At 37.2% G+C, this 124,907-nt stretch overlaps 1 protein-coding gene across 1 annotated transcript; it reads right to left on the bottom strand.

Moving 5' to 3' along the window:
- Window positions 1–54,072: 54,072 nt before the first annotated feature.
- LOC128661671 (pendrin-like) lies at window positions 54,073–120,946 on the bottom strand. The gene is made up of 21 exons (XM_053715898.1): window positions 120,926–120,946; window positions 64,412–64,566; window positions 63,797–63,936; window positions 63,560–63,670; window positions 62,791–62,972; window positions 62,545–62,709; window positions 61,857–62,009; window positions 61,682–61,764; window positions 61,117–61,264; window positions 60,884–60,997; window positions 60,208–60,285; window positions 59,474–59,569; window positions 58,467–58,573; window positions 57,292–57,361; window positions 56,290–56,382; window positions 56,099–56,194; window positions 55,781–56,014; window positions 55,461–55,515; window positions 55,195–55,340; window positions 54,349–54,417; window positions 54,073–54,096 (listed from the first exon to the last, which is right to left on the bottom strand). The coding sequence occupies exons 1-21, from the start codon at window positions 120,944–120,946 to the stop codon at window positions 54,073–54,075; spliced, it is 2,340 nt and encodes a 779-aa protein (XP_053571873.1).
- Between the last annotated feature and the right edge of the window lie 3,961 nt (window positions 120,947–124,907).

The raw sequence follows: 124,907 nt of genomic DNA on the forward strand, positions 1-124,907 counted from the left end.
GAAGCTGCGGGTTCAGGATACATAGGCTCCAGGTAGGGGTAATCACCCACAGAAGGTGCGGGTTCAGGATACACAGGCTCCAGGTAGGGGTAATCACACACAGAAGGTGCAGGTTCAGGATACACAGGCTCCAGGTAGGGGTAATCACACACAGAAGGTGCAGGTTCAGGATACACAGGAATCAGTTGTGCCTCTGATTAAAAACTTTTATTAAAAATGAAAAACACATTAAGGGAACAACAAAGTTACCCTTTGTGATATAACAAAACTGCAAAGTGTTTATCAGCTATAAACGTTGTTTCATCAGGCTTTTTAATAAAAGTTTTTAATCAGAGGAACAACTGATTCCTGTGTATCCTGAACCGCTAGCCGCTGTGGGTGATTACCCCTACCTGGAGTTAGTGAGCTGGGACACTGAAAGCTCCCAGACTGTGTTAATCAGCACAATCGAGTGCTGCCGGCTTTGTGAGTACATATGTAAATGCAGTACTAGGAGGCAACTTCTGTTTGTTTCTGTTTTTCAGAGTGGAAGTGTAAATGGGATTTACCATTGGCATTTAATACAAAGTTGCGCTAATGTTAGAATTTCATGACCCATGGTATCATTAGAGCACCACTCTGGTCCTGAATGTTTTATAATATTAATTTGTGAAGCGGTTTGGGCATGTACTTTGATTTGTGGGTCAATAGTATCAACTACTTTTAAGGAAATGGGGACTTCAAGTGCCTACACTTGATTTTCTTGAAGCCTTGAAGGACAACCTTTTTGTGTATAGTATGACGTGTCACTATGCGCTGCTTTGTACCTACAAAAAGCAGTTTTTTGTGGGAGGTAGCCAGACAGGCACAGTTTTTTTAGGGACATAGCACATGCTTGTGCATCTTTCTGCAGTAAGTCATTGAGGAGGATTAGGTTTTTCTAAAGTTGTCCCAGTAGCTCTTTTTCATAGGGTTTATGTTTGTGCTGCTGTTCCAGTTATCTTTCCCTTTGTGTGAGTTCCAAATATTGTTTATTTTATCTTTTTTTTTTAAGATAGCCTTCTGCTTAATCAATTCACCACTAACTACTGTTTTGTGCACCAGATTTTGTGCAGGTTTCTTACCATAGTCATGATTATTTGGAAGTATTCCTGACCAGCATGTGACACCTTTTGCAAGATAACTCTGCAATCTGGCTTCCGTCCCCAACACTCAACTGAGACTGCCCTCACCAAGGTTACTAACGATCTCCTTTTTGCTAAAAACAATGGCTACTACTCTATACTCATCTTACTTGACCTCTCTGCTGCCTTTGACACTGTTGACCATCCCCTCCTCCTACGGACTCTAAGCTCTATTGGGCTCTGTGACACTGCCCTCTCCTGGATTCACTCTTATCTCTCTAACATATCCTTCTCTGTCTCTTTTGCTGGTGACTCCTCCTCTCTATTGCCTCTGTTGGAGTACCTCAAGGCTTGTTCCTGAGTCCTATACTCTTCTCTGGTTAAACTTCTTTACTGGGTAAACTTATCAACAGCTATGGGTTCAACTATCACCTCTATGCTAATGATACCCAGATCTACCTATCCACCCCTGCACTCTCTCCTTCTGTCAATTCTCACATCTAACGAAATAAATTAACTGTTATAAAATAAATTATTCCTATTTAAAGCTAAATAGTTACCTGTAAAATAAACCCTAATATAGCTACAATATAAATTATAATTATATTGTAGCTATTTTAGGATTAATATTTATTTTACAGGTAACTTTTTATTTATTTTAACCAGGTACAATAGCTATTAAATAGTTAATAACTATATAATAGCTACCTAGTTAAAATAAGTACAAAATTACCTGTAAAATAAATCCTAACCTATGTTACAAATACACCTAACACTATACTAACACTAACACTATACTATCAATAAATTAATTAAATAAAATACCTACAATTATCTACAATTAAATCTAACACTACACTATCAATAAATTAATTACATAAAATACCTACAAATAAATACAATTAAATAAACTAACTAAAGTACAAAAAATAAAAAAGAATTAGGTTACAAAAAATAAAAAAATAATTTACAAACATTAGAAAAAGATTACAACAATTTTAAGCTAATTACACCTACTCTAAGCCCCCTAATAAAATAACAAAGCCCCCCAAAATAAAAAAATGCCCTACCCTATTCTAAAATAAAAATAGAAAAGCTCTTTTACCTTACCAGCCCTTAAAAGGGCCTTTTGCGGGGCATGCCCCAAAGAATTCTTCTCTTTTGCCTGTAAAAAAAAACATACAATACCCCCCCAACATTACAACCCAGCACCCACATACCCCTAATCTAACCCAAACCCCCCTTAAATAAACCTAACACTAAGCCCCTGAAGATCTTCCTACTTTATCTTCACCACGCCGGGTATCACCGATCGGTCCAGAAGATGCTCCGAAGTCTTCATCCTATCCGGCAAGAAGAAGTCCAGAAGAGGCTCCAAAGTCTTCATCCTATCCGGGCAGAAGAGGAGATCCGGACCGGCAAACATCTTCATCCAAGCGGCATCTTCTATCTTCATCTATCCGACGACGAGCGGCTCCATCTTCAAGACCTCCGGCGCGGATCCATCCTCTTCTTCCGACGTCCTAACACAGAATGAAGGTTCCTTTAAGGGACGTCATCCAAGATGGCGTCCCTCGAATTCCGATTGGCTGATAGGATTCTATCAGCCAATCGGAATTAAGGTAGGAAAAATCTGTTTGGCTGATTTAATCTTGAAGATGGAGCCGCTCATCGTCGGATGGATGAAGATAGAAGATGCCGCTTGGATGAAGATGTTTGCCGGTCCGGATCTCCTCTTCTGCCCGGATAGGATGAAGACTTTGGAGCCTCTTCTGGACTTCTTCTTGCCGGATAGGATGAAGACTTCAGAGCATCTTCTGGACCGATCGGTGATACCCGGCGTGGTGAAGATAAGGTAGGAAGATCTTCAGGGGCTTAGTGTTAGGTTTATTTAAGGGGGGTTTGGGTTAGATTAGGGATATGTGGGTGGTGGGTTGTAATGTTGGGGGGGTATTGTATGTTTTTTTTTTACAGGCAAAAGAGCAGAATTCTTTGGGGCATGCCCCACAAAAGGCCCTTTTAAGGGCTGGTAAGGTAATAGAGCTGTTAACTTTTTTAATTTAGATTAGGGTAGGGAATTTTTTTTATTTTGGGGGGCTTTGTTATTTTATTAGGGGGCTTAGGTGTAATTAGCTTAAAATTGTTGTAATATTTTTATTATGTTTGTAATTTTTTTTTTTTTGTAACTTAGCTTTTTTTATTTTTTGTACTTTAGTTAGTTTATTTAATTGTATTTATTTGTAGGTATTTGTAGGTAATTTATTTAATTAATTTAATGATAGTGTAGTGTTAGGTTTAATTGTAGATAATTGTAGGTATTTTATTTAATTAATTTATTGATAGTGTAGTGTTAGGTTTAATTGTAACTTAGGTTAGGATTTATTTTACAGGTAATTTGGTAATTATTTTAACTAGGTAGCTATTAAATAGTTATTAACTATTTAATAGCTATTGTACCTGGTTAAAATAAATAAAAAGTTGCCTGTAAAATAAATATTAATCCTAAAATAGCTACAATGTAATTATAATTTATATTGTAGCTATATTAGGGTTTATTTTACAGGTAAGTATTTAGCTTTAAATAGGAATAATTTATTTAATAAGAAATAATTTATTTCGTTAGATAAAAATTATATTAACTTAGGGGGGTGTTAGGGTTAGGGTTAGACTTAGCTTTAGGGGTTATTAAATTTATTATAGTAGCGGTGAGGTCCGGTCGGCAGATTAGGGGTTAATAATTGTAGGTAGGTGGCTGCGACGTCGGGGGCGGCAGATTAGGGGTTAATAAATATAATATAGGGGTCAGCGGTGTTAGGGGCATCAGATTAGGGGTACATAGGGATAACGTAGGTGGCGGCGGTGTACGGAGCGGCAGATTAGGGGTTAAAAATAATATGCAGGGGTCAGCGATAGTGGGGGCAGCAGATTAGGGGTTAATAAGTGTAAGGTTAGGGGTGTTTAGACTCGGGGTACATGTTAGAGTGTTAGGTGCAGACATAGGAAGTGTTTCCCCATAGGAAACAATGGGGCTGCGTTAGGAGCTGAACACTGCTTTTTTGCAGGTGTTAGGTTTTTTTTTTCAGCTCAAATGGCCCCATTGTTTCCTATGGGGGAATCGTGCACGAGCACGTTTTTGAAGCTGGCCGCGTCCGTAAGCACCGCTGGTATTGAGAGTTGAAGTGGCGGTAAATATGCCTGTACGCTCCCTTTTTGGAGCCTAACGCAGCCCTTCTGTGAACTCTCAATTTAAAAGGTGCGGGGGGAAAAAACCCAGCGTTAGCTACACGGGTCGTTACCAACAAAACTCTAAGGCCTAGATTTAGAGTTTGGCGGTAGCCGTCAAAACCAGCGTTAGAGGCTCCTAACGCTGGTTTTAGGCTACCGCCGGTATTTGGAGTCAGTCAGGAAAGGGTCTAACGCTCACTTTCCAGCCGCGACTTTTCCATACCGCAGATCCCCTTACGTCAATTGCGTATCCTATCTTTTCAATGGGATCTTTCTAACTCCGGTATTTAGAGTCGTGGCTGAAGTGAGCGTTAGAAATCTAACGACAAAACTCCAGCCACAGAAAAAAGTAAGTAGTTAAGAGCTTTCTGGGCTAACGCCGGTTTATAAAGCTCTTAACTACTGTGCTCTAAAGTACACTAACACCCATAAACTACCTATGCACCCCTAAACCGAGGTCCCCCCACATCGTCGCCACTCGATAAAAAATTTTTAACCCCTAATCTGCCGACCGCCACCTACGTTATACTTATGTACCCCTAATCTGCTGCCCCTAACACCGCTGACCCCTATATTATATTTATTAACCCCTAACCTGCCCCCCACAACGTCGCCGCCAGCTACCTACAATAATTAACCCCTAATCTGCTGACCGCAAAGCGCCGCCACCTACATTATAGCTATGTACCCCTAATCTGCTGCCCCTAACACCGCCGACCCCTATATTATATTTATTAACCCCTAATCTGCCCCCCTCAACGTCGCCTCCACCTGCCTACACTTATTAACCCCTAATCTGCCGAGCGGATCTCACCGATACTATAATAAAGTTATTAACCCCTAATCCGCCTCACTCCCGCCTCAATAACCATATAATAAATAGTATTAACCCCTAATCTGCCCTCCCTAACATCGCCGACACCTAACTTCAATTATTAACCCCTAATCTGCCGACCGAATCTCGCCGCTACTGTAATAAATGGATTAACCCCTAAAGCTAAGTCTAACCCTAACACTAACACCCCCCTAAGATAAATATAATTTAAATCTAACTAAATAAATTAACTCTTATTAAATAAATTATTCCTATTTAAAGCTAAATACTTACCTGTAAAATAAACCCTAATATAGCTACAATATAAATTATAATTATATTATCGCTATTTTAGGATTAATATTTATTTTACAGGCAACTTTGTAATTATTTTAACCAGGTACAATAGCTATTAAATAGTTAATAACTATTTAATAGTTACCTAGTTAAAATAATTACAAAATTACCTGTAAAATAAATCCTAACCTAAGTTACAATTAAACCTAACACTACACTATCAATAAATTAATTAAATAAAATACCTACAATTACCTACAATTAAACCTAACACTACACTATCAATAAATTAATTAAATACAATACCTACAATTATCTACAATTAAACCTAACACTACACTATCAATAAATTAATTAAATACAATTCCTACAAATAAATACAATGAAATAAACTAACTAAAGTACAAAAAATAAAAAAGAACTAAGTTACAAAAAATAAAAAAATATTTACAAACATTAGAAAAATATTACAACAATTTTAAACTAATTACACCTACTCTAAGCCCCCTAATAAAATAACAAAGCCCCCCAAAATAAAAAAATGCCCTACCCTATTCTAAATTAAAAAAGTTCAAAGCTCTTTTACCTTACCAGCCCTGAACAGGGCCCTTTGCGGGGCATGCCCCAAAGAATTCAGCTCTTTTGCCTGTAAAAAAAACACATACAATACCCCCCCAACATTACAACCCACCACCCACATACCCCTAATCTAACCAAAACCCCCCTTAAATAAACTTAACACTAAGCCCCTGAAGATCTTCCTACCTTATCTTCACCATACCAGGTTCACCGATCGGTCCTCGGAAGTCTTGATCCAAGCCTCGGAAGTGTTGATCCAAGCCCAAGCGGGGGGCTGAAGAGTGACGTCCATCCTCGGGCTGAAGTCTGGATCCAAGCGGTGACTGAAGAAATCCATCATCGGGCTGAAGTCGGAAGTCCATCATCGGGATGAAGTCTTCTATCAAGCAGCATCTTCAATCTTCTTTCTTCCGGAGCCATCATCTTCCAGCCGACGCGGAACATCCTCTTCTCCCGACGCCTACTCGCCGAATGACGGTTCCTTTAAATGACATCATCCAAGATGGCGTCCGCCGAATTCCGATTGGCTGATAGGATTCTATCAGTTAATCGGAATTAAGGTAGGAAAATTCTGATTGGCTGATGGAATCAGCCAATCAGATTGAAGTTCAATCCGATTGGCTGATCCGATCAGCCAATCAGATTGAGCTCGCATTCTATTGGCTGTTCCGATCAGCCAATAGAATGTGAGCTCAATCTGATTGGCTGATTCCATCAGCCAATCAGAATTTTCCTACCTTAATTCCGATTGGCTGATAGAATCCTATCAGCCAATCGGAATTCGACGGACACCATCTTGGATGACGTCATTTAAAGGAACCGTCATTCGGCGAGTAGGCGTCGGGAGAAGAGGATGTTCCGCGTCGGCTGGAAGATGATGGCTCCGGAAGAAAGAAGATTGAAGATGCTGCTTGATAGAAGACTTCATCCCGATGATGGACTTCCGACTTCAGCCCGATGATGGAGTTCTTCAGTCGCCGCTTGGACCCAGACTTCAGCCCGAGGATGGACGTCACTCTTCAGCCCCCCGCTTGGGCTTGGATCAACATTTTGATTTGATCAACATTTTGTAGATATTGTATTTAATTAATTTATTGATAGTGTAGTGTTAGGTTTAATTGTAGGTAATTGTAGGTATTTTATTTAATTAATTTATTGATAGTGTAGTGTTAGGTTTAATTGTAACTTAGGTTAGGATTTATTTTACAGGTAATTTTGTAATTATTTTAACTATTTTAGCTATTAAATAGTTTTTAACTATTTAATAGCTATTGTACCTGGTTAAAATAAATACAAAGTTGCCTGTGAAATAAATATAAATCCTAAAATAGTTATAATATAATTATTATTTATATTGTAGCTATATTACGATTTATTTTACAGGTAAGTATTTAGCTTTAAATAGGAATAATTTATTTAATAAGAGTTAATTAATTTCGTTAGATTTAAATTATATTTAACTTAGGGGGGTGTTAGTGTTAGGGTTAGACTTAGCTTTAAGGGTTAATACATTTATTAGAATAGCGGTGAGCTCCAGTCGGCAGATTAGGGGTTAATGTTTGAAGTTAGGTGTCGGCGATGTTAGGGAGGGCAGATTAGGGGTTAATACTATTTATTATAGGGTTAGTGAGGCAGATTAGGGGTTAATAACTTTATTATAATAGCGGTGCGGTCCGCTCGGGAGATTAGGGGTTAATAAGTGTAGGCAGGTAGAGGCGACGTTGTGGGGGGCAGATCAGGGGTTAATAAATATAATATAGGGGTCCGCGGTGTTAGGGGCAGCAGATTAGGGGTACATAGGGATAATGTAAGTAGCAGCGGTTTACGGAGCGGCAGATTAGGGGTTAATAATAATATGCAGGGGTCAGCGATAGCGGGGGCGGCAGAATAGGGGTTAATAAGTGTAAGGTTAGGGGTGTTTAGACTCGGGGTACATGTTAGAGTGTTAGGTGCAGACGTAGGAAGTGTTTCCCCATAGCAAACAATGGGGCTGCGTTAGGAGCTGAACGCGGCTTTTTTGCAGGTGTTAGGTTTTTTTTCAGCTCAAACAGCCCCATTGTTTTCTATGGGGGAATCGTGCACGAGCACGTTTTTTAAGCTGGCCGCGTCCATAAGCACCGCTGGTATCGAGAGTTGAAGTTGCGTTAAATATGCTCTACGCTCCTTTTTTGGAGCCTAACGCAGCCATTCTGTGAACTCTCAATACCAGCGGTATTTAAAAGGTGCGGCCAGAAAAAAGCACGCGTAGCTAACGCACCCCTTTGGCCGCAGAATAGGGGTTAATAAGTGTTAAGTTAGGGGTGTTTAGACTCGGGGTACATGTTAGAGTGTTAGGTGCAGACGTAGGAAGTGTTTCCCCATAGCAAACAATGGGGCTGCGTTAGGAGCTGAACGCGGCTTTTTTGCAGGTTTTAGGTTTTTTTCAGCTCAAACAGCCCCATTGTTTTCTATGGGGGAATCGTGCACGAGCACGTTTTTGAAGCTGGCCGCGTCCGTAAGCACCGCTGGTATCGAGAGTTGAAGTTGCGTTAAATATGCTCTACGCTCCTTTTTTGGAGCCTAACGCAGCCATTCTGTGAACTCTCAATACCAGCGGTATTTAAAAGGTGCGGCCAGAAAAAAGCACGCGTAGCTAACGCACCCCTTTGGCCGCAGAACTCTAAATCTAGGCGTAAATCTAGGCGTAAATCTCCTCAAGATCTGTATCAAGGTTGTTTTTTTTGTTTATATTGTACTTATATATTTATATATTGTTTATATTGTATTTGCAGTTCACTCAAATTTTATAATCTTTATTTTACCAAGAGTTGTATTTGTCAATTAAATAATCTACTCTTGTTTTATGCAGAGGATAACACTTTTTTTCACCACTTCAGAGTTGGTCACAGGGTTTATTTTCAATCTTTTTAATCTAAATATTTTTTGTATATGCGATATTAGTTGGTATTAGTTGTTGTACTATGATTCTATATAAAGATTAGGTATAATTAATAAAATTGGTAATAAAATTGTGAATATTACTTAAACAACTCTTAATTCTATGGGTGTTTAATAATGTATCGAAAATTTCCAATTTTGTTCTAGTTTTATATTGCTCCAATTTTATTTTCAAGTAATCAATTTGATATTTTTAATATATTATATTAATATACCATATTTGGGTTTCAGCTTTTTTAGCGCTCCCTTTAATTTTTTTTTTGTATAGCATACTTCCCTTCATGATAACCAGGCAACTCCATCTCATCAGGTAAAGATATTCTTCCATTCAGGACCCACACTTAGGGGGGGCTCTTTACTGTCATTAGGGGTGAGGGTATGAAAAGATGCAATGTACATCTTGTATTTAGTTTATAAAGAAGTGTTTATAAGCTAAATACAAGATGTACATTGCACATCTCGTGCACATCTCATTATTGGATTCCCCTCTCTCTCTCTCTCTCTCTCTCTCTCTCTCTCTCTCTCTATATATATATATATATATATATATATATATATATATATATATATATATATATATATTATATATATATATATATATATATATATATATATATATATATATATATATATATATATATATATATATATAAATATAGCCAAAAGAAAAATGTTTGTTTATTGTTTATTTTTTTTATTATTTTTTTTTAGTTTATAAAATGGCTAATTCCGACTTTCCTGAAAGAGCAACTCCAAAAACCTTCTGTGACAAGCAGCGGCGGCTGGCAAAGTTTTAAGTTGGTGGGGCAGATTATTCTGCCATTTTCTTAACCTTAATAAATTGTTGTTTTTCATAGTTTTCATACAGAAATCAGACATTTATTCAATAATTTATGTCCATTTGTTATAGAATTTAGTTAAAACATAGTTAAATATCCCCTTAATGGTCTTTAATCAGAAATAAATCACTGACACCTAGATTACAAGTTTTGTGCTATAGAAAAGTTGCGTTATTTCACCCTCCATAGCGCTGCCATTACGAGTTTTGAAAAAGCATCCTTGTGCGTGCGATATGGTTGCGATGAGCTCCATATTGCACAAAATACAAGCGCTGCTTTGACGTGCTCGTGCATGCTTTCCCCATAGACATCAATGGGGAGAAAGTGTTAGAAAAAAAACTAACACCTGCGATCACGGAATGAAAAGCTCCGTAATGCAACCCTATTGATGTCTATGGGGTAAAAAAAGTTAAGTTTAAACCTTACACCCTAACATAAACCCCACCTCTAAACACCCCTAATCTGCCGCTCCCCTATATCGCCGACACCTACATAAACTTATTAACCCCTAATCTGCCGCCCCCAACATTACCGCCACAGAAATAAATCTATTAACCTCTAATCTGCCACTCCTGATATCGCTCCACTATAAAAAAGTTTTTAACCCCTATTCCCCCACACCCCGACATCGCCGCCACTAAAAAAAAGTTATTAACCCCTAAACCTCTGGCCTCCCACATCACTGCCACTAAATAAACTGATAATGCCACTAAATAAACTGATTAACCCTAAACCGACAGCCCCCCTCATAGCCAAAAACAAAATTAATCTATTAACCCCTAAACCTAACAACCCCCTAACTTTAAATTAAAATTACAAGATCCCTATCTTAAAATAAATAAAAACTTTCCTGGGAAATGAAAAAAAAACTAAGTTTAAACTGTAAATTAAACTAACATTACTATTAAACTAAAATTAAAATAACTATCAATTAAATAAATTAAATTAGTCATTAAAAAAACCTAACACTACTTTAAAAAATTAAATCTACAGTTACAAAAAATTAAAAATACTAAATTACAAAAAATACAAAATTATTCAAAATAAAAAAAATTACACATAATCTAATAGCCCCCCCAAAATAAAAAAAAACCCTATCCTACAATAAACTACCAATATCCCTTAAAAGGGCCTTTTGTAGGGCATTGCCCTAAAGAAATCAGCTCTTTTCCCTGAAAAAAAATACAAAGACCACCCCAACAGTAAAACCCACCACCCAACCAACCCCCCAAAATAAAAAACCTAACTCTAAAAAAAACCTAAGCTACCCATAGCCCTGAAAAGGGAATTTGTATGGGCATTGCCCTTAAAAGGGCATTCAGCTCTTTTTCTTGCCCTTAAAAGGGCATTCAGCTCTTTTAAGACAAGCACAAACCCTAATCTAAAAAAAAAAACACCCCAAAAAAGTTTAAAAAAACCTAACACTTACCCCTGATGATCCACTTACAGTTTTTGAAGTCTGGACATCCATCCTCATCCAGGCGGTGAGAAGTCTTCATCCAGGCGGCGAGGTCTTCATCCATCCAGACGGCGTCATGTATCTTCATCCAGGCGGCATCTTCTATCTTCAGCACAGAGCAGCTCCATCCTGAAGACATCCGGCACGGAGCATCCTCTTCATACTTTTGCCGCCATATACTGAATCTTCAATGCAAGGGAGCCTTTTCAAAATGGCATCCCTTGCATTCCTATTGACTAATTTGATTTTTGAAATTCAAATCAGCCAATAGGATGAGAGCTACTGAAATCCTATTGGCTGATTTAAATAGCCAATAGCATTTCAGTAGCTCTCATCCTATTGGCTGATTTGAACAGCCAATAGGTTTTCAGTTGCTCTCATCCTATTGGCTTATTTGAATTTCAAAAATCAAATCAGCCAATAGGAATGCAAGGGACGCCATTTTGAAAAGACATTGAAGATTCAGTATACGGCGGCGACCGTATGAAGAGGATGCTCCACGCCAGATGTCTTCAGGATGGATCCACCAGGATGAAGATAGAACATGCCGCCTGGATGAAGATAAAAGACGCCGCCTGGATGGATGAAGACCTCACCGACTGGATGAAGACCTCGCCCACCTGGATGAGGATGGATGTCCAGACTTCAAAAACTGTAAGTGGATCGTCAGGGGTTAGTGTTAGCTTTTTTAAAACTTTTTTTGGGTGGTTTTTTTTTAGATTATTGTTTGGGCTTGTCTTAAAAGAGCTGAATGCCCTTTTAAGGGCAAGAAAAAGAGCTGAATGCCCTTTTAAGGGCAATGCCCATACAAATGCCCTTTTCAGGGTTATGGGTAGCTAAGGTTTTTTTTAGAGTTAGGTTTTTTTATTTTGGGGGGTTGGTTGGGTGGTGGGTTTTACTGTTGGGGTGGTCTTTGTATTTTTTTTCAGGGAAAAGAGCTGATTTCTTTAGGGCAATGCCCTACAAAAGGCCCTTTTAAGGGCTACTGGTAGATTATTGTAGGCTAGGGTTTTTATTTTGGGGGGGCTTTTTTTATTTTGATAGGGCTATTAGATTATGTGTAATTGTTTTTATTTTGGATAATTTTGTATTTTTTGCAATTTAGTATTTTTAATTTTTTGTAACTATAGATTTAATTTTTTTAGTAGTGTTAGGTTTTTTTAATGAGTAATATAATTTATTTAATTGATAGTTATTTTAATTTTAGTTTAATAGTAATGTTAGTTTAATTTATAGTTTAAACTTAGTATTTTTTTAATTTCCCAGGTAAGTTTTTATTTATTTTAAGATAGGGATCTTGTAATTTTAATTTAAAGTTAGGGGGTTGTTAGGTTTAGGGGTTAATAGTTTAATTTTGTTTTTGATATTTTTGTTTATTACTTTTCTTAATTTAGTATTTGTTATTTTTTTGTAATTTAGTATTTTTTATTTTTTGTAATTGTAGATTTAATTTTTTTAGTAGGGTTAGGTTTGTTTTTTTTTAATTTTCAAAAGAGCTTTATTGAAAAGATTGAGGTTTCACAATAGAGTAAATATCTTTATGATGTTGTACATCACATGTAAACATAAAAAAAAATGATACACAGTTCATTCTGTATTATAGTCCACAAGCATGTGCAGTGTTTACATATTTTTTATCTTTTTAAGTAATTATAAGTTTGGTTTCTATGGTTATTGAATTTAAAATAAGGAAGAGCATTCCTCTGTTGATGAATATTGTATTACCCCATTATTTGGGTGTACAAGCTATGATCATTGTTCCTCAGTCAATGCCCTAACTGGGTAGACCACTTATGGGTCTTATGCCTGCATTGTGTAACTATAATATAGGGGCATTCTTGTGTATAACTTGATAAGAAGAACAAAAAACATAATAATAAAAACATAAAACAAAGATCTACATTGGGTGAGCAATTGAGTTATTATAAGAAGTTCACCTATGTATTCTCTTGTAAATACAAGGATGACACACACATAGTTAAAGTATCATATCCCTGATTATATTATAACATGCTACTCGTGGATAGTATTGGGTATTATAGAGTGACTGGGGTCTGTGGATAAAGCCATGATATCTTGCTAAGGGTAAGAGGAATACAGCACATCTGGCTATTAAAGGTAGATTGTACTGTTAGAATTTATTTTATACACCCCACAGCAATATCTTAGGAGTTGTGTTCGTGTTGCCTTCCTCTCGGCAGCTCCGGCCGTGAGCCTCACAAGGAAATTCAGTTTATTGTTATCACTGTGGGATGCTATCTATATGGTGCGATCTCTGCTACTTCTGTCCCCAGTGTTTACAATTTATCAGGTTAGCTGCTATATAATAGAACATTAAATGGAAACTACATAATACATAACAAATACAATATCAAACAATGCAATGCCATTCTAACCTTCAATATCTGAGAAGAGTATGTAACAATGTTTAATATGAGCTCTATTAAAAAACATTAGCCCCCCAAGTCCAGCTGCCCGTAACAAATGGTGTGGGATAATGTTTTTAGAATTTTCTGAGAATACTTGCCAGACCATGTCAGTTGGCTCAAAAGATCAGTGTTCATATTACTTTTCTGTTGGTCCGTAAAAGCTATGGCACCTTCTGTGTCACATAGCTCACCTGAGATTGTGATTTTTTTCTTAGGTGCCTCGTGGTAGACGTCTATTACGGCGTTTTGGTATCGTAGGTGCACAGGAAAAGTGCGACCATGTTAAATCGAGGTTCGAACACGCCTCCTGGTTAGGTTTTTTTAATGCGTAATTTAATTTATTTAATTTGTAGTTATTTTAATTTTAGTATAATAATAATGTTAGTTTAATTTATAGTTTAAACTTAGTTTTTTTTAATTTCCCAGGTAAGTTTTTATTTATTTTAAGATAGGGATCATGTAATTTTAATTTAAAGTTATTGGGTTGTTAGGTTTAGAGGTTAATAGTTGAATTTAGTTTTTGGCAATGTGGGGGGCTGGTGGTTTAGGGGTTAATAGGTTTATTTAGTGGCAGTGATGTGGGAGGCCAGAGGTTTAGGAGTTAATAACTTTATTTAGTGGCCTCGATGTTGGGGAGCAGCGGAATAGGGGTTAATATCTTTATTACAGTGTGGGCGATGTTGGGGAGCAGGGAAAAGGGGTTAATAATGTAAGTATAGAGAGGGAGCTTGAACACAGATGTCTTGGCCTTGAAGCTGACTCTGTTTCTGTAGCATCCGCACCTCTGAAGGTCCCCTCTACTTGTCTCCTGCCACTAGCAGAACTCAATCTCTCACTCCTCATTCTATTTTCTGCCAGAGCCTTCAGTCTGCCCCATGTGGACGACGTGTGCCCCTCCCATTCTCGGTAGTGTCTCTGAGGTGACCGGGATCTCTCCTTTTGCCTTCCACCCTGACATTGCTCCTGTCCTCCCTTACCTGCCTTGGAAGGGGGAGAAGCAGTCAACCTGTGGCCCTCAGATTCCTCCCTACTCCCCCTATCCCTAACACTCCCAGAACTCCCCCTAGTATTCCTAGACTGAACCTTATCTCTACCAACCTCCCCTGACTCCGGCACCAGGGAACGTAGCAACTGCATCAAGGCAACCAGGTCTCCTACCTGCGCTGTCTGCTCCGGCTATTCTTATTGCTCCACAGTGTTTTCCTCCCCTGCAAAGTTGTTTTAGGATTTGCCCACCCACAGCACGTCCTCCTCCAGGTCCCTCAAAGATGAATGTGCCAAAGGCAACCGCTGCTGCTCCTTAGGGATGCCGTCCAACTCCTCCAGATCTGTGGATAAATGATCCAAAACATTAGTTCCCTGTGCCGTATTGAATTTGCTCTCAATTCCCCCCTCTGCCATCCCTCTCAAGTTCCCCTGCTCAAGCCTCTGCTCTCCTTGACCGTATACCCATTTTCCCCCTCTGCCTCTACTAACTGCCCTGCCACCGCCCCTCTCACGATCCCTCAACTCCTGCACTAAGTCCTCCACAGCAGCACCCATTCTGTCCTTTCTTCTTATCCCCAACCTCTCTACACTGCTCACCTCCCCACCCAAACCCATAGGCACCAGACCCTCCCCCCTCTGCACACTGCTGGCGCCAGCCGCCCTCACCCTACTGTCTACCCTCATACCTTGTTCACTCGCCTGCTGTTCTAATCAGCCAAAAGAATGCGAGCTCAATCCTATTGGCTGATTGCATCAGCCAATAGCATTTTTTCACCTTTAATTCCAATTGGATGACGTCACTTAAAGAACCTTCATTCCAGAAGAGCCGTCGATTGAAGAGGATGCTCCGTGCCGGATGTCTTGAAGATGGAGCCGCTCTGCACAGGATGGATGAATATAGAAGATGCCGTCTGGATGAAGACTTCTGCCGGTTTGGATGAAGATTTCTGCCGCTTTGTTGAGAACTTCTCCCGGCTTTGTTGAGGACTTCTTGCCGCTTGGATGAAGACTTCTCCCGGCTTCGTTGAGGATGGATGCCCGGTCTTCAAAAACTTTGGATCTTTAGGGGTTAGTGTTAGGTTTTTATAAGGGTTTATTGGGTGGGTTTTAATTTTAGATTAGGGTTTGGGCAGAAAAAGAGCTAAATGCCCTTTTAAGGGCAATGTCCATACAAATGCCCTTTTCAGGGCAATGGGGAGCTTAGGTTTTTATAGTTAGGATTTTATTTGGGGGGATTGGTTGTGTGGGTGGTGGGTTTTATTGTTGGGGGGTTGTTTGTATTTATTTTTTTTTACAGGTAAAAGAGCTGATTTATTTGGGTCAATGCCCAGCAAAAGGCCCTTTTAAGGGCTATTGGTAGTTTAGTTTAGGATAGAAGGGATGTCTATCAGCGCTAGACTATAATGGCTATCTACAGCTCCTCAAAGAACAAAAGGGTCCTTAGCTAACCCTTAGTGGAGAGATAAAGTTGGGAAATTATGTTCAAGGAGCGCCAAAAAAAGGCAGAGATAGGTAAATTATATGAATGTGTAAACAATATATTTAATAAACAACGCTAAATATACAATACTAAAAATACAATACTAAAAATCATGGATCCATGATTAAGACAATAGGATATACAGACAATTAAAATATGTTAATACAAATAAATTAAAATTGAAATTAGTACAAACTTAAAATCAAGGTGGCGGTTCACTGGTAAGTGGTTCAAACACTAGTAACAATGTGCATAAGTTAAAATGAACATATAAAGTCACAAGGATAACGAATGAATATCAAATAAATGTCAGATGGGAAAAAGGTGGATAAAAAGTGTCAATAAAAAATGGCAATAAAAAATGGCAATAAAAAAATTGAGGTCCTGTAGGTGCGCAAAAATGTAAAGATGTGGAATGTGCACAAAAAAAATTTCACACAAAAAATGGAAAAATGAAAAAATAAATATGATGGTCAAAAGTGCTAGTGCTTGTCCAGGTTTATGCAAAAAAGTCAAAATAATCCTCAAATCTACTAGATAATATATATAAGTGAATCTGTGCTCGTGGTGCGTGAAGAAGAATCAGTTAATATCCAGAGGTTTCCTCAGATAACTGTATCCTGTTAACCTATAAATAAAAACAGTACATAGTGCAATATAGCTAAAATATACAATTAAATAATTGGAAAAGAGCTCACCATAAATGTGTCAATGCGTTTCGGCCCTAGGAGTAGGCCTTTCTCAAGACTATGTTATGGTTTGGTGAGAGTGCTCCTTAAATACTCCTAATAGCCAATGTTTGTGTTCCTAATTGGCGCCAAACTTTACTTGTATTTGACCCGGAACCGGAAGTTAAATTACCTAATTTTTGCTTCCAGTTCGTTTTGCAAAAAATAAAAAAAAATAAAAGTGAGAATGAGGGTCTGCTACGTATCCTTATTAGGATGTGTATTATATGTTTTCTCCTAAGTTTATTGTATGTCACAAAATTACCTGTTTTTATAAATTGTGATCTATTTTCTCATTTTTTCTAAACCTCCGCTATATGCATCTGTGATATTTACGAAAACGGAACCGGAAATGACCTAATGACACGTCACTTCCGGTCTTGTCATACCGGATGTTTTGGGATTTTGGGAATACATTTCCGTTTTCGGAGGTATCTATGGTCACTCACTTGATATCGGTATATATCGATGTATATACGGGGGATATGGGTATATAAACAGGTGTAGACTCTGATATTAAGAACAAATTTAAAAATTAAGATACAAACTAAATGGCATAAAAGACAAAAGATTGTGAACATCTGTGATCCGTAATTTCCGATCTTTTATCTTTTATGCCATTTAGTTTGTATCTTAATTTTTAAATTTGTAAAAACAGGTAATTTTGTGACATACAATAAACTTAGGAGAAAACATATAATACACATCCGAATAAGGATAAGTTCACTCTCACTTTTTTTTTTTTTTTTTTTGCAAAACGACCTGGAAGCAAAAATTAGGTAATTTAACTTCCGGTTCCGGGTCAAATACAAGTAAATTTTGGCGCCAATTAGGAACACAAACATTGGCTATTAGGGGTATTTAAGGAGCACTCTCACCAAACCATAACATAGTCTTGAGAAAGGCCCACTCCTAGGGCCGAAACGCGTTGACACATTTATGGTGAGCTCTTTTCCAATTATTTAATTGTATATTTTAGCTATATTGCACTATGTACTGTTTTTATTTATATGTTAACAGGATACAGTTATCTGAGGAAACCTCTGGATATTAACTGATTCTTCTTCACGCACCACGAGCACATATTCACTTTGGAATATATTATCTAGTAGATTTGAGGATTATTTTGACTTTTTCGCATAAACCTGGACAAATACTAGCACTTTTGACCATCGTATTTATTTTTTCATTTTTCCATTTTTTGTGTGACATTTTTTGTGCACATTCCACATCTTTACATTTTTGCGCACCTACAGGACCTCACCTTTTTTATTGGCATTTTTTATTGACATTTTTTATTGACACTTTTTATCCACCTTTTTCACATCTGACATTTATTTGATATTCATTTGTTATCCTTGTGACTTTATATGTTCATTTTAACTTATGCACATTGTTACTAGTGTTTGAACTACTTACCAGTGTTTGAACTGCCACTTTGATTTTAAGTTAGTACTATTTTCAATTTTAATTTATTTTTATTAACATATTTTAATTGTCTATATATCCTATTGTCTTAATCATGGATCCATGATTTTTAGTATTGTATTTTTAGTATTGTATATTTAGCGTTGTTTATTAAATATATTGTTTACACATTCATATAATTCACCTATCTCTGCCTTTTTTTGGCGCTCCTTGAACGTAGTTTAGTTTAGGCTAGGGTTTTTTTTATTTTGTGGGGGCTTTTTTTATTTTGATAGGGCTATTAGATTAGGTGTAATTAGTTTAAATATCTAATAATTTATATTTTATTTTGTGTAATTAGTGTTTGTTTTTTTTGTAATTTAGTTAATAGTATTTAATTAATTTAATTTATTTAATTGTAGTGTAAGGATAGGTGTTAGTGTAAGACAGGTTAGGTTTAATTTTACAGGTAAATTTGTATTTATTTTAGCTAGGTAGTTAGTAAATAGTTAATAACTATTTACTAACTAGTCTACCTAGTTAAAATAAATACAAACTTACCTGTGAAATAAAAATAAAACCTAAGATAGATACAATGTAACTATTAGTTATATTGTAGCTAGCTTAGGGTTTATTTTATAGGTAAGTATTTCGTTTTAAATAGGAATTATTTAGTTAATGATAATAATTTTTAGTTAGATTTATTTTAATTACATTAATGTTAGAGGGTGTTAGGGGTTAATAACTTTAGTATTAGGGGTTAATAACTGTAATGTAGGTGTAATGTTCATAATTCAGCTAGAGCATGACATTTTAAGCAACTTTCGAATTTATTCCTATTATCAAATTTCCTTCATTCTCTTGCACCTAGATTTAGAGTTTGGCGTTAGCTGTCAAAACCAGCGTTAGAGGCTCCTAACGCTGGTTTTGGGCTACCGCTGGTATTTAGAGTCGTGTAGGTAAGGGTCTAACGCTCACTTTCCAGCCGCAACTTTTCCATACCGCAGATCCCCCTACGCAATTTGTGTATCCTATCTTTTCAATGCGATCTGCCTAACGCTGGTATTTAGAGTCGTGGCTGAAGTGAGCGTTAGAAATCTAACGACAAAACTCCAGCCGCAGAGAAAAGCCAGGAGTTAAGAGCTTTCTGGGCTAACGCCGGTTCATAAAGCTCTTAACTACTGTGCTCTAAAGTACACTAACACCCATAAACTACCTATGTACCCCTAAACTGAGGTCCCTCCACATCGCCACCACTTTATTAAATTTTTTTAACCCCTAATCTGCCGACCACACACCGCCGCCACCTACGTTATCCCTATGTACCCCTAATCTGCTGCCCCTAACACCGCCGACCCCTATATTATATTTATTAACCCCTAATCTGCCGCCCCCAACGTCGCTGCTACCTTACCTACAATTATTAACCCCTAATCTGCCGACCGGACCTCACCGCTACTATAATAAATGTATTAACCCCTAATCCGCCTCACTAACCCTATAATAAATAGTATCAACCCCTAATCTGCCCTCCCTAACATCACGGACACCTAACTTCAAGTATTAACCCCTAATCTGCCGACCGGACCTCACCGCTACTCTATTAAATTTATTAACCCATAAAGCTAAGTCTAACCCTAACACTAACTAATTTTTATCTTACGAAATAAATTAACTCTTATTAAATAAATTAATCCTAATTAAAGCTAAATACTTACCTGTAAAATAAACCCTAATATAGCTACAATATAAATTATAATTATATTGTAGCTATTTTAGGATTAATATTTATTTTACAGGCAACTTTGTATTTATTTTAACCAGGTACAATAGCTATTAAATAGTTAATAACTATTTAATAGCTACCTAGTTAAAATAATTACAAAATTACCTGTAAAATAAATCCTAACCTAAGTTACAATTAAACCTAACACTACACTATCAATAAATTAATTACATAAAATACCTACAAATAAATGTAAAGTTACAAAAAATAAAAAAATTATTTACAAACATTAGAAAAAATTACAACAATTTTAAGCTAATTACACCTACTCTAAGCCCCCTAATAAAATAACAAAGCCCCCCAAAATAAAAAAATGCCCTACCCTATTCTAAAATTAAAATAGAAAGGCTCTTTTACCTTACCAGCCCTTAAAAGGTCCTTTTGCGGGGCATGCCCCAAAGAAAACAGCTCTTTTGCCTATAAAAAATAACATACAATACCCCCCCCAACATTACAACCCACCACCCACATACCCCTAATCTAACCCAAACCCCCCTTAAATAAACCTAACACTAAGCCCCTGAAGATCATCCTACCTTATCTTCACCACACCAGGTATCACCGATCGGTCCAGGCTCCGAAGTCTTCATCCAAGCCCAAGCGGGGGCTGAAGAGGTCCATGATCCGGCTGAAGTCTTGATCCAAGTGGGAGCTGAAGAGGTCCATGATCCGGCTGAAGTCTTCTATCAAGCGGCATCTTCAATCTTCTTTCTTCCGGATCCATCTTCATCCCGCCGACGCGGAACATCCTTCTTCACCGACGACTTCCCGACAAATGACGGTTCCTTTAAGGGACGTCATCCAAGATGTCGTCCCTCGAATTCCGATTGGCTGATAGGATTCTATCAGCCAATCGGAATTAAGGTAGGAAAATTCTGATTGGCTGATGGAATCAGCCAATCAGATTCAAGTTCAATCCGATTGGCTGATTGGATCAGCCAATCAGATTGAGCTTGCATTCTATTGGCTGATCGGAACAGCCAATAGAATGCAAGCTCAATCTGATTGGCTGATTGGATCAGCCAATCGGATTGAACTTGAATCTGATTGGCTGATTCCATCAGCCAATCAGAATTTTCCTACCTTAATTCCGATTGGCTGATAGAATCTTATCAGCCAATCGGACTTCGAGGGACGCCATCTTGGATGACGTCCCTTAAAGGAACCGTCATTCGTCGGGAAGTCGTCGGTGAAGAAGGATGAAGATGGATCCGGAAGAAAGAAGATTGAAGATGCCGCTTGATAGAACACTTCAGCCGGATCATGGACCTCTTCAGCTCCCACTTGGATCAAGACTTCAGCCAGATCATGGACCTCTTCAGCCCCCGCTTGGGCCAAGACTTCAGCCGGATCATGGACCTCTTCAGCCCCCGCTTGGGCTTGGATGAAGACTTCAGAGCCTGGACCGATCGGTGATACCCAGCGTGGTGAAGATAAGGTAGGATGATCTTCAGGGGCTTAGTGTTAGGTTTATTTAAGGGGGGTTTGGGTTAGATTAGGGGTATGTGGGTGGTGGGTTGTAATGTGGGGGGGGTATTGTATGTTATTTTTTACAGGCAAAAGAGCTGTTTTCTTTGGGGCATGCCCCGCAAAAGGCCCTTTTAAGGGCTGGTAAGGTAAAAGAGCTTTTCTATTTTAATTTTAGAATAGGGTAGGGCATTTTTTTATTTTGGGGGGCTTTGTTATTTTATTAGGGGGCTTAGAGTAGGTGTAATTAGATTAAAATTGTTGTAATCTTTTTCTAATGTTTGTAAACTATTTTTTTATTTTTTGTAACTTAGTTCTTTTTTTATTTTTTGTACTTTAATTAGTTTATTTAATTGTATTTATTTGTAGGTATTTTATGTAATTAATTTATTGATGGTGTAGTGTTAGGTTTAATTGTAGATAATTGTAGGTATTTTATTTAATTAATTTATTGATAGTGTAGTGTTAGGTTTAATTGTAACTTAGGTTAGGATTTATTTTACAGGTAATTTTGTAATTATTTTAACTAGGTAGCTATTAAATAGTTATTAACTATTTAATAGCTATTGTACCTGGTTAAAATAAATACAAAGTTGCCTGTAAAATAAATATAAATCCTAAAATAGCTACAATATAATTATTATTTATATTGTAGCTATATTAGGGTTTATTTTACAGGTAAGTATTTAGCTTTAAATAGGAATAATTTATTTAATAAGAGTTCATTTATTTCGTTAGATTTAAATTATATTTAATTTAGGGGGGTGTTAGGGTTAGGGCTAGACTTAGCTTTAGGGGTTAATAAATTTATTAGAGTAGCGGTGAGGTCCGGTCGGCAGATATGGGGTTAATACTTGAAGTTAGGTGTCAGCGATGTTAGGGAGGGCAGATTAGGGGTTAATACTATTTATTATAGGGTTAGTGAGGCGGGCGTGAGGCGGATTAGGGGTTAATACATTTATTATAGTAGCGGTGAGGTCCGGTCGGCAGATTAGGGGTTAATTATTGTAGGTAGCTGGCGGCGACGTTGTGGGGGGCAGATTAGGGGTTAATATATATATAATATAGGGGTCGGCGGTGTTATGGGCAGCAGATTAGGGGTACATAGGTATAATGTAGGTTGCGGCGTTGTACGGAGCGGCAGATTAGGGGTTAAAAAAAATATGCAGGGGTCAGCGATAGCGGGGGTGGCAGATTAGGGGTTAATAAGTGTAAGGTTAGGGGTGTTTAGACTCGGGGTACATGTTAGGGTGTTAGGTGCAGACATAGGAAGTGTTTCCCCATAGGAAACAATGGGGCTGTGTTAGGAGCTGAACGCTGCTTTTTTGCAGGTGTTAGGGTTTTTTTCAGCCCAAACTGCCCCATTGTTTCCTATGGGGGAATCGCGCACGAGCATGTTTTTGAAGCTGGCTGCGTCCGTAAGCACCGCTGGTATTGAGAGTTGCAGTGGCGGTAAGTTATGCTCTACGCTCCTTTTTTGGAGCCTAACGCAGCCATTCTGTGAACTCTAAATACCAGCGGTATTTAAAAGGTGCAGGGAAAAAAAACAGCGTTAGCTACGCGGGTCGTTACCGACAAAACTCTAAATCTAGCCGTTGGTATCTTTATTTGTAATGCAAGAATGTAAGTTTAGATGCCGGCCCATTTTTGGTGAACAACCTGGGTTGTCCTTGCTGATAAATTCATCCACCATTAAAAAAGTGCTGTCCAGAGTTCTGAACCAAAAAACCTTAGATGCCTTTTTTTTAAATAAACGGCTAGTTTACGAATTTTGCGGTATGAGGGGTGCGGTACTAACTTGCACATTATTGTCAGCGTTCACTTTCCTACAGCGCTGAAACCCTGCGTTAAAAGACAAGAAGTGAGCGTAGAGCAAAATTGAGCTCCATACCGCACTCCAATACCAGTGCTGCTTAAGTCAGCGGTGAGCTGGTTGTACGTGCTCATACACAATTTCCCCATAGACATCAATGGGGAGAGCCGGCTGAGAAAAAGTCTAACACCTGCAAAAAAGCAGCGTAAAGCTCCATAACTCAGCCCCATTGATTCCTATGGGGAAACACATTTTATGTTTACACCTAACACCCTAACATAAACCCCCGAGTCTAAACGCCCCTAATCTTACACTTATTAACCCCTAATCTGCCATCCCCGACATCGCTGACACCTACATTATATTTATTAACCCCTAATCTGCCGCCCCTGACATCGCCGACACCTACATTATACTTATTAACCCCTAATCTGCCGCCCCCAACATCATCGCCACTATAATAAACATATTAACCCCTAAACTGCCGCACTCCCGCCTCACAAACACTAGTTAGATGTTATTAACCCCTAATCTGCCGTCCCCAACGTCACAGCCGGGGTGCTAGGACAGCCTCTGCGGAGCTGGGAATTTTTTTGCCACATTACTGGGCACTCATGCGCAATGCCTGTAGGCTCATGCGTCCTTTTGAGGAGGTGACAAACCTAGTCAGTCGCACCGAAGGCACCATCAGCGACATCATACCATTTGTTTTCTTCCTGGAGCGTGCCCTGCGAAGAGTGCTGGATCAAGCCGTAGATGAGCGTGAAGAGGAAGAGTTGTGGTCACCATCACCACCAGAAACTGCCTTATCAGCATCGCTCGCTGGACCTGCGGCAATGCTGGAAGAGGATTGCGAGGAAGAGGCGTCAGAGGAGGAATGTGGCTTTGAGGAGGAGGAGGAGGAGGAAGACCAACCACAACAGGCATCCCAGGGTGCTCGTTGTCACCTATCTGGTACCCGTGGTGTTGTACGTGGCCGGGGGTAAAGAAGATACCTTCAGTGACATCACTGAGGACGAGGAACGGGACATGACTAGCTCGGCATCCAACCTTGTGCAAATGGGGTCTTTCATGCTGTCGTGCCTGTTGAGGGACCCTCGTATAAAAAAGCTGAAGGAGAACGACCTGTACTGGGTGTCCACGCTACTAGACCACCGGTATAAGCATAAAGTGCCAGAAATGTTACCGAATTACAACAAGTCGGAAAGGATGCAGGATTTCCAAAATAAATTAGAAAGTATGCTTTACACAGCGTATAAGGGTGATGTCACAGCACAACGTGAATCTAACAGGGGAAGAGCTGAAAGTAATCCTCCGACTCCCACCACCACACCGGCAAGGACAGGACGCTTTACAGACGTGTTGTTGATGGAGGACATGCAGAGCTTTTTAACTCCTATGCATAGCCACAGCCCTTCGGGGTCCACCCTCAGAGAACGACTCGACCGACAGGTAGCAGACTACCTCGTCTTAACTGCAGATCTCGACACTCTGAGGAGCGATGAACCCCTTGACTACTGGGTGTGCAGGCTTGACCTGTGGCCTGAGCTATCCCAATTTGCAATAGAACTTCTGGCCTGCCCCGCTTCAAGTGTCCTGTCAGAAAGGACCTTCAGTGCAGCAGGAGGTATTGTCACTGAGAAGAGAAGTCGCCTAGGTCAAAAAAGTCTAGATTACCTCATCTTTATTAAGATGAATGAGGGATGGATCCCGAAGGGACTGACATTGGGCGATACATTCGAGTAAAAAAGGCCTGATGAGATGAGCTGCCTTGGGCTAAAAATGGTCCACACGCTGCTGTATTTTATCTTCAAATGCCGGATGACTTGCGTGACTTATCCGCCACCAACTAGGATTCAAGCCGCAATGTTTTAGGGCACTTTCTGCCTGGGAAACAAACATCATTTTTTCTGGCCGCTGCTACAGCAGTGGCTGCAACAATACCTAATTTTTCAGGCATGTGTACATGCCAAATTTTTCTGGCCTCTGGTGCTGCACTGTGGCTTCAAAAACAAAACCAAAAAAAAGACACATAACAGGATTAAACTGATAGGAATAGTACTACTTAACACACCACTCCTATCTGGTGGCACATTAGATTGCACGTGCAGTGCCCCAAATTTGAAGTAGGAGGACCGACCAAGCATCTTTTTCCATCTCCCGGTTCCTAAAATCCATGCCATATACACATCCCCTGATAGGGGACACCGCAGTGGAAGGTACCCGGCCGAAATTTCTTTGCACAAAAGGCAATCCCCAAAGTGTACTCATGGGTCCCAGACCGCACGTCTTGTAATTCTCTGTCTGGGAAATTATATATCTATCAAATCTATCTATTTATCTATCAAATCTATCTAACTATCAATCGTATCTATCAAATGTATATTGCATCTATTGATCTATGTAATCTATGTATCTATCTATCAAATCTATCTCATGGCCGGACGGTTTTGTGACAGCCACTTGTGTTTCGGCCAAATGTCCGTCGGCTAAAAGTCTGGCCATGATTGCACGCGCAGTGCCCCAAATTTGAAGTAGGAGGACCGACCAAGCATCTTTTTCCATCTCCCGGTTCCTAAAATCCATGCCATATACACGTCCCCTGGCGCCGCAACTGCCTCTGGGAACCTTAACATGGGTCCCAGACCACACGTCTTGTAATTCTCTGTCTGGGAAATTATATATTTATCAAATCTATCTATTTATCTATCAAATCTATCTAACTATCAATCGTATCTATCAAATGTATATTGCATCTATTGATCTATGTAATCTATCTATCAAATCTATCTATCTCGTGGCCGGACTGTTTTGTGACAGTCACTTGTGTTTAGGTCAAATGTCCGTTGGACAAATGGCCGTCGGCTAAAAGTCCGGCCACGATTGCACGCGCACTGCCCCAAATTTGAAGTAGGAGGACCGACCAAGCATCTTTTTCAATCTCCCGGTTCCTAAAATCCATGCCATATACACCTCCCCGATAGGGGGAGTAACAGGTATTAAACTGATCAGAATAGTACTACTTAACACACCACTCATATCTGGTGCCACAGTAGAATGCACGCGCAGTGCCCCAAATTTGAAGTAGGAGGACCGACCAAGCATCTTTTTCCATCTCCCGGTTCCTAAAATCCATGCCATATACACGTCCCCTGGCGCCACAACTGCCTCTGGGAACCTTACCATGGGTCCCAGACCACACGTCTTGTAATTCTCTGTCTGGGAAATTATATATCTATCAAATCTATCTATCAATCGTATCTATCAAATGTATATTGCATCTATTGATCTATTTAATCTATGTATCTATCTATCAAATCTATCTATCTCGTGGCCGGACTGTTTTGTGACAGCCACTTGTGTTTCGGCCAAATGTCCGTCGGACAAATGGCCATCGGCTAAAAGTCCCGCCACGATTGCACGCGCACTGCACCAAATTTGAAGTAGGAGGAACGGCCAAGCATCTTTTTCCATCTCCCGGTTCCTAAAACCTGATCGATACAACATCATACCTGATGTTTTAAAGCACGTTATTCCAAACAATTTAGGAATGTTAGGTGATTTATGCCCTTTATGGCTTAAAACCAGACTCTGCATCAACTATGTAATTTTCCATGGGAGTTTTGCCATGGATCCCCCTCCGGCATGCCACAGTCCAGGTGTTAGTCCCCTTGAAACAACTTTTCCATCACTATTGTGGCCAGAAAGAGTCCCTGTTAGTTTTAAAGTTCACCTGCCTATTGAAGTCAATGGCAGTTCGCCCGGTTCGCCAGTTCGCGAACAGTTGCAGAAGTTCGAGTCCGCCGTTCGCGAACCGAAATTTTTAGGTTCGCGACATCACTAAATACCAGCGCTATGGAAGTCCCATTGAAAATAGACTATATGCAAATTTCGTAAGTTGATTTGCGGTAAGGCCAAAAAAGTGTGCGGGACAGCTGTACCTACAAGATTCGCAATAGCAGCGGTAGTAAAAAAGCAGCGTTATGAGGCTTAACGCTGCTTTTTTACTCATAACGCAAGACTCGTAATCTAGCCGAAAGATAGCAAGAGAACGAAGAAAGATTGATAAGAGGAGTAAATTAGAAAGTTGCTTAAAATTGAATGCTCTATCTGACTCACGAAAGAAAAAATTTGGGTTTAGTGTTCCTTTAATTACTTTTTATATATACACTTACTAACTGTTAATATGTATATAATTTAAAAAAAAACTTTTTCCACTGGGTTATGAATACAACGGGGCACCGACTCAACTGGTTAAAAAAATGTTTGACTAGTGAGTGGCAGGCTGCATTTCAGATCACTAAAAAAGCCTCAATATCTGTAAGAGTGCAGGAGTCCAGCTACAAATTCTTGTCTAGGTGGTACCTTACTCCCAGTAGGCTGCACCGAATATACAGTTCAGCATCAGGTGGATGTTGGAGGGATTGTGGGGGAGCTGGAACGCCAGCGCATATCTGGTGGCACTGCCCTAAATTAGACACGTATTGGGTGGCTGTATTCAACCACGTAGACCATACGGTAGGGAAACCATTGCACAATACCCCCAAAATGATATTGTACCTGACACTGCCCAAATTAGAGAACAAACAGAGCAGGGCCTTGTTGTTGGTCATGTTGAACAGTGCCAAAATGTTAGTTCCAAAGCATTGGGAGACACGGACAGTCCCAATGATAGAGGATTGGAAACAACAGGTGGACACTCTGGTACAGTTAGAAAGGTACCACCATCTCCAGCAGGGGACAGCAGACATACACGATCTTATGACACAGCAGTGGGCTGAGAGCAAAAACCGACAGAAGTAGACGGCCCCAGATTGGAGCATTAGACTTGGGTCTTTAATGTGTACCTCCGTAAAGTGGGCAGACACTCCATGTGCGAGTTCTCCTTGCTCAATATTGGTTCTGAACAAGAAACTGCTCTTTTTAAGATAGTGAATATTTTTTTTTATATATATATACGTATATATATATTTTTTTATTTATTTAGTTTTAAAAAAATACAAAAGCACAAAAGGAAACAGTCTACTGTACAAAGAACATTGTTCACAAAAGTTTCTCGAGATACATGTTAATGATGTAGAGAGGTTCCTCAAAAAGATAAGACAGACTCTTAGGTACACCAAGAGGAACCCTTTAAGGAAATTAAAAGCATGAGAATACGTTTTTTTTATTAATAAGTTTATAACTATATACAAAGTGTTTTATTCTTAATACAAATGTGTAATAAAAGTGTATAACTTCGTATTGCAAGTTTACATATGACAACGTAAGAATCTGGAGTAAGAAATTTCATGAGACCACTAGCTCTTGGGCAAAGTTTTCAACCCGTGTGTGTGTATATATATATATATATATATATATATATATTAACATTATTAACAAGAAAGATCAGCACTCACCAACATTTTAACCAATCAGTGCACGGCCAAAGCATAAATACAACAATGAGTATTGCATAAGGACAAGACCTGGTGATGATCCCTGTAGTCCCTCGCAAAGAAAGCCAGCACACGAGATTTGAACAACACACCTTCCTTTAATGCCAAAGTAGCATAACGTTTCAGCTCCCACTGGAGCCTTGGTCACATGCAGCAATTCACGAAAATAAATCAGGCATAAAATAACATACATAGATAAACCCTTAAATACCCCCACCCACCAATCAGATACATGACAAAAAAACGCCAAATACAAAGGTAATTAACAAAGGTAAAAAGCCGGTGTCGTGTCGGTGCTAAATTCCAATGGGCCACTCTCATGCTACAGTAACACCAGTCCACCAATCACCTGCTAGAGACACCTCCTTCCAAGCCTATATCCCGCCCCTCCTCCCCGGGACCATCCCAGAAACGCTGACTGCTCAGAGGGAGAGACACGTCACGTGTGCGCTCAGGATATTCTCTTCCGTCGCCGCTAAGCCTGTTCACATGGTACGAGTGATGTCAATTCTTTGTGGGGCTAAAAATCGAACACTCTCGTGCTTTTTAAACCACGGCGATTAATCGCGGTTTAAAACCGCAACCACGATTAATCGTGCAGCCCTAATATAAATATATATATATATATAAAGTACCAAAATACCATCAGATATATGAATAAATATTTATGAATAGAACATTCTGTTATGTGCTGAATATTGGAAAAGGAAATATTCATATTTTCATGTTGGGTTAGCGCAAATGAGAATATGCGATCATGTTTGCGCAAGAGTGGAATGTTATGTTTTTCTACATTGACTTCTATGGGGAAATACGTTAGTCGGGTTACCGCTAGAGCGAAAACGGCTTACTTTCAACTCGTAATACGAGCGTAACCCGACGAGGGCAAAAAATCATAATTCTAGCGCAATTAACACTCAAGTAGGAGCGTTAATTTGTGCTTAACTTGTATCTGGCCCATCATTTTTTTTATATGTTAGAAGAACCTACATCAAAAATGGATATTAATTAAACCATTAAACCAAAATTAGGAAAGTTCCAGGACGAGGTGGCTTCTTAGATATTGTTGAACCCACAGCTAGAGTGAAAGTTAATAGCACTGAATTAGAGATTTCAAAAATATCAAATTAAACCAGATAAGGCTGTTCCTTTTCAACCTTGCTGTTTGCTTTATGTACTGACATTTTTGCAATTAGAATACAACAAAATTCACAAATAAAAAGGGAATAAAATTAAATCAGGATTAATATAAGATTATTTTTTGTTTATGATTACAGAACCAATTACATCTGTTAATGAGCTAAAGATCTCCCCCTAATTTCAGAGTAAACAAATTAGAAATAATGGTTTCAACAGAAATATATAAAAAAAATTGCCCATTTAAAAAAAGTTAAAGAAAATTATCTCTCAATACATAGCTACATCGGATATTTAAATTATGAAAGGAGATATATTTTTCTAAGAGCCATGTTGAAGAAGAACTTTTTTTATATTTCTTATGGAGCATAACCATTAGTTAAATGAATGTACTAGTACTACTGCTCTATATGTATATATATATATATATATATATATATATATATATATATATATATATATATATATATATCAGGGACGTGCAGTCATAGGAGGCAGGGCCTCCCCTGCCATATGGGCCCAAAGTTTATTATTTAAATTGAATTTAAAAGAAAAAAAATTGTTATAAAAAAAAAAAAAATAAAAAAAAAATCCCCCCATGTTACGCTAATGGTACTGCCCCGTTGCGCAACATGGGTGCATTGCATTACTCAGTCAGACAGAGTAGACTGGAGAGCGACAGACCAAACCAAATACTTCACATTTTTTTCCTCCCCATGTTACGCTATGGAGAGGCACTGTATTTGTGTACTTCTCCGTATAGTAACATGGGTGCATTACTGCATTGCTACTATCAGGCAGGGGGAGCATAATAGCGCCATCAACTGGCTAAGACTGTGTGAGTGAAACACCATTGAAGGAGAAATCGTCCAATAGGAGGCATCCCTCGTAATGCCTCCTAACGAGGGAGCCAATCAGATAAGGACATGTTCTCCTGGTGATTGACAGCACCAGGAGAACATGATCGGCTTTGATTGGCTACTCGCGCATGCGCAAGGGAGCAGGATATTGAGCGCGGTACTAGCGGCAAATCTGAAGGAGACTGCTGGCACCTGTAATGGCCATCAACTTAACTCCTCAACTTGCCTCCGTTTTTTGAGCTGCCTGGACTCTGGAGTCTGTCTTACTCTTTTGCTGCCCAGCCCTACTATAACGGACAGGTAAGTCAGCCGCATTTTGAAAATGTAGAAATCCCCTGGCCTGGCCTGGTATATGCAAGAACATGGCATACAGAGCAGATTGAGTATTACTTTCCACTTTTTCAGAAAATTTACACCGCTGTATAGTAGGGCTGGGCAGCAAAAAGAGTAAGACAGACTCCGGAGTGCAGGCAGCCCTGACAGACTTTCAGAAAATTTACACCGCTGCTATAGAGTATTACATTCAACTTTTCAAAGCACTCACTGTCACGAGTGCTTTGAAAAGTTGAAAGTAATACTCTATAGCAGCGGTGTAAATTTTCTGAAAGTCTGTCAGGGCTGCCTGCACTCCGGAGTCTGTCTTACTCTTTTTGCTGCCCAGCCCTACTATACAGCGGTGTAAATTTTCTGAAAGTCTGTCATTAATTTTTATATATAAGTAACGGTTATGCAGCAAAGAAAGAGGTTCTTGGTACAAATTTCAATACAGTATAAAAAAAATTTTTGTCTATCGTTTTCTCACGTCATACCTTCTTTACAGTATAAATAAAATAGAGGATGCTTAATGCATTGTATCATTTTCCTATCTTGCAATAAAAATTCTGGTGCATGCTTGTAGATCAAAAATGGAGATTAGTATGTAGCTTATGGTTCTGCACCGTTAAGATTATTATAGACAGCACAAAAATGGGATAAGCAGCACCACAAATGACCAGATTAATTCTGTTAGCAAACGGATAAATATTACATCGCTGTCATATCCAGCAAATCAATACCATCTCCCTCCATCAGTGGGCTGCTACTCTGAAAATCAAGGGCTCCTCCTGACTACATGGTTATCTCTTTTCAGGGTGAAGGGGGTCAGTGAGTTATTGAAGAATATCTGAATTTACAATATTTCACAGTGAATTAATTACCTGTTTAAGAAGCCATGAAAAAATCAATTCATGATTTTTTTTAAAAGTAAATCCTATAGTGCAAATAAAAAATATGAATTAGTTTGCACCGTATTTATTGCAGTTGTTAACTGTTTTGTGCAATAATGCCACTGCAGTAACTGCACAAAATGAAAATTTATTTGATTTAGTAAAATATTGAATTGTGTTGTCTGATTTGCTGACATATCATATTTGAATTGCAAAGTAGTATTTTTAAGGAACATGAAAGTCATAATTAAACTTCCATGATTCAAATAGAAATTGCATTTAAAAAAAGAACAGATAAAATTCTAATCTACTTGTATTATTATGTATATATTATTTTTGAATCCTTTGTTAAACAGCATACCAGTGGGATAGAGCATGTGCGTGTCTTGAGCACCACATAGCAGCAGCAGCAGTAGTGTTTGCAGTATTGATAACTTGTTATTGTTTGTGGAAATAAAAAATCATATCTAGATTTGCTCAGCAGCATGTGTGTCTTGAAAACTTTCACGGGATATGAAACCATTTTTTTATTATTTCATAATTCAGATACAGCATGCAATGTGAAGCAAAATTCTAATTTATAATAGGAGTAAATTAGAAAGTTGCTTAAAACTGGTGCTCTATCAGAATCATAAAAGAAAAAAATATGTGTTTCATATTCCTTTAAAGGGATAGTAAAGTCAAAATTAAACTTGCATGATTCTAATAGAGCATATCCCTTTAAGTATATTTTATTAGCTGTTTAGAGAGGTTAAATTACATCAATCTTTGCGTGACTGGCTGTGTGTGCCGTGTGTACACCCAAGAAAAGGGGGGAGGAATAGGTGTTCTAAATACCAAGATTATATATATATATATATATATATATATATATATATATATATATATATATATATATATATATATATATATATATATATAAAGTATACATCACTTTACAGCACTAATAGAGAGCTGAAATTCAACTTACAAGGATTTTGAAATAGTACTGTACTCATGAGATTGTGAGAAAGGCAACAGGCACCATTTTGTTACGCGCAGTTCGGTCTGTTTACAGCAGTGCACTCCGTGTCTGTTGTAGTCTGGCACCATTTTGTTATGATTGGCTGATTCCATCAGCCAATCAGAATTTTCCTACCTTAATTCCGATTGGCTGATAGAATCCTATCAGACAATCGGAATTCGAGAGATGCCATCTTGGAAGACGTCCCTTAAAGGAACCGTCATTCGTCGGGAAGTCGTCGGAAGAAGAAGATGGGTCCGCGGTGGAGGTCTTCAAGATGGAGCCGGTCATCATCGGATGAAGATAGAAGATGCCGCTTGGATCAAGATGGTTGCCGGTCCGGATCGCCTCTTCTTCCCGGATAGGATGAAGACTTCGGAGCCTCTTCTGGACCTCTTCAGCCGCCGGATTATGGATCGCCAGCCCCCGCTTGGGCTTGGATGAAGATTATGGAGCCTGGAACGATTGGTGATACCTGGCATGGTGAAGACAAGGTAGGAAGATCTTCAGGGGCTTAGTGTTAGGTTTATTTAAGGGGGGTTTGGGTTAGATTAGGGGTATGTGGGTGGTGGGTTGTAATGTTGGGGGGGGGTATTGTATGTTTTTTTTTACAGGCAAAAGAGCTGAATTCTTTGGGGCATGCCCCGCAAAGGGCCCTTTTAAGGGCTGGTAAGGTAAAAGAGCTTTGAACTTTTGTAATTTAGAATAGGGTAGGGCATTTTTTTATTTTGGGGGTCTTTGTTATTTTATTGGGGGGCTTAGAGTAGGTGTAATTAGTTTAAAATTGTTGTAATATTTTTCTTATGTTTGTAAATATTTTTTTATTTTTTGTAACTTAGTTCTTTTTTATTTTTTGTACTTTAGTTAGTTTATTTAATTGTATTTATTTGTAGGAATTTTATTTAATTTATTGATAGTGTAGTGTTAGGTTTAATTGTAACTTAGGTTAGGATTTATTTTACAGGTAATGTTGTAATTATTTTAACTAGGTAGCTATTAAATAGTTCTTAACTATTTAATAGCTATTGTACCTGGTTAAAATAAATACAAAGTTACCTGTAAAATAAATATAAATCCTGGCTGGAGTTCCGGAGGAGGGGCTTAGCACAGGTAGCACAGGTAGCTGAGCTGAGCGTTGCCCTCCAGTCCCAAGCACCTGGCGGTGTTTTCCATGCGCCAAGCCCTGAGGAGAGGGGCTGCTACTTGGACGGCAAGTTACCGCTGTTGAGAGATCCCCAAGCCTGAGGGGGATTGATAACGTAACTTATGTGCCATAGGGACCGGTTATAACAATCTTCCTAAGAGGCTATATCACTGTAATAAAGACTGATACCGGTAAGCACAAGGCAGAGACAAATCTCTTATTAGCCCGCAACAAGTTGCCAATCAAGAGCTTCCTCCCTGGACTGTCTATCCACTCACCCCCCCTCCCGGTGAAGAACAAGGGGATTTCCCCATTTTGGCTCCCTGGTATAGTGACCTGCAACCGGGCGTAGCAAGGAGATTGAAACTCAAAGACCGAAGGAACTCCCTCCTCCCCCACCGGTGCTGCGAGGGAGGAGGTGAGTACATGAGCGAGCCGCTCTAATAACTGGCGGCACCTTACCTGAAGTCCCGGTGAGGAGTGCGGCGGTCGAGTCTCAAACATTCAGGGACCGCTCCGGGACCTGGCTTAGCAGTGACCTGAGGTCTCCCTCCCCCCACCGTTGTTGCACGGGAGGAGGCGGGCCGTAAGGGGAAAAAGAAAAAAAAGCTTGCGCTTCTGGGTTTGTTCTCAGCAAGCAGTCCAGCATCACTTCCTCAATGTAGCCGGCCAGAGACGGAACCGTCGCTCAAGGATCATTCCTGAGACTGGAAAATATCCCAAAGTACCGGAGGCAAGGAGGGTGAGTACACCATAAGGGGTTAAAACCTCTGTTTTTTTCATTTATTTGACGGTGGCAAAGAGATATCAAAAGTTACAGAGAAGAGGGAGGAATAATAAAAGCTTGGCAAAAGGTGGCTTTACCCTCACACAAGGCATCAGCCACTCACACATAAAAATTCCCTTGGATTACAAATTAAAGGCACTTTACTTAGATTAAAATCTAAGGAACGAAGAAGAAGCAAGGGAAAACTAAAAGACTTAAGCGAAGGAGGGGACAAAACATTAGGCTGTTAATGGACACATTTACAAATAAAAGACACACTCTTTTCCTCTTTTTTCAAGCCCAACACAAGCCTAAGCAGAGGGAAGCTAATTGGGTAGGAAAACCCAAAGAATATAATAACGCATATGTAAGGAGGATAAAAGCATTAAGTCTTGGACCTTATCGATCAAGAAAGACTGGCTCCCCACTTTCTTTTCTTTCCCTTTTTTTTTTTTTTTTTTTCCTCTCTCTGGAAACAGCTGAAAGTGTTTTTGTCATGTTTTCCTTTCTCTGTTATTTTCTTCATATGGTTTGTTTAATATAAGTGTCATAACTATGGCTGAGTGATACAATGTTGAGAAATATAAGAGCCTAAGGTTGTTTCTTTATTATTTTCTGTAATGGTTTGCTGATTGTAAATACCATAATCATTGTTGACTGAGACACTGTAAACCTTATAAAAATCCAAGACTGGCTCAGGTCTAGATTGTAAAGAGGTTCACTCTTTGCTAGGTTCTCACCTTCTCCAGTTTTTACTTAATTGGGGAGGTGAGATGTAACTAGTGAAGCAGTTAAGAAGTGTATCATATTGTTTTCAGAATACTGCCATACCTTATCTCAACAATTCTTGTATTAGAAACAAAAATATGACCATACCTCTTCAAACAGATTATTAAAGCATGGGCTGATTACTGTATTGTAGAGGGGAAGGGGGAAGAATAGAGGAGGGGAAGGGGGAAAGAAGGGAGAGGGGAGGAAGAGAAGAGGAAAAGGAAAGAAATTTCACCTAGGGCCCCACAGCATTATCTGGATGAAATTGATTAAAGGTTTATACCCTGCAGTTTTGTCATTAAGACCAGAGCAATTGGTGTAAGGGTAATAGGTCTTGCACAGGCTGAGAGGCTAAACGCATAATATACCACATAAGCAAGAAGCTCTGAGCCTCAGGGTTAATTAAAACTAGAGGAGGAAGATAGGGCAGAGGGAGGCAAAGGAGGGGTAGAGAGGGGAAAAGAAAAAAAGGACACCTTGGTCTCAGGATCTATCTATTTAAAGCTAAAAACTGCTAAGGCTTGACAGCACATAATTCTAATAATTTTCAATTCTTCTTCTTTTTTTTTTTTTTTTGATGACTTCCCCATCACGTTACTCACAAACCACACATATTCACACAAAAAAAGTTTTTTTTTTTTTTTTTTTCTTCTTCACCTTGCGCGGGGCTTGGCTCTCAAGCCACTCGTCTTAACACAAGAATTTTCTAGCTTTTTATAAAATCATTTGCACACCTCATCATCACTACTTAGCACCTTGAGTTGCTATTTATAATAATCACTTTTCCAAAAACTCACGATCAGCACATGGACAAGTTCCTAAACACTTCTACCAAGTCCTCTTCCCCAAGCATGGCAGGTAGACATAGAGAGAAAAAGCCCAAAGGAGCCGTAGAGATCATCGCAGATGTGCATTCTGCAACCAATTTAAATCCAATAAATGAGGTTTTCAGTATGCAAAACCTGATCACTAACATATCAGAAGCCCTGTCCCCCAAATTTGACACCCTTAGAACGGAGATAAAACAAGACATAGTTCAGTTATCTCATGAAATTAAACATTTTTCTAACAGACTGCAAGAGGCAGAGCAAAGGGTCTCAGATCTAGAGGACCTCTCATTTGTTCAAGGCTCTAGACTAGAGGACTTAGAGACAAAACTAAAAAAAATGGAGCTGAGACTAGACGACTCTGAGAATCGGTCTCGGAGAAATAATATCAGGATAATTGGTATACCCGAAGGGAAGAAGTCTGAGAATCTATCTCTATTCATAACAGAAACTCTCGGTCAAATCCTTGAAATATCAAACACATCTGTAATAATTGAAAGGGCTCATAGAATTGGTCCACCCCCAGCTGATAACAAACCCAATAACAGACCAAGGCCAGTCATAGTACGCTTCCTAAATTACTTAGACAAAGTAAATATGATGCAACAGTACAGAAAAAAACAACCTATCAGCGTAGACGGAGCCAAAATCTTAATGTTTCAGGATTTTTCGGCCGAAACCTCCTTAAAAAGGAGAGAAATGGCACCCATATGCACAAAACTAATTCACAAGGGATACAGGGCAATTTTAACTTACCCATCTAAACTTAAAGTCATTACTACTGATAACACACATTTATTTGACAATGTTAAAGATGCAGAGTGCTTCCTAAATGAAATAGAATCCGTAGGACAAGTTCCCCTCCTGCAGGAGACTAATAGGTAATAACAGTAAATAAAAATTATGTTTGTTTGATTAGCCTAACAAAGGCACATTATGGTACTAATACCAACACTGCAATTTAGGATAGGAGGTCCCTCTCAGGACAGGGGCAAAAAAAGGGGGGGACGGGTTCCCCCCTTTTTTCACCGAATTGAGATTCCAGGTCCCTATTTTTTTAATCCCTTTTTTTTTTTTTTTTTTTTTCTTTTTTTTTTTTTTTCTCTCTCCTCCTCATCTCCTCCACCTCCCCCCTCCCTCCTCTTTCTTTCTCTCATGGTTTTATCTTACTTTTCATAAATTAAAATTCTAAATGACAAAATTTCCAGAGAAGTTTAAGGTAATATCATGGAACATTGGGGGAATTACAACACCCATAAAAAGGAAAGCCATTGTTTCTCACATGCGCAAGCTGCAAGCAGATTTAATCTTCTTGCAAGAAACACATCTGAACATGGAAGAAACAATGAAACTGAAGGGTTCTTGGATAAAAGAGGTGGTTGCCTCACCTAGTATCAGAAGGAAGAGGGGCGTAGCAATCTTGCTAGGCAAAAGATTAGACTCTGAGATACTCCAGGTAAGGGGGGATCCAGAGGGGAGATTTGTAATGCTGAAAATCCGAATTGCTAAACAAATTTACACATTATTTAACTTATATGCACCCAATTAATTAGACTATCACTTTTGGAATTTAATACAATCTACGATCTCACTCCACTCAGAGGGTTATCTGATCCTGGGAGGGGACTTCAACATGGCTCCACAATCTCCACTGGACAGACTGAGACATAATAAAAGCCAAGTTAAAGGTAAAAAAGATAAATTAGAAGCAAAAATATTTAAGAACATTTGTCAGAACTTATCGGTTAAAGATATTTGGCGGTCACAGAACCCTGATGTGACTGATTATACTTGTCTATCTAAGGCGCACAAAACGCTCTCTAGAATAGACTTATTCTTAGTTGATGAGAGACTATGTTCAAGAGATATTAAGGCAGGAATTACCCCCATAGTTATATCAGACCACTCTCCTATTTTTTTAGAGATACAATTAAATAGCACAAGGAAAGTTCCACTGAGATTTAGGTTTCCATATCATTTGGCAAATGATTTAAAATTCAAAAAACATTTAAATGACAAATTTAAAGAGTATGTTCAATTTAATTCTGAATATATTGACAGACCGGAAATCTTTTGGGGGGCAGCTAAGGCAGTTATTAGAGGGGAAATAACAGCTTATGCAGCCAAATTATCTAAAATTTTAAAGAATAGAGAGAAAGAAGCCACTAATTTTGTGGTAAACTCATATAATCGTTATCTCTTGCAAAAGTCATCTTTTATTTGGGCCAAGTATATCAAAGCCAAGAACGAACGAGACGCCTTAGCATTGCTCCTGGAAACCCAAAAAGATCTCAGATTTCAGGCAAAAATGTATCGTTATGGTAATAAATCTGGCAAATTACTAGCCAATCTAGTGAAGGGAGAAAAAAAATCCTCACAGATAGACAGACTACAACAGGAAGGGCTGACACTCACAAAATCAGAAGATATTTTAGAGAGCTTTACAAAATATTACAAAGACATCTATTCCTCAAGAACCACAGATATAAATCAATCTCTGGAATTTTGGAGCAAAATAAATTGCCCCACAGTCCCAGAGGAATTAATTAATAATCTGAATAAGCCAATATCGGAGGAAGAAGTTAGTAAAATGATATCTATGTCATCTTGTAACAAAGCTGCTGGCCCAGATGGGCTGCCTAATGAGGCCTATAAGATCTTAGCTCCAGAAGTGGTGCCATATCTGTGCAACTTATATAATGACTTTTACATTAACGGCAAAACCATTCCTCCAAGTTTCTCAGCTTCATTTACAACATTACTTCTGAAAGGGGGCAAAGACCCACACCAAAGAGAGTCTTATCGTCCTATAGCTCTACTGAACTCAGAATATAAAATTTTGGCTTCAATTTTAGCTGGAAGACTGCAAAGTGTTCTTGTACATATCATACATAAAGATCAAGCAGGTTTTCTTAAGCATCGTAATTCTGCCTCTAAAATTAGAGAAGTACTTTCGGTAACAGAATATTTTTCACAGAAGATAGATAACGAGGAGGAGATAGGGGGAGCCCCAGATCTTGCCATAGTGGCAATTGATGCTGAAAAGGCCTTCGACTCACATTTTCACATCCTTAGATAAATTTGGATTTACAGATAAGTTTCCAAGCTTTATAGTAAATCTTTACAAAGCACCCCATACAAAACTGATAGTTAATAACCTTACATCAACGGACATTGAAATTCAGAGGGGAACGCGGCAGGGTTGCCCCCTGTCTCCTCTTCTATTTGACTTAGCTATAGAACCCTTAGCAATTAAAGTTAGACAGTATCTTCAAGGCGTCACTATATCCAAGCATGAAATAAAAATCGCGCTATACGCGGATGATATTCTTCTTTATATAGCGAACACAAAGAAAAATATACCTAAACTTATGTACACTATAGAGAGTTTTGGATCCTTCTCTGGGTATAAAGTAAACACAACCAAGTCGGAGATTTTTTGGCTTAGGAAAAAGACTAACTCACTGAGCAACTGTCCATTTAAGGAAGTCACAAATTCATTTAAATATCTAGGCATTAATATCCCAGTTAAACCATCAGACTTGTACAGACTCAACATAACACCTATTTTATCATTCATACGAGAGAAATTGAAAACTTGGTTAAATTTACCAATTTCACTCTCTGGGAGAATAGCGCTATACAAGATGGTCCTCCTCCCAAAACTTCTATACGTTTTACAGAACACTCCATTATTCATGTTTGAAAAAGACATTCGATTACTTAACTCGGCAGTTAGAAATTTCTTATGGCAAGGGAAGAGATCTAGGGTATCATTACCCAAACTCTCTGTAGGGAAGGAATTTGGAGGGTTAGCATTGCCCGATATAAGATTTTATAATTTAGTATTTTTAGCACGCACCGTGACAGACTGGGCTTGCTCTAAAAATTATGTGACCAATAACTTAGTTGATGAGAACATTTGTTTTCCCTTTCTTCCAATAGGACTGGCCCATTGTGATCCAAAAGCATTACCCTCTGAAATAAAGAAGCTCAGAACTATTCTGAATCCCATTAAAGCATGGTGGAAGATTGGGACCCTCTTAAAAGTTAAATGTAAAGCTTCACAATACTTGCCAATAAGGGGAAATCCCGAGTTTTGCCCGGGCCTGAATTCAGCAATTTTTGATAACTGTTTTGCTAAAGGCCTGAAGACAGTACAGCAACTAATAAGAGTAGATTTAAAATGTGTCAAATCATTTGAGGAATTAAAAACTGAGTTTAAACTAGTAAATAGCCATTTTTTTGCATATCTACAAATAAGGCACTACATTTCAGAATTGGTTAAAACAGCAGGATGGGCCTGGGGCCTGGGAAAGATGGAAAGCTGGTTGTTATTAACAAAGAGTGGTCATACGTCAATCACCTTTTGCTACATATCCTTAAGTAGCAATAAGGGAACTCCAATCTTAGAACAGATGGCTTTAGGGTGGAATAGACTGATTGATCCCATTAGTATCGATTTAAGTTTTATCCAAAAATCTATCACTAAAGTATATCACGCCACACTCTCAGCAAACTGGAGGGAGGCACATGTCAAGATGCTGCACAGAGCATATTTCACCCCAGAAAAGGGCAAAAAATTGCATAATGTAAATTTTAACAAATGTCCAAAATGTGCCTTACCTGCAGCTGATTTAAAACATATGATATGGAGCTGCCCGAAAATCAGGCAATTCTGGCATAAAATCGAGTACTGGTTTAGCAATATACTGAAGGTCTCCCCTCTGGATCTCTCACTCTTGCAAGTTGTATTTTGCATTAAACAACATGTAGAGCAACACCCTCAGGAAAAATTAGTAATCCTCTCAATACTAGCAGTCAGATATTTAATTATTAAATGTTGGAAAAAACACAGGGCTCCTGCACTTTTAGAAGTCAAAAACTGCCTTAAAAAACAATGCATGCTAGAGCAAAGAGACACTGATATAAACAGTGAGGAAGATATAAGAACATTTTTTAAGAAATGGTCAGTTTTCATCAAAAGTTTTTCAGAAAATGAGATAGAACACATGATTTTTCCATTTAGAAATTCCGAACTAGTACAGTTAGATCTTTGGTAGGTGAGGGGAGTTGGAGGAGAGGGAGGAGTTCCTTTTTTCTTTTTTTTTTTTTCTTTTTTTTCTCTTTCTCTCTTTTTTTCTTTTTTTTCTTTTCCCCCTTTTTTTTTTTTTTTGTCCCCCCCCCCCCTTGTTGGTTAAGAGAGTTAAGACCTTCCAATAGGAAATAGGAAGGGATGGCTATATAAAAAGGAAAATTAGTAAATGGTTTACAAATGAGACCCCTACAGAAATGCTAACAAATACAGTTTTCATTCCTTTATTTTTCTTCTTCTTTCTCGAGTAATTTATTGCTTAACTGATAAATAAAAGATATAAAAGCAAGAGGATTCAGGCAACAGGTTATGAGGATATTTGGGTAATTGAGAACAACCAAAGATTGTATTTTGTATTGAATTAAGTTACAATATTTATGTCTCAACTATCACTTAGTATGTATAAGAGAAACCTATCCCTATTCGCATATATTCAAGCAGTAGCTCAGCAGAGTGCACATTGGCTTACCCTAAAGGGTCTTCTTATGTGCACTGCCTGTATATGAAAGGTTACCACTGTTGTCCTATTTATTTATTTATTTATTTACTTTTTTCTCTTATTTTTTATTCTTTGTTCTTCGTATAACTAATGATTGTGACATTGAACAATTTCTGAATTTTTATTTTCTTTGTATTCGACTACATGTTGTATTCCTGAATCCTCTTTAATAAATAGATATATATAAAATAAATATAAATCCTAAAATAGCTACAATATAATTATAATTTATATTGTAGCTATATTAGGGTTTATTTTACAGGTAAGTATTTAGCTTTAAATAGGAATAATTTATTTAATAAGAGTTAATTTATTTCGTTAGATTTAAATTATATTTAACTTAGGGGGGTGTTAGTGTTAGGGTTAGACTTAGCTTTAGGGGTTAATCCATTTATTACAGTAGCAGCGAGATTCCGTCGGCAGATTAGGGGTTAATAATTGAAGTTAGGTGTCGGCGATGTTAGGGAGGGCAGATTAGGGGTTAATACTATTTATTATAAGGTTATTGAGGCGGGAGTGAGGCGGATTAGGGGTTAATAACTTTATTATAGTAGCGGTGCGGTCCACTCGGCAGATTAGGGGTTAATAAGTGTAGGCAGGTGGAGGAGACGTTGAGGGGGGCAGATTAGGGGTTAATAAATATAATATAGGGGTCGGCGGTGTTAGGGGCAGCAGATTAGGGGTACATAAGGATAACGTAGGTGGCGGCGCTTTGCGGTCGGCAGATTAGGGGTTAATTATTGTAGGTAGCTGGCGGCGACGTTGTGGGGGGCAGGTTAGGGGTTAATAAATATAATATAGGGGTCGGCGGTGTTAGGGGCAGCAGATTAGGGGTACATAAGTATAACATAGGTGGCGGTAGGCAGATTAGGGGTTAAAAAAATTTAATCGAGTGGCGGCGATGTGGGGGGACCTCGGTTTAGGGGTACATAGGTAGTTTATGGGTGTTAGTGTACTTTAGAGCACAGTAGTTAAGAGCTTTATAAACCGGTGTTAGCCCAGAAAGCTCTTAACTACTGACTTTTTTCTGCGGCTGGAGTTTTGTCGTCAGATTTCTAACGCTCACTTCAGCCACGACTCTAAATACCGGCGTTAGAAAGATCCCATTGAAAAGATAGGATACGCAAATGATGTAAGGGGATCTGCGGTATGGAAAAGTCGCGGCTTGAAAGTGAGTGTTAGACCCTTTCCTGACTGACTCCAAATACCGGCGGTAGCCCAAAACTAGCGTTAGGAGCCTCTAACGCTGGTTTTCACGGCTACCGCCCAACTCTAAATCTAGGCCACTGAAAGTTAAAATAAAGCTAAAACCATCTTGTTTCACTTTACAGCAGGGTTTATAGTCCCTAACCCACTGTATGACAGAGGTAGGTGGGGGGGGGGTGTATGTATGGGTGGGATATATATATATATATATATATATATATATATATATATATATATATTGTATGCAAATATCTATCTATCTATCTATCTATCTATCTATCTATCTATATATATATATATACATACACAGAGGCATAACTAGAAACCAGAGTGCAAGAATCTAAGGGCCCTCCCCCCAAAAAAAAGGTGAATTTGATTACGTCTGCAAAAGGTACCCTGTGCCCACAGTCTGTGAGATGGTCTACCCCCTATTACTGTATAAAGTGACACTGTTTAACCCACCAGTAGCGAATATAGTGAGTTAGTGACAGTCTAATCAGCCGGGGAGATGGCTGGCCTGACCCTACCCATCCCAGTACTTTATAAAGTGACCACAGTAGTCAGTGACATGGTCCAGCTCCCCCGTACTGTATAGTGACACTGTTTACCCCCCCCCCCCCCACGCTGTAGTTACAAGGTCTGTAATTTGCTGGTTCCACAAACACAGTCAACTTTTTTTTGTTTGTTTGTTTGTTTTTTCTAAAAAGTTGGGCCCCCCACCCTTGGGGGCCCGGTCACAACCTCTGCACCCCTGAAGTTTCGCCCCAGGAATGTAAAGCTTAGGAGCCAGACCATTTTTGGTTCAGCACCTGGGTACCGCTTGGTGGCTAAATATAGCTATCCAGGGTGCTGATCCTAAAAACAGGCCGGCTCCTAAGCTTTACATTCCTGCTTTTCAAATAAAGGTAGGAAGAAAATTGAGAAATTAATAATAGGAGTAAATTATAAAGTTGCATGCTCTGAATCATGAAGAAACAAAAATATAAGTTTAGTATCCATTTATTTTATTTTCTTCACCCATACATTAAAGTGTAAAGAAGGTGTAATCATGTCACCATTAGAATGAATGTTATGAGTATTATCACAGAAGGTTTTTTACAACTCAATCATTTTATAAATATGATTGTGCATAAGAAGAATCTATTTAAGATTTAGATTTTTTGTGGGAAAGTTTTATAGGGGGGAAAAACAAAGGAAAATAAACAAACCACCCCATTACCCCATATATTTGGGAGGCAGACCAAGCAATACATCCTGTAATAAGAATCAGTTCCTGCTAATGTTGGAGAAAATTAGCATAGTGACAACATGGTATTTTGACCCCAAACAAGTTGGAGATTGTTGCAAGTTTGGCAACAGTGCATTTACTAGTTATTGGGACAGAATTTTTAAACAGCTATTTAGGTGATTACAGTGCCTAAAATGTATGCTTTAAAGGACCAGTAAATACATTAGCATAAACAATCATCATACAGACCAATAGCACTTAAGCTGAATGTCAAAATGAGTAGTAGATTTTTGAACATTTTCAAACTTATGTCCGTTTCCACTCCTGTATCATATGACAGAATGCACATATATGCATTTGTGATTGGCTGATGGCTAAATTCTTGAACATGCTCAGGAGTTGGTAACAATATAAAAGACTGCATATTTTGTTAATGGAAGTAAATGGGAGTGTTGTGTAAAAGTGCCTGCTTTCTGAATCATGACAGTGTCCCTTTAATAAGTCATCAAAAAAAAAAAAAATGTGGAAAAAAAATGATTAGATTAGATAATTTTCTTTATCAAAGATAAATTTGCCTCCTATTAAAAAAAATCCAATACTCAATGAGTTACAGTATTGAAATTTTTAATGCTGAATGTATGTGGTAATATACACTATAGAAAGCTGAAATTGTTCGATGCGTATGTGAATTTTTTTTTTATATAAAAATTTCGTTTTCTGTTCTTTATTGAAATTCATTAGTTTTTGGAAAGGATATTTTTGCGCTGACAGACTTAGGTAAGAACTGCTAAAATATAAAATAAAAGGATAGAGGAAAAGGTATCACAAATTGTTTTCACTCTTAAAAAGTTAAGCACATATTTCAATTAATTCCAAATGTTTTTTTACACCCTGTTCCAGATTATTATGCAAATTCTATTTCAGTGTCACAAAGATTAAAAAAAAATTTTTTCCGTTTAACTCATGGATGACATTATGTCTCAGGGCTCTTTTGATCACTGAAAACAATCTCGGACACCTGTGATAATTAGATTGCCAGGTGAGCCCAATTAAAGGAAAAACTACTAAAGGAGGGTGTTCCATATTATTAAGCAGAGCACCATTTTCAAGCAATATGGGGAAGAAAAAGGATCTCTCTTCTGCCGAAAAGAGTGAAATAGTTCAATGCCTTGGACGAGGTATGAAAACAGATATTTCACAAAAACTTAAGCATGATCATCTCACTATTAAGAGATTTGTGGCTGATTCAGAGCACAGACGGGTTCGTGCAGATAAAGGCACATTGAGGAAGATTTCTGCCAGATCCAGGCATCAGATCAAGAGAGCAGCTGCTAAAATACCATTACATAGCAGCAAACAGATATTTGAAGCTGCTGGTGCCTCTGGAGTCACACGGACATCAAGGTGTATAATCCTCCAGAGTCTTGCAACTGTGCATAAACCTTCCATTCGGCCACCACTAACCAATGCTCACAAGCAGAAACGGCTGCATTGGGCAGAAAAATACATGAAGACTAATTTTTAAACAGTCCTGTTCACTGATGAGTGCCGTGCAACCCTGGATGGTCCAGATAGATGGAGTAGTGGATGGTTGGTGGATGGCCACCCTGTTCCAACAAGGCTGCGACGTCAGCAAGGCGGTGGTGGAGTCATGTTTTGAGCCAGAATCATGGGAAGAGAGCTGGTCAGCCCCTTTAGGGTCCCCAAAGGTGTAAAGATGACCTCTGCAAAGTATGTGGAGTTCCTGACTGACCACTTCCTTCCCTAGTGCAGAAGGAAGAACTATGCTTTCTGTAATAAAATCATCTTCATGCATGACAATGCACCATCTCATGCTGCAAAGAATACCTCTGCATCAATGGCTGCTATGGGGATAAAAGGAGAGAAAATCATGGTGTGGCCTCCATCCTCCCCCAACCTCAATCCTATTGAGAACCTTTGGAGCATCCTCAAGCAAAAGATCTGAGGGTGGGAGGCAGTTTACATCCAAACAGCAGCTCTGGGAGGCTATTTTGACATCTTGCAAACAAATTCAAGCAGAAACTGTCCAAAAACTCACAAGTTCAATGGATGCAAGACTTGTGAAACTTTTATCAAATAAGGGGTCCTATGTTAAAATGTAACGTGACCTGTTAAAATGTTTAAAAAGTTAAAATGTTCAAAGTTTATTGAAATATCTTTTAATTTCAGTAAATATGCTGCAAACAAATGACAGTTTTCAGTTCTTTACAACCTATAAAGTGTTTTGAAACTTTCTGTGCGTAATAATTTGGAACAGTGCATTGTAATTTTTTTATTTTGAAAAAAAAAAAACTGTTATTAGGTTTGTTCAATAAAATTTTAATTGTACTCTTAATAGTTGATAAAATGAGAATTATGCTGACTGTTTACATCAATTATTTAGGTAAATGAGAAAGATATCATTGGCATAATAATTTGGAACAGGGCCTATATATATATATATATACATATATATATATATATATATATATATACACAAACACATAAAAAAAAAAACAACTGATTACAGAATATAAATTTTACTTGGTAAAATTACACCTTTAATTATACAATACTCCCTATAAAAATTCATGAATCAACATAAAATTAAAATACAATAGGATTAATACTTAGAATCAGTCCAGAGTATGGAGTATGTTGTAGTCCGCAAAGAGGCAACAGTGTTTCCTTTTTATAAAGTCGTAAACAGGCTGTGGTATCCAAGCCATATTTCGCCAGAGATTGCGGTAATTGGATACAGACCTCTTAGTCTAATAAACGTTAAATTAAGGTAAAGTATATCCAAACTCATACTTTGGAAAGTCTGGTTCAGCTCCGTGCAACTGACCGATGCCGGATCTCTGCGCAGTACAAGCTTGACAAAGGAGAAATCCGAAATGCATTGCCGTTTGAACCTTTACGGCTTCCGTAGTCTAAGGAAATATACCAATGTAATACGTGTATAAAATTCAAGAGCTACGATGATACAATCAATTCACAAAAAAGAAAATATGTATGAAAAAACATAAAAATAATAAATAAATATACTTGTGATCTGTTCTTTCAAGGAGGACACTGAACTCCTTGAAAAATGGTACAAGATTTTGAATGATTGTGCATTTGATCTGATGAAAATTCTGATAGAACACAGACACCCTCTATCGGACAAATGTAGCGAAAATATTGAAAAAATCCAAGCCGATTTAACTAAATACTTGGAGAATCCAGATTATGAACGGCTTTTAAAGAGAATGTATGAACGTACTGACAAACTTCAGGAGGATCTAGTTTTATCTAAAAAAAAGAAATTAGAGAGAGACAATAATGACTATCTTAAAAATCAAGTCTATACCTATAATAGGTCAAGACAATTATCTTTAGAAGAAAATGTGGAGACCTCTGAGAATGTGTCAGGGGACAGGGAGATACGACCATTAAAAAACAACCACAATAACCAAGGGAATAATTACATAACACATAACAGTTACACTAATCAAAGGAATGATTACACAGACAACAAACATAGGTTTACACATCGCCCTAATTATAGACAACCCAGGAGACAAGAACATACACATTCTTATTCCAACTATCACCATTCCGAAAACAGACACTATCAAATAAGATCAGAAAAACGTGAACAACCATATCACCATCAGCAATATCAACAAACCAGACAGGAATCATGGAATAACCAATCTCGTTACAATAGATTTGAACAGAATAGAAATAGAAATGACACATGGGACAGACAACAATATTCTGAGAATTCTAACCAATATGATCAATATCATAGACAAGATAATTACAATAGAAATTATGAGACACCTAGAACTCACAGATTCAATCAAAGAGAACAAGATTTTAATAATAATTATAGATTTCAAGAACAAAGGTCTAATCACCCAGAACATAGATCATATAGTTCATCTAGAACTGGAGATCAGGATCATTACAAAAAAACCTCTTATAACAATTCCCATTACAATAATAGGTTTTTTCCATTAGCCTCCACATCAGATGAAAATGTTTTTCCAGAGAGGCATATTAGAAATAACTCCAACACCACAACCACATCTCCTTTTTTAGGGAAAGCCCCAACATCCGAAAAAAAAAAACCCCAGACGAACAAAATTCCAAAAAAAGACCATTCCATACAGACCAAGAGGGTCCAGAGGTAGAGGCCTTACTGCCAAGGAAAAAGAATCAAAAGAACTAGAAAAGGGTATTTACAATCTATCCTCCCACAACCTAACTACTAATGAAAAGAAAGTTTTGAAACAGGGTCTTTCCTTTTGTCCACCCAACCCACACAATAATTTTAACCTTTTCGTTGACCTTAATCGTTTTACCAGAAAACTAGCACTCCAGAAATACTTTGCACAAAAGAACATTAGAAAACACAATTTAGAGGAAGAAAATACAGTTTGTATACTCACAGATACTATGGATTATGGAAATAATGTGCCTATTATATATAGTACTGTGGATGACTTCACAACACATTTATATGAAGGCATAATGCATACTAATGTGAAAACAAAATCATCTTTCTCCCACCTGGACAGAATCATTACATAGAGGTTTTCCAGAACTTAGTTCTGGAGGATTTCGAAAAAATAAAAAATAAAAACTCTAAAAATAATTTCTTTAAAAGACAGGGTGAGAAAAAAGCTATCCAGTCCCTTGCCAACAATCCAGATATAATAATTTGTGATGCCGATAAGGGGGGAGGCATTATTGTTCAAGATCTAACAAAGTACCTCCAAGAGGCAGATAGGATTTTTAAGGACACAGAATACTATAAAGTTCTATCTTACAATCCCACTACACAATTTCTCACATCATATCAATCTTTAATCAATAAAGGAGTCACAAACAACATTCTTAATAAAGATGAACATAGATTTTTGAAAGTCAGTAATCCTAGTGTGGCCCACTATTACCACTTACCAAAAATCCATAAAAGTCTATCTAATCCTCCAGGTCGCCCTATTATTGCTGGCATTGACAACCTCACTTATAATCTATCATATTATGTTGACATTATTTTACAGAAATATGTTTTAGGTTTGAAATCATACATTAAAGACGGTACAGATCTTTTAAATAAGATTCAAAATTTCAAAAACACAGGTGACCTCATATGGATTTCATGTGACGTCAGTGCATTATATTCAAATATAGCACACAATTTGGGTTTACAAACCACTTCAGTTTTTTTGAACCGTGATTTATTCATGCCTGAAATACAGAAAGAATTTATTTTAGAATGCATCAAGTTTTTTCTCAAACATAATTATTTTATTTATCAGGATGTCTATTATTTACAGATCAAGGGTACGGCCATGGGCACCAGATTCGCCCCCAGCTTTGCCAATTTGTTTATGGGCGTTTTTGAGGAATCATATATTTACAACTCCTCAGCCGGGGCGAGTCTGGTGTACTATGGCCGCTACATTGATGATTTGATTTTTATTTGGAGGGGCGACCTAACATCAGCACACATCTTTACAGAATCCTTAAATAAGAATGACATGGGCCTGACTTTCACAGCCAATATCAATTCAGAAACAATAGACTTCTTAGACCTTACTTTGAGCTGGGACACAGATGGCAATCTAAGTTCAAAAACATTTTTTTAAAAAGTCGATAACAACAGTTATTTGGATTATACAAGCAATCATCACAAGAAATGGTTACACAACATTCCATACAGCCAATTTGAAAGGATAAAACATAATTGTTCAGATATGACTCTCTTTGAACAACAGAGTCATATAATATATGAAAGATTCGTTGAGAAGGGTTATCCTCCTGACCTTCTAGACAACTGTCTTAATAAAGTTAGAGATCTAGATAGAGACAAATTATTGAACAAAAACAAACTAACTAAAAACAAAGATGAAAATTATTCCTCAGAACCTTTGTTCATAACTCAATATAACTCCAACTATACACAGATACAGGGAGCCATCAACAAATATTGGCATATCATTAGGAAAGACCCGGTTTTAAAAACACTTGTGGGAGACCATCCAAAGATTGTATATACTAGAGCACCGACACTTAGGAGTAAATTGGCACCGAGCAAAAAGGTTAAACACACGTCATGTAATTCACAACTGACGACAAAGCAGAAAACTATCCCCTCTTTTTTTGATAGAATAGGAGTTTACAATTGCGGACAAAAGAAGTGCAATACATGCAAAGTTATAACATCTGGGAAAAAGACCTTTCAATCATTTGTTAGTGGAGAGGTTTTTACCATCAGTAGATTTATGAATTGCAATTCAGTCTATGTAGTATATGTTCTGGAGTGCTGCTGTGGGATCCAGTACGTAGGCCGCACCTCCAGGAAAGCCAAGGTACGCTGGGGGGAACATTGGCGTAACTGTAAAAACTGTACCAAAAAGAAGATAAAGCATAGCATTCCTGAACATTGCTTAAACAAGCATAAGGGAAATTTCGATATTTTCACATTTTACCCTATCGATTATATTCCACCTTCCACAGACTACAATAGAATTATTCAGTTAAGGATCCGTGAAACCTTTTGGATCCACAAATTAAAAACCCTACACCCATTTGGTCTCAATTCCAATTTAGATCTAGCAGCATTTAACTAAAACACCTTCAAATATTCCCACCTATTGGCCTTTTTACTTATACATTATAATTCCAGCAGTCCATGCGTATTCTTTAAAATCAGCATCATCACTCTATCACTACCTACTTAACGCTACATCACTACTTCCAGTCATACCTCCATATTCTCCCCCCCCTTCCCCCCCCCTCCCCTTATTTCAGTTTCCAAATCAATATTTCCACCCTCTTCGATTTTCAATCTAAAATCATACTCATTTAAAATCATACTTTTTTATCCTTGTGGGACAACTAAATACATTCCAATATCATGTGGCATTAATCTTTGTCCCATGCTAAACTTACGGAATCGAGCATCAGGTGTAACTATTGTTCATGACTCAAAACCAGATACTACATACTCTTACAGCGGCGCATGCTGACAGGTTTCTATCACTACTCACATAATATCAACACAACAATGAGTGGTGGTTCCTTCATGTCCCTTGGCACATTTTCCAACTAAAGACTTTTTATAATTCTTTGTTTTAAAATGTATTAGTAGTTGTATATATTCGGATTTATGATACATGTGAGAAATATGTCATGTGACAGGCGAAGTATCGCTGTTACTGGCTTCTGGCATACTCACATACAGCTTTCAACTAACTCACCGTTATATTTAGAAATCCTACGGATAGGAAGAAAAATACTTTCTCCATTTTATCTTTATTTTTATTTTCAACACTTATTTTTTCACACATTTTCTATTGTTATTATTTTATTCTCTATAGATCACCTTCAGAGAAAAGATTTGGATTCATTCTTCAGATCAAATGTATTTTATTTAGAATCACATACATTTTTGGTTTTATATATATATATATATATATATATATATATATATATATATATATATATATATGTGTCGACAATATTTACATTCAATATTTTTCAGATCAAACACATACTATTTAGGATCTCAGAACCTTTGTTATATGTATATAGATACATCAGTTGGTATTGTAACTTATTTACTTTGCTAACTATATACTATGTGTTCAAACATTGTTACTTTTCAAACGATACTGTTTTGGGATTGGTCAGATTGTGACCAATCAAACATCTTGGCAGGCTTTTTAAATGTTCTTTGTAACCACATGTGTAATATATTTTACCTGATGAAACGGTCAGGAGCTTGTGGCCGAGAAACGCGTCCTAAGCTCTCATAATAAAGTGTTTTTAACTTTATTTACTACAGCATTACTTGCTTTTTATTCTGCCTGCCAAGTTTTATCTGTCATTTTTAGACAGTGCTATTTCTGATTATTTGGAGGACTGCTCTCTTTAAACACTCCTGTCTCCAGTGTTCACTATACGCAGAGACCAACCGTTTGCTGTTTGCCTATACAGCACAACACTAGAGGATCCTGCTTTCACTCACGGAGGAGAGTCCACAGCGGCCCATCTAGGAAACTTGATCCCATTCGGCTCCAGCGTACTGAATGCTGATTTAAATGTCAGTCTGCTCATTTGCACCTCTTTCAACAAAGGTGCCAATATCTTTGTGAGTATATTACCACTTGTTATTTTCTCACTGTGACCCATTACTGTTGGAACCCACTTGCACTATGAGGCGCTGTCTTTTTTACTACTACAACTACACTAAGAAAAGTCTGTATCCAATTACAGCAATCTCTGGATAAATACGGCTTGGATACCACAGCCTGTTTGCGACTTTATAAAAAAAAAAAAAAACCACTGTTGCCTCTTTGCAGACTGCAACAAACTCCATACTCTGGACTCTGATTCTAAGTATCAATCCTATTGTATTTTTTAGTTTTATGTTGATTCATGAATTTTTATAGGGAGCATTGTATAAATGTGTATAATTAAACGTTTATCAATTTTACTAAAGTAGAATTTATATGGAATGAATTGAAATGTGCTTTTAGCAGTAATTCTTACCCAAGTCTGTCAGTGGAAAAAAAAAAAAAACCACCACACCATCTATATCCATATTGAAAAATCCAGCACTTTTAATTTTTTTGGGGTAGAAAAAAAAAGTACTTTAAATGGAATCTGGAAAACAGGTTGCATATGCAGACAGACTTTTGTAGAAAGTTACTTTAATTTCACTGAAAGCATTCCGACATACATGCATGTCTTTAAATGTAAACAGGTTTTTTTTTTTTTTTTTTTTAATCTTGTAATTGAAGTGTGAGCTCTAGTTCTAAGACTCCAAGTTTTGGATTGTGTGTTGCCTAAAGCACATCATATAGGAATTCTCCCACCCATTACAAAATAGGGAGTCTATTCATTGACACTAGACAACCTGAAGTGCCATGCACTAATAAAACTACTGCAAAACCTACTCTGGTTGACATTACCAATATTTGTTCTCCAAGGTGTTAGATCTCTCTCTCTACACTCCATGGCTGCATTGCTATACACACACAGCTTACATTGAAGGCAGTTAAACGGCTGAAACAGGTTTGTATATTTTACTGTTGTTGATATTGACCGTCACTCCTGTCACCTGAAGCCAATGCTTCCAGTTATCGGCCAGGAAATAGGGGAGTGACAAACAACTTTTTTTAAGGGACTTAGGTTTGGTATGTAGAGTGCAGAGCTTTACTCTGTATTTTTAATTATAACAATAAAATTTAGTTTTATGTTCATAGATACTTCACTTTGGTAGGTTTGAGTGCCAACAGCCCCTTTTTCCCCTCTTGTACATTACACACACAACCATAACAGCAGAAAGACCACTCAGACAACTTGTGTTTTGTTCACATGGAAATTTAATGTCACAGTAAAATCATGTGCTATAATTCTTGGTCATAAAAGTTAATAAAAATTAAAAAAAAAAAAGTTTAAAATCTATTTAAAAAAAAAATTGAAGTACATTAAATATATACACAAAATAACTTAATAAAAAAAAAGCAAAATATGCAATCATGATGCCAGTCTTTGGAGAGCCTAAAAATAGAAAGAAAAATTTAAATAAAGTCAGTACAGAGCAGCCAATTAGCAATAAAATCTAAGAAAGCAGGGAAAGTTGGTCTTAAATTAGGTTAGATGTTTCTAAAGAGAAAATGTGATATTTTAGCAATGGTCACAAGATGTGTGGCCATGAGGGGCTATGCTTTTATAAGGCACCAAATGGTCAAATCATTTTAGACTCCTTTAACAATCTAAGAGTTAGGATGAATATCAAACTCAGTTTCTCACCTCTTCCTCTATATCTTGCTCATCTGTTTCTACTTCTGTTGATTCCACATTTTGTTGCATAAGGGAAATCTGGATAGATTATATGAATTAATTTTAAAGGACCAGTAGATACAGTAGATTTGCATAATCAAAAGCATGATTGAGGGTGTTTTGTGCTATTGCATTGTATCTGTAAGTTATGTCTATTTCCACTTCAAAATCATGTGACAGCCATCAGCAAATCACAAATGCATATTCTGTGAATTCTTGCACATGCTCAGTAGGAATGGGTGACAAACTAAGTGTACATTGTGTTCATGGAAGTACATTGGAAAGTGGTTTAAAATTGCATCCTCTCTGAATCATGAATGTTTAAATTTTACTTGAGTGTTCCTTTAATTAGTACATAATGCAAAGTTTTGTGCATGGCAGCACTGTTATTTAACCAGCGTCACTACAAAACAACTTGGTACCACGGCATTAAAGTTGTGAGCTGAAGTCAAGATGTGTTTTTACAAAAGCAATCTTAAATTAATCTCAAATGTGATCAGATCTCTCCCTAGCTAAAAATGCATATCAGATAAAGATAATGGAGGTTGCCGCCAACTGTTAAGCCAAGTCAGTCATAAGAGAAAGCTATATTCTAACAAAGTCAGATGCTTGATCTGAGGACTTTGTTAGAGAGGGTACAAATGGCACTACTTTTAGTTGAATTTATACATAAGGGAACATTTATATACAACTAATTGTTTATATATTTAGGGGTAGGTGCTTGTACTTGTATTTGACAGCTTGTTCACTCCCCCCCCCATTAAAGATGATTACTACAGTATATAGTTAACATAATTTGAAAGCAAATTCTCTCACCTTCTCCAAGAGGGGATCATAGCCTTCACTAGCACTTCTCTGTTCCTCAGTATACAACACAGCATCATGCACAGTCAGGAAAAATAGGTCCTGTTTATTAATCAGGTCAAAGAAACCACAGTCTTCCATCTTCTTAAAGACATTATCTTAAAAAATGATAAAAAAAAATTTTTTTAGTGAAGTTGCCTTTAGGCTAATACACTCTTGGAAATGTAGTACCACAACATTAAGTGCATAGCAAAATGAAAGCTAATCTAAAAACTTACCACTACAGGCAGCAATGTACACCTCTACATCAATCCTATTTAGTTCTTTGAAGATCTGAAAATAAAATAGAGATTAGATCTTGAAGAGATTTTAATAAACACATTTTTAATCCAAGACCATTGCATATGCAAGAGAATATATAAAAAAATTTTTTTCAAAGTGTAGGATTAGTGTCACTTATAAAGTTTATTGTAATAACCAGGTATCAGTTATCTGTGAGTAAGTGCTGATTAACTACTAAATAAGCTCCAAATTTTGAAATTACTACACTGGCCTATAAATGAAAACTATTTAGCAAATGCACACAAACTATACTTACCACTTTTAGGGATCTCACAGCCACTACATCAAGAAATGTTATTTGACTAAAATCAAATATTATAGTGTGAGTGGAAACTTTAGGAACAGTCACTTTTACAGGTATTTCAGAATTCCAGTCTACTTTAATGTCAATTTCCTTTAGATCAACTGCTTGAGTATCCAATTCAGCATCAGAGTCTTCATTGTGCTCAAACCCTTCATTTTCAATACCAACTTCTCTGATGATTCCATTCTGTAATCACAATGGAGATTGTTAAATTGTGTCTAATGTTAAAAGATTTAAAGCACTTTTAGGAGTGGGGGGGGGGAAACAAACCTTTGTGGCATGTAACTGTCCTTTCTTGAGAAGCTTACGGATCTTTCTCAGTGCTTTGGTTCTTTTGTTAAAAACCAACACAGGATCAAACCCAACCTGTAGAAAACAGATTTTTATTTTTATTTTTTTTATCTAAGACCAGGTTTTAAAACCAATTGTGGTGTAAAAATAAAACCACCCTTAAAACTTACAATTTTTTTAATTCCATTTTTCAGCCCATCGATGTTTCCATAGAAGATACCGCTACAAAATTTAATAATTTTGATACCCTCAGGTTCTATAATCTGTAAGAGAAAGGGTGTTTAGTGGATACAATGCTAAGCAAATTGTCTTACAGCCATATAAAGTCTATTCATGAAGTCCGAAATACACTTCCTATTATAGGCAGAAGACACAAATGAATACAATAAATTTTAATTCAAAGATATTTAGCCTAAAATTAAAGAATTTTGGCCGCATTTCTCTTTTAGTTGCTACATTTAGACTAGCATGAGTAAGCTTCTCAAGTGTCCTGGACACACTACATGTACACTATATAACCTAAGTAGGGTCGTTAGCCCTTAAAGATAGTGTAAGTATTTTATTTTACCTGTTTGAGTACATGAAAGAGATTACTTGTTTATCTTTGTCATTTGAAATAGCCTTTTGCCTATTTAAAGGGAATGTACTGTCATTTTTCTACTTCAATTAGATCACTGATAACCCATTCAATAGCCGATTTTGCCCGTTTTATCCCCACAAATATCAAAGCTAGGTTTATATTAAAGGCTCCCGGTGGGGGGGGGGGGGTAAGCTTACCAGAATGTTCCGTTTACTATTGTTCTATGCACAGCCCATTACGTTGTGTTTTTAATAATTAGCAGAAACAAAACAAAAAACCCTTTTGTTACACCAGCTGCAGAGTTTGATACCTAGTCACTGGAAACCCATTTAAGGGGGAACCAATTAAACAGTATGCTGTATTAAACTGCTGCCAAAACTGAATTGGTAAAAGCATAAATCAGCATTCTGTCGGAGACATAGTGCATTTGAGGTGTGCCTGCAGCTGCTTTGAATATAATTAACTTTGTTGCTTCAAAGTACATTGCAAGATAACTTGTTTTAAGTGGCTGCATTTAATATCCATAACTGCTTTTGGAAGGGTCCTACTTGAAGCTACAGACCTTGTTAAGTTAGAAACTGCCTGTACTTACCTGTTTGTAGGCTTTTACATTTTTGTAGAGATCAGTCCCAGGTACATTTCCAAGACAGTCACATGAAGGGCTAAGAAAATAAAGTTTTAGAGACTTATATTATGGTCTAACATGCATAGGTCTAAGCAAATACTATTTGGTTTGCCATGTATACAGTTTTATAGAAGTCCATTTGCTTAACAAAAGTAATTCTCTCTTTTTTTTTTTTTTTAATAAGTTACAGTAGTTGTGTGCATCAGATTCTAGCCAGCAGACATGTTAACCTATTACAGGCAGTCCCCGGGTTACGTACAAGATAGGGACTTTAGGTTTGTTCTTAAAGGGACAGTATACTGTAAAATAGTTTTTCACTTAATGTGTTTACAATTGCTTTTTTTACCAACTGCAGAGTAAAAAATGTATGAAAATTAGCTTTTTAAGGCTTATTTGTGTATATTAAAGCTTTGATTTTGTGTTTTGAAGCCACAACCTAATAAAATGGGTTGAGCTTGTAGATATAATCCGATCTCATTACTGTATCACATTGTGCAAATATACCTGCTTCTTTATCTTATATCTGTCCTTAAAACAATCACCAATACTTTGAGAGAACAATGGAAAATCAACATTTTATTACCTTATCTCTGCTATATCACACTGGGAGTGTAATTTCTTCTGCTGGCTGTGTTTACAAAGCTTATCTATAGCTGGTACGCGCGGCCACAAACTTTCAGAATAGGTGGGGATACCACATGCTAAATCAACAATTTCAAATGCCAATATAAGGGTAAAGGAGCTACTTGTAAACAATTTAATACACTCCAGCAAGTAAAGTGGATCATTGGGAACAAATTAAAGGGGAGAAATTTTTTGAGTAAACTGTCCCTTTAAGTTGAATTTGTATGTAAGTTGGAACAGGCACTTTTTTTAGGTGAAACTCTAGCCAAGCATTTTTTTTTTGTTTTGGATAGCATAGGATAAAGTTTGTTTTGCTATCTGTGCATCTGTTCAGAAAATTTCACATCACTTTCTGTCCTTGTGACAATTGGATTTTCAGTATTTTGGATTATCCTGGAAAGAAGGATTGTCGATAAAGCTCTATTTTCTCTGTATGCAAGTACGAGTTGTACTTAAGTCGGATGTCTGTAACCCGAGGACTGCCTGTACATTGCAAATAATTCTTGTTTTCTACTTACAATTGGACACGGATAACCACTGTCAATAGTCCAAACACCAATCCAGCCAGCAGACCCAAATCAAGTCCCAGGATAATGGATGCAGCACATGTAAAGACCCAGAGAACCTGTAGTAGGAAGAGTGCCAACATTAGACGTTAAGAGTATACTGAAGCTGTATGCATAACACAATGTTAAAAGCTCTGTAATGCAAGAGGTTAGATTCCCATGATCAGCCTCATTCCTAGTATGGATCTGGAGAGAAGAAAAGTTGGGCCGACACTAGGATTGCAAAAAGCCTTTAAATGTTAGAAAAATCCAAACACTAAAAGCATTGAATTACACACGGCCAGTTCATGTACTGCTAGATACCTAGGGCTCAGAACATGTAAGCGTCACTAACCCTTGGTTAAAACTAAAGTGCGTTTAACCTAAGCCCTATACGGGGGGGGGGGTTGCGGCATATATGTATATAAATAAGACTGCAATAGATAACTGGTTAGGTAGTACATTGTTAATCTCCATATATCATTTTGCCAGGCCTAAAATAAGCAAATTTTTTTTTTTTTTTTGATTACCCTTTGCACATCCATGCAAGGCCCTAATTGCACAAAGCATGCTAAGAAATTGTTTAATCACCAACCAGAACTGTAGCCACTTTAGAGCAGCATATAGCATTTTATGGAATAGATGCCACACCTTGCCTTCTGCAGTAACTATACTCACGTTACATGCTAGTATTTAAAGTGACATTAACCCAGTTTCTTTCATGAGTCATGAAAACATATGATTTTAAATTTGCCTAATTCTGTGTTGAACAGCTATACACTACTGGGAGCTAGCAAAACATAGATGCTGCTAGTCATTGACTCAGATAGCTCTAAGTAATGAATTGCCACTCCTAAACCAATGTATGCTTTTAAATTCAGGATATCCCAAGAACAAACATTGGAAAGTTGTTTACAATCACATTCTCAGGATATATTTCCTTAATTATTAAAGCAGACTTTAGGAATTAAAATACTTACAGCATCCCACTTGTTTTGTCTCCATAAACGAGGAATGTCAAGCACTTGCATGAACATCCCTTTAAGATTAGCTATCACAATAGCTGCCAGTACAGACTGAAAAGAAAAAAAAAAAACACAATTACCTGGGCCATGTTGCATCACTAAATTCATCACAGAACACAACATACATGGTTATGCCTCCAGTTAATCTCTTTGGGGATATCCAAAAAAAAAAAAATATATATATATACACATATACACATATACACACACATACATACACACACTCCTTTTATATGTGCTAATTTGTGTTAGTTTTGATACTTAATTGTGGTGTGTTAAGTATAAACCCTGGTGTCATGCATCAAACTGGCTAGACATGCAGACCAAGTGCAGGCTATAAAGTACTACATTAGTCTGCATCCCTATGCCTTTATTTCTTGTAAATATGCAATCTCAACATCTTTGTTATTTCACTGCTAATTGTGATCTTAAAGGGATGGTTAATCCTGGAGTTTGAAACCCTAGGATTCACCAGTGCTGTAAATAAAGAGTATGTAGCCATTGAAAGTACCCCCTAATAGCATAGAATTAGTTCAAACATGGATTTACCATCACGTTAATTTATAACAATTTGTGTTTCAGGGTCACTCAATATAATGCAGAGTATAGTGATGTGTAAATAAAGCCTGGATCCAATATTACCCACACATGTTAACAGATCCTTATGGATTTTGTCATAAGATACATACCTTCTGCAGAGGCTCAAGGAGTTTTCCTAGTGCTACTATAGCAATTAGCACAATAAGAGCTGAAATAATTCCAGCAATCTGTAAAACATGAAGTTCACTTTTAATGCTTAGTATTACTATATAACATTTTTAGTTTAGGCAACAGCTACACCTGCAATCAGACAGCACTTAGCGCTCCTATAAAATGTTAGCCAACACACACACTTTATCAACATCCTAAAGCAGGGGTCAAACCTTGGGCCCCCAGATGTTTTGGAACTACATTTCCCCAAGATGTAAGACTCTTTAGGCTGTCTGAACATCATGGGAAATGTAGTTCCAGAACATCTGGGTCTCAAGATTGGTCCTTTAGGACAGGGGGCAGCAAATACAGAAGAGTTGTATAATCCCCGATAAGAATGCAATAGCATTTAGTCACAACTTCAAAGTGATTTGATTTTCACTCATGTCTCAGCCAATCAAATTGATTTATGTAATATTTTTCATACTCCGGAGCTGGTGACTCAGTGTAAATATTTAAAAAAAAAAAAAAAAAAAAAATCCTATTTGAATCAGGTTTTGATTCAGTGTCCGTTTAAGTATAACTAGTCCCTCTAGGCAGCACAAGTTAGACTAGGGAAGTCTAACAACCAACAAATGTTACTGTGTGGTGTAATGGTTTAGGCCATATACAAACCTGGGTTTCTCCTCCAGTGCTTTCCTGGACAGCAGTACGTGACAGAGCAGTAGATGCGCAGAAGCAAGAGAAAAATCCACACAGTATGTTACTCACTCCAAAAGCAACAAACTCCTAAAAAAAAAAAAAAAAAAAAAAAAAAAAAGTATTTCTATTTATTCTTATATACAGCAGTGTCACTATGATAGAGTTCCCCTCTAGGGAAGCCAAGGAGTATTATAAATATGCATTACCTGGTTTCCATTGATTGCATAGTTGTGCTTGGTTGCATATACTTTCCCCACAGATACTGCCACAGCATATGCAACTATCCCAATGGAAAATGCAGATCCAATTAGTTCAGAAAACAAGTTCACGTCTGGAGCCACAGGTGGTATAAACCTAAGAATTAAGTTGTCACTAGCATTATAATCTGATTTAAAGGATATTGCATAATTAAGTGCATAATGCAATAACCCTTATTCTAAGATTTTAAATGGTAGAAATTTTCTGCCAGATTTCAAAATCACATTCCCCTTTATCTGACAGCCATTAGCAAAACCATATTATACTGTTAATCCCTGTGCATGGTCTGGAGATATTGCCTCATACATAAAAGGTATAGTAAAAGGCTATATCTATATAAAAAAATTTTTTAAATTGCATGCTCTAAATCAGGAAGATAAAATTTTGTTAAGTGTCCTTGCTAGCTAATCTATGAAGCTAGATAATCTTAATCTAGTTTACTGAAACGTTTAGCTTTCCCACCATATCCAACAGAAAGTGTCCCCAAGTTACTGAACTAGTAATTTCACTTACCCACTGGGTATGCTCTTTACTATTCCAGCATTGAATTTTTTCTCCAGATTGACCCCATATGAAATGCCAGTTGCTACTATCGTCTGGAGGAAAAAAACAAAACAAAAAACTTTTTAAAAAAAGAACTAGGTTTTAAAAAAAACAAAAAAAATAAACTTAAGTAAAAGATTCTTACCACAATGACTTCAACAGGAATTGGTACACGAAGAATGCGTTTGTAACGATCATTTAGTTCTTTCACCACAATGCACGCAACAAATGTCAGGAGACCAGCGACAAGGTCAGCAATATTGGTTTTACCAATATTGGCAAAAATATCTATAAGTGTCTTTAAATTGGGAAAAAAAAAAAAAAGTATAAGTTCAAGGCTATTACTTGTACAATAGGGAATAACCCATTTCAAATAAAGATAAAATCAACCCCTTTAGTGTTATGACAGCAGAGTCCTAAAGAGTGTCACTTTAAAAACAAACATTTGCAATGTATTCCTTTAGAATGCTTTGCTTGCAATTTATTCTTTAGGTTTTACCCAGTGCCCCAAAGTCTTAAGTACTTTCAGAACTGACCTATTTTACATGTGGCTCAGCAATAGGGGGAATGTAACTGGCTACACTGAAAGTCAAATAGAAGCTGGCATTATTTGCCCTTTGAATATGGGAACCAAGAGGTTTGCAAGTGTCACCTCAGGTTACTACATGTTCTTCCCACTGCATTATCAGTTCTACTCAAAGATCATTGTACCTCATGACTAGACATCCATTAGAGAACATTAAACACTGAAGCAATGTCGTGATAAGGAAAAGTCTGAGACATTTTGCTCATTGACAGTAACTGCACCTGTTTAGAATGAGGAATATACTAACATATATTATAGAGAGGATTCCATTGTAGCTTTTTGTAGGAACGTTGAATACCAGTTTCAGTTGAGACACAAAAACCTGGAAAGCAGCAGCTGTGGTAAAGCCACCAACCAACGGATCTGCCAAGTACCTGACTATAAAGCCAATCTGAAGGGTGCCAAGCACAAGCTGAAAGAAAAAAAATATATATATTACTTAAATGTTTAAGTAAAAGTATGCCACCACCACAAAAAAGGATAAAGTCATTACCTGTATAATCCCAACTAAGAAGCTGAGTGTTCCAGAAATAAGGACTCTAGCTGCATCCCTGGATGCTGTGTCTACCATGGTTTTGTTCATTTCTGTGCTGTTGCCAGACAGCATAAACTTCTCATCTGGAGCCATTGTAAGAACCAGTGATCCCATCATGGAGCAGACTACAGCAAATGGACCTAAGGGGGGGGGGGGAGAAATATATAAATAGACCCTAAACTAAAGCCAACAGCCTAAGATTTTTTTTATTATGTTACAGTACAGTTACACTAGAACTACCAGATACAAGTAACTAATCTTTTGAGACATGCACCATTAAAGGGACACTGTACCCAAAAAAATTATTTTGTGATTCAGATTGAGCATGAAATTTTAAGCAACTTTCTAATTTACTCCCATTATCAAATTTTCTTCATTCTCTTGGTATCTTTATTTGAAATGCAAGAATGTAAGTTTAGATGCCGGCCCATTTTTGGTGAACAACCTGGGTTGTCCTTGCTGATTGGTGGATAAATACATCCACCAATAAAAAAGTGCTGTCCAGAGTACTGAAACCAAAAAAGCTTAGATGCCTTCTTTTTCAAATAATGATAGCAAGAGAACGAAGAAAAATTAATAGGAGTAAATTAGAAAGTTGCTTAAAATTGCATGCTCTTTCTGAATTAAAAGAAAAAATTTGGGTACAGTGTCCCTTTAAGTAGCATGGACTAAGATGAGGTCTTTATAGCAAGGATCAGTCAAGAAAAACCTTGATGATTTTACATACCAACTGAAAGGTGCTTTGATGTTCCCAAGATGAAATAAGGCAAAATAGGGAAAAAGGATGAATAGAGGCCATATCCAACTGGAACGCCAACAAGTAATGCAAAGGCTAAACCTGAAAATGGAGAATTGCAAAAAAGTATATATATATATATATATATATATATATATATATATATATATATATACACACACACACACATATACATACACTGTATATATAATAAAATATATATTTTACCCTGCAAAGTGGCAACCAATCCTGTGCTGACTCCTGAAATGAGATCATGTACAAACCACTCCTTCCATCTGTATTTTGGCAGCCAATCAATTATTGGCAACAGCGATTTTGTCACCCGTATGGCCTTTTTGGATGTACAACTGCCAGAAAAAAGCACAATTTATTTTTTATACAATGAAATGGAGAAGCATTCCAAGTTGGCAGAAAAATATTCACAGTAACTACTATTATATTGATCCTAGTGACAGTAAAGTCAAAAGTAATCAAGTGGATTTGACAGATAACGAAATTTTAAATATCTTTTATTATCAAGTTTGCTTAGTTCTCTTGATATCCTTTCCTAAAGTAATCCTGGGTGAGTTTAGGAGTGTGCATGTCTTCAGCCACTCAGCATCAGTGTTTATAACAGTTATACAAAATTGGTGAACTCTGCTACTAGAGACAGGGACATACATGCTCCTAAACCTACCTAAGTTAATTCTTCAAAAAAAAAAAAAAACACAAACTATTTTCTATCTGAATCATGAAAGTTTAATTTTGATTTTAATGTCCCTTAAGGTTTTACACACAGCTACTTTCAGTTCAGTTTAATATTGATCTTTAAAAATACACTACCTGCATTTTTTTAAAAAATCTTGAAGGGTCTTCCCAACAATTTCTTTTTTCTCAACCTTCTCATTAAATGTTGCTTGATTATAAATGGAGCGAGACACTTTATAGTTATTGCACTCATGGCATCTAGGATTGGTAGCAATATTTCCTGACACAACCTATAGGAGAGGAAGAAAAAAAAAATACAATTTCCTTTAAGCAACAACCATAAAGAAGATGCCCTTGAATTCTATTTGCCAGTACAGCGTCCTACGCATCTATCACATCTCACTCACCTATTGCAAGTTTGTTTGTTTTTTTATTATTACTGTCCTGTGTGAATCCAGGTTAGTAGTTTTAACTTTAGATGTTAAAGCCTAATTGATTTTGAGTACACTTGCTTTAGAGACAAATTCAAAGGAACCACTGGATCTATATGCAGAATTGTTTAATGCAAACTGAATGGCATTTAAATTTATAATGCAGAAGTTTTGTTTTTCCAAAACTATAATAGCTATGAAAATCTATATAGAATCTTGCAATATAAATGCACAATTTAAACCCCCTTTTTGCATGAAAAGCTGAAACTAGTAAAGTATTTGAGAATGCCTAAATAGAGATTTTTCATTGGTTGGAACTCACAGCTATGCTATAAACACATACAAACTAATACTGTTTAAAAACAAAATAATTTTTAGTAGCAGAAAAGAAAAACCCAACTTTAGGTCCCATCAAAATAACTTTCATCAAACCAGTTGCAACAGATGTTAAAGCATTTAATGCATTAGTACTTATAAGTTTGCTTGCTCAGGGGCCTTGATTTAGATAGCAAGGTTAAGATTACAAAAAACAAACCCTTACTGTTCTCATAGATTACCTAATAAGGACTCTTTACAGTTATTTAAAAATGAAATTGGGTCCCTAAGAAAATCCACATCACTCCCCTGAGACAGTAGCAAATATATTATACATAAAAACACTCTGCCCAGCTCATACTACAATGATAAAGAAGAAACAGAGCTTACTATCTTCTTTGCTCAGGTTAGAATGAAATGATTATTGCACCACACCAATTTTCCACCTCTTACTTGGTGCTAACTAAACCCCCTTCCTATTACCTTTGGTTCGGACACCTCTTTCTGTGCAGTTCCATCTTTAGGCACAGCAGGGCGCCACCGACAATAACACCTGTTTGTCCCGCCACAAAAACACATGATGCTTCTCAGATACACAAAACTACTCTAACTCAGAGACCTTCCTGTTGGTCTTTTATACAGCAGTCTAATTAGCATTAATTCTCCCAGCTCTTGGTAAAATCAATTCAGATTAACCACACCCACTTCCATCACCAATCTGATTTTGTTCTCTTTATCTCTTTCCAAAAGAAAATAATTTTTAGCTTAGTTTCAAATTTTAAAAGGGATATAAAAGTCAAAATTAAAGTTTCATGATTTAGGTAGTTTGTATAATTTAAAAAGAAAAGTAAATTAAAAAAATCCAAATAACTTCTATTGACAGATGTATTTAATTATAACTTTATACCTTTGTTGAAACGTAATCCCTTGCTATGACAGAATACCTTGGTAGGCTCAGGAGTGTGTATATGGCAGCAGTGTGTGTAACAATGTTATACATAAAGTACTCAAGACACGTGCACAATTTTGAGCCTACCTAGGTATGCTATCATGGAAAGAAGCTAAACAGGAGTAAATTTGACTTTCTTTTTAAACTGCATTCTGAATCATAATTAACATTGTTAAAAACATTTTGCAGCCTCTACTGCAACATAGTGCTCAAAACATGCACACTCACAAGTTTATCTAGGTATTATATGATATAAAGGTGTTAAAGGGTTATTAAAAGTCAGATAGAGTGTTTTATTTTAAACAGCTTTTAAATGTACTTCTTTTATTAAATTTACTTTGCTCTCATTTTTTAAAGAGCATACTTGGATACACTCAGGAGCATGCACATATCCTGAACACTATGCGGCAGCAGTGGCTGTAACTATTTTTAACAGTGTTATGTATCACCGAGCATTATATGGCAGCTGCATGTTTGCAAAACGTATAACATTGTTTCAAATATTGCTGCAAAAACTGGTGCAACATAGTACTCAGGACACGTGCACACTCCCGAGCTTACCTAGGAATTCTCTTCCACAGAGGCCACCAAAAGAACAAAGTAGGTTAGATAACAGAAGGAAATATGAAAGTTGTTTAAAGTTGCACCCTTTATCTGAATCATGAAAGTTTAATTTTAACTTGCATGTCCCTTATACATTTTAACAAAGGATACCAAGAAAAAGAAGTACATTTAATCATACAAATTGTAATTGGATTTAAAAAGTGCACTAAATGTCTGTATCAAGAAATGTTCATTTTGACTTCCACGTCTCTTTAAAGAGTTTTAATTGATTGCTGGATTCACAACAAAACATTTTAAATTGAGTTTCTTGGATTAGTAGTTTTTTTTTTATAGTATCAGTTTTTTCTGTATAGAGGAGTAAACAAACCTGTTCTTTAAAGGGGCCTGAAACTCCAAAGAGAAAAATACCATTACTTTTAAGCTGTCCAAACTGATACTAAATGAACTAGATATGCATGTTTTGGATACAACTGGTCCCTGGGATAAAAGCTTAGAGACTGGGAAGGAAACGCCCACAGTTTCGCTGGACAGTCACACACCCTACAAGTATAAAAACAAATATTATTATTTTTTTTAGAACAGGAACACCCATTTTTAAAGTTAAAAAACCTGCAATACAGCTCGATTTTGCAAGAAAAAAATAGCTTTTTAACTTTTTCCTGTAAAGAAATGTAATTATGCATATATGATAATATCAATTTAAATTTTTGCAAATAGAAAAATAAATTATGTCAAAAATGTTTAAACTAAAATGAATAAGAAATAGACCATTGGACACAATTGATACTAAAATACACAAGCTCATTGGTTGTTGGGAACAAACCCCTTAAAAGGACAAGTCTTTACAAGTTTAAAAATAAATTAGATTATAGTCGGCACACAAACAAAAAGGTAGGAGGAATGCACTGTGTAATTAAAACATCAATTAAATAAATAAATAGTTTTAAAAAGTTTTTATATATTGTTTTTAATTTAATTTAAGCTAAAAGGAAATGGATAGTTGTGCACAAATGACACTACAGTGTGCAAGCTCATTGGTTGTTAGAACAACGCCCTCAGGGACAAGTCTTTACAAGTGTATAAAGAAAATGTAGTTTTAGTAAGCACAAGAACAAAACATTTTCTATTTAAAAAGTAAAATATTATAAAACTCATTATTTTAGATGGAACAAAGGGAGAAAGGAAAATTGTGGGAAAATGAATTTGTATATTAACTGTGTCTGTAAAAAAAGAAAAAAAAACTTTATATATAAATATGTTTACATTTAAATTGATACCATGGTTGTGCACAACTGATAGTACAGTAGTCAATCTCACAGGTTGTTAGGAACTTCTGCCACAACTATTAACCTGGTCAAGTATTAAGTAGCTTACCAAAAATGTAATAAAAACTATTTTTTCAATGGATTGGGAAAAATAACTTTAATTTTTTTTAAAGCAAATTGTAGGGAAATGCATTAAGCACAGAAATATGTTTTAGCTTTTATGTAACAAAGGTTATATAAAAATATGTTTTAGTAAATAAATGGTTGTGCATAACTGATACCACAGTATGCAAGCTCACTGGTTGTTTGGAACAGCTCCCACAACTGAAATTGTCAATACTTGTGTATTGTTTGATTGCTTTGGATACACTGTTATGTAAATGACACTGTTATGGCCTTGGTATGTTCTCTTGATAAATAAAGATATATAAAATAAAAAACAAGGACTACCATCTTCAAAGTCTAACAAGAAAATATTATATTCAGAATTAGAACAAACGCTTTTACAAAATAGAAAAACATAGTGCTTTATAACAGACACTCTCCCATTTTACTATACCCAGACTTTATTGTGACTGAGGTATGAAACATTTTACACTGTTGCCTATCATTGGTACCACTATTATTTAGTGACATGCCACTAAATTGAAACTATGCCATGTTTAAATGTGTCTTATTTATTGCAGCTCAACTAAGATCTTTCGCAGGGAATGCCAAAAGGAAGCCTTTGGGTCATATGCATCCTTCTGCACTCACTTTGGTGTCCCCTGGGAAAAAGCATAACTAATGGAGTTTTTGTGACCCAGAATAAAGCAAAACCTAAAATATGTGCTTTGGGGACTTCTGATGGGTGGCAAACAAGATGTCCACAACTTAAAGGGATATGAAACCCAATTATTTTCTTTCATGATTCAGATAGAGTATGTGATTTTATATAGCTTTCCAATGTATTTCTATTATCTAATTTGTTTTGTTCTCTTGGTATTATTTGTTGAAAATGATACTTAGGTAGGCTCAGAAGCTGCTGATTGGTGGCTGCACACATTTGCCCCAATACACTCAGCTAGCTCCCCGAAGTACATTGTTGCTTCTTCAATAATGGATACCAAGAAAATAAAGCAAAATAAATAATAGAAGTAAATTGGAACGTTGTTTAAAATTGCATTCTGTATCTAAATACTGAAAGAGAATTTTTTGGTGTCCCTTTAAGAGAGACATCTGTAAAGGAGTACAGCAGATAGAGGGCACCCTGCAACCTTACCTAAATCTGATCCTATGCCACTGGACAGTTTTAGGAAATACATTTTCATTTGTATGTTTAATATCCATACATTATTATGTGACCCTATGGCTTTGAAACATGGATCTATGGTTCACGAGTTAGCAAAATGGCCTTCAGTGATCTACAGAATTGTATGGTGACTGAAACGAGAATGTATTAGGTGACTGAAGCCTGTGTGATATGCTGGTTGCTAAATCTGGGTCACTGTGAGAAAAAAAATCTAGCATCGGCAGACTGGTAGGAACAAGAGTGGTTCTATTTTAGCAACATGACCTACACAGACTGGTAGGGATGTTACAGTCATAATTAAAATGGTCATGTACGCATTACTTTAAATAGAAAAATGTTTGCACAATACTTGCATTAAAGGGACTGTCTAGTCAGAATTAAACTTTCATGATTGAGATAGAGCAAGCAATTTTAAGCAACTTTCTAATTTACTCCTATTATCAATAGTGATGTCGCGAACCTAAAAATGTGCGTTTGCGAACGGCGGACACGAACTTCCTCAACTGTTCGCGAACGGGCGAACCGGGCGAACCACCATAGACTTCAATAGGCAGGCAAATTTTAAAACCCACAGGGACTCTTTCTGGCCACAATAGTGATGGAAAAGTTGTTTCAAGGGTACTAACACCTGGACTGTGGCATGCCGGAGGGGGATCCATGGCAAAACTCCCATGGAAAATTACATAGTTGATGCAGAGTCTGTTTTTAAGCCATAAAGGGCATAAATAACGTAACATTGCTAAATTGTTTGGAATAACGTGCTTTAAAACATCAGGTATGATGTTGTATCGATCAGGTAGTGTAAGGGTTACGCCCGCTTCACAGTGACAGACCAAACTCCCCGTTTAAAGGGACAGTCTACACCAGAATTTTTATTGTTTTAAAAGATAGATAATCCCTTTATTACCCATTTCCCAGTTTTTCATAACTAACACATTTATAATAATATACTTTTAACCTCTGTGATTATCTTGTATCTAAGCCTCTGCAAACTGCCCCTTTTTTCAGTTCTTTTGACAGACTTGCAGTCTAGCCAATCAGTGCCTGCTCCCAGATAACTTCTCATGCACGAGCACAGTGTTATCTATATTAAATACGTGAACTAACACCCTCTAGTGGTGAAAAACTGTTAAAATGCAATCTGAAAGAGGTGGGCTTCAAGGTCTAAGAAATTAGCATATGAACCTCCTAGGTTAAGCTTTCAACTAAGAATACCAAGAGAACAAAGCAAAATTGGTGATAAAAGTAAATTGGAAAATTGTTTAAAATTACATGCTCTATCTGAATCATGAAAGTTTGGTGGCACTGGGCAAGTGGGCACAGTATACACTGTGAGCCTGGCACACACGCTGGCATGCAGGCAACTGCAATTAGATTACACAAGCAGACTGATGTTTCACAGTCAAAAAAGTTTTTTTTTTTTTTAAATTTACACTACTGTTACAACAGATATGAGTGGTGGCACAGGGCAAGTGGGCACAGTATACGCTGTGAGCCTGGCACACACGCTGGCAGGCAGGCAACTGTAATTAGATTACACAAGCAGACTGATGTTTCACAGTCAAAAAAGTTTTTTTTTTTTTAAATTTACACTACTGTTACAACAGATATGAGTGGTGGCACTGGGCAAGTGGGCACAGTATACGCTGTGAGCCTGGCACACACGCTGGCAGGCTGGCAACTGCAATTAGATTACACTAGCAGACTGATGTTTCACAGTCAAAAAAGTTTTTTTTTTTTAAATTTACACTACTGTTACAACAGATATGAGTGGTGGCACTGGGCAAGTGGGCACAGTATACGCAGTGAGCCTGACACACACACTGGCAGGCAGGCAACTGCAATTAGATTACACAGGGAAAAAAAAAAACAGACTGATATTCTAGCCCTAAAAAGGGCTTTTTGGGGTGCTGTCCTTACAGCAGAGATCAGATGAGTCCTTCAGGACTGTAGTGGACACTGAATACACTAGCCTAGCTATCAATTTCCCTATTAAATCAGCAGCAGCTACACTGTCCCTCCTCTCACTAAGAAAGCAGCTTCCGAATGAATCTAAAATGGCTGCTGTCCAGGAGCTGGGAGGGTCTGGGAGGGAGGGTCTGCTGCTGATTGACTGGAATATGTCTGCAGACTGTGAGATACAGGGTCAAAGTTTACTCAATGATGACGAATAGGGGGCGGACGCGAACAAGCTATGTTCGCCGGGAACTATTCGCCGGCGAACAATTCGAGACATCACTAATTATCAATTTTTCTTTGTTCTATTGGTGTCTTTATTTGAAAATCAAGAATGTAAGCATAGGAGCCATCCCATTTTTGGTTCAGCACCTGGGTAGAGCTTTCTGATTGGTGTCTAAATGTAGCCACCAATCAGCAAGCACTACACAGATTCTGAATCAAAAATGGGCCGGCTCCTAAGCTTACATTCAAATAAAGATAACAAAGAAAAAATGATAATAGGAGTAAATTAAAAAGTTGTTTAAAATTGCATGCTCTATCTGAATCATTAAAGTTTAGTTTTGACTAGAAAATTACTTTCATATGGTTCTAGTAAAAGCTGTCAGTGTTTCCATGGCATATGTAAATATGTTGCTTTTCTAATACAAGTATACTGTATATTCTAAAAATGTTTCAATTAAAAACTGAAATGCACTTAAAGGGATATGAAACCCATAACCTGCTATATATGGTGTTTTTAGTTTTTGTGATGCTTTAGACACTGGGCAATCTGCTATGTATCTATCAAACGATCTATCTATCTGTCTGACCGTCCGTCTGTCTGTCTATCTCTAGGAAAATCTGAATTGCTATACAAAAATTACAGATCATCTCTTGCTGTCCATTGCACAATAAACAAACAAATGTTACCTTTTTTAAATATATGAATAAAATTACAGAAGTTTAGTATTTTTCCCAGAAACTCCAAGATCTAGTTTTAACCAGTGATACTAGTAGGGGAAGATCAACTGCTGGGACACATGGGATAACCAACAATTAGATCAGAGGAACAATCAACAATTAGACAATCAGAATAAACAGACTCATTAACCATTCAAATGCTACAATCATCCTATAATCTTTCTAGTAATGGCAAAGTATTTATCACTGGTTTCTAACACTTCAACTGACAGGGCACACAACACCTTAAAGGTACAGAGGTAATATATATACTGTATATATATATATATATATATATATATATATATATATATATATATATATATATATATATATATATATATGTGTGTGTATGTGTATATATATATATATACAGTATATATATATATATATATATATATATATATATATATATATGTACACAGTATATCAAGATCTATATACATATATATATTACATAATATAAAAACTGTTTTTATGTGGTTGTCCTGTAAAGATATAACTTTTTATATTGTTTTCATGCAGTTATACAAAGTTTTACAGGGTTTTCTGTTGGCAAATACTCAGCCCTATATGGGATTTATATGTGATTTGTTGCATTTCTTTGTATGTCTTGACCGATATGGACACTTAGGGCTAGATTACGAATGGAGTACAATTAAGCGCTCCCACTCTCGCATTAACTTCGCTAGATGGAAGCCTTTTGTGTGCATCGGGTTGTGCTTATATTGTAACTTAGTATATCATGAGCATGTTAACGTATTTCACCATAGGCTTCAATAGAGAGCAAAAACTGGCAAAAAAAATTAACACGCATACTCGAGTGCTAACCTGATTGCGTTTATTCAGGTGTGCACCAACTGACATGAATTATGAATATTTCACATTCCAATGTTCTTCACATAGAAGAATAGGCTCTATTTATTCTTAAATACATTTTTATATATATATATATATATATATATATATATATATATCTGATGGATATTTGGTAAAATGTATATCTATACCTATATATATATATATATATATATATATATGACACCTGTGATGAAGTGGACCAGTGTTCCACGAAACGTGTAAGGTATCGCAAGAAAGTGATGTCACTTCTGGTTCTCTGACTTTCTACTTCCGGTTTCACGAACAAGCGCAAAAGGATCAGGGCGCTATTCCGTATTTTCCCATCATTTAGGAACAGATAAGGATTGTTTTTACAACATATTTTAACATAATTTTTCTCTACCTTTTTTACACCTATTGTATACTGTATATATATATTTATTTATTTTTTATGTGTATTTATTTGGTCACTATCCCTTACCTTATACTTCTGACGAGTTAGAGGTTTTGTGGATTACTGACCTAGATTAATTATTTTATTGGCATCCAATTTTGTTATTGGTTTTAATTACTATCTAAATAATTTTGATATCATGTACCTGGGACCAAACACACATGTTAACAGTTGTTTGGTGCATCTGTAGTAGTGTTCCAAGTCCTACAACACTTCCATTATCATTACCAATATCACAATATTATATTGTATAATTTACACTATATATTCAATATTTGTAGCACTATTATAGCTGAATACCTGAAAACATGATAAATTATTTTTTGTTCAATTTTAATATTTAAAGGGACACTGAACCCAAATGTTGTCTTTCATGATTCAGATAGAGCATGAAATTTTAAGCAACTTTCTATTTTACTCCTATTATCAAATGTTCTTTATTCTCTTGGTATCTTTATTTGAAATGCAAGAATGTAAATTTAGATGCCGGCCGATTTTTGGTGAACAACCTAGGTTGTTCTTGCTGAGTGGTGGATAAATTCATCCACCAATCAAAAACTGCTGTCCAGAGTTCTGAACCAAGAAAAAAGCTTAGATGCCTTCTTTTTCAAATAGAGATAGCAAGAGAACGAAGAAAAATTGATAATAGGAGTAAATTAGAAAGTTGCTTAAAGGGACACTCAGGTTAAATTACATTTTCATGATTCAGATACAGCATGTAATTTTAAACAACTTTCCAATTTACTTCCATTAAAAAAAATGTGCACAGTCTTTTATATTTACACTTTTTGAGTCACCAGATCCTACTGAGCATGTGCAAGAATTCACAGACTATACGTATATGCATTTATGATTGGCTGATTGCTATCACATGGTACAAGGGGAGTGGAAATATACATAACTTTGAAAATTGTTATAAAAAATCTACTACTCATTTGAAGTTCAGACTAAGTGCTATTGCATTGTCTTGTTATCTTTCATTTGTTGATTATGCAAATCTAATGTGTTGACTGGTCCTTTAAAATTGCATGCTCTATCTGAATCACAAAAGAAAAATATTGGGTTCAGTGTCCCTTTAATAATGTGTGTAACTGTGAATGAAGTATAAGTATTTTACATTCCAATGTTCTTTACATAATAGAAAATATTCTAAGTATTTTTAAATAGATAGTCCTATATCTATCTGTATATTTATATCAATATATATTTTCTATCTATTTAAAAATACTTAGAATATTTTCTATTATGTAAAGCACATTTGAATAAAAAATATTTCTCATGTTTTCAGGTATTTGACTGCAAAGGCTTCAATGTACACATATATATGTATATATTTTCTAAATAATACATCGCACCACAGGATTAATATATTTTAGTTAACATTACCCATGTTGCAAACAATATCATCATGGATAACAGTGCAAGGTGGTGTAACACTTATGATATCAGGAAAAACAAGAAAAGTAGACACCATTTCCAGCACATAACTATATGTTGAATTACTATCTAATCAAAGCTAATTATACTGCATACATATCATGCTGAATTATTGAATTTATAACAGTATTAAATTGCACACAAAAAAGAGTTCACATAAACAGTCCCTTATACCCATAGAGCTGCAATGATGAAGAATAATTGTCCATAATCAAACACCAATCAGTCATAGATTAAATTGCAAACATATCCAATGTGTTGCAATGAATCAACCAAAAACATTAAGGCAATATATTCATCTAAAGAAAAAATTCAATCCCAGCAGTATGATAACAAGCAGAGCAAATTTGTATCTTTAGTCAAGCATGTCATATGTATATGGCCAAAGTAAGTAAGCAGAAAGTTCCAAAAAACTCCCACTCATTCAACATAAACCGAAGGTCTTAGGAAGTGTCAAACTTCTGCAGTTTTACTCACATCACCTCTTAACTTAATCAATTGTCTGAAATGGACTCAGAGTTTACTGATCTCCTGGGTTTTCTCTTTGAGTTAATCTGTGTTTACTTCCATCCTGGTAAACGAATACGGCTTCCTCCAATCGTTGCGGGCCCCAAGAGCTGGACTCAAAGGGGGCATGCAATTATTGGAGGAAGTCGGATTTTGAATTGATCTGCTAAAGAAGGTAGGAGATGCGGGCAGTGTAACAGCGGTATGTTTACCATCACTCAATAGTAAATAATTTAAAAATTAAGCGTCTTTGTAAAGTTTAATGAATTACAGTGCCCCTGTTTTTAAGATTATTTTTAGATATCAGGCTTTAATTCATTAAACTTTACAATCACTTTAACTTATCCCTTCTGCTGAGGTCAACTAAGGCCACATATATAGCCGGGTTAGGCTTGTGTGTGCACAGTTGTATGTATGTGTATATATATATATATATATATATATATATATATATATATATATATATATATATATATATATATATATATATATATATATATATATATATATATATATATAAATGACAGGAGTGACTTACAGGGAACATATTCTGTTTTTTTGGGTTAATCACAATAGCTTAGAAAAACGTACTAAATAATTTAGCTACAAAAATCCCCATAGACTTTAATGGTGCTTTTCTGTTGCTAGTCATTTAATAGTTTTTTTCTAAAAGGATTGTAATCAACCCCTTATGCTTGTTACTAGATTGTACTGGATATAGTCTGGACACAGGCAGAATAATGTCCTGAGCCAGTCCCGGGTCAGAGCTAGTTACAAAGTGTAACTAATGTTTGCAGTGAACTAAAGGATGACATTGCATTAGGAGACAATGGAAAATAAAATATATTGGAAGGTGCTGATAACCAAGTAAAAATCCAAGGTGAAGAGGAAGGGACAACAACAAAAATAACAATAGACATCAAAGAAATCAATGAGAAACTCTGAGCTTTTAGTCTGTCACTGTACATAGCAGATAAGACAAGTCAACAGGAACATGGGCATTTATTAAGACAACCTAACTTAGTTTCAGTGTCTTAAACAACTATTTCCCTTTAAGCTGTAAAATTGCAACATTACATCTGTTCTTCCAATACTGATATATTTAATTATTTCAGGAATTGTTTTGCTTCAAAATTTTAAATATTAAAATTGTATTATCTGAAAAGTACTATAATGGAAAGAACACTGTACAAAAGATTTGTATTTGATGATGAGTTCTTCTGCTGGTGCAATAGCTGACATTATTAAGACTTTGGGGCACCTTCCAGTTTCAATATATAAAACTGTAGTACTCTCACTATAGAAGAGTATTTAAAATGTACATTTAATTGTCCATTCTTAATGGGATATTAAACAGTAAATAACTGATGACATATTCAAAGCAAATATTAGCTGAGTGTAGTTTTGCAAATCCAAGTTATTTAGAATACAACTGACATAAAGTCCATTTATTCATCAACTTACTTTATTTCCTTCTTCTCCACTCTCACAACACTTTGCTACTAGTCAGAGCACAAGCTAGTACATCTCTGCCCCTGATCCCTGGCATTGTGTCTAGCAATATGCTGCCCGCATTTATCAGTGTACATTATGGCTAGTGTGCAAGGCCACCCCATGCTCAAGCTCCATTAGCTGCACGCCAGTAGGGATCAGCTGCCAAACTCCCTGGTCGGAAAAGTCCAGGGCTATTGAGATATGTCACATAACAGGTGACAAAGTGGGTTAAGATAAAGCAGTCTGATGGCTGCTTCTTATTAATTCTCGGCAGCAGGATCGCTCGTGGGAGTCTGTAGCCAATGATTCTTCAAAGCTCATATCAGAGTTTACTTTTAACTTGTAATACTTGTGCTACTCATAATCTAGCCCATTATTGGCTAGTCCCATGGGGTTGGCCCTGCACTCTATCAATTATTCCAAGGTCCTTGAGTTCAGCATCAACCTTTTTTTTTGCTGTGGATGCAATTGAATTCTTCTATGGGCTCGATTTATCAATCCTTCTCCTCTCCTACAACTGCAGGTTCTCACAAGGTGGAAAATTTAAATCTCCTTGGTCTCGTCCGACCGAAGAGATTGACAGCTCCTGTCCGTGTGTTACTGGCTGTGCGCAGGCAGGGGGCGGTGTTGCACGTGAGCGCAAAATAGCGCTCTCGTGCAATGGTAATTACGGCAGCAGATTGCTGCCCGCCAGAGCCAAGCTTGGGTGGATGAGGGCGAATATGTACGCCCCTGTCTGCCCTCGCTTGATAAATCAAGCCCTATGTATATGTGTTACAGGTGTTATATGTGGATTAATATGCAGCTGTAGTTGAAAATCTTTCAATTTACCAATGATATCAAACAAGTTAGAGCACTGCTGTACTACCTGATCTGCTACAGAGCCTAAAGCACTTTTTAAAACACAGCTGCTGTTTTGTGTTTGAATGTGAATGTGGCTGCAAACTTACCAATTACATTAAGGGGTTTAGTTGATCCATATGAATATATATTTAAGTTACTCTGTAATAACCATGGTCGTGGTGTTAACATGCAAAATGTTTGTTCACCCACTAAATTTACAGCAGATCCTGAATCAATCAATGTAGTACTTTTAGTGCCATTAATGAATACATCAGCTTGTGGTTGAGTTAGGTTACAGATGCTTTTTAGTACAAAAACATATTTGTCATCATTGTTTGAAGAGTATTGTACTTTTTGATCATGAGATCTGACTAGATTTACTTTCCACTGCTCTGATGTATGTTGATCAGTATGTGATTGAGGCTTTTGATACAATTTTGTTCTACATTGTTATGCAAAATGATTACAGTTTCCACACATCCTGCACTGCTTACTCCTTCTTGGCAAGTCCTATTATGAGTTAGAAACCACCACAGTATCTGCATAACACACAATGTCTGTCTGTTTCTCACAGGCTGTACTGTGAAACTGTTTTGAACTCTTTGTATGACAAACTGATCATCAGTAGATCTATTTTCTATGCTTGCAGCTTGCCTGTCAGCAATGTATAATGTTCTTCCTTAATCAAGTCTTGCAGAGATAGTTTCCGAAGTTTTTAAGAAGTACAGTTTTGTATTATTTGTGTTTAATGTCTGAATATATACTTCATATTGAGTGCTCTTTTTAGGAGAAAATATGTTGTCAGTTTAGCTTTAAAATCCATTTATGTGTCAGTGGTTGCAGACATTGGGGTAGATTTATTATACTGCGAATGCAGCTGTTTCCGTGCGAGCCTTCAGGCTCGTCGGAAACAAAAGTTAAGAAGCAGCGGTCATAAGACTGCTGCTCCTTAACTCACCCGCCACCACCTCTGAGGTGGCAGACAGCAATCATCAACGATTGACACCCCCTGCTAGCAGCCGATTGGCCGCGAATGTGCTGGGGGTGTCATTGCACAAGCACATCACCAGAAATGCTTGTGCAATGTTAAATGCAGACAGTGTATGCTATCGGCATTTATCGATGCCGGGCGGACATGATTCTCTACAGCGGATCATGTCTGCCGACAGTTAATAAATCTACCCCTTGGTATCATCAATGTCATATACTTTTTCTGCAGCTGAATAAAGCATTAAGCCTTATTTCTGTTTGTATCAGTAATATTCAAAGAAGTAATGTAATTTTCAAATCTCTGAATCCATTTTAGCCATCTTGAGTCTACAAACCTAAGTTCTGCATTAGAGTCAAATGTGGGGAAATTGTATTCATTACATACAGTCATGAGGTAGGGCATGAGGTAGGGTTACCAGGTGTCCAGTTTTCAACTGGAAAGTCCAGTATTTTAGCAAGCTGTCAATTAAAATCTTCCCAAAAATACTGGACAGTTTTTGTTTTTTTAAGGTCTCTATGTGTTAGCTAAATGTAAAAAGCCTTATATGCTTTAACGCATTACAAATATGGGGCTGAAAGAAGTTTGATGTAGTCAAGGGGGTAAAATTACTTGTGTTTGTGCGTGCTACTGTCAGCCAAAGAGGTAAAATCATGTATTTGTATGTTAATGGCAGCCAAGGGTTAAATGATTGATTGAGTGTCAAGGTAAAGCTTTTGATGGCATTGTGTGACTGTGACCCTGAAAAAAAGTAGTTTAGGAGATATAGCGCAATGAATGCTTAAACCTCTATAAATATATTTAATTCTGAGAAAAACTCTAGACTGAGTGAACTAGTGGTATACGTGTATTTTAATATACTAGGATAGAGAAAAGTGTCTAGCTTTGAAGCTTATCAACATCTGTGTGCGCCTAAATAAATATGTTCAAAATATAGAGAAACAAAGTTAGAGTGGCGATACTAAATACTTTTAATATATTAAAACATTTCAACGCAATTACTTTTTGTCTCCAAATGTCTTTGAACTGCTGACAACACACCGAGGACATTTGGAAACAAAAAGTAATTGCGTTGAAACCGCTGACGCTAACAACCGCCAATGATGTATCGAGGATTCTCAAAGACACTGCTCTGACCATAGTGAGCACACACAGGACTGTAGAGCCAAGGAACAGCATAGAGGAATTCCTTTTGGGACACGGACCAATCACCTCTAAATGGCAGATACAAAGGAATATTACTGACAGGCTCCAGGACCGGTTTGCATGATTAGCTCAGGCAGACAGTGAGTACTGACTTTTCTTTCTAAACACCTTACGGATATTCTTCTTATTAAAAGAAGACTACTTTCTAATATCTTCCAGTTATCAGTAATGGATATTACAACATGAAAAGAGCTGTGTTACTACATCAAAAAGTGATAAGGATTTAAAAACTACCGGGACTGTTGACAATATACCCTATATAATTTACTGATCCTATCATACAGGACTTTTATTGAGAATAGAGTTTTAGACCATTCCTTCTTTTTTAATAGCAGGGTACCCTGAACACTTTTTGCCTATTAAAGGGACAGTCTAGTCCAAAACAAACTTTCATTATTCAGATAGAGAATGTAATTTTAAACAATTTTACAATGTACTTTTTTCACCAATTTTGCTTTGTTCTCTTGGTATTCTTAGTTGAAAGCTAAATCTAGGAGGTTCATATGTTAATTTCTAAGCCCTTGAAGGCCGCCTCTAAGCTCAGGGCATTTTGATAGTTTTTCACCACAAGAGGGTGTTAGTTCATCTGTTTCATATAGATAACACTGTGCTCATGCACGTGGAGTTACCTAGGAGCCCGCACTGATTGGCTAAAATGCAAGTCTGTCAAAAGAACTGAAATAAGGGGCAGTTTGCAGAGGTTTACATATAAGGTAATCACAGAGGTAAAACATGTATTATTATAACTGTGTTGGTTATGCAAAACTAAGGAATGGGTAATAAAGGGATTATCTATCTTTTAAAAGAATAAATATTCTGGTGTAGACTGTCCCTTTAAGTCGGCCGACTTTTCACCTTTTAATTCATTCATATTATTGAAATTATTCAGATTATGTGATTTTAAATGTTTCAATATATTAAAAGTATTTAGTATCGCCACTCTAACTTTGTTTCTCTATATTTTGAACATATTTATTTAGGCGCACACAGATGTTGATAAACTTCAAAGCTAGACACTTTTCTCTATCCTAGTATATTAAAATACACGTATACCACTAGTTCACTCAGTCTAGAGTTTTTCTCAGAATTAAATATATTTATAGAGGTTTAAGCATTCTTTGCGCTATATCTCCTAAACTACTTTTTTTCTGCTCATTACACCTGATATTTAAAGGGGGAATATCACAGGAGATATAGCTTACCTAATAAAACTAGCAATGCAAGAAAGATTTTACTCGTTTGTTTGCACCCAAGTGACTGTGACCCTACCTACCATCGTGCCCAGTCACTGATAGATTGTCCAGTATTTTTGAGGAAAAAAGCTGGCAACCTTTGCTTAAGGGTATTGTGGCCAGTTAGTTACTGTTTGCTGGTACAGAGACAAAGCTATAGGGTTCAAATATAATCCTTGTAGTCAAAATGTAGTGTTTGTAAATCTAGGTTATTTAGAATAAAACTAGCATAGCAGTGGCGGTTCTATGAAGGTAGATATATATATACACCTCCAAAGCGCATGTGTAGCACTTTTGTTAGGCCCCTTATATTTTAAGTTCTAGGACCGACACAGTGACACAGAATCCATTTAAACAGCAACTAACTCACTTTATTTCCTTGTTCTCCACAACAATACTGTTCTCACCCCTGCATCTTTGCAACAATTATATTCATTTCTTGTCAGAGCACGAACTAGAAAGGAAGTACTATATATTATAACATAAATGCAAATACCATAGTGAGAATAATATGCAGATGCATTTTTTAAACTATAGTCATTCTTTAAAGTTTGTAGAAATAAAGATCACGTTTTAGCCTTTTACCCCATACTAATTTCTTAGTCTCCTTGTTTAATCCAACCTATCCTCCTCAACCTTTAACATTCGCCTTTCTTCTACTTTTTCTTGTCTTTAATCATTCTGTTGTATTTTTTTAAGTTTGAATATTCTTTAGGGAGCTGTCATGTTTTTCATCAAATATCTGTCATAGCTTTTTTTTTAAAAAAAAATAATAATTTATATAATTTTTATTATATAATTTGTATATCTATAAAATAAAACTTAGTACAAAAGACAATGCAATAGGTTGTATGACTTTGTATAAGTTCATGTATAGCGGCCTATAATATAGACTCTAAGGGGCCAATTTATCATAGTGCAAGTGGACATGATACTATGTAGCGTATCATGTCCGCCGCACATCGATAAATGCAGACAGCATACGCTGTCGGCATTTATCATTACACAAGCAGTTCTTGTTAACTGCTTGTGCAATGCTGCCCCCTGCAGATTTGTGGCCAATCGGCCACTAGCAGGGGGTGTCAATCAACACGATCGTATTTGATCGGGTTGATTTTTGTCCGCAGCCTCAGAGCAGGCGGACAAGTTATAAAGCAGCGGGCTTTAGACAGCTGTTTCATAACTTCTGTTTACGGCGAGTCTTTCGGAGCTTGATAATTCGGCCCCTTATAATGAAACACCATAAATAAATCAAAGTAAGCTAGCCAAACAGTCCTGTATTACTCAAACCTGAACATTTTAACTGTCCCCATTGCTCGTTGTCGCACTTAAACCCGTACAAAAAACAAACACAGAAATTGTTTTGTTTTTTAAATATAAAACATAATAATTAATCATTTTATTTCCCTCTGTCATAGGTTTTTTTTAGCTTTTTTGCAGTAAGGCCGATTATTACATCATGGCTTAAAACATTGATGAATAATAAGATTCAGAATCTATAGTATCAAGTCTGATAAAAGACCACCGGGGATTGCACATTAATAGCTTGTTTTGGGGAAGCATCATATACTTTGCAGCAATATGCATCAATGCCACTTAAAATCAACCTTCCTATATAGCCATAGATTTACTGGTTTATCGATTTACATATTGTAAATTTTCTTCTTAAAGGAACAGTATACACCAATTTTCATAAAAAAGAATATGCACAGATACTGATCTAAAAATCCAGTATAAAACCTTTTAAAAACTTACTTAGAAGCTCCCAGTTTAGCACTGTTGATGATGTAAAGCTGGGACACCCAATGAAAGGGGCTTAGGAAAGCAGGAAGAGCACCCCCCCCACCCCCCATCTCCCCTGCATATGAAAATACCAATTAAACAAACAGGAGAAAGCAGGAATCTGTAGACTTGAGTCTACTTCTAATACTTTGGGGCTTGGTTAGGAGTCTGAAAATCAGCACAATGATTTAAAAAAATAAGTAAAACTATACAGTGTTACAAAAACACACCCAGATGGGCTATATAAGTGGAGCATCTACAAAACATTTATTCAAACAAAAATCTAATGTGCAATGTCCCTTTAACTGTTGTAACAGACATCCAAATTATTTCAATAAAAATGTATATTACAAGGTTGTAGCTCTAATAAAGTACTTTAGTTCCTATAAATCTCATCTACTGAGGACAATTAGGGACATATAAATTGTGTAAACAATGTATGTGAGGAATATAGCAAAGTGGAAGAGCTGCTTATCAGCCAGTTACCTATAGCTATACTAACTAAATAACTCACGGCTAGATTACGAGTCTTGCGTTATGAGTACAAAAGCAGCGTTAAGCTTCATAACGCTGCTTTTTTACTACCGCTGGTATTACGAGTCTTGCAGATTTCGGGGCATCGCACACTTTTTTGGCCTTACCGCAAATCAACTTATGCAAATTGCGTATAGTCTTTTTTCTATGGGACTTCCATAGCACCGGTATTACGAGATTGTCCTGAGAGGCCAAAAAGTGAGTGGTACACCCTATCCCGTCAAGATTCATACCGCATTCTAAAGTCAGTAGTTTTACACTACAAAGCCGTAGCATAAAACTCATAACTAAAGTGCTAAAAAGTACACTAACACCCATAAACTACCTACTAACCCCTAAACCGAGGCCCTCCGGCATCGCAAACACTAAAATGAAATTATTAACCCCTAATCTGCCGCTCCTGATATCGCCACCACTGTAATAAACATATTAACCCCTAAACCGCCGCACTCCCGCCACGCAAACACTATTTAAATATTATTAACCCCTAATCTGCTGTCCCTAACATCGCCGCCACCTACCTACATTTATTAACCCCTAATCTGCCGCCCCCAACGTCGCCGCCACTATACTAAATTTATTAACCCTTAAACCTAAGTCTAACCCTAATACCCCCTAACTTAAATATAATTAAAATAAATATAAATAAGACTTACTATCATTAACTAAATAATTCCTATTTAAAACTAAATACCTATAAAATAAACCCTAAGCTAGCTACAATATAACTAATAGTTACATTGTATCTAGCTTAGGGTTTATTTTTATTTTACAGGCAAGTTTGTATTTATTTTAACTAGGTAGAATAGTTACTAAATAGTTATTAACTATTTAATAACTACCTAGCTAAAATAAATACAAATTTACCTGTAAAATAAACCTAACCTGAGTTACACTAACACCTAACCTAACCCTACAATTAAATAAATTCCCTAAATTAAATACAATTAACTAAACTCAAAACAATTAGCTAAATTACAAAAACAAAACAAAACACTAAATTACAGAAAATAAAAAACAAATTACAAGATCTTTAAACTAAATACACCTAATCTAATAGCCCTATCAAAAATAAAAAGCCCACCCAAAATAAAAAAAAACCTAGCCTAAACTAAACTAACAATAGCCCTTAAAAGGGCCTTTTGCGGGGCATTGCCCCAAAGAAATCAGCTCTTTTACCTGTAAAAAAAAATACAAACAACCCTCCAACAGTAAAACCCACCACCCACACAATCAACCCCCCAAATAAAACCCTAACTAAAAAAACCTAAGCTCCCCATTGCCCTGAAAATGGCATTTGGATGGGCATTGCCCTTAAAAGGGCATTTAGCTCTATTGCGGCCCAAAGCCCTAACCTAAAAGTAAAACCCACCCAATACACCCTTAGAAAATCCTAACACTAACCCCCAAAGATCCACTTACCGGGAGAAGTCTTTATCCAAGCGGCAAGATGTTCTCAACGAAGTCGGCAGAAGTGGTCCTCCAGACGGGCAGAAGTGGTCCTCCAGACGGGCAGAAGTGGTCCTCCAGACGGGCAGAAGTATTCACCCAGGCAGCATCTTCTATCTTCATCCTTCCGACGCGGAGCAGCTCCATCTTCAAGATATCCGGCACGGAGCATCCTCTTCAATCTACGTCTTCTTGCTGAATGAAGGTTCCTTTAAATGACGTCATCCAAGATGGCGTCCCTTAGATTCCGATTGGCTGATAGAATTCTATCAGCCAATCGGAATCTAAGGGACTCCATCTTGGATGATGTCATTTAAAGGAACCTTCATTCAGCAAGAAGACGTCGATTGAAGAGGATGCTCCGCGCCGGATGTCTTGAAGATGGAGCCGCTCCGCGTCGGAAGAATGAAGATAGAAGATGCGTCTGGGTGAAGACTTCTGCCCGTCTGGAGGACCACTTCTGCCCGTCTGGAGGACCACTTCTGCCAGCTTCATTGAGGACATCTTGCCGTTTGGATGAAGACTTCTCCCGGTAAGTGGATCTTCAGGGGTTAGTGTTAGGATTTTTTAAGGGTGTATTGGGTGGCTTTTATTTTTAGATTAGGGCTTTGGGCCGCAATAGAGCTAAATGCCCTTTTAAGGGCAATGCCCATCCAAATGCCCTTTTCAGGGCAATGGAGAGCTTAGGTTTTTTAGTTAGGGTTTTATTTGGGGGGTTGGTTGTGTGGGTGGTGGGTTTTACTGTTGGGGGGTTGTTTGTATTTTTTTTTACAGGTAAAAGAGCTGATTTCTTTGGAGCAATGCCCAGCAAAAGGCCCTTTTAAGGGCTATTGTTAGTTTATTTTAGGCTAGTTTTTTTTTTATTTTGGGTGGGCTTTTTTTATTTTGATAGGGCTATTAGATTAGGTGTAATAAGTTTAAAGATCTTTTAATTTGTTTTTATTTTCTGTAATTTAGTGGGGTTTTTTTGTAATTTAGCTAATTGTTTTGAATTTAGTTAATTGTATTTAATTTAGGGAATTTATTTAATTGTAGGATTAGGTTAGGTGTTAGTTTAACTCAGGTTAGGTTTATTTTACTGGTAAATTTGTATTTATTTTAGCTAGGTAGTTATTAAATAGTTAATAACTATTTAGTAACTATTCTACATAGTTAAAATAAATACAAACTTGCCTGTAAAATAAAAATAAACCCTAAGATAGATATTAGGTAATGTAACTATTAGTTATATTGTAGCTAGCTTAGGGTTTATTTTATAGTTAAGTATTTAGTTTTAAATAGGAATTATTTAGTTAATGATAGTAAGTTTTATTTTTATTTATTTTAATTATATTTAAATTAGGGGGTGTTAGGGTTTGACTTAGATTTAAAGGTTAATACATTTAATATAGTGGTGGCGATGTTGGGAGCGGCAGATTAGGGGTTAATAAATGTAGGTAGGTGGCGGCGATGTTAGGGACGGCAGATTAGGGGTTAATATGTTTATTATAGTGGCGGCGATGTTGAGGGCGGCAGATTAGGAGTTAATAAGTGTAGGTAGGTTGCGGCGACGTTGGGGGCGGGAGATTAGGGGTTAATAAATATAATGTAGGTGTCGGCTATGTTGGGGGCAGCAGATTAGGGGTTAATAAGTATAATGTAGGTGACGGCGATGTCCGGAACGGCAGATTATGGGTTAATAAGTATAATATAGGTGTCAGCAATGTCGGGGGTGGCAGATTAGGGGTTAATAAGTGTAAGATTAGGGGTGTTTAGACTCGGGGTTCATGTTAGGGTGTTAGGTGTAAACATAAAATATGTTTCGCCATAGGAATCAATGGGGCTCTATGCTGCTTTATTGCAGGTGTTAGATTTTTTTCTCAGCCGACTCTCCCCATTGATGTCTATGGGGAAATCATGCACGAGCACGTACAACCAGCTCACCGCTGACTTAAGCAGTGCTGGTAATGGAGTGCGGTATGGAGCTCAATTTTGCTCTACGTTCACTTCTTGCCTGATAACGCTGGGTTTGTGAAAACCTGTAATACCAGCGCTGTATGTAAGTGAGCAGTGACAATAACGTGAAAGTTAGTACAACACAGCTCATAACGCAAAACTCGTAATCTAGCCTTCAGGGTTTAACATCCCTTTAACATTTACATATTTTATAGCTACAGCTATTGTTTGCATATTTCTTTCATGTAATTGGCAAGAGTCCATGAGCTAGTGACATATGGAATATACAATCCTACTAGGAGGGGCAAAGTTTCCCAAACCTCAAAATGCCTATAAATGCACCCCTCACCACACCCACAATTCAGTTTTACAAACTTTGCCTCCTATGGAGGTGGTGAAGTAAGTTTGTGCTAAGATTTCTACGTTGATATGCGCTTCTCAGCATTGTTGAAGCCCGATTCCTCTCAGAGTACAGCGAATGTCAGAGGGACGTGAAGGGAGTATCACTTATTGAATACGATGATTTCCCTAACGAGGGTCTTTTTCATGGGTTCTCTGTTATCGGTCGTAGAGATTCATCTCCTACCTCCCTTTTCAGATCGACGATATACTCTCAATTTACCATTACCTCTACTAATAACTGTTTTAGTACTGGTTTGGCTATCTGCTATATGTGGATGGGTGTCTTTTGGTAAGTATATTTTTATTACTTTAGACACTTTCAGCTATGGTTTGGCACTTTATGCAATTATATGAAGTTCTAAATATATGTATTGTACTTATATTTGCCATGAGTCAGGTTTATGTATTTCCTTCTGCAGACTGTCAGTTTCATATTTGGGAATGTAAACACTTTAAGAAATTTATTTCTTACCTGGGGTTTAGTCTTTTTTCAATTTGACTACTTTTTTGCAATTGCGGGTGTTAGGCCTGCGGGTGCGTCAAATGCTAGACTTTATTGTGTCATTTTTGGCGCAAACTTTTTTTGGCGCGAAAAGATACGTTTATGGCGCAACTTCGTCATTTCCGGCATCATTCGTGACGCCGAGACCTTTCACACGGCGGCATCATTAGTGAGTGTGTCATTTCTGGTCATTTTTGGCGCCAAAAAAGTTTGCTTTACGTTGCGAGTCATACTTGGCGCCAAATTTTTTTCATTATTTCAATACCCCATTGATGTTTGCCTCCTGCTTTCTTCTCTATCAAGAGGTCTATGCTTTTGCATTTTTTCCCATTCCTGAAACTGTCATTTAAGGAAATAGATAATTTTGCTTTATATGTTGGTTTTTCTCTTACATTAAGCAAGATGTCCCAATCTGATCCTGTCTCTGAAGTTTCTGCTGGAACATTGCTGCCTGACATCGGTTCTTCCAAAGCTAAGTGCATTTGTTTTTAAAATTGTAGAAATTATTCCACCGAATGTCGTTTGTAATAGTTGTCATGATAAACTTTTACATGCAGATAGTGTTTCTATCAGTAATAGTACATTGCCATTTGCAGTTCCTTCAACTTCTAATGTGCATGATATACCTGTAAATTTTAAAGAATTTGTTTCTGATTCTATTATGAAGGCTTTGTCTGCATTTCCACCTTCTAATAAACGTAAAAGGTCTTTTAAAACTTTTCATTTAGCTGATGAAATTTCAAATGACCAACAACATAATAATTCATCCTCTTCTGATGAGGATCTATCTGAAACAGAAGATCCTTCCTCAGATATTGACACTGACAAATCTACTTATTTATTTAAAATAGAGTATATGCGTTCTTTATTAAAAGAAGTGTTAATTACTTTGGATATTGAGGTAACCAGTCCTATTGACGTTCAGTCTAATAAACGTTTAAATGCTGTTTTTAAACCTCCTGTGGTTTCCCCAGGTGTTTTTCCCATTCCTGAGGCTATTTCTGATATGATTTCTAGGGAATGGAATAAGCCAGGTACTTCCTTTATTCCTTCTTCAAGGTTTAAGAGATTGTATCCTTTACCAGCAAAATCTATAGAGTTTTGGGAAAAGATCCCCAAAGTTGATGGGGCTATTTCTACTCTTGCTAAACGTACCACTATTCCTATGGAAGATAGCACTTCCTTTAAGGATCCTTTAGATAGGAAGCTTGAATCTTATCTAAGGAAGGCCTATTTATATTCAGGTCATCTTCTCAGACCTGCTATTTCTTTGGGTGATGTTGCGGCTGCATCAACTTTCTGGTTGGAAAATTTAGCCCAACATGAATTGGATTTTGACATATCTAGCATTGTTCTCTTACTGCAACATGCTAATCATTTTATTTGTGATGCCATTTTTGATATTATCAAAATTGATGTTAGATCCATGTCTTTAGCTGTATTAGCTAGAAGAGCTTTGTGGCTTAAATCTTGGAATGCTGATATGACATCTAAATCTAGATTACTATCTCTTTCTTTCCAAGGTAATAATTTATTTGGTTCACAGTTGGATTCTATTATTTCAACTATCACTGGAGGAAAAGGAGTTTTTTTGCCTCAGGATAAAAAACCTAAGGGTAAATCTAAGGCTACTAACCGTTTTCGTTCCTTTCGTCAGAATAAGGAACAAAAACTCAATCCTCCTCCCAAGGAATCTGCTTCCAGTTGGAAGCCTTCCTCAAATTGGAATAAATCCAAGCCATAAACCAAACCAAAGTCTGCCCCTAAGTCCGCATGAAGGTACGGCCCTCATTCCAGCTCAGCTGGTAGGGGGCAGATTAAGGTTTTTCAAGGATTTTTGGATAAAATCTGTCCAAAATCATTGGATTCAGAGCATTGTCTCTCAAGGGTATCGAATAGGATTCAAAGTAAGACCACCTGTGAGAAGATTTTTTCTCTCACACATCCCTGTAAATCCAGTAAAAGCTCAGGCTTTTCTGAAGTGTGTTTCAGACCTGGAGTCTTCAGGGGTAATAATGCCAGTTCCTCCTCAGGAACAAGGTTTGGGGTTTTATTCAAACCTATTCATTGTACCAAAGAAAGAAAATTTGTTCAGACCAGTTCTGGATCTGAAAATTTTGAATCGTTATGTAAGAGTACCAACTTTCAAGATGGTGACTATAAGGACTATTCTGCCTTTTGTTCAGCAAGGACATTATATGTCCACAATAGACTTGCAGGATGCATACCTTCATATTCCGATCCATCCAGAACACTATCAGTTTCTGAGATTCTCTTTTCTAGACAAGCATTACCAATTTGTTGCTCTTCCATTTGGTCTAGCAACAGCTCCAAGAATCTTTTCAAAGGTTCTGGGTGCCCTACTATCTGTAATCAGAGAACAGGGTATTGCAGTGTTTCCTTATTTGGACGATATCTTGGTACTAGCTCAGTCTTTACATACTGCAGAATCTCACACAAATCAACTAGTGTTGTTTCTTCGGAAACATGGTTGGAGGATCAATTTACCAAAAAGTTTCTTGATTCCTCAAACAAGGGTCACCTTTTTAGGTTTCCAGATAGATTCAGTGTCCATGACTATGTCTCTAACAGACAAGAGACGTTTAAAATTGCTTGCAGCATGCCGGCACCTTCAGTCTCAGTCATTCCCTTCAGTGGCTATGTGCATGGAAGTTTTAGGTCTCATGACTGCAGCATTGGACACGATCCCCTTTGCTCGTTTTCACATGAGATATCTACAGCTTTTCATGCTGAATCAATGGTGCAGGGATTATACAAATATATCACAATTAATATCCTTGAATCCCAATGTACGACACTCTCTGACATGGTGGATAGATCACCATTGTTTGGTTCAAGGGGCCTCTTTTGTTCGGCCAACCTGGACTGTGATCTCAACAGATGCAAGTCTTTCAGGTTGGGGAGCTGTTTGGGGAGCTCTGACAGCACAAGGGGTTTGGAAATCTCAAGAGGCGAGATTACCAATACATTTTTTTGAACTCCGTACAATTCTCAGGGCTCTTCAGTCTTGGCCTCTGCTAAAGAGAGAACCGTTCATTTGTTTTCAGACAGACAATATCACAACCGTGTCTTATGTCAATCATCAGGGTGGGACTCACAGTCCCCAAGCTATGAAAGAAGTATCTTGGATACTTGCTTGTGCGGAATCCAGCTCTTGTCTAATCTCTGTGGTGCGTATCCCAGGTGTAGACAATTGGGAGGCGGATTATCTCAGCCGCCAGACTTTACATCCAGGGGAGTGGTCTCTCCATCCAGATGTGTTTTCTCAGATTGTTCAGATGTGGGGTCTTCCAGAGATAGATCTCATGGCCTCTCATCTAAACAAGAAACTTCCCAGATACCTGTCCAGGTCCAGGGATGTTCAGGCGGAAGCAGTGGATGCACTGACACTTCCTTGGTGTTATCATCCTGCTTACATCTTCCCGCCTTTAGTTCTCCTTCCAAGAGTGATCTCCAAAATCATCATGGAACAGTCTTTTGTGTTGCTGGTGGCTCCAGCATGGCCACACAGGTTTTGGTATGCGGATCTGGTGCGAATGTCCAGTTGCCCGCCTTGGCCACTTCCGTTACGGCCGGACCTACTATCTCAAGGTCCGTTTTTCCATCAGGATCTCAAATCATTAAATTTGAAGGTATGGAAATTGAACGTTTAGTTCTAAGTCATAGAGGTTTCTCTGACTCAGTGATTAATACTATGTTACAAGCTCGTAAATCTGTCTCTAGAAAGATTTATTATAGAGTTTGGAAGACTTACATTTCATGGTGTTCTTCTCATAAATTCTCCTGGCATTCTTTTAGAATTCCTAGAATTTTACAGTTCCTTCAGGATGGTTTGGATAAGGGTTTGTCTGCAAGTTCCTTGAAAGGACAAATCTCCACTCTTTCTGTCTTATTTCACAGAAAGATTGCTATACTTCCTGATATTCACTGTTTTGTACAGGCTTTAGTTCGTATTAAGCCTGTCATTAAATCAATTTCTCCTCCTTGGAGTCTTAATTTGGTTCTGAAGGCGTTATAGGCTCCTCCATTTGAGCCTATGCATTCTTTGGACATTAAACTACTTTCCTGGAAAGTGTTGTTCCTTTTGGCTATCCCTTCTGCTAGAAGAGTTTCTGAGCTATCTGCTCTTTCTTGTGAGTCTCCTTTTCATATTTTTCATCAGGATAAGGCAGTTTTGCGGACTTCTTTTCAATTTTTACCTAAGGTTGTGAATTCTAACAACATTAGTAGATAAATTGTTGTCCCTTCTTTATGTCCTAATCCTAAGAATTCTTTGGAGAGATCCTTACATTCTTTGGATGTGGTAAGAGCTTTGAAATATTATGTGGAAGCTACTAAAAATTTCAGGAAGACTACCAGTCTATTTGTTTTATTTTCTGGTCCTAGGAAAGGTCAGAAAGCTTCTGCTATTTCCTTGGCTTCTTGGTTGAAACTTTTGATTCATCAAGCTTATTTGGAGTCGGGTCAAACCCCTCCTCAGAGAATTACAGCTCATTCTACTATATCAGTCTCCACTTCATGGGCTTTTAAGAATGAAGCTTCAGTTGATCAGATTTGCAAAGCAGCAACTTGGTCTTTTTTGCATACATTTACTAAATTCTACCATTTTGATGTATTTGCTTCTTCGGAAGCAGTTTTTGGTAGAAAAGTTCTTCAGGCAGCTGTTTCAGTTTGATTCTTCTGCTTTTGATTTAAGTTTTTTTCTTTCAAAAGTGAAAATAAACTTATTTTTTGGAGAAATATTGTACTCACAGCGCTTAAAGGACCTATAGCTCCTATCTAAGGTGGGCCCCCACTACCCACAGAGGAAATACTGTTGTTGGAGAGGTTTAGAGAGGAGCGCCAGTTAAGTCAAGGTCTGGTGTGTGTGTGTGAGAAATGTATTCACACTATAATAGATGGAACCCTTTGTGAGGGCTGAGTTCCTATGGTTGGCTACAGAGGCTATTGTGATAGTAAGACAATTATGGAGAAGAATGTAAAAGATATGATACAATTTATTACAAACATAAATTTAATCTATAAACATGGATCCATGGTACATAAAAATTTATATGCATAAAAACAATTTAAAAATAATAATACGTAAAATTCCAAGGGGAATATATCCCTCCAAGGACAAAATGTGCCCAAGATGGTATACAGAGAATGGTAGATGTTATTGGACTAGACTACCCTCTACTCCATATGGTAATACAAAACTGGTTAAACAGATTGGTGGAATAGTGTCCACCGATATGGAAAATACAATCTTATGCAGATAAGGATGCAGCTGAGCAATATATCATATGTGAACAATATATCATATGTGAAGAGAAACGCAAAGAAGAGACAAAAGTGATCAAAAATGTGATCAAAAATGAACTAGTGTGTACACAATCTAGTGTAAAAAAAGTGATCTCAAAAAATGATTGCACAAAAAAGGTAATGTAAAAAAATGTGTTACAGATGACATAGCGAATGATGTGTGGTGGAAAAAATATATTTATCAAAAGGGAGCAAAAAAGTGAAAAAATGAACAATGTAAAAAGTTAAGGTTAGTGAACAATTACAGAAACGTGAACAGTATATTTTCATAAAATGTCACAAATATAAAAAATATAAGATACAAAGTAGAATCAAATCAATGTCCATAAAAATCATATAGTGATGACGTTATGGCGATCCTGATAAAAAAGTGTATCCAAAAGTTATAATGAAGGTAAGTGATTCCAATAAAACGTTTCTTATCCTCCAATGAATCCTAATAATCCAATAGAAAACAGTTCCAAAGCTTCAATATCAAGGCAAAGATAAAAACAAAAAGAGCAATATAAAAAAAGAGCAATATAAAAAAAAGCTGGGAAATCCTCAAAACCTAAGGGTAGAGAAAAATAACATAGTATAATAATGTTAAAGTGTAGATAAATCAAGAAATATAGCTCACCATATAGTTGTCAACGCGTTGTCTTGAGAAAGGCCCAAGCTGTGGGCCGAAACGCGTTGACAACTATATGGTGAGCTATATTTCTTGATTTATCTACACTTTAACATTATTATACTATGTTATTTTTCTCTACCCTTAGGTTTTGATGATTTCCCAGCTTTTTTTTATATTGCTCTTTTTTTATATTGCTATTTTTGCTTTTATCTTTGCCTTGATATTGAGGCTTTGGAACTGTTTTCTATTGGATTATTAGAATTCATTGGAGGATAAGAAACGTTTTATTGGAATCACTTACCTTCATTATAACTTTTGGATACACTTTTTTATCAAGATCGCCATAACGTCATCACTATCTGATTTTTATGGACATTGATTTGATTCTACTTTGTATCTTATATTTTTTATATTTGTGACATTTTATGAAAATATACTGTTCACGTTTCTGTAATTGTTCACTAACCTTAACTTTTTACATTGTTCATTTTTTCACTTTTTTGCTCCCTTTTGATAAATATATTTTTTCCACCACACATCATTCGCTATGTGATCTGTAACACATTATTTACATTACCTTTTTTGTGCAATCATTTTTTGAGATCACTTTTTTTACACTAGATTGTGTACACACTAGTTCATTTTTGATCACATTTTTGATCACTTTTGTCTCTTCTTTGCGTTTCTCTTCACATATGATATATTGTTCACAAATGATATATTGTTCAGCTGCATCCTTATCTGCATAAGATTGTATTTTCCATATCGGTGGACACTATTCCACCAATCTGTTTAACCAGTTTTATATTACCATATGGAGTAGAGGGTAGTCTAGTCCAATAACATCTACCATTCTCTGTATACCATCTTGGGGACATTTTGTCCTTGGAGGGATATATTCCCCTTGGAATTTTACGTATTATTATTTTTAAATTGTTTTTATGCATATATATTTTTATGTACCATGGATCCATGTTTATAGATTAAATTTATGTTTGTAATAAATTGTATCATATCTTTTACATTCTTCTCCCCAATTGTCTTACTATCACAATAGCCTCTGTAGCCAACCATAGGAACTCAGCCCTCACAAAGGGTTCCATCTATTATAGTGTGAATACATTTCTCACACACACACACCAGACCTTGACTTAACTGGCGCTCCTCTCTAAACCTCTCCAACAACAAACTTATTTTTTGGGTTGTGGATTATTTTTTCAGTGGAATATGGCTGTTTTTATTTTATTCCCTCCCTCTCTAGTGACTCTTGAGTGGAAGACTCCACATCTTGGGTATTGATATCCCATATGTCACTAGCTCAAGGACTCTTGCCAATAACATGAAAGAAAACATAATTTATGTAAGAACTTACCTGATAAATTCATTTCTTTCATATTGGCAAGAGTCCATGAGGCCCACCCTTTTTATGGTGGTTATGATTTTTTGTATAAAGCACAATTATTTCCAAATTTCCTTTGTTGATGCTTTCTACTCCTTTCTTTATCACCCCACTACTTGGCTATTCGTTAAACTGAATTGTGGGTGTGGTGAGGGGTGTATTTATAGGCATTTTGAGGTTTGGGAAACTTTGCCCCTCCTGGTAGGATTGTATATCCCATATGTCACTAGCTCATGGACTTTTGCCAATATGAAAGAAATTAATTTATCAGGTAAGTTCTTACATAAATTATGTTTTTATTGGTCTCTAATTCTCCTCAGCAGAAAAAAATAGGTAAAGAAAACTTAGGTTTCAACATGGTGGTGCCCACTCAGAAACATAGTCCAATTTACTTGTGTTACCTAAAGTTGCTTCATTCTCTTGATATCCTTTGTTGAAAAGTATACATAGGTAGGCTCAGGAGCAGTCATGCCCTACTGGAACTTGCTGATGCTGATTGGTTGCTGCTGATATATGCTTCTTGTTATTGGCTAACCAGATGTGGTCAGCTAGCAATAGTGCATTATTGCTCCTTCAACAAAGGATACAAACAGAATTAAGTCAACTTTATCTCAGAAGTCAATTGGAAAGTTGTATAAGCTGTTAGGCTTTATCTGAAAATGAAAGAAAAATGTTGGTTTTCATGTCCCTTTAAGCTATAGGTCAGTACCACTTGTTGAAATATTTACAATATTTAAATCTTATATTTTATAAGAATTATTTCTGGAATTTGTAGATAGATTTGCTCTGAAATACTATAACAGAAGACAGGTGGTTCGTGTCTTTTGTCTGCCAAAATACAAAATGTAATGTTTGTCACTGGTAATTAGTTAACCTATGGAGATCGATTTACATAAATACATAGGCATCAAAATGTTCACAAAAACATGGGTTAGCAATACAGTCTATTGCAAATGTTTGGTGCTATTGTTTGGTTATAAGACATTCTTCATTTTCCTGCCAGTTTCACTATTTGATTTTCCTGTAGGGCTTGGTAGATTTCAGGCCTCCCATTCATGATTTCAGACCTCCTAATATTTTTTGGTTCAAGATAGAGATGGAGGGTCCGGAAGGCCCATGTTAGAGTTGGGATGATCGGGGACCATGGTTTGGCAGTTTCTGGTTGGCTTTAGCTTGAACATGGACAGCCCTCAAAATGCAGAATGGTTGGGTACTCTGTGTACACAAATGTTCAATATTTGAAAGATAATAGTTTACCTAACAATACAAGAAATTTCTACCTGTTGTACAATTTTTAGGTCTCTTTATATTAAAGGGCCCAAAAGTATTTGGTTGCATCTAAAAGTGACCATTTTAAAATGTATTACAGTTGTTTTTTTAGTTAGTATTCATTTGTTTTTATGTTTGTGAGCTATGTCACTGTTCCACAAATGACCAGTGTACTGTTTATCAGCCAGTGAGTAATCAGTCTTTAACGCCTAGACGCCATTAGGTCGTTCCATGCCGTCCTAAAAGCTCTGGGCTTTAATGCCTTTACAACAGCATGGAACATCCTAACTTTTGCGGCATCCTGCTCCATTCCGTAAACAAACGGCAGCTAATCCTTTGCAACACAGGTAGTGCCCCAGGAGCCAATCAGCACCAATTACGGAAGCACATGATCACAGTGACAATAATGTGCTTCATTTTTCTTTTTTTTGCTTACAATCAGGGTTTAAGAACTATTTGCACGCAGACATGCACTTCCCATTAGCTTAAAAAAACCCAAAAACAATATAAAAATTTTACTGTCCATTTAACTTGGGCTCATATTAGAAGTTGAAAGTAAACACATTTGCGAGAGCGCATTCACATTTTACACTCGTCTGGTTAGTGAGACTGAAAACCTTGCATAAAGGGTAGTGAGTTGAAAAAGAGTTGCATCAAACACAACGTAAATACATTTAAAATTACAGTTACACTCATCTAAACACTATTTGATAAAAAAATATTCATATAAATATTAAAAAAAAGTTATAAGGTCTCAAAGGTATATGGTATATGACAAGGTGTTTGACTGCAAAGGGCTATGCTGGGCAGTATTTTGGGGGCAAAGTTGGTGGAAATGGGGTGCTAGAAAAAAAAACAGCACTGAAAAGTGCCTTTGTATTGTGGTCTTTGGAAACTGAGTGTTCCCTGTAAATATATATGTAAATGCTTATATACATATATATGTATGTGCTAATATGTGTATATAAACATATTAACACATAAATATAATGTATATAATCATATATATTTATATTTGCTGCCATCACTGCGCTACTTACCCCCTTCGCTGTTGTTATGGAAGTGCGCTCTTGTGAGCACAATGTTTCCTAGCAATGCGAATGCGAGCTCCTGTTCGCATTGCGCTTAACACATTTGCTTGTGCTGGTATTACTTAGCATAGAGCTAATATCACTTGCGTGCAAGCAATATTTAGCGCTCCACTTGGGGACCAAAAGTGCAAATTTGCAAACAAAAATAGGTAAGTTAAAAAAAAAGCATTAAAAAACATTTTCACTTAATTAAGAATGCTGCTAAGGTAAACAACGCAGTGAGATTTATAAAAAGGCTCTCCTGCGGAGGCAGAGCTAAGTATTATGTTACAAGTAAGATTATAAATAGCATTACATCTAAAGCAAGGAACAGCTTTGGAAAATGAATGAGCTCAGGCTGCGTGAAACTACGTTTATATTTGCTGACAACATTGTTACTTACAATGACTGTAATTTATATTTAACAAAGTAATCTCAAGTAGTGTTTTTACTTCTATAATCGAACATTATGCTATTGATACCATAACAGAGAGTAAATTGAGTATGCATGATCACAGCATGAAAATAATAGTAGTACTTCTAAGTGGTGCGTAAAATTGTAGTTTATTAATTACTTGATTAGTGTGACAATGAATGATTATGGATACAGAACTTTAGCTTTTGTCGCAAGCAGCACAGAAGGACTGCCAGCCTACCACACAAAAGAAAATTGTAGTTCCAGCCACCTTTTCAAGTAGGGTTCCTAGCTTTTCTTCCAAAAAATACTGGGTCACCTGTTACTGGGATAGAGTGGTAGTTAGCAGCTATGCCACCAGTAACCTATAAAAAAAATGTTCTTAAAGGTACACTAAACCCACATTTTTGCTTTAATGATTCAGATAGAGCATGCAATTTTAAGCAACTTTCTAATTTACTCCTATCATTTTTCTTTGTTCTCTTGCTATCTTTATTTAAAAAGAATGGAAATAAAGCTTAACCTCTTAAGGACATATGACGGAATTTTTCCGTCATAAAACAATTGAGCAAACTGAAAGCTGTGTCCTTAAAGGGTTAAAGTGAATGTAAATTCAGTCTATTCACTGAATGCCACATTAATCAACTTTAAAAAATATATGAACTTTAATTCATCATTTTGTATGCAATACTTTCTTTTGTCTAAAAAGTACCTTTTTATCTCCTCGATTGCAGTGCAGTTCCTCCGCCCGCCATATTTGATATTTGAGTGACAGATTTCGATCCGTAATTTTGACCAATCATTGATTCCCCCCCAGGGGGACAAACCACTTTTTAAAAAGTCACACTCTCCTAATGCGCATGCGTTAAAGCCGAAATTTTCTACTCAGCTTAGAAGGTGCCGCGCGTTCACTCACATTCTCCTAATGCGCATGCATTAAAGCCGAAATGTTCTACTCAGCTTAGACAGCGACGCATGTTCACGTTCATGACACAATAGTTTAGAACATCACTTAGAGTGATACGTATGATGCTATAAGATCTGTCATGTCCTGGTGATAAGCAGCATTATTATATTCTTATGGGATATTAAAATAATTGTTTTGGGCAACTGGGTAAAGTATTGTGTAAACTTGACCTTTCCCAGCTGTTTGTAACAAGATGTCCTGAAGCAGTCTGACTGTGCAGAGTTGTTATAGCTGATGTAACCTAAACTGTCACTGCTACGATATCGGCTTAGAACGCATGAGCTGTTGCAGAACTATACGGGAGTGCGCTTCAAGGATACATATAGAGCAGGTGGGACCACTCTATACGTCACACTGAGGTGAAGTAGGAAGTAGCGGCTGGGAGGAGTAAAATAAATATATACAAAATCATTTAAAAAAAAAAAAAGTGGCGGTTTATCTAATAGACAAAAAACAAATTATTTGGAGGCATCAAAACAGTGAAAATTGACATTCACTTTAAGAGCCGGCCCATTTTTTATTCAGAACCTGAGTTATGCTTGCTTATTGGTTTGCTAAATGTAGCCACCAGTAAGAAAGCGCTATCCAGGGTGCTGAACCTAAAATGGGCTGACTCCTAAGCTTTAAATTCCTGGTTTTTAAATAAAGAGAGCAAAAGAATGAAGAAAAATTGATAGTAGGAGTAAATTAGAAAGTTGCTTAAAATTGCATGCTCTATCTGAATCATGAATGAAAGTATTTGGGTTTAGTATCCCTTTAACCTTCTAGTGCTAGTAATATACAAAATAATGTTTAATAATGGTAGTAGGTACTGTGATTTATTCTGTTGTACAGCTACTACATAAGAATGTATTTTTAACCCTGTAGTGCCTGTAACACTGAGCACTGATTGGCACTTACACTTTTATTCTCTGTTGTCTCAGAGATATACATACATAAGCTCCTGAATCATCAGTCATTTACAAATATGGCTTGCTCCAGAAAGTAGTGACAGTGTACAACATACACTATAATTCTATGCATGCACAGCATCAGTTTTTTTAAGCCATGTTTGTAAAATATTAAAACATACCTACAGCTCATTGACTTAAAAAACTGACCTTTAAATGCCCATTTTTTGGTAAAGAATTTATTGGACTGACCAATTAAATCCTAATTCCAAGAAATGAATAAAAGGACAAAAAACATTCACCTAGATTACGAGTCTTGCTTTAGCCTTAAAAAGCAGCGTTAAGAGGTCCTAACGCTGCTTTTTAACGCCTGCTGGTATTACGAGTCTTGCAGGTACAGGTGTACCGCTCACTTTTTTGACCAGACTCGAAAATACTGCAAATCCACTTACATCAATTGCATATTCTCTTTTTTCAATGGGACTTGCATAGTGCCGGTATTACGAGTCTGACCAAAAGTGAGCGGTAGACCCTCTCCTGTCAAGCCTGGTACCACATTTTAAAGTCAGTAGTTATGAGTTTTACACTACAACACTGTAGCATAAAGCTCTTAATTAAAGTGCTAAAAAGTACACTAACACCCATAAACTACCTATTAACCCCTAAACTGAGGCCCCCCCACATCGCAAACACTAAAATAAATATTTTGACCCCTAATCTGCCGAACCGGACATCGCCGCCATAATAATAAATATATTAACCCCTAAACCGCTGCACTCCCACACCGCAAACACTAGTAAAATATTATTAACCCCTAATCTGCCATCCCTAACATCACCGCCACCTACCTACATTTATTAACCCCTAATCTGCCACCCCCAACGTAGCCGCCACCATATTAAATGTATTAACCCTAATACCTAAGTCTAACCCTAACCCCCCCTAACTTAAATATAATTACAATAAATCTAAATAAAATTACTACAATCCACTAAATAATTCCTATTTAAAACTAAATACTTACCTATAAAATAAACCCTAAACTAGCTACAATATAACTAATAGTTACATTGTAGCTATCTTAGGGTTTATTTTTATTTTACAGGCAAGTTTTTATTTATTTTAACTAGGTGGATGAAGATAGAAGATGCCGTCTGGATGAAGACTTCTGCCCATCTGGAGGACCACTTCTGCCGGTTGGGTGAAGACGTCTCACGGTAGGGTGATCTTCAGGGGGTTAGTGTTAGGTTTTTTTAAGGGGGTTTGGGTGGGTTTTAGAGTCTGGTTGGTTGTATGGGTGGTAGGTTTTAATGTTGGGGGGGTATTTGTACTTTTTTTTTACAGGTAAAAAAGCTGATTACTTTGGGGCAATGCCCCGCAAAATGCCCTTTTAAGGGCTATTTGTAATTTAGTGTAGGGTAGGGCTTTTTTTTATTTTGGGGGGCTTTTTTATTTTGTTAGGGGGATTAGATTAGGTGTAATTAGTTTAAAAATCTTGTAATTATTTTATTATTTTCTGTAATTTAGTGTTTTTTTTTCATTATTTAGATAATTTTATTTAATTGTAATTAATTGTATTTAATTTAGTTAATTAATTTAATTATAGTGTAGTGTTAGGTGTTAGTGTAACTAAGGATAGGTTTTATTTTACAGGTAAATGTGTCTTTATTTTAACTAGGTAGTTATTAAATAGTTAATAATTATTTAATAACTATTCTACCTAGTTAAAATAAATACAAACTTGCCTGTAAAATAAAAATAAACCCTAAGATAGCTACAATGTAACTATTAGTTATATTGTAGCTATTTTAGGGTTTATTTTATAGGTAAGTATTTAGTTTTAAATAGGAATTATTTAGGTAATTGTAGTAATTTTATTTAGATTTATTGTAATTATATTTAGGTTAGGGGGTGTTAGGGTTAGGGTTAGACTTAGGTTTAGGGGTTAATAACTTTATTATAGTGGTGGCGACGTTGTGGGCGGTAGATTAGGGATTAATAAATGTAGTTAAGTTTCAACAACATTGGGGGCGGCAGATTAGGGGTTAATAAATATAATGTAGTGTTCGGTAATGTTGGGGGCAGCAGATTAGGGGTTCATAACTATAATGTAGGTGGCGGCGGTGTCCGGAGCGGCAGATTAGGGGTTAATAATATAATGCAGGTGGCGGCGATGTCAGGGGCGGCAGATTAGGGGTTAATAAGTGTAAGCTTAGGGTTGTTTAGATTCGGGGTTCATGTTAGGGTGTTAGGTGTAGACATAAATTTTATTTCATAGGAATCAATGGGGCTGCGTTAGGAGCTTTACGCTGCTTTTTTGCAGGTGTTAGGTTTTTTTTCAGCCGGCTCTCCCCCATTGATTCCTAAGGGGAAATCGTGCATGAGCACGTTACACCAGCTCACCGCTAACGTAAGCAGCGCTGGTATTGAGGTGAGATGTGGAGCTAAATTTTGCTCTTCGCTCACTTTTTTGCAGTTAACGCCGGGTTTCTAAGAACCCGTAATACCAGCGCTGTCTGTAAGTGAGCGGTGAGCATAAACTGCTCATTAGCACCGCACAGCTTCTAACGCCAAACTCGTAATCTAGGTGATTATTTTCTTTGTGTCATATAAAAGGGGACATTATAAAAGACATTATAAAAGTATATATAAAGTATATAACAGATTTTGGTGAAATTAATGTTCCAGTAAAAAAATGATTGTGATTATTCTGCTTATCAGCGAGTAAGCAATTGGCCTTAAAGGGACATTAAACACTAAGGGCCAGATTATGAATGGAGCGCTATTTAACACTCTCACTTGAGCGTTAACTGTGCTTGAAGTAAGCTTTTTGCGCTCGTCGAGTTGCGCTTTTTTTATTAGTTGAAAGTAAACTGTTTTAGCTTGCATGCTAACCCAAGGACTGAAAAAAGACAAACTTACAATATCACATTCACGTATTCCCCCATAGAAGTCAATGGAAAAACAAAAGTGGAAAATAAAACTTACACCCAACTTGTGCGCAAACCCAGTCGCATATTCTCATGTGCACTAACTCGACATGAAAATTTGAATATTTCACATTCCAATATTCTTCACATAACATATAATATATAACTATATATAGGAATATGTTTATTGGTTCAGTACCCTGCTTTTAGACACCAATCAGCAAGCGCTACACAGGTGCTGAACCAAAGATGGGCCGGCTTGTAAGCTTCCTGCTTTTTCAAATAAATATACAGAGAATGAGGAACATTTGATAATAGGAGTAAATTAGAAAGTTGTTTTAAAAGTGCATGCTCTATCTGAATCAGGAAAGAAAAAATTTGGGTTCAGTGTCCCTTTAAAAAACCGTGATCGGGTTTGCGAGGCTTGTTGGGTGTTAGTTGTTTTTTTTTTGTTTTTTTTTAAATCGCGGCTACATTAAAGTCTATGGGGCAATGCGATTATGCGTAGCAGATCATGTCCGCCGCATATTGATAAATGCAGACAGCATACGCTGTTGCCATTTATCATTGCATAATCATTTCTCATGAAATGCTTGTGCAATACCACCCCCTGCACATTCGTGCCAAATCGGGCGCTAGCAGGCTGTGTCAATGATGCCAATCGTATCTTATGACCGCTGCTTCTTAAGTTATGTTAACTTATGTAGGCTCGCACGGAAATTGCAGCATTCACAGCATAATAAATCGGCCCCTATGAGTTAAACCACAGAGTGCAAAAACTAGCGGATGTAAAGCTTCAACACAATCATGAAATTGTGCACGGCTCATAATCTAGTACCTAAATGTAAATGCTGAAATTATACTCTGGAACCCACATACTTTCAAATGAATATCTATCCAATCAGAAAATTAATGAATCAGAGGTTATTAAAAAAACTCCATACATTAAATACATTATATTACAGACATCAGTTTTCAGAAACATGCTGATTATGGACCATTAAATACAGTAGATTTGCATAAATAATAAATAAACACTAAAAAGACAATGCAGTAAAGCTTACTCCAAATTTTAAATGAGCTATGAGCAGTAGATTACTCTTGCATATGCTCAGTAGGAGATGGTGCCTCAGAAAGTGTGCATTTAAAAAGAATGTGCACAATTGCATACTCTGGGGCCTATCTATCAAGCTCCGAACGGAGCTTGATGCCCCGTGTTTCTGGCGAGCCCTGAAGGCTCGCCAGAAACAGCAGTTATGGAGCAGCGATCTAAAGACCGCTGCTCCATAACATGTCCGCCTGCTCTGAGCAGGCGGACAGACATCGCCGCAATTCAACCCGATCGAGTACGATCGGGTTCATTGACACCTCCCTGCTGGCAGTCGATTGGCCGCTAGTCAGCAGGGGGCGGCGTTGCACCAGCAGCTCTTGTGAGCTGCTGGTGCAATGTTAAATGCGGAGAACGTATTGCTCTCTGCATTTAGCGAGGTCTTGCGGACCTGATCCACACTGTCGGATCAAGTTCGCAAGACCTTTGATAAATAGAGGCCATAATCTGAATCATGAACGTTTAACTTTGATAATGCATTTGTGTGACATGGATACAAATTAATTGTGTTGGGGTTCTGAGGGATTTGGGAATACTATAGTGAAGTATTGCACTTCTGATTAAATACAGTAGTGTGAAACCATGATAGTCAGTAGAGTACTTGACATCATTGGGTATATTTATCAAAGCGTCAACTGATAATACGCCAGAATCCTGCGTCAAATTTGACACGAGATTGATCCGCCGTACTTAACAAAGTAGTCGAAAACTGTGGTATTCGAGCTGAATTCTGATAATTTGCCCTCCTAATCAACTCTATTTAAACCTCTTACAAAGTTAGCAAAAATTCAACAATTACGCTCGCGTCTATTCTGACGCAGCATACCTATCGTTCTAACCGCCACCTCCGAGGCCACGGATGTAATAGAAATCAATGGGTTTTAAAAATCTGAAAGGTTTGTGATCCTTTTTAGACGCTAAGACAAATATAACCAATACAAAGTTTTTAAATAGCATTGTCTTTCTAAGTCATGTTAAAACACCACATTATTCCTCGATTCACTCTGCAGATATTTTCCATCAAAGGATAGCAAGACAATGAACACTGTTGCATACCAAATACATGCAAAATACATTTAAAATGGCATTCTCCTTCCCACAAAGGATAGCAAGAGACTGAAAACTATTGCACACCAATTACATTTAAATATGTTCAAAATTGGGAGGGGGTGTCTGCTAGGCGACCAAGATGGCTGCTATCTATCTTTGGCTGAAAAATTGAGCAGATAAAACCACTGTTTACCTATAAGCCCAACTTCTTATGTTTTATATAAGAACTATGTGATGACTAATGCATGGGGAACAACCTGGTAACACTTTATATGAAAATTTGGTCAGACTGATCTGAATGGTGACGGTGCGCAACAAAGGCCTAGTAACGGCTTGAACATTCATCTACCCTTCCTCACTCTCCTGATAGACCAAGTTAATCAACGCTATATGCTTAAGAAAACAGTTTCTCAAAGCTATATAATGGAGCATCTACAATCAGTTTTGTTAGAGACACTGGAATGCCTGATATGCACGCATTTCTCTAAAATGGAAGAAAGCTTATTAAAGGCAAGGGCGGGAACTGATCACCTGGGGATGCAGGGACACTCACCTCAATTTCCAGACCAAGACTTAGCTGAGCAAACGGGACTCAGATCTCTAAAGGAGGCAGCTTTTGGAGCTTCCCACTGTCTACTCCTGCAGCTCTGGTGCAGTGGCCTGCGGTCCCGACATTACCCTCTCTGCCTATCTTACAACTATCTCCACATGATTTAGATGACTGTGCAATTTGGTCTCAGGGTACGGGACCGTTGAGAACACAGCTAAACCCGATAATGATCTCATACTCACCACAGAGAAAAGAGATGGAAAAGCAGATGTATACCCAAGAGATGATCGTGGGTTTGTTGATGGCAGCGAACACTAGACTCAATGGGAAAAATCTCATAGCTAAGAAGATACAACCACGGGATCTACGGATCCAGCAGGAAAGTTGTTGAGACCGCTATGGAAGGCACAAGTCAGAGGAAAGGCTGCAATTGGATAGTCCACTCCTGTCTCACCAGATACTTACCCCTTTATACTTCTCCATTGGAAATGACCGTGAGGCAGGGACTCTTGCTGTTACTCATCACGGGTGTCAGCTAGGTAGTTCTGTTATAGCGCTTGTCAAACAAGGGCTCTTCGACGGAGACCCTGTGAAAGGAGTTGGTTTAGCGGTGTGGGATGAAACTTCATAACCAGCACTATGCCCTGATGCCATCCTGCCCATCACTTTACTAAAACTTCTTAAATGTTCTTAGAGGCTTACAAACGTCACATAGATTCCAGTGGAAATCTGACTTTATTAAGGTTTTGGGAGTGTGTGTAACCCCAGACCCCGCAACCACCATTTCTAAAAACTTCACTGACAGGCTTACAGAATTTCACAAACTTCTAAATACATGGGAATTTAAAGAAATATCCTGGACCGGCAGGATGGCAGCTATTAAAATGTCCTTTCTCCGAAAGATAACCTACTTATATAGATGCATCCCATACAACATTCCGAGACCCACTTTGAACAAACTACAAGGCATGATCACTACCTACATATGGAGAGACAAGCGCCCTAGGACTGCAAGACACACCTTAGAAAGGCCTTACACACAAGGAGGATTAGCTCTCCCAAACCTGTTGACATACTTTAACGCCGCAAGACTCTCACACTTACTTGACTGGAACAATAATAAGTCTCACTCGTTAGGCTGGTATTTAGCGGAATCCTCAATGCTCCCCCCTAACCTGACACCAACTGATCTTTTGTGGGTACCCGCACACCATAGACATAAACTGGGTCAAATGTATCCAATAATACATGACGCACTGACGTTCTGGGACTCTATCCGACATGAGCCAAATATTTCCCCACACCCTTCCCCCGCTCTAACCATAAAGGCAGTCTTGTTCTCATTACCAGAAGCACACATAGACCTTTGGCAGGACTTACGCATCCAGACCATCAAAGATTTTTACGAGACAGAGGTTTGGATCCCACATTCCCAATTGTGTATCAAATTCAATATACCCCCGAAACTCCACTTTGAGACCTTTCATATGAGCTCTTGGCTACGCTCATGGGGATATCCGAAGAATGCCCTTAGGACTTCTTCGCCATGGGAAAGATTGTGGAATAATGCACATTTAATCAAACATTCCCTGTCCCTGCATTACAGTCTCTTGTTAACCTCTAAACCATTCCACAAGATCTCCCAATACAGTGCTTGGGAGAAAGAGATTGGGTTCACAGTTGATCTTAATGTATGGAACAGAAGGATCCAACTAACTAGAAAATTACTCCATTGTGCCACCTTATGGGAGCTCTACTATAAGCTCACTGTCAGGTGGCACCTTGTCTCTGCTACTCTACATACAGCATATCCCTCCCAAACCCCTCTTTGCTGGAGGCTATGCGGACAAATAGGTACTCACATTCATATTTGGTGGTCTTGCCCAAAAATTCAACCCCTCTGGAGGAAAATATATAACACGTTAGGCGACCTCCACATCATTCCCCCCTACTTACCAGAGATTGCTCTTCTACACATGCCAATACCTACCTTAAACAGCCACAATGATGCACTCACAAATTACCTTTTTATGGCGACTAAATTGACCATAGCTAGAGCATGGAGAAATAAAACCCCACCTACGTCTACACAAGTATTATCCTTAGTTAGACACATCAGGCTAATGGAACAATATTCTTTCAGGGTACTAGACAAGGTTGATCAATACTCCCAGATCTGGCATCCATGGCTTACTCTTTTTCCAGACTAAACTACACTAACCTAACACATTAGTGTATCCCACCTGACTGAGTCCTCCACCGCCTCTCCCCTTCTCCTTCCTTCTCACCCCACCTTATCTCTAGACAGACACAAACATACAAATTTATATATATTTATGATTATCCAACTGTGTTTTGAAAACCATGTCGGGACCACGATTACTCTTTATATCTCTGAATATTTACTCATCTCTACATAAACCTGTTGATACTAATCCACCTGAGAGCTGTATATCGCATCATACTGCATGATATGCTTTTCTTTTAGTTATCTTTTCCTGTAAAACTTGTAAAATGGAGACATAGTATTTATAGGCAAGTTATATTAACCTACAGTAGGCAATGAAGACTTAAAAGTTTATTCGAGAACATACCTACTATTAATAATATTGTGCACCCTCAATGATAAGAAAGTATACAATTGTAATGACTTGTACTTGTCTATTTGTTGTTGTTTATTTTTCATTTGTTTGTCTCAATAAAAATTTATATTTAAAAAAAAAAACTTCTTAAATGTGTCTATACCTCTATGTATGCTTATGGTGTGCTTTCATTGGGATAAAATCAAGCTTTATATATTATAATATAAGCACAAAACTTTATGATGGTTATTAACCTGATATGTATGTTTGTCTAGCTTGCATTTTTATACCTCATTTGCCTATTACATCGGTTGGATTCTCTCTTCTTGTACAAGGTTTATCAAGGCAAAAGCCTATTCAATCAGTCTCCTGTTATAATAGGTTAACGTCTGCCCCGTGAATGGCTAACATATGGGCTATATATATATATATTGGTAAGCTTGTTGTTTTTTAGAATGCTTTATAGAAGCAATTAATTGTTTATATTTAGCTTATGTTTAATGCTTTATGGTATATCACACCTTCACACATTTACTAAAATGTTAAATGGAGTATACTATAAATGCACCTATTCTGTTATGGGTGGGTTAGTATATATTTTGAGCAATGCAATGCTGGTACAAGCCCCTATGATGGTCCTTCTTTTACACACACAACCTTTGGTTCATGGAGCTAAAAACAAGCCTAATAATGTTTATTTACCCATAATGTTATGCTCTCAATACAGTTAACTGCTCTGGTGGACACTAGTGTTGATAGACCCCAGGCTTATATTTATGTATACATATAGACCCACATGGATGAATATATTTATAGCCCCATTACTTTTTATACACTATGATCCTAGTATATTTCCTACAAATATCTTAAGCATTCAACATAGTTTAGACATGCTATATGCTGTCTCATTATGCATCTTCATCCACATAATATGTCTACTATCTCCAGCTAGAACTTAAACCCATATAATTACTTTTGTAGCACAGGTCTGATTAGTTATTAATTTGTCCTGTTTTTCAGATAATGTGCCGGATCTAACTCTAAGTCAGAAGCTCCTCATTGTTCTTTGTAAATCTACTGACTAGAATAAAGTATTCTACAGATTCATACATTACATCTATGTGATATAAACATGCACGTGCCGTTTATAGAGGTCAAAAGAATAGTCATTTTTTAGCTCATTCTAAGTAATAGTTGCTGGTAGTTCAGTTATAGGACATGGTCGGTATAATAGTTAGTCATGGTCAAGAATATTATGAGATGGATAAATACTTCCAATGTCTATATATCTTCGGTATTAATCAGATATTAAATATAGTTGTGTAACCCAGTTTACCATGATGTTGAGAAATTTATATTAACTTTCATTACCAAGGAGCCGAATTAGCTAGATATTGTGACACTTTAACGGAATACATTTTTACCAATACAGTTGACCTGTCTTCGGGTATAGGGCCCATGCCCAGATGACAAGGTCTATACTTATAAGAGGGAGAAATATGATCTCCCAACATCACAGATTGAATGTCACCATATCGTGGTTTTGAGCCGACATTAGTCCTTTATTACCTTATAGCCATAGAGATATTTATGATGTTGGTCTCTTATAATACTAAAAGTAGTAAACTCATACTAAGCTGGGGAAATGGAAACATGATAGTTCTTTTTTATTCATAAAGATATTGGAATACACATGTAAGTGACCATACTACAAATAAGCTAGATGAACATGTTTTATTTCTATTATTATTTATAGGACAGATTCTACCCCCTCCCCCCCACACCTCTATATAGTGTTCTGGTGTATAGAAATAATTTTTATAACATATGTTATATGTATATATATATCATATGTTTTGCATTTGTGTAGACTTTTCCAAAAAACTAAACAAAAATGAAGTATGTCAATTTAGATATTACCCCAATTACAATCATTCATACTATGAGATACAATCCATATTTTATATTTGTTATCTTTAAATCATATAATGTATTACACAATATGGTCTATTGTAAAAGTACCCTCATCTTTGAGTTTTGTAATCACCTGGAAATAGTCTATACCCTTTATATCTCATGTATACTGTACAATATTACATAATAAACCTTTTTCTCTTTATGTTGTAATATTTGAAAAATCCAATAAAAACTATCGGCTAGATTCCGAGTTCAGTGTTAGCTTTAAAAAGCAGCGTTAAGGGGTCCTAACGCTGCTTTTTAATGCCCGCTGGTATTACGAGTCAGGCAGGAAAGGGTCTACCGCTCACTTTTCTTCCGCGACTTTTCCATACCGCAAATCCCCTTATGTCAATTGCGTATCCTATCTTTTAATGGGATTTGCCTAACGCTGGTATTACAAGTCTTGGAAGAAGTGAGCGGTACAGCCTCTACCTCCAAGACTCCTTCCGCATATAAAAGTCAGTAGTTAAGAGTTTTATGGGATAACGCCGGAACATAAAGCTCTTAGCTACAGTGCTAAAAAGTACACTAACACCCATAAACTACCTATTAACCCCTAAACCGAGGCCCCCCCCCCCACATCGCAAACACTATAATAAAATTATTTAGCCCCTAACCTGCCGACCAGACATCGCCGCCACCTACATTATACATATGAACCCCTGATCTGCTGCCCCTAACATCGCCGACACCTACATTATATTTATTAACCCCTAATCTGCCGCCCCCAACGTCCCCGCCACATAACTACAATTATTAACCCCTAATCTGCCGCCCCCAACGTCGCCGCTACTATATTAAATGTATTAACCCCTAAACCTAAGTCTAACCCTAACCCTAACACCCCCCTAACTTAAATCTATTTTTAATAAATCTAAATAAAATTACTATAATTCAATAAATTATTCCTATTTAAAAATAAATACTTACCTGTAAATAAACCATAAGATAGCTACAAAATAACTAATAATTACATTGTAGCTATTTTAGGATATATATTTATTTTACAGGCAACTTTGTATTTATTTTAACTAGGTACAATAGCTATTAAATAGTCAATAACTATTTAATAGCTACCTAGTTAAAATAATTACAAAATTACCTGTAAAATAAATCCTAACCTAAGTTACAAATACACCTAACACTACACTATCAATAAATTAATTAAATAAATTAACTACAATTATCTAAAATGAAATACAATTAAATAAACTAAACTATAGTACAAAAAAACCAAACACTAAATTACAAAAAATAAAAAAATATTACAAGAAGTTTATTCTAATTACACCTAATCTAATCCCCCTAATAAAATAAAAAAGCCCCCCAAAATAATAAAATTCCCTATCCTAAACTAAATTACAAATAGCCCTTAAAAGGGCCTTTTGCGGGGCATTGCCCCAAAGTAACCAGCTCTTTTACCAGCCCTTAAAAGGGCTTTTTGTGGGACATTGCCCCAAAGTAATCAGCTCTTTTACCTGTAAAAAAAATAAATACAATACCCCCCCAACATTACAACCCATCACCCACACACCCCTACTCTAAAACCCACCTGATCCCCTCTTAAAAAAACCTAACACTACCCCATTGAAGATCACCCTACCTTGAGCCGTCTTCAGCCAGCCGGGCACCGATGGGGCAAAAGAGGTCATCCAGACCAGCACAAGTCTTCATCCTATCCAGCCAGAAGTCTTCATCCGATCGGGGCAGAAGAGGTCCTCCATCCAGCAGAAGTCTTCATCCAAGCAGCATCTTCTATCTTCATCCATCCGGCGTGGAGCGGCTCCATCTTCAAGACATCCGACGTGGAGCATCCTCTTCTTTCCGACGACTAACGACGAATGAAGGTTCCTTTAAATGACGTCATCCAAGATGGCGCCCCTCGAATTCCGATTGGCTAATAGGATTCTATCAGCCAATTGGAATTAAGGTAGGAAAAATCTGATTGGTTGATTTAATCAGCCAATCGGATTAAACTTCAATCCGATTGGATGATTGGATCAGCCAATAGAATGCGAGGTCAATTCTATTGGCTGATCCAATCAGCCAATCAGATTTAACTTCAATCCGATTGGCTGATTAAATCAACCAATCAGATTTTTCCTACCTTAATTCCTATTGGCTGATAGAATCCTATTAGCCAATCGGAATTCGAGGGACGCCATCTTGGATGACGTCATTTAAAGGAACCTTCATTCGTCGTTAGTCGTCGGAAAGAAGAGGATGGCTCTGCGTCGGCTGGATTGAAGATGGACCCGCTCCGCTCTGATTGATTGAAGATAGAAGATGCCGCTTAGATGAAAACTTCTGCTGGATGGAGGACCTCTTCTGCCCCCATCAGATGAAGACTTCTGGCCGGATAGGATGAAGACTTGTGCCGGTCCGGATGTCCTCTTCTGCCCCATCGGTGCCCAGCTGGCTGAAGATGGCTCAAGGTTTTTTTAAGGGGGGATCGGGTGGGTTTTAGAGTAGGGGTGTGTGGGTGGTGGGTTGTAATGTTGGGGGGGTATTGTATTTCTTTTTTTACAGGTAAAAGAGCTGATTACTTTGGGGCAATGCCCCACAAAAAGAGCTGGTTACTTTGGGGCAATGCCCCGCAAAAGACCCTTTTAAGGACTATTTGTAATTTAGTTTAGGATAGGGAATTTTATTATGTTGGGGGGCTTTTTTATTTTATTAGGGGGATTAGATTAGGTGTAATTAGATTAAACTTCTTGTAATATTTTTTTATTTTTTGTAATTTAGTGTTTGTTTTTGTACTATAGTTTATTTAATTGTATTTTATTTTAGATAATTGTAGTTAATTTATTTAATTAATTTATTGATAGTGTAGTGTTAGGTATATTTGTAACTTAGGTTAGGATTTATTTTACAGGTAATTTTGTAATTATTTTAACTAGGTAGCTATTAAATAGTTATTAACTATTTAAAAGCTATTGTACCTAGTTAAAATAAATACAAAGTTGCCTGTTAAATAAATATAAATCCTAAAATAGCTACAATGTAATTATTAGTTATATTGTAGCTATCTTATGGTTTATTTTATAGGTAAGTATTTATTTTTAAATAGGAATAATTTATTTAATTATAGTAATTTTATTTAGATTTATTAAAAATAGATTTAAGTTAGGGGGGTGTTAGGGTTAGACTTAGGTTTAGGGGTTAATACATTTATTATAGTGGCGGCGATGTCCGGTCGGCAGATTAGGAGTTAATAATTGTAGTTAGGTGGCGGCGACGTTGGGGGCGGCAGATTAGGGGTCAATAACTATAATGTAGGTGTCAGCGATGTTGGGGGCAGCAGATTAGGGGTTCATAAGTATAATGTAGGTGGCGGCGGTTTACGGAGTGGAAGATTAGGGGTTAATAATATTATGCAGGTGTCAGCTATGTCGGGGGCAGCAGATTAGGGGTTAATAAGTGTAAGGTAAGGGGTGTTTAGACTTGGGGTTCATGTTAGGGTGTTAGGTGTAGACTTAGAAAGTGTTTTCCCATAGGAAACAATGGGGCTGCGTTAGGAGCTGAAAGCTGCTTTTTTGCAGGTGTTAGGTTTTTTTTTCCAGCCAATTCTGCCCCATTGTTTCCTATGGGGAAATCGTGCACAAGCACGTTTTGCCAGCTTACCGCTACCGTAAGCAACGCTGGTATTACAGGTAGAAGTGGTGCTCAATTTGCTCAATGCTCACTTTTCTCAGGCTAACACAGCCATTCAGAAAACTTAATACCAGCGTTGTTTAAAGTGAGTGCAAGAAAAAAAAGGAGCGTTAGCAACGCTAGTCTTTACTGACAAAACTTGTAATCTAGCCGTATATTTACAAAAAATATATATATATGTTCAAAATTGGATTCTCTTTATAAGTAATGTTTAGCAATGTTAATACACCACATTGTTCTTTAATATGGGAGTCTAATAACACCATAATCACTGACCTTTTAAGCCTCCATGATGCTGCCATCCAAAAACAGAAAACCAGAGTTATGATTTTATCTATAGCTAAATACTCCTGTGTTGCGCATAAGTTGTTAACGGCAAGATTACGAGTTTTGCGTTATGAACGGCTCGGTAATAATAAGTTGTACAAGACCGTTTTATCAAGTGTCAAGTGTAACTTGATAAAACGGTCTGGTACCGTGAAACGTCGTGCTTTGTATTTTAAATAAAGTCTGTATACTTTATACATTGGCTTACCACGGGACTTTTTATACTTTTTAAGCTTTCTACTTTTCAAACATTGTCAATTGGGTTGCCAGTGTAAAGACTGACCCAGGGAAGACAAGTGTCTCAAGTGTGAGCACCTTTACTCTATTTGCTATATCTATCAGCAGTAATAAGATTACCAAGACCTGACGCTGGGATTTGGATACGCGCTGTTGGTGACAAGTGCCATGCAGTATCATCCGACACAGTCAGCTGGGCGACTGCTAAGAGCTCAGAATGCCTCTATAGCACTATTTTGAGTGCTTTATATCCTGTAAGTACGGGACTCTGCAGTGGGGATACATTTGACACTTTTGACCCTGCACTATTGTGGCGCCTTCTTTTCTCTTTATACCTAATCTAATAGCCCTATCAAAATACCCCCCCCCAAAATAAAAAACCCTAGCCTAAACTAAACTGCCAAAAGCCCTTAAAAGGACCTTTTGCAGGGCATAGCCCCAAAGAAATCAGCTCTTTTACCTGTAAAAAAAAAAAATGCAAACAACCCCCCAACAGTAAAACCCACCACCCACACAATCAAACCCCCCAAATAAAATCCTATCTAATAAACCTAAGCTCCCCACTGCCCTGAAAAGGGCATTTGGATGGGCAATGACCTTAAAAGGGCATGTAGCTCTTTTTCTGTGCCCAAACCCTAATCTAAAAATAAAACCCACCCATTAAACCCTTAATAAAACCTAACACTAACCCCCGAAGATCCATTTACAGTTTTTGAAGACCGGCAATCCATCCTCATCAAGCCTGGAAAAGTCTTCATCCAAGCGGGCAGAAGTCCTCAACTAAGCCGGGAGAAGTCTTCATCCAATCGGCAAGAAGTCATCCTCCAGGTGGGCAGAAGTCTTCATCCAGACTGCATCTTCTATCTTCATCCTTCCTACATGGAGCAGCTTCATCTTCAAGACATCCGGCACGGAGCATCCTCTTCTTTCGATTACTCTTGAAGAATGAAGGTTCCTTTAAATGACGTCATCCAAGATGGCGTCCCTTGAATTCCGATTGGCTGTTAGAATCAGCCAATCGGAATTAAAGGGTAAAAAATCCTATTGGCTGATGCAATCAGCCAATAGGATTGAGAGCACATTCTATTGGCTGTTCCAATCAATTTTTTATCCTTTAATTCCAATTCGCTGATAGAATTCTACCAGCCAATCGGAATTCAAGGGATGCCATTTTGGATGATGTCATTTAAAGGAACCTTCATTCTTCAAGAGGAATCAAAAGAAGAAGATGCTCTGCGCTGGATGTCTTGAAGATGGAGCCGCTCCGCGTCGGAAGGATTAAGATAGAAGATGCCGTCTGGATGAAGACTTCTGCCCGCCTGGAGGAAGAATTCTTGCCGCTTGGATGAAGACTTCTCCTGGCTTAGTTGAGGACTTCTTGCCGCTTGGATGAAGACTTCTCCCGGCTTTGTTGAAGATGGATGTCCGGACTTCAAAAACTGTAAGTGAATCTTCGGGGGTTAGTGTTAGTTTTTTTTAATGGTGTTTATAGGGTGGGTTTTATTTTTAGATTAGGGACTTTGGGCAATGTAAAAGAGCTAAATGCTCTTTAAGGGCAATGCCCATCCAAATGCCCTTTTCAGGGCAATGGGGAGCTTAGTTTTTTAGGTGGGGGAGGGTTTGGTTGTGGGGTTTACTGTTGGGGGGTTGTTTGTATTTTTTTACAGGCTTTTTTATTTTGATAGGGCTATCAGATTAGGTGTAATTATTTTAAATATTTGATCATTTATTTTTTATTTTGTGTAATAGTGTTTTTTTTTTAATTTAGTTAATTGTATTTAATTACTGTAATGTATTTAATTTTAGTGTAATGTTAGGTGTTAGTGTAACTTAGGTTAGGTTTTACTTTACAGGTAAATTTGTATTTATTTTAACTAGGTAGCTAGTAAATAGTTGATAACTATTTACTAACTATTCTACCTAGTTAAAATAAATACAAACTTAGCTGTAAAATAAAAATAAAACCTAACGGCTAGATTTAGAGTTCTGCGGCCAAAGGGGTGCATTAGCTATGCGTGCTTTTCCCCCCCGCACCTTTTAAATACCGCTGGTATTTAGAGTTCACAGAATGGCTGCGTTAGGCTCCAAAAAAGGAGCGTAGAGCATAATTTAACGCCACTGCAACTCTCGATACCAGCTGTGCTTACGGACGCGGCCAGCTTCAAAAACGTGCTTGTACACGATTCCCCCAAACAAAAAAGCAGCGTTCAGCTCCTAACGCAGCCCCATTGTTTGCTAGGCGGAAACACTTCCTAAGTCTGCACCTAACACCCTAACATGAACCCCGAGTCTAAACACCCCTAACCTTACACTTATTAACCCCTAATCTGCCGCCCCCGCTATCGCTGACCCCTGCATATTATTATTAACCCCTAATCTGCCGCTCCGTACACCACGGCAAGCTACATTATAGCTATGTACCCCTAATCTGCTGCCCCTAACACCGCCGACCCCTATATTATATTTATTAACCCCTAATCTGCCCCCCACAATGTCGCCTCCACCTGCCTACACTTATTAACCCCTAATCTGCTGAGCGGACCGCACCGCTACTATAATAAAGTTATTAACCCCTAATCCGCCTCACTCCCGCCTCAATAACCCTATAATAAATAGTATTAACCCCTAATCTGCCCTCCCTAACATCGCCGACACCTAACTTCAAGTATTAACCCCTAATCTGCCGATCAGAGCTCACCGCTACTCTAATAAATTTTTTAACCCCTAAAGCTAATTCTAACCCTAACCCTAACACCCCCCTAAATTAAATATAATTTTATTCTAACAAAATAAATTAACTCTTATTAAATACATTATTCCTATTTAAATCTAAATACTTACCTGTAAAATAAACCCTAATATAGCTACAATATAAATTATAATTATATTGTAGCTATTTTAGGATTAATATTTATTTTACAGGTAACTTTGTAATTATTTTAACCAGGTACAATAGCTATTAAATAGTTAAGAACTATTTAATAGTTACCTAGTTAAAATAATTACAAAATTACCTGTAAAATAAATCCTAACCTAAGTTACAATTAAACCTAACACTACACTATCAATAAATAAATTAAATAAACTACCTACAATTATCTACAATTAAACCTAACACTACACTATCAATAAATTAATTAAATACAATACCTACAAATAAATACAATTAAATAAACTAACTAAAGTACAAAAAATAAAAAAGAACTAAGTTACAAAAAATAAAAAAATATTTACAAACTTTAGAAAGATATTACAACAATTTTAAACTAATTACACCTACTCTAAGCCCCCTAATGAAATAACAAAGACCCCCAAAATAAAAAAATGCCCTACCCTATTCTAAATTAAAAAAGTTCAAAGCTCTTTTACCTTACCAGCCCTGAAAAGGGCCCTTTGTGGGGAATGCCCCAAAGAATTCAGCTCTTTTGCCTGTAAAAAAAAACATACAATATCCCCCCCCCCCCAACATTACAACCCACCACCCACATACCCCTAATCTAACCCAAACCCCCCTTAAATAAACCTAACACTAAGCCCCTGAAGATCTCCCTACCTTGTCTTCACCACACCGAGTCCCGATCTGTCCAGAAGAGCCTCCGATGTCTTGATCCAAGCCCAAGCGGGGGGCTGAAGAGTGACGTCCATCCTCGGGCTGAAGTCTGGATCCAAGCGGCGGCTGAAGAAATCCATCATCGGGCTGAAGTCTTGATCCAAGCGGCGGCTGAAGAAGTCCATAATGGGGATGAAGTCTTCTATGAAGCAGCATCTTCAATCTTCTTTCTTCCGGAGCCATCATCTTCCAGCCGACGTGGAACATCCTCTTTTTACCGACGCCTACTCGCCGAATGAAGGTTCCTTTAAATGACGTCATCCAAGATGGCGTCCGTCGAATTCCGATTGGCTGATAGGATTCTATCAGCCAATCGGAATTAAGGTAGGAAAATTCTGATTGGCTGATGGAATCAGCCAATCAGATTGAGCTCGCATTCTATTGGCTGATCGGAACAGCCAATAGAATGCGAGCTCAATCTGATTGGCTGATCGGATCAGCCAATCGGATTGAACTTGAATCTGATTGGCTGACTCCATCAGCCAATCAGAATATTCCTACCTTAATTCCGATTGGCTGATAGAATCCTATCAGCCAATCGGAATTCGAGGGACGCCATCTTGGATGACGTCATTTAAAGGAACCGTCATTCGGCGAGTAGGCGTCGCTTGAAGAGGTTGGATCCGCTTCGGCTGGGAAGAAGATGGCTCCGCTCCGCTCCGGAAGAAAGAAAATTGAAGATGCGGCTTGATAGAAGACTTCATCCCGATGATGGACTTCCAACTTCAGCCCGATGATGGAGTTCTTCAGCCGCCGCTTGGATCAAGACTTCAGACCCTCTTCTGGACCGATCGCTGAACCCGGTGAGGTGAAGACAAGGTAGGGAGATCTTCAGGGGCTTAGTGTTAGGTTTATTTAAGGGGGGTTTGGGTTAGATTAGGGGTATGTGGGTGGTGGGTTGTAATGTTGGGGGGGGGTATTGTATGTTTTTTTTTTACAGGCAAAAGAGCTGAATTCTTTGGGGAATGCCCCGCAAAGGGCCCTTTTCAGGGCTGGTAAGGTAAAAGAGCTTTGAACTTTTTTAATTTAGAATAGGGTAGGGCATTTTTTTATTTTGGGGGTCTTTGTTATTTTATTAGGGGGCTTAGAGTAGGTGTAATTAGTTTAAAATTGTTGTAATATTTTTCTAATGTTTGTAAATATTTTTTTATTTTTTGTAACTTAGTTCTTTTTTATTTTTTGTACGTTAGTTAGTTTATTTAATTGTATTTATTTGTAGGTATTGTATTTAATTAATTTATTGATAGTGTAGTATTAGGTTTAATTGTAGATAATTGTAGGTATTTTATTTAATTAATTTATTGATAGTGTAGTGTTAGGTTTAATTGTAGATAATTGTAGGTATTTTATTTAATTTATTTATTGATAGTGTAGTGTTAGGTTTAATTGTAACTTAGGTTAGGATTTATTTTACAGGTAATTTTGTAATTATTTTAACTAGGTAACTATTAAATAGTTATGAACTATTTAATAGCTATTGTACCTGGTTAAAATAATTACAAAGTTGCCTGTAAAATAAATATTAATCCTAAAATAGCTACAATATAATTATAATTTATATTGTAGCTATATTAGAGTTTATTTTACAGGTAAGTATTTAGTTTTAAATAGGATTAATTTATTTAATAATAGTTAATTTATTTCGTTAGATAAAAATTATATTTAACTTAGGGGGGTGTTAGTGTTAGGGTTAGACTTAGCTTTAGGGGTTAAAAAATATATTAGAATAGCGGTGAGCTCCGGTCGGCAGATTAGGGGTTAATGTTTGAAGTTAGGTGTCGGCGATGTTAGGGAGGGCAGATTAGGGGTTAATACTATTTATTATAGGGTTATTGAGGCGGGAGTGAGGCGGATTAGGGGTTAATACATTTATTATAGTAGCGGCGCGGTTTGGTCGGCAGATTAGGAGTTAATAAGTGTAGGTAAGGTAGCGGCGACGTTGGGGGGGGCAGATTAGGGGTTAATAAATATTATGTAGGTGTCGGCGATGTTAGGGGCAGCAGATAAGGGGTACATAGGGATAATGTAGCTGGCGGCGGTTTACGGAGCGGCAGATTAGGGGTTAATAAAATTTAATAGAGTGGCGGCGGTGTGGGGGGGCCTCGGTTTAGGGGTACATAGGTAGTTTATGGGTGTTAGTGTACTTTAGAGCACAGTAGTTAAGAGCTTTATGTACCGGCGTTAGCCCAGAAAGCTCTTAACTACTGTTTTTTTTCTGCGGCTGGAGTTTTGTCGTTAGATTTCTAACGCTCACTTCAGCCAAGACCCTAAATACCGGCGTTAGAAAGATCCCATTGAAAAGATAGGATACGCAAATGGCGTAGGGGGATCTGCGGTATGGAAAAGTCACGGCTGCAAAGTGAGCGTTAGACCCTTTCCTGACTGACTCCAAATACCAGAGGGCGGTAAAAACCAGCGTTAGGAGCCTCTAACGCTGGTTTTGACGGCTGCCGCCCAACTCTAAATCTAGCCGTAAGATAGCTACAATGTAACTATTAGTTATATTGTAGCTAGCTTAGGGTTTATTTTACAGGTAAGTATTAACCCCTTAATGACGACAATGTACCCAGGGTACGTCGCTGGTCCTTAAGGGGTTAAATAGGTATTATTTAGGTAATAATAGTAGGTTTTATTTAGATTTATTTTAATTATATTAAAGTTAGGGGTGTTAGGGTTAGACTTAGGCTTAGGGTTAGGTTTAGGGGTTAATATATTTATTTAGTGTTAGTGATGTGGGAGGCCAGAGGTTTAGGGGTTAATAACTTTAGTATAGTGGCAGCGACATTGGGGGCAGCAGATTAGGGGTTAATAATATTTAACTAGTGTTTACAATGCAGGAGTGCCGCGGTTTTGGGGTTAATATGTTTATTATAGTGGCAACGACGTCCGGAGCGGCAGATTAGGGGTTAATAAATTAATTTTAGTGTTTGTGATGCGGGAGGGTCTCGGTTTAGGGGTTAATGGGTAGTTTATGGGTGTTGGTGTACTTTGTAGCACTTTAGTTATGAGTTTTATGTTACAGCTTTGTAGGGTAAAACACATAACTACTGACTTTCTGTTTACGGTACAGATCTTGTAGTTATGGGCTGTACCTCTCACTTTTTGGTCGGACAGGCAAACTCGTAATACCGGCGCTGTGGAAGTCCCATTGAAAAAGGACTTTTTAAAAAGTGCGGTAGTTATGTTGCGTGATGGCCAAAAAAGTGTGTGGTACAGCTATACCTAAGATATATAGATATAAGACTCGTAATAGCAGCGGTAGTGAAAAAGAGCCATAACGCTGCTTTTTCACTCATTATGCAAAACTCTAGCCGTTAGTTAATTGCACAATCAATATCAAGCATACACCTGCATTTACAGCTGGTGAACTCACCTGGAAGGTGCTTCCATACATATTTACCTTCTAAACAACAACTTTGTGCTCATACAATGACGCATACATGAAAAAATCATGTAAACTTGTCATGTTACATACTGTGTGTCGCAGAAGTAATTCAGTTAATCTCATCAATCATATATCAATCATCCACAGCTGATTTTCAGTTGGTTAACTTGTCATGTGGGAGGTGCTTGCATACATTTTCAGCTGGTGAACTTGTCATGTGGGAGGTGCTTGCATACATTTTCAGCTGGTGAACTTGTCATGAGGGAGGTGCTTGCATACATTTTCAGCTGGTGAACTTGTCATGTGGGAGGTGCTTGCATACATTTTCAGCTGGTGAACTTGTCATGAGGGAGGTGCTTGCATACATTTTCAGCTGGTGAACTTGTCATGTGGGAGGTGCTTGCATACATTTTCAGCTGGTTAACTTGCCATCTGGGAGGTGCTTCCATATATTTTAACTTTTTAAAAACCACTTTGTGCTCATATAATGACGCAAAAATACAGAAAACCTGTTATTAATTTGTCTGTCATGTAATGTGTGGCTCATAAGTTATTCAATTATTCAATCAATTACTGCAATCATTTACAGCTGGAGAACTTGGCACTATAAAAAGAGGTTTCAATCGACACACTTCATTTCATTATTCTTTTGCAATGGAGATCATTAACATAATCATTGTAAATAACTAATAACTATTGTGCCTAGTTAAAATAAATACAAACTTGCCTGTAAAATAAAAATAAATCCTAAGCTAGATACAATGTAACTATTAGTTATATTGTAGCTATCTTAGGGTTTATTTTATAGGTAAGTATTTAGTTTTAAATAGGAATAATTTAGTTAATGATAGGAATTTTTATTTCGATTTCTTTTAATTATATTTAAGTTAGGTTTAGGGGTTAATAACTTTAATATAGAGGCAGCGACGTTGGGTTAATAAATGTAGGTAGGTGGCGGCGATGTTAGGGCCGGCAGATTAGGGGTTAATAATATTTAACTAATGTTTGCGAGGCGGGAGTGGGGCGGTTTAGGGGTTAATATGTTTATTACAGTGGTGGCGACGTTGGGGGCAGCAGATTAGGGGTTAATAAGTGTAGGTAGGTGTCGGCGAAATTGGGGGCGGCAGAGTAGGGGTTAATAAATATAATGTAGGTGTCGGCGATGTTGGGGGCAGCAGATTAGGGGTTCATAAGTATAATGCAGGTGTGGGCGATGTTGGGGGCAGCAGATTAGGGGTTCATATGTATAATGCAGGTGTCGGCGGTGTCCAGAGCAGCAGATTAGGGGTTAATAATTATAATGTAGGTGTCGGCGTTGTTGGGAGCGGCAGATTAGGGGTTAATAAGTGTAAGATTAGGGGTGTTTAGATTCGGGGTTGATGTTAGGGTGTTAGGTGTAGACATAAAATGTATTTCCCCATAGGAATCGATGGGTCTGCGTTAAGGAGTTTTACGCTGCTTTTTTGCAGGTGTTAGACTTTTTTTCAACCGCCTCTCCCCGTTGATTCCTATGGGGAAATCGTGCACGAGCACGTTACACCAGCTCATCGCTAACGTAAACAGCGCTGGTATTGGAGTGTGGTAATGAGCAAAATTTTGCTCAACACTCACTTCTTGTCTGGTTTGTAAAAACCCGTAATACCAGCGCTGTCAGTAAGTGAGCGATGAGCATAAACTGCTAGTTAACACCGCACAGCCTCTAACGCAAAACTCGTAATCTAGGTGAGAGTCTTTTAAATATTGACTAAATTATATTTTATTTAACTGTCTTGCTATTGGCCAAAAGTGGTTCATTTTTCCTATCTTGCAATTGTTCAATGCAAAGGTTTGTCAAAACAGATCTTTAAATAAAGATCTTAAAATAATTTTAAAAAATTGGTACACTTGACTCTATTTTTCATTTTCAAGTCTTTCTATGATTGTTATTATATTTTTTACATTTTTTTTTTACATTTAAAAAAAATTGGTAACAAGGTTCACATATTAACACATAAATATATATGTATATTAGCATATACATATATATTTACAGGGAACACACACAGTTCCTATAGACCACAATGTAAAGGCACTCCAGCCATCTTTAATCCCAAAATACTATCTAGTACAGTTATTTTAATAAAAAATAAAAATGCTACAACTTATAAAATACACTACACAATATTTTGTGACATTTGGTTCACATTTATAATATTAACCAGATATGTGATCTCTGGTTAATTTTATAAGCAAGCTTGCGGTAGCAATAACCAACCACTTGTAATGGCTGATTAATTATCACGTGCCCTATCACATGCCCGCACACAGGCAAATTTGCCCGTTTACTGTTGCACAATAATTTAGTGCTCCACTTTTAATCTAGCCCTTATTTTATAAGGAGGTAAAGATCTGAAATGTAATGTGTTTGAAAATTGTATATGTTTCTGTTTTCACAAACATTTTTCATGTAGATCTTTTGTATACTTTATTTTACAAATTATTCAAATTAAATATATATATATAGTAGGCTACAGCTAGTGCTTGGTTTTTCATTTTATAATAAAAAAAATATTGATATCACCATTACAGCAAGCTCAAATACAGTTTTATGGAAACGTTAAAATACATTATAGAGCGTAGTCTTTTTACTAGTACACACCTGAGCAGGGCTGTCATAATTTTTTTCAAACTTGAGCATAAATTATCACATGATATTGTTCACCGTGACTCTATTATAACACGAATCAGCCTTATTTATCAAATCTTCTAGAGATATGGTTTTTTAATATAATTCATCAGTTCTGTTACGGCTTCTTAATGTCCCTGTGATTAGGTGCATTTTATTTCTATCAAGGAGAATGTGATGAAAAATGACACCCATTAATTTACAAATATATGAACTGCATCATTGGCCATGGAAACTGCAAAATGATACTACTATATTATAATAGTATTGTCAATTTAGTCCAAAAAGTAATGTTTTTATAGACTATGATATAATTCACTGCATGACTGGGCATTTCAGAATAAAATTTCCCCAAAAGACCAGAGCATTTTCAGCATTTTTGCCATTACTACATTTAAACAACAATAGAGCCTTTTTTATTATTTACTTATCAAAATCATATATTTTTTTTAGTAGAAAGCCCAAAGTATTGATTTAGGACTATTTTGGTATATTTCATGTCACCATTTCCCCGCCAAATGTGATCAAATAAATAAATAATAATAATAATAAATAAACAATAAATAATCAAACTTTAGGTTTCTCACTGAAATTATTTACAAACAGCTTGTGCAATCATGGCACAAATGGTTGTAAAAGCTTCTCTGGGATCCCCTTTGTTCAGAAATAGCAGACATATATGGCTTTGCCATTGCTTTTTGGCAATTAGAAGGCCGCTAATTGCAGCTGCGCACCACACTTTTATTATTCCCAACAGTGAAGGGGTTAACCAGGTAGCTTGTAAGGTTAATTTTACATTTAGTGTAGAGATAACCCTCCCACCTGACACTTCCCACCTCCTGATCCCTACCTGATCCCTCTAAAACAGCTATCTTCCCTCCCCCACCCCCCAATGGTCACCCCCATCTTAAGTACTTGCAGACAATCTGCCAGTATGCAGTTTTACACCTTTTTTAATTATTATTATTATTATTGTTCTTAGTGTAGGATTACCCCCTTACCTTCCCACATCCCTGATCCCTCCCAAAAAGCTCTCTAACCCTCCAATTTCTAACCAATTCCCTCCATCTTAGGTACTGGCAGCTGTCTGACAGTACCCAGTTTTCTATTATTTTTTATTTATTTTAATTTAAAAATTTACCCCCTCCCCTTCCAAGATCATTTCCCTACCCTCTAATTTCTCCCTCAACCATAGGATCCCCCTCTATCTCCTTCTCCCTCCTCCCCCTCTCTGCCGTTCTCAGAGTTTTTTTATTTCAGTAGTGTAGCAGTCCCACTTGCCTCCCTCCTAACCCTCCCACACAA

Source organism: Bombina bombina, chromosome 5 (assembly GCF_027579735.1).
Source record: "Bombina bombina isolate aBomBom1 chromosome 5, aBomBom1.pri, whole genome shotgun sequence".
Taxonomy (NCBI): domain Eukaryota; kingdom Metazoa; phylum Chordata; class Amphibia; order Anura; family Bombinatoridae; genus Bombina; species Bombina bombina.

Excerpts from the sequence above, each read along its gene's own strand:
- LOC128661671 (XM_053715898.1), bottom strand. The coding sequence starts at position 120,946 with ATGTATGGAAGCACCTTCCAG. Across the intron at positions 62,710-62,790 it reads TCTTAGTTGGGATTATACAG|CTTGTGCTTGGCACCCTTCA; the intron begins GTAATGACTTTA and ends TTTTTCTTTCAG. Across the intron at positions 56,195-56,289 it reads AAAATGGAATTAAAAAAATT|GTTGGGTTTGATCCTGTGTT; the intron begins GTAAGTTTTAAG and ends TGTTTTCTACAG.